This window comes from Zootoca vivipara, chromosome 3, assembly GCF_965207765.1.
Source record: "Zootoca vivipara chromosome 3, rZooViv2.hap1.1, whole genome shotgun sequence".
NCBI classification, from domain to species: domain Eukaryota; kingdom Metazoa; phylum Chordata; class Lepidosauria; order Squamata; family Lacertidae; genus Zootoca; species Zootoca vivipara.
This window is the reverse complement of record NC_142586.1, coordinates 68,440,502-68,584,680: the sequence shown is the minus strand read 5'-3', so window position 1 is coordinate 68,584,680 and position 144,179 is coordinate 68,440,502. Positions and strand designations below refer to the sequence as shown.

The following is a 144,179-nucleotide window of genomic DNA, read 5'->3' as shown; positions in this document are numbered from 1 at the left end:
GCCAATCCTCCTTTTTGGGTATTTTTTTGGACTTCCAATCTTTAGCAATAAGGAGTCCTAGCTGCTACTGTTGCGTAGCTTATTATGCACCAAGCTTTGGCTTGAATATCATCTCCCATCATTCCTAATAAGAAAATTTCCCGGGGGGGTGGGGGTTTGAAAGAATATTTTAACATTCTCTTCAATTCTCTGTAAATCATGTCCCAGAACCCTTTGATTTCTTTACATTGCCACCACATGTGGATATATGTCCCAGTTTCTTTATGACATCTCCAGCATTGGTTGTTAGTTCCTTTATAGATCTTTGCCAACTTAACGGGCGTTAAGTGTCATCTGTACTGCATTTTATAGATGTTTTCCTGTAAACCTGGGACTTTATGCATGCAAAACATGTACTCGTCCATTGAGCCATGACCATCAGTCTAGGAGTCCTAGCTTGACACTCCAGGAAGCAAAAGCAAGAAAGAATCAATTTTGCATGCCCTTTTGATACCAATATGTGCATAGAAATAACCAGTCACCGCAGAAACACAACTTTAACTGGCGTGCTTTCCCACCTCTGAAGACGTCTAGGTGCTGAATTACATTCAAAATCCCCTCCTCCCCATATTCAGAGATCCTTTCAGAAAAGAAATGAACAGTAAGCCATTTGTCACCAACAATGTAGATGTGCCTTCTTTATTTACTTCGAGGAAAGACACCCTAGCATGCCTGCCATCCATACCACAGACCTTCAAAAGTGTTGGAAATTATGGCAGGGCTTTTGATTCAATAGGAACCTACGAATGATACAGCTTTCAAGCAGTGCTTGAATCATGGAGGGCAGAGGGCAGGCCACTAATGAAATCCATGTACTCCAACTCGCTTCAATTTGAGTCAAATCAAGACTTCCCTATGTTTTACTTTTTTAAAAAGGAGATAAGGGAACTGTTACAAAAAATAAAGGGGGCTGTGGGCTCTGGGCTGCCTGCATTTTGAGCACTGCTTTCAATGAAACATTTTTCTCTATTGAGCGTAGGGGTGGGAAAATCTCTCATTTTTGGTTTCCTACAGTTACTAACTTTTCTAGTCTTTAATGCTGTTCCCCACATATTCATATCAATTTGCTTTCTCTTTTTTAAAGGCCTTGTGAAAATTCATCAGCATTTTAGGGCAAATTTATTATACACATGTTTGCATGCAATTTCTCTTGATGTTTATATTTTTACGAAGCAATTCCACCTCATATTGGTGCACTATTTTCACTAATATATGCCTTTTTTATGTACACTCTATTCTAGTAGATGTTTTTGCACCCATTTCTTGGCGGGAGAACTGCACTGCAAAATACAGAGATGTGCGAATTTCAGTAGATGCAAGTCTTGTGGTCCACATATGGTTTTAGAATGTATGAATTGGGTAGGTTTCCTTTACATGTGAATTTAAAGGCAATGAATTTCTCCCCCATATCTGGCTGAGAGGAACATTAACTGCTTGGCTGAAAAGTGAACAACTGCTGGATCACTTCCTACAATGATGCTTTAAGATAATTCTAGACTTTGGGGGGGGGGTCTATTTAAATGATGAAGTTAATGAACAGGTGGGGCTGCTCCATCTGCAGCCCCACCTGTTCATTCTGCTGAGTTGGATCCTAGACCTCTGTCCCAAAATCCTTCCCCGACAGCACCCTGATAGCTTCCTACCCTGTTCTGTAAGACAGACAGGAGACTGGTCAAATACAACCCATCACCTTTGAACAAGCTCCCTCCTCAATGGCCATCTGTTCAATGAGTTAAAGACTCGCAGAGAGCTACAAAGCATGATCCACAGCTCTGCCTTTTCAATAACAGGAAAACATGTTGCATGCACACCGCATCCGCCCTCTATGCTGTTCCCCTTGACCTTTTCTCTCGTGCAAGAAGGCCACATACACAGATTGTGCAGGCTCTCATTACTGTCAAGAGCCTAAACAGATACGTTCAAGGGAGTTGCCTACCTAAAGGTCTTTGGGGCCTGTTCTCATGCCTGCTTTACAAATATACTGTGGAAAGCGACTGGGAGAACAGGCCCCCAAGAAAGGCATTTGATTGGGTTGTATTTGGAGATTGGGGTTGCAAGAGTAAAGCTGGCCGGTTTGTTCAGCAAACAAAAGCTGAATGTGGGTGGAATGTCACGTGGCCCCACAAAAAAAGTGGGAAAGGTTAGGGATTTTAAAAATGGGTGCCGCAAGTCTCTGCTACTATAGGAAATGGTTCAGTAGCACAATTCCTGTGGTAAGCAATGCCCCGTGCAGTTCAGCTGAGTTGGAAAACTTTGTTGCACTTGAAAAGTAGCAAACTCTGGTGTTAAACTGTTATATCCACACCCATGTTTTAATCTCCATAGCTACATCCTACCATTGAATGGCCAGCGTCCTTGATGAGGTGTCACCAGAAAAGAGCAGTCCTCTTTCCACAAAGCTCCTCTAATTCCCTCAGTAGAATCCAAATGCACACAGCAAGACTGGGATTACATTGGTGTATTAGCCGATGGGAACAAAATCTCCTGACAAGCCGTTTGCCCGACCCTGATTGGAAACTATCTTTAATTAAAACACCACATCAAAATCCTAAACCAATTTCATCCCAGCTCAGCTAAGTGCTTTGTACAAAACATTAACTCTAAAATCTCATTACACATTAGCAACCCCTCTGACAAACATAAATGATAATTTAGCTCTAATGCAGTCTAGAGCAAGCCATTTCTTTTATTAAAAAAAGAAGCAAAGCACCACATGGTCAACAGCAGTGAGCACTGGCTGGAGCAGAAGAGAAAGACTTTGTTTTTTTATTTGGTTTCTGCAAGCAATTGGTTAGCTGTTGGTTTGTTGTTAGTTTGTAATGTGTTGTTCAAATTGTGGCGGTTTTCAAACAAAATGCTAAGGCCTTTTGTTTCTAGATTAGCGTTTGAAATCCCACCAGAAGGTTAAGGCTTTAGGATATTTCAAGCACTAACTTGGGAGAGCAGAGAAGGCCAAGGAAAGGCAAAGCTTAGGGGCTTGTTGTCATACAGAGCTATGGCTAGAAAGAGGAAAACAGACCCTCCAAGGGTCCCTATTTTCCAGGGATATCCTTGATTTATAGAAACCATCCTGGTTTCTGATTTGATCCTGGAATGCCCCACTTTTCCTTAGGATGTCCCTATTTTCATTGGAGAATGTTGGAGTGTATGGGAAAATATTTTCAAGATTTGACCGTGTGTGTGTGTGTGTGTGTGTGTGTGTGTGCTTATGTCTCTGTGTGTGTCTGTGATTTCATCTGATGCAAAATGCGAGGTTAAAAAATGCCAACAAAAAAACTTCATTGACAACAAAAGGGCAAGGGAAGTGAGGAATCAGGGCTGGGGAATATATTTTCCACCCAATGGCAGCCTTCACTCTAGCCAACATTCTGAAGGCCACATCTCAGTGATGGATGAGGTCAGGGGCAAAAGCAGAGGCAGGTTTAGGGGAGCACAACCTGTTTGTCCACACTGGGTGCTGAGCTGAAAGGATGTCACAGGAGGCACTACAACAATGACTTAGAACAGAAGGCAAGAGGCAGGGGCACCAAATTTTGGTGTCGCACAGGGCACCCTTGAAATTTGAAAGCCCAAAGTCTGCCACTGCCAAAAGCAAGTGGAGCAATGAATCTATTTTTTGCCTTTATTCAGTAGTCTAGTTTCTATACACACTCACACATCTCGCTCTGTCCTCTGTAAACACTGGGACAATGACAATGTCTTGGCCTCTACTTTCTACAGGCTAAAGAAGATGCAGCACAGACTTCTGTGAGACATCCCCACTACTTTTTAAAACCAAAACATAGCTGGCAGAGGCTATACAATCAGGAGTGGATAGAAAGAAAAATTAAGATAATAAAACAAAGTAATTTTGAGTTTGCAAATAAACCAGGGAAGTTGCTGACTTGCCAACTTAAAAAGAGAGAGCAGACAAAGAGTAATTAATGATTTGATAACTGATGGAGTACACATAGATAACCCAAAAGAAATAAGATAGGAGTTTTTGAGGTTTTAGACAGATTTGTATAAAAAAGAGAAAGAAGATCTCAAACTAATAGATAAGTATATAGAGGAAAGTAAATTCAGTAGTAGCCTGAAAGAAAGTGCAGAATTACTAAATATGCCAATCTCAATGATGGAAATATAGCAGGTAATAAGTAAGGGAAAATCTGGGAAAGTCCCGTGTCCAGATGGGCTCTTGGTGGTATACTACAAAAAAAACAAAAACAGGATGTGTTAGGCCCCCACCTAAAAGACATTATGAATAAAGTGTTAGAAATAGGACAAGTACCAGAAACTTGGGAAAAGGCCTATATCACCTTGATACCTAAACAACATAAGGACATGACAAACACTAAAAACCTCTACCCGATTTCACTACTAAACTGTGATTATAAATTATTTGCAGTAATATTAGCAAACAGACTCAAAAAAATTATGAGCAAGTTAATACATAAGGACCAAGCAGGCTTCCTTCTGGCAGACAGTTAAAAGACAATGTCAGAAATATAATCCACATAATAGAATACTTAGAAGTGCATAACAAAAAAAAACAGGCAGCATTGATGTTTCTAGAAATGGAGGAAGCATTTGACAATGTGTCTTGGCTATTTATGAAAAGAGTTTTGAGGAAAATGGACCTGGGGAAAACCTTTTTAAAGGCCAGAGAAGCAATATACACAGCACAACGAGCAAATATTATTGTAAACAATACTATATGGGCATTGAGGGGTGTACGGTTATGAAAGGAACCAGACAAGGGTGCCCATTGTCTCCGTTATTGTTTATTTTTATTTTAGAGGTATTGGCACAAAAAATAAGGAATAATGACAAAATAAGGGGCATAATAGTGGGTCAACAAAATTACAAGTTAAAAGCAAATGCCGATGATGTTGTCTTGACCCTGGAAAACCCACTAGAAAAACACCAATGTGGTTGTCACCAATGGAAGCTCTGACAAGGAAAAAAATTAACACAGAGACAAATTGGAGCACATATAGAGACTTGCTAACTGTCACCAGAGAGGACTATGAATTGAAAGAGTACGGAGAGGTAAAAGATCACGTGACAGATTGGTTAAGTTACTGTAAACTTTTAAGTTAGACAAAAAATATGGATTTGCAGAAGAGTTCGCAGTTTGAAAAAGTGGTATCAAGATCCAGGGTCAAAATATTATTTTAAAAATGTAAAACTTATGAGTGGGACACAATGGAGGAAATGGTTAAATCTTAAATGATAAATTGGGCTAGGGATGTGGGGCACAATACTGATTTTGCACTATGGGAACAACTGTAGACAGTAAATATATAGCATAGCTGCCAAGTTTTCCCTTTTCTCGCAAGGAAGCCTATTCAGCATAAGGGAAAATCCCTTAAAAAAAGGGATAACTTGGCAGCTATGATATAGTTTACAGCATGCTACACACTAAGAGAAAACTTTATGAAGATGCTACATAGGTGGTATCTGACACCAAATACACTAGCAAAAATGTCAAAATCAATAAAGGGAAATTGCTGGAAATGCAAGACAGCAGAGGCATCCTTTTACTACATGTGGTGATTGTGTAGCATAATTAAAAACTACTAGGGAATTATCTATAATGTTTTAAACATCCTTCTCTAAAAACCTAGAAGCATTGTTGCTGGGGTTAATAACAACAGAAGTAGTGAGGGGGGGAAAGAGATTTCTTCCTATATGCTGCACGTATGTTACTAGCTCCAAAATGGAAAACAGAGAAGGTACCAACAAAAGAAGAATGGCATATTAAATTGTTAGAATATGCAGAGTTAGCACGGATGACCACTAGAATAAAAAAAATCAAAATCCTGAAAAATATAATGAGGACTGGATATATATTTTATTGAATATAGGAAAAAAAGTATTATAAACAAACAATTAACCTAGCAAGATGGTAAGGTTTTGAGCAGTGTAAGAAAAAACTAAAGTGTGGTTTCTGTTTATTATTTGATATCCTAAAATTGTTATTTAATTTCTATTGGGGGGGGGAGTTGTGTGTTGTTTGCATTATTTCCGTTCATTTCTTTGATATGGAATTGTATCAGAAACACAAATAAATAAATAAAAAGGAGTGGAGGAAAGGCGATTGTTGGCAAAAAGTTACAGGGATGCCTTTCCTCTATTCACAGACATACAGCCCCTGTTAGCTGCTCTTTGTTTTTAAAGAGTGTTGTTGAAATGATACAGATCTCTGTGTTGTTGTGTGTGGTTTGGCCCTCAGGCCTGTACCTACTTTCCAGTGATCAAAGGTCTAAGTGTGTTATCAGTCATAAACCAGACCAGTTGAAAAGAATAACGTTGTTTTCTCAGTCTTCAAAACATGAACATTACAAAATCACATGGGGTGGCTTGCTTGCAAGAACAATGGTTACAAATTGAAAGGGATGGATTAAAATGCTAAATAAATCCCTTATAAATGAAAGTTAATCTTAAATGCATCAATCAAGTGAAAGGTATAATAAGATTACAAGAGGAAAATAAACTTAACGTGGAGAGATGATTCCTAGCTTTTCTTTTTTAAAATAAAAAAAAACCCAACCTCAATTAATTACAGTATTCTTAAAATATTTCAAAGATTATGTTAGCAGTTAAGAAATAGGAAGCTGAGTTTAAAACAGAATAGATTTATAATTTAAAATAAGAGATCTAGACTAGTCTTAGCTTGGCCAAGTAGTCTTAGCTTGGCCAAGGCTATTAATGCGTTACCAAAGAACAGCTACGTTCTTGCTTCCATTGAAGTTTCCTCTCAGAAGTGCCAGAGCAATGAATTGAAGTCAGTGGCTTCTTTTTCCTCCATCCAGCTTCTCTTCCCTCCATCTCATTTCTCTTGTCCTTCCCCATGCCTGCCTTTTAACATTAAAAAGTATATGCATCTTTGATCAATCACCAGCCAGATATTGATCTTGATCCCAGAAAGGATTAGGTATATGTGACAAGAACATGATGTATCTGCTTCTATAGTGAAGCAGCTCCTATTACATATATTTGAATGCACCCTAATTGAATATGGTCCCAACCACACTTCTCAGATGGCAAAACCATACAAACTAAGGATGCCAATAGAGTAGCTACTTATATCTATCTTGCCAAAAAAGAGAGATGAAATATACCACCAAAATCAGGGGGGAGGATGGGACTTGCATAAAATTGGTATGCGCTAGTTTATGCCTATATAAACTATATAGGTATCTCAGTGGAATGGGGAAAATAATATCCGATGACCAGCATGCCTGTAGATTGCCTTGCAAGATTTTCTTAAAAAGGCAAAGAATATAAACCATGAATGCATGAATAAACTGTGGGGAGGCAAGGGAAATTGGTTTATGGTGAACATTAGCAAAGGAAGTTGATATGTCGTTAAGGCTGCAATCCTAGGATTAAGTGGCATTGAAATCAGTGGGACTGAGTGGGCGTATATAGGAGAGATTGTAATTGTAGTAGTTTATGTGCAGTGTTGTGGTACAGTAGTTGCAGGAGAAGAGGAGAGGAGAGGAGAGGAGAGGAGAGGAGAGGAGAGTTTTATATAGACAGTCTTGTGCCACTGAATAAGAGAAGTGCATGGAGTTTAGGAACTTGGGTTAAGCACTTTATTTGCTGATATTTGATCTTATTGTCTACTATAATATTCTAATGAATTATTGAATATTGTTGTTATCTGAAAGTTATGTTTATATCACAAACTTTTTGCACTGAATCAGTAATATAGAAAGGGGGCATACAAATTACAAGTGAAATGAAATGAAATGAAATATTTGGAGCTGACGTTCCATGGCTATCAACTGGAGTGCATTTATATGGAACAGAGTCACTCAGGATTGTATTGTGACACTGCTTCCTATTACACAGATCAAGTAACACTGGAGAGGGCAATCTGCTCCACTGAAGTCATATTAAACAAAGTAAGGGTGGTTTTTAAGGCACATCTGAGTGGCTGCAGTGATAGCAGGCTTAATGTTGTTTGCTCTCCCCATTTATTGTTAAAGAGACTGACTAAATATCCTCTGTTCGATTAACAACAACACTCTCAATCTCACTCCAGTCTAAAATGACCTTTGTAAAACTATACCAGTGGTCTGAATTCTAATTACACTAGAATTGATTTCCTTCCCTCCCCTGGGTACAAATGGGAGAACATACACTTAACTTTACAGACCAAAATAACAACTATGTATTATTACATATCAGGTGGCGCTGTGGGTTAATCCACAGAGTCTAGGGCTTGCTGATCAGAAGGTCGGCGGTTCGAATCCCTGCAACGGGGTGAGCTCCCGTTGCTTGGTCCCAGCTCCTGCCCACCTAGCAGTTCGAAAGCACATCAAAGTGCAAGTAGATAAATAGGGACCGCTCCGGCGGGAAGGTAAACGGCGTTTCTGTGTGCTGTTCTGGTTCACCAGAAGCAGCTTTGTCATGCTGGCCACATGACCCGGAAGCTGTCTGCGGACAAACGCCGGCTCCCTTGGCCTATAGAGTGAGATGAGCGCCTCAACCCCAGAGTCGGACACGACTGGACCTGATGGTCAGGGGCCCCTTTACCTTTATTATTACATATGCATAGATTATGTAGTCAATGTGTTTACGGAACCAAAAAAGGATTACAGTGGTACCTCAGTTTATAAACACAATTGGTTCCGGAGGTCTGTACTTAACCTGAAGCGAACTTTCCCATTGAAAGTAATGGAAAGTGGATTAATCCGTTCCAGACAGGTTCGCAGAGTACTCAACCTGAAGCGTACTTAACCCAAAGTATGAGTGTAATTGGTTCTGGAAGTCTGTACTTATCCTGAAGCGTACTTAACCTGAAGTGAACTTCCCCAATGAAAGTAATGGAAAGTGGATTAATCCGTTCCAGACGGGTCCGTGGAGTACTTAAACTGAAAATACTCAAACCGAGGCGTACTTAAACCAAGGTATGACTGTATTGTTATTTTTAGAGGGGTGAATTATCAAATTCAATCATCACTAGATTTTCACACCTAGATTTGGTTTTGATTTGTCAAGCAATGTCCCCATTCCTGATAGAGTAATACAAACCACAGTGGGAAGTTTGGCAGATTTAATATTCCAAGAATGGTTCTTATGTGAGCTCTGCCTTTCCAATGGAGCTTTGTTACCTAAACAGGGTTGCCATCGGTTGCCATCTTTTTAAAAGTGTTGAGTCTGGTGTTGAGTCTGAATACACAAATAGTTTAGCTCGTACAGTTACTGACATGTACCGTTCAACAAGTGTACAGCCTATGTACCTCTGTACACAATAGTTGAGCCGTAGAAACCAACAAGTGTATGCTCTTTCACACAAACACTTATGTGTAGAGGCAGTTTGTACCTGTGTTCAGTGTAACATGTGAAGAAACTTAGAAATTACGGTCCCTGGGTAGGGCTTTGGAAGTAGGCCCTCTGAAGCCAGAGGCAGAGCTCAGAGCATGTCTAGAAGTGGAAATATTAGGATTGGCTCTGTCCTGAGGCAAAGTGAGGGAGTTGCCTCAGACAGCTGATTTTGTGAATCTTATTTATTTGCAGAATGTGCATCTTTTTCCACACTCTCTCTCTCTTTTTATGGAATTATAATGCAAATACAAACGAAACAAAGAATACAAACATTTCAACTAAATACACAAAGAAAGAAAAAGGAAAAAAGAAAAGAAAAACAAAACAAATGCAAGCAGTAAAAAACATAATACAAGGTACGGTAACTATAATAGTCATCCCAGCATGTCATTTCTCTACCTGAATACTGACCCTTCTGGGGTGAATCTCTTTCTATTATACTTTTGGTTTTTGATTTTGACGTCCGTCGACCTCACAGTGGTTCATTTCTTATAACTAGTACCATTTCTCTGTGTTTCAATATATTCCTTATCTTGGTATAAGGAGACATTTCCCCATTTGCAGGTTTATTCTAAACACAACCAAACATTGGTTGTTGAACCTTGACTCGATAGGTAGGTATTTAGACAATCCCATTCCTTCTGGACTATTTGATTTGATTTGTTCCTTAAGGCTTCAGTCAACTTAGCGAGTTCCAAGTACAGTGGAACCTCGGTTTACGAACACCTCGGTTTACAAATTTTCGGTTTATGAACACCGCGGACCCATCTGGAACAGATTAATTCACTTTCCATTACTTTAAATGGGAAACAAAAAAAAGAATTCCTTCAGTAGCATCTTAAAGACCAACTAGGTTTTTATTTTGGTATGAGCTTTCGTGTGCATGCACACTTCATCAGATACACTGAAACAGAAGTAACCAGACCCTTATTCAGAGGGTGGGGGGGTGGGGTGATGGGAATGGGTGATGGGCTGATAGGAGTGGTAAACCTGTTGATGACTGTTAACGACTGTCTTGCGGGGGGAAGCAAGGGCTGAGGTGCTAAGGAAAGCTAGATCATGTATAATGAGATAAGAATCCTATGTCTTTGTTCATACTCTACTCGCTTAATTTTTGTAGCCATTCTTTATTTGATATATAGTTGCTTTTCCAATATTTGGCTCAGAATGTGCATCTTACTTTTCAGCCCCCACCCCACCCTCCAAATCTCCCAATGTGGTTTACTACAACCAAGAGAGTCCCTGCCCTCAGGCTTACATCTTAAAAAGGCACAACACAAAAGGACAATGGATTGGGGAGGAAGGAGGAAACACATAAATCAGAGCAAGCACCATCCTCTCCCCCTTCAGGCAAGGATCATGGCCCACATTTATTTATTTATTTATTTATTTATTTATTTATTTATTTATTTATTTATTTATACCCCGCCCATCTGGCTGGGTTTCCCCAGCCACTCTGGCCAGCTTCCAACAAAATATTAAAATACAATGGTATGTTAAACATTAAAAGCTTCCCTAAATAGGGCTGCCTTCAGATGTCTTCTAAAAATATTCTCATTCTACAAAATTAGAAAATCTAGGCTCTTTCCAGTGACCAAATATTAAATTTAGTAGATTGGAGCCTGAGTGGGAAATAGCGATGAAAGCTAAATCTAGGGATACAATTTAAGCAACAGTAATTTGCAGGGATTAAAAGTGCAGATTCAGACACATGTACTCAGAAATAAGCCCCACTGAGCTCAGTGGGGCTTACTCCCTAATAAGTGTGATTAGGCTTGTATTTTCAGTGTGCTAAAGTAGTTTAGGTTAGAAGTTAGTGCAAAACAACAGACTAGCAGGGTTTGCTACCTCACCTTACAGCTCAGTAACTCATCTGGGTTCGTTCTGTTTATTCAAACATACCAGCTGCCTGGGGAGCCCTTTGAATTTAAATCATAGGGATGCAGGGCTAAAAGGAATTTGGAAATAATACAAGCAAGTGGTGCCCTACCCGAAAAAACAATGCTCTGGCAGAGTCATTGTGACAAAGTATAACATTTCTCTCATTAGACAGCAGGGGGGTCCCAGCTAAAGAAGGGGTCAGTTAACACACTGGACCATACTAGCTACTAAGTCCCCAAACGCTATGCAGATGCTATTGGGGTTTTACCCTGCTTTCCTCTCCATAAGGAAGTTGTCTGAAGCAGCTTACAAATATAAAAGCAAACATCAGAAATCCATCTGGGGAATGTGAGACAGCAATACAGGAGCAGATGCATGCGAAGTAGGATTATGCCTTGCTTCAGGGATCCCTGGGAAAGAACAGGACGGCCCTAGATTTAGCTTTCATCGCCAGTGTTCAACTGCTGAAATATCAAGGCAAAGCTGGGGAAGATTTGTGCTGGAAACCCAGAGGAGCTTCTGTCAGTCAGTGAGATGTTGAGCTAGATGGAGCAAAGCTCTAAGGCAGCTTCCTATATGGTGGTGAGATAGAAGAAAGGGGCATCTAAATCAAAGGGGACGACAGAGGACGAGATGGTTGGACAGTGTTCTCAAAGCTACAAACATGAGTTTGACCAAACTGCAGGAGGCAGTGGAAGACAGGAGTGCCTGGCGTGCTCTGGTCCATGGGGTCACGAAGAGGCGGACACGACTAAACGACTAAACAACAACAAATCAAAGGATTTTCAGATGATCTATTGGCAAAATATATCCCTGCTCCAGAATTCCATCTGCAGGTCAGATTATGGAAACTCTATGCTTGAACACAGAAGAACCAATACACACGAGTGTTATGGCAATCCTGGTGTGTGGCTGTCTGAGCACTTCAGATAATGGAGGGCTTTCAGTGATTCACTCCTTTCTTTCGAAATAACCAGATCACACAATGCTCTGAAGGTACATGAAGCAGTGAAGCTAGGCACCTCTGGTCCTGTATGTTGCTTGGATTACAGCCCTCCTAAAAACCAAACGTCGGCCAATCTGAGCCCCACAGAGGAAGAGCCAAGTATGTGGAATACATCAAAGAAGAATGAATTTTTGCATAGACACCAAATTTGGGTTGGTGTTGGGAAGCAGCCTTGATAAATAAAATTCAGGAGACAGATGGATCTGAACTGGCACAATATCTAAATCAAATCTAAGTTTTGAATTCGGAACTTCAAAATTTGAACTTCTACACCCCAAGATGTCAAATTCTAAAGCAGAATTATTTCCCCCCCAAAAAAAAAATTTTTCCCCAGTCCTAGCAATCACTTTCCTCTTGCGCTGGAGCCCTGCAGGACTCCATCTTATTACTAGACATACATGGATACTAGTGGAGAAAGGAAGGCAATAGGAAATGAAGTGTGAATGGACAGAGGATACACAAGACTAAATCACACCTGGACTTAGCAGCCTCTTTGATTTCCCATGGACTCAGAGACGTAAATGGGAATGAACTGGCTGAAATTCAACCATCACAAAATAATAAATGTTGACAGGTTGGGGAATTGCTTGAAAGAATGAGCAATGGGCATACATAAGATTATGCCTAAATCGTGCCAACATTTTGTTTAAGTAGTCAAGAGGTCCAGTGTCTATCAGTGAAGGTGCTCCATATAATACATAATGTAATACAAATCCAACTATGCCATCCAATAATCTTTGTCAGAGTAATTTGCTGTCTGAAAGCAGTTAATTCATATGGCAATGATTACAGGTGATGAATATGTGGACATATTGACTCCCTACACTGCTAATTCAGTCTGAAGATGATACCTAGGAAGCAAAATCTGACTGGAGCTTGGCAAGGGTTTCTTCCAATGTACCAAGCATCACTGTAGTTGACAAATGTGATTTTTTGATGAAATTTCCCACTTAGAATCACAGAATTGTAGAGTTGGAAGGGACCCTGAGGATCATCTAGTCCAATCCGCTGCCATGCAGGAAGATGCCGTTGTCTCATACGGGGATCAAATCTGCAACCTTGGCATTATCAGCACCATGCTCTAACCAATTGGCAATTCCTTGCTTCTTTGCCAGAACAACAGACAAATCACAGGATTCAATTTGGGAGACCATTTCTTGTGAACAGGGCCAGTGCTAGGGTTTTTTGCATCTTAGGCGAGATCACCTTCTGGCGACCCCCCCCCCCCAAAAAAATTAAAAATAGAAAATAGAAAAAATAAAAATAGAAAATAGAAAGTTAGAAAATAGAAAAAATACAAAGTAGAAAAAATAAATAAAATAAAAAACAGCTGAGAGGCGCGGGGAGGTGGTCCCAGGCTGCGCCAGTCAGCTGTATCCTGTAGAGCGGCTTCAGGCTGCTCTCCAGAGGCACGCGCACGCCTCAGGATAGCGGCCTGAAGCCGCTCTACAACTGACAGGCGCAGCGAGGTGGCCTCAGGCTCGCGCTCCCGCGCACCTCCGAAGCCGCTCAGCACCAGGGGGCGATGGGAAGGCTGGCCAGTGCCCCCTCCATTCTGGCGCCCTAGGCAGCTGCCTAGGTCGCCTGAATGGACGCGCCGGCCCTGCTTGTGAAGCATCCTAATTCTACACTGATGTCATTTTAATACAGTCTAGCCTACCCCAACCTGGTGCTCTCCAGATGTTTCAGATTACAACTTACATCAGCCTCAGCCAATTGAACTAGAAAGCTGGACTAGAACACTAGCAGGGTCCATGCCTGGATCTTTTAAATTCCATGGCAGAAATATGGTGAATGGAATTGTTCCATTTAGACCTCTCAGAATGTCTGGGCTTTGTGAAAGAGCCTAATTATCTTCCCCAAACAAACAAAAAGCTATTGCACTCTAGGAGCATCATCATCATTTTATTTGTATGCAGCTTTTCCACAGTTAAAAACAATGCTCAAGCTGTCTTACAACATGACAAGATATACATAATTACAAAAGTCATAAACAATAAATAAAGGTAAAGGTAAAGGGGTCCATTAGGTCCAGTCGTGACCGACTCTGGGGTTGCGCGCTCATCTCACATTATTGGCCGAGGGAGTCGGCGTATAGCTTCCAGGTCATGTGGGCAGCATGACAAAGCCGCTTCTGGCAAACCAGAGCAGCACATGGAAACGGCGTTTACCTTCCCGCTGTAGCGGTTCCTATTTATCTACTTGCATTTTGACGTGCTTTCGAACTGCTAGGTTGGCAGGAGCTGGGACCAAGCAACGGGAGCTCACCCCGTCACAGGGATTCGAACCGCCGACCTTCTGATCAGCAAGCCCTAGGCTCAGTGGTTTAACCACAGCACCACCTGGGTCCCTAAACAATAAATAAACCACATCAAAAAATACACAACCATCGGGAAAACAATTTCCACATAAATCAAAATCTAAAACTAAGGATACAGCATTAATATCACAGTTTAAAATGACATAGGTGAAAAATAACAGCATTTTAAAAAACCCAACAAAAACAAAAAACAGAGCCCCCTGCCCAGCAGCAGCAGTGGCAGCAGTCCTTTATGGACCCTGTCAGGCCCCGCCCTAGGCCAGGTGGTGAGTGGCAGGACTGGGGCCCTCAGGATGCTATAGCAACTCCTAAATATAGATTCAGGTAGGTAGCCGTGTTGGTCTGATGCAGTTGAAATAAATAAAAAAATTGTATCTGAAGAAGTATGCATGCACACGAAAGCTTATACCCAGAACAAACTTAGTTGGTCTCTAAGGTGCTACTGGACAATTTTTATTTATTTATTCCTAAATATAGATTTACATTCCCATTCACATCTAAAGAGGCATCCAGCCAATTCAATGGACTCCAGATGATGAGCATCTCCAATTAAACATCTGTACGAGCATCTGCATCAGGTACACACACAAAACCCAACTTCTACATGATCTACCTTGTGGTTTGGGTTGTCGTTCTTTCTTTTTTCAATCATAAAAGTAAATTTTCTATTATTATTTCTACTAGCACCTAAAATACTTTTAGATTTACAACTGCACAGGCAATGACATGTAGACAATGTATCTTAATGTTCAGGAGGATATCAAGGTCTAAAGAAAATAATAGTATATAGATTGGACACAATAATCAATTGCTCACCAGACACCAGAAAGAAAATAATACCATACATTTATTATTCAAGTAAATCATTCTTCTAGAATTACTTCAGGAAAAAACATGTATCCCACTTTTTAATGTTTTATTAGTACATTCCAGTCAGAAGCCGTCTAAGGAGGAGAAAATAATTCATTAAACAATCAAGGAGACATTTGTAAGTCAAGGACTTATTATTATCCAGACTCGAGGAAACATACAAGTCTTCAAAAATATATTACGTTTTTATCTATTCCAGTTAAGTTGTTTTACATAAGAGAGAGGAATTTAATCCGACTGATCTATCTCTGTAGCAGCTCAAGGGGAAAGCAATTCAGATTCACTATAATCTGAGTAATAGGTTCAATGCTAGCTTCCTCTTATCATAGGGAAAGGAGCCGTTTTCATTTCACAGTTTATGGTGCCTTCCCTATAGTTAGCTTCTCCCTGATGGCCAGACATAACAGAAGTGAAGTGAAGTCTTTCGCACTTGTGGCTTACGCTAGAGTGGAGCCACCACCCGTGCTTAGCCGAAGTGTGAACACAGCCTCTTGGGGAGTAATAGATACTAAATCCTTCATAATTAGATCTCATTGAGGAGGTGAAAATGAAACACTTGCTAGTTGGCTCGCTGAATTCTCCCCCAAATCTGGCACATTTGACTCTCCCAAACCATAGAGATGGGCAAAAGGGTCTTCTTCTTAGTCCTTCTTTCAATACACACATTTATTTATATCCCAGCTTTCCTCCGTGGTGCTTAAGGTGGCATACTTGGTTCCCTTCCTCCACATCGTGTCCTCGCAACCATGGTAGGTTAGGTTGAAGAGATGTTGATTGGCCCAAGGTCACTCAGAGAACTTCCTTCATGGTCTCCCAGGTCCTAGCCCAACACTAACTACTGCTCCACACTGGCTCTCAGTTAATACGTAAGTAGCTTCCAGCACAACACATCTAAGCTATGTGGGGAATGAATGTCTTGTTTGACCCAAGCACAGGGATAACTCAAGATCTTTTGCCTCCTGATGAATGACCAAGGCCATTCCACGCAAGACAGCCACCCGCTTCCTATTTCAATTGTTTTCCCTCCTGATGCATCTCACTGTAGCCAACCTCAAGTCTTTTTAGAGGGTCCCTGATCCAGGAGTGCATGTGCAGGATTAGTGGAGAGAATCAAGTCAGCAATCCCCCTGTGCAATCAGGGTTTTCCCCAACTAGCCTACTTTGCTGCCCTATCGAAAGGCAGCCTGATTGCATGGAGAGATCAATGTTTACATATTCATGTGAACATTCTTCTCTCGAGAAAATGATTTGAATGAACAAATCGTGCAGGATGCATTTTGAGAAAAGTGGTGATTTATGCTTCTCAGCTCCTGGACACTGAAATGAAGAGAAAGAACCCACAGAGAGTCAACATAGGGCTTATGCACACTAAATCCCCCCCCCCAACTATAGGGCCTGGACTTCCGGGTCAGGGGTGGTTTACAATGACTGGGCCAAAGTGGCTCCAAAAAGCCCTACCGATAGCACACGGTGGAGAGGTGCAGTAGCTGGCTAATCCCTCATTCAGCAAGAGGGAAACTCATTGTTGCTTTGCCCATGTCAGTAGACATGCCTGTGTCCTCAGGTATAGAAAAATCAATAGTAAGAGTCCTTACTGATCTCATTATACTCGCTCCATTTAGGTGAGCAACTCAAAATGAGTAAACTGAACACTTTTATTGGACTAATTTCCATTCAGGACCAAAATATGCACACTTGCAAGCGGCAGAGAACTCATCTCCAGGCAGAATGAGGAAAAAGCTAATTCTCAACTGCGTACAGAGTAATGCTGCTAATGGTAATACCTTTTAGTCATTTCCGGTAGATGGTGTCCCAATTACAAAACTTTTAGCACATCAAATTGTTGTTTACAATATATTAACCAGCAGGGGGGTTACGGGCTTATGTAATGACCCAAGAAACTATTTGCAGCGTAGCGTTTAGCCAAGGTAATCCATGTGATCAGTGAGCCTCCGTGTATCTGAAGGAAGCAGAAGCAGAGTGGCAAGGGAGCAGTGAAAGGAGAGATTGCATTGCCAGGAATAGATTTCAGGCCTGACCCTTGAGATTCCTTGGGCCTCAGTAAAGCAGGCACTCTCTCCTTTAGTCATCTGTAGTTTCACAGCTTCCAAACAGAGATCAAGGTTGTGTCTGTCGTCTTCCTTTCCACCTGAAGGATATTTTGATCCTGCAGCCGAGATTGCGTTGTAACAGCCTGTCCCATCCATACCTTTCCCTACAACTGTACATCTTCAGTAGTCCCTGGTGCATCAGCCTCACTTCCTGCACAACCTTCCCTCTTTGAGTGGGTAGGTGCCGTTTTTCACAAACATTGGACTGACAGCAGCCTTTACCAACCTGGCGCCCTCCAGATGTTTTGGATTATAACAGCTGTGTTGTCTGGGAGTTGTAGTCCATCAGGTTGGCAAAGGCTGTGGATCATCCAAACTTTGTTTTGTGCTGCGTTTCTAGGCACTGGTCTGCGTTTTCTCCCACTCTCTCTGATTCAGCAGTAAAATGGGGGTTTTCCCGGGGAAAGTGCCAGGACACAAAAACAACTGTTTGGACACAGAGCTTTAAAGTGTGGACCTGTGCCTCAAAAGCATGGCACGAAAGGTGAGCCCTGTAATTCAGAATGCTTGTAACAATGGCTTGAGGATAAGAATCCTGCCCTCAGTAACTCCTACCAACTATAAATGTACTTATTCATGAGTATACTCAGTCTTAAAAAAACAGCTGCTCTAAAAGCGTGTTTGCATAGATAAACATCTGACAGGGCCAGCCCTTTGCTGTCCTCAGATCTCGAAATCAGCCCCTAAATTTGTATGTATGTGTTTTAGAATTTAGCGAGAATATGGATTTAGAAAGATAGTTTAGAGCACCACTAAGAAGTTAAATGCCAACCTCATTTCCAAAGAGCCAGTTTTATCATCCTGTCACCCATGCCGTGGCCATGCCAAGCACATCCCTTGTCAACTATCCAGACCTTGGCAAGAGTATGTTTCTGAACAACTGCAGCAACATCACGAGGCATGTCCTTAAAAGGGGGGAGGGTGCAAATTATCACGTCCTTACTAATGTGTAGTAACACATTTTGATCCTACAAATAACATGTGGAATCCCACATGCAGAAATGGAAAAGAAAAGTCCCTCACAGTACACATGGTCAATAGAAGGATCAGCAGCACAGCTGACCACTGTCCCCTCAGGGACAAACAAGCGGTCTTGTTAACTTTTGCTAATTCTCAAGGGGGGTCCTCAGTCCTCATATTAAGGCTATATAAGTTATAATTTCCTGGGAAATTCTAATTTCCTGTAGCAAAATGCGCTTTGATGAACAGAATCCAAAGCTGAGGGAGTTTTTCATTCAAATGTGTTCTTTGATGAGAAGACCCAGCAGAGACCAAATAAAAAGACAAGAGGCCAGAAAAAAAGTGTGTGTGTGTGTGTGTGTGTCTATTTTGCTTTTGAATGTTTGTTGACTTTTATACATGAAACACTTACCTTATTAGTATGTTCTGCATTACACAGCAGAAGGCAGAGGTTTTTCCACAAAGGTCTTTGTAATGAGGGGCTCTAAAAAGACTTTCAGCAGTGTGGCAAGTTCCCTCAGAGGCTTTGCAAGAATCTGAGGTACGCGGCAGGTCACCATTTCTAGAAACAGAAGACATCTGGTTGATTGGAAGTGACACCCATATCACAGTTAAGAAAGTCACTTAGGATTAGTTGCCGCTCATTTGTGCCTTTTGGATCTTTTCTCGTTGAGAAGTTGTATTAATAATCATCCTCTTTGCAACCTAAAGGGAGGGAAGCACTGGGGAATGGGATTTGCTGCTTCAGTCCATGCAAAAAATGCAGGGCAAAGGAAAGGGTGTATGATAAGCCTACAAAATGTGTGGTCTACCAGGCAGGCATGAAAACCGGCAGGCTTGACAAACTTCCCACCATCGCTGGCCTGCCTGTGTGAGAAAAGACGTCTCAGGCTATGATTTGTATCTGGTGGGCTGCATCAGGCTTCATGGCATACAAGTTTTGCAGGCCTGAGGTATAAAACAAAAGTTGTAGGGCAAGGAATGTGTAGTGTAGTGGCCCTAACTTAGCCCCATACCCTGCCTTTTTTGTTGGTTACACCAAATTGTGCCAAGAAAGAAAATAGCTATTCCTTGTGAATAGGAAGAAGGCAGATGGCTCCATTCCAGGAAGCTTGGATGACCAGGAACACATTTGAAAAGCAATAGGGCTTTCATTGTATATGGGCCAAGGCACTAAATCTCTGGCTTTCCTCAGATCTTTTGTACTTGTTCCCAGGAAACAGAAAATATGGGCAAGGACATAGCTAAGTGGTAGAGCTCTTTGTGGGATGTATCCAGAGATATACTAGTGAACTGCTGCACAATAATTAGCAGAAGTAATTGTATAATACAAGACTCTTATGCTAACTTGGGGGGGGGGGCTCTAATGCATAGAAGAGGCTTTCTGTCCATGGAAGGACTCCTGTAGACTTAAACTTAATTCAGGGGTTGCTGACACTGGAAGGCTAGTAGGCTCATTTGGAATTTTGAGCAGGTGCTAAGGGTGCCAATCACAAAATGGCAGCCATGGGCAGTGTAGGATAACAGAAAATGGCTGCTAGAGCTAAAAGAGAGGAGTGCAAAATGGTTTGGGTATGCCCCCTCCAATCAGCTGCCCCATCAATGGTCAGGGAGGAGGGAGCCACCCCCATTAGTCACTGCCACACTTTGTGCCTCTGATCTATTCAGAACATAGAAGGACCTTGGGGTGGGGGGTGGGGGTGGGAATCCCAGCTAAAACATCCATGACATATAACCTTTGCTAAAAAAAAAAACCTCCAAGGAAGGAGAGACCACTACTTCTTGTGGGAGTCTGTTCCACTGATGAACAGCTCTTACTGTCAGAAATGTTTTCCCCGAAAGTTTAGTCAGAATCTCCTTTACCGAGACCATTTGTGAGTGCCACAGAGGATATTGGCCAGCATGTTGGTGCCTGTGGTTGACATGTTGGAGAACCCTTCTTTAATACATCGAAGATCCTAGGTTCAATATATGGCACCTCTCCCCAAAACTAGGGACAGACAAACTTATTTCTGCTCCATGGCACTTTTGCATGTTTCTCCCGCAATTCTGTTCTATTTCTGCACTGATCTCTTTTTTTAATGAACTCAAAATACATATTTAAATGCTTTCCCCCTTCCAAATATGAAATTTGTATGCTGTTACCTTAACCTGAGTATTACATCAAAATGTTTGGAGATATGTGAACACTGGGGTAGTTAAGTTCTACTTCTCACATTGCAGGAATTTTAGATCAGAAAAACCCCATATAGAAATCCACAATGATCATATTCCTCAAACTATCCCTAGATATATAAATGTTCAGGATGGTAGCTGCTTGTCCACATAGAAACTATGTACTGTCTTGACCATGTTGAGCACTGGACTTTATAAGCAGTAAAATGAGTGTAAAGGGCTTGTTTTCTGTTGTGTTCTTTAATTATGATAATGGACTAAGTCAGGATAATAGTTGCCAGGCACAAATAATCATACTTATGAATAAAATAGTTTGTTCTAATGCTGCATTTTGATAGGACAATGTTTTGCTTCAGCCTGGCAACGTTTTAAAAATGTCATACTGGATTGAACAAGTAATCCCATTGCAATGTAGAATATAACTGAATTGGAATGAAGCAGGGTAATTCTGATTGATGAATAGAATTTATTTTATTTTAATTTTTGCTGCTATGAGGATACACCAGCTTTCAGCTCAAAGTTCAAACACTCCTCAAATAGGGAAGTATTTATTTTAACAGATCAGCTTGACCCAAGAGATGTTGCACATACAAAAAATAAATGATAAACTAATTTCCCCTTTACAACCCAATTCCATGCCTCCTCCTTGCATCGCATGGAATCTCTCTCCATTTGTCTGTTTCTGTACTTTTTACATACCATAGCAGAACTATGCGAGTTGTTACAGGGTTGCTTTTCTCTGTCAAAGATTACTAGATCTACATTACTCACATTTTATTAACATTAGCACCTGAAATTTATTGTTTGGGAGTTCCAGTGTGATCTACTTATTAACAACATACAGACAGTTGCTCACAAGGGTTATGTTTTTGCCATGAAAATCATTGACTCCTTTTGACAAGCATTGTTATTTTGCTGCTTGACTATGATTGCTGGGCAGGGAGAATAAACACATTAGCTGTTGTGCCTGTCACTCACTTAGCACTGGGGACTCCGCACATCCAGCAGCAAAGGTTGATATTTGTCGTCCAATCTAATTGCGAAAAGAGCACTTGGCCTTTGAATCACAAAGCCAAGAACATGACCACAAATGGGACTGTGCACACATAATAGACTGAATCCCAACATGTATTCAATTTGGATGTGGGAATTTCTGGTTCGTGTATTTCCATCAAGAGCACGGGTTCCCACCTTTTTTATATTATAGGTGGCGGCGGCTTTTTAAAAAAATATTAAAAAGATCACAAGTCTATGGGTAGGGAGTGGTCAATTAACATTTTGAACAGTCCCAAGAATTTTTAAGCTGGACATTTTAAAAGTTCAGAAACTAGGCACTAAATCTGCCACATAGCGATGCTGCTGTGTTAAAGCAAAGCAAACCCTTCAAAGCCTTAATTTCTTTTCTTTTTCAAAATTGTAACTCCAAACATAGCATAGATCTCAAGACAGGAAGTTTAGAATATTTTAAAAGAATGTCTCCTTTCCTTTTCCCATTTTTCCTTCCTACTAGCTCCTTGCCACATTGCTTAAAGCAACAGAAATCCTTTGGACAGGGTTGTCTTTTGTACAGCCTTTTCCTTTTCTATTTTTGCCAATGTACTTTCCCACTTGTGGTCATTTGTGTTTTTCATTCTAACGCTTTTTAAGTTTTCAGTTAACTTTGGCTTTTTTAAAATTAACAGCCCAATCCCTTACCCTTCTCATGCTGGATAAAAATTACACTGTGCATTGAACACTTTGCTTAGCATCCTGTGGATGACGTAAACTTGCCAGTTTGATCTTCATCCTCCAAGTACTTCAACTGGCCTCAGAAGTTGGGGAGAAATCTGGGACAATGACCAAGCTGTTATCTATTTAGTTTTAAGACTAAGAAAGTTAATATATGACTAGGCAACACACTCTGTGATGCTTCCAAATCGCAAAGCCTCTCATGTTTGTTGGGACAGCTAACAAATTTCAGAAGTGTAGAGTGCAGATAATCCCTACCACTTTTATTTCCTTTCTCTTTTCAAGGACTAAAATATCTGGTGGTTCATGTGGGAGATTTAGAGGCTGGTTGATACATCTCTCCCACAAAGTATTTCCTTTCTGAATAATCACCACAGTAAATCCAGTGTTTCAGTTCAGAGGTGAAAGTGCTCCTAATATACATATGCAACATCTATGCTACTAGTACCAGAAGTGTGCATGTAGCAAACCTGAAACATTCCATATCCTACAATTACATAGCAAAGGCTGTGTGTTGGGTGTGGGGAGGAGGTTGTGTTCAAACTGTTTTGTCAGCTCTCAAGAGGCCCAAACAGCAAGAGAAAAGCTACTCTTAACATGCTCTTAAGACACAGTAATCAGGAGTCTTGCTAGGGATGGGTCCTTGGGCACAGGCTCCCCCTTATTTCCTGAGTGCCTCAAGAGCTTCTGGGTAATTAATTCAAGGAAATAAATTAAGAGGACTACAGTATAAGTAAAATTGGTGGTACTTGCAGAGATCTGGAACAGGATCTGTTGGGAAATTAATTGGGGTGTCAAGTGAATGATTGAGGGTGATCTAGAGTGGGGTGCAAATTAAGACTTTATTGGGGGCAATTTGTGGATAGGAAATTAATTTGTTTCTGTGATATTTGTATTATAAATTGGCATATGTAAATATCAGCTTGAACTTGGAACTACTTAGAAATCCCCCTGCCATTTATCATGTTCTTGCTATCTCAGCACAAACCACAAAGGAGGAAAGGGATTATCAGCAACCAGGTTCCCAGGTTCATAAACACTGCATGGACCTTCACTTTCATGAAGAATGAATTTATGATCTGTAGTCCATACGACAGTGCATCTTAACCAGAAGACCAAGAGTTCAGCCTTTTGCCACAGAAAGGAGTTCGAGTTTCCCAGCATCACAACTTAAGCATTGTTTTGCACAATTCATTTGTGATATTGCCTGTGATTTCATGCAAAGAACAAAAGCTTTGTTTACATTTGCAACTTTTTCTGGATCATCCTTGTGAGCATATTGATTCGCATGAATGCAGGTGTTAACAGGACATGAGAAAATCTTAAAACACAAAAGGATAATGTAGCATATTCTGGAAGCCCTTTATGAGAACGCTTGTTCCTACACAGGAGGGCTCATGGCTGGAGCCATTAGGACAGCAGCCAGCTACAGAAACATTCCAAGGTGGAACCTAAGAAACATTGCTTGTTGTGCCTGCTTCATCCCACCTTTCTTTCGTAATGGCCATTTCAGTTAATTCAAGCCAGCAATTGACTAAAAGCAGTAGCTCAACAGATCACGGCTGAGAAGCCTTGAATATGATGGTGGTGGTGGTTTTAATTGTAACTTACTTTTACAATGTGCAGTACAAGCAGTTCAAAGGCAGTAGAACTGAACCAACTGTGGCTACATGATGGTGCCTAGATGAGGTTATAACAACAAAAACAAGCAAGGAAAAGGTGTGTGTCTTAGGCTACAATGACCAGCCAAAGGAGAGGTGAATATGATCTCCTGTGCTGTACTGAGTTAGTCTTGGAAAATTGTTTTCCCTCTTGACACTTTGTCCATGAGTTACACACCTGGGGAGGCCATATTGGGTTTAAAGAGCCCAGCAAAACAGTTACCTCTTATTGCTGCTTAGATGTAGTTCACTGCTAACTGAACTGCCAGTAATTCATGCTACTGATCAAAGAACAGTACTGATGCTGGGAATGTTAACTGTATGTTTGTTGTCCTCTTGCTGTTGCTGTCAGCAAGTGACAATGGGAAAGTGATGCTCCCAATTACTGCTGCTCTGACCCAAGGCAACTGCAAACTGGATATATTGTTCCCCAGTACAGGAAATGCAGTATAGTGTATAATTTATGTACCGGTAATCACAATGTACCTCATATTAGCATAGCAGCAGCACCATTCAGCTAGAGTTCTGAAGATGCCAGAGACCATCTTGGATAGGAGTCCTGGAAGGCCTGCTCCTTGCCTGGGAGGGATAAAAAGCCGAGGCTACTGTGGAGACTATCTTGGCTGTTTCTTAGTGCACACCCAGGCCATTAAGTGTGAGCTTCCATGGCCGCCACTCACCATGATCTACAATTGGCAAGATTGGAAGCAACAGCACCAGAGGTGTTCTACGCTTGTGACAATATTTTATTCTCATTAATTATACTGTTTTAAAAGTGCATTTTGTATTTGACTTCCTTTAGTAATGTTTTCTTCTGACATGTTTAATAAAAATTTGCGTCGATGTGTTAAATGTACATTCTGCAGTTGACCTCCTTTGTAACATTTTATTTTGAAATCTTTTAAGATATTATTTTGGTTTCCTGTTCATTATGCTGCTTTGAATGTATGCTTTGGTTTGTTTGTTTTTTACTTTCTTCAGTAATGTTTTATTATGGATTATTTTATTTGATGTTTTGCAGGCATAGGCAAACTCGGCCCTCCAGATGTTTTGGGACTACAACTCTCATCATCCCTAGCTAACAGGACCAGTGGTCAGGCATGATGGGAGTTGTCGTCCCAAAACATCTGGAGGGCCAAGTATGGCTATGCCTGTTTTAATATGTTGTAAACAACTTCCATATTTTTTTCATTAAAAGTGATGCAGAAATGAAATGACTAATAATACAGCAAATAAATTTTTTGAGAACACTGAAATTGTGTGACTGAGGTAAGCTGGTTCCCTTAGTGGTCTGTATGATTTCTCAGGCAGGAAACAGGTGAATATTGGGAAGGGATGCAAAGAAATAGGAGGTAATTGTGGGTTGACTCTTGCTTAATGCTACAACCATCCTGTGCCTCAGCAAACCTACATGAGGCAAAGTGCCAAAAACACAGTTGAGTGCCCACCTCGTCTTGAGGCTGAAAATATTGACCAGGTTTCCAGAATACCCCCACCAATAGCTGCAACACCAAGGCATCTGGAGAATCTACCATTTCAAAAACAAAAGCTGCCATTTCCTTAAACCTTCAGAGACAGTAGAATGAGGGCAGTGACCTTCATTAAAGCAAAAGGTTAAGTATTCCTGGAATGACATGCCATAAAGCAAGGGAAATGTGCAGTTTTGCTCTTCCTAGGATGTAGCGCCTGGCCACAAAAGTTTAATTACCTGTAAGAAAAGTACAACATTTATTTATCTTGTTCAATAACTACATGAAACACAAGGATTCTACTTCTCGTTGGACTTTACTCATCCTTGTCTGGTTGTTTAAGGAATATTTCTAAATTCATCACACACATACACAAAATTCTGATCTCCTTTGACTGATACAGGCCATCTCACATGTATTTTACAATGAGAATGAATTAGGGAACTAGATGCAGAACTCTGGAATCTCTTAAGGTGTTAGAAACATTAATGACAGTTAAAGAGTGCAAAATGTACATTCTTTATTCTGCCATCCATCGATACAGAATAAAATTTGACTTTTCAAAATATAAAATAATGACAGCCCTGCAAGCTGTCAATTGGCTTTTGAGGATAAAGCACATATAATTTTTCCAGTTTTTATTGCACATCATTTACAGGCGTGTTTCTTATTATTATTTACAAGTGTTTGGGCAACACCCATTTTTTCCTAATACACTGTGTTGCACAAACAAAAACTTAAATGATTCAAGCATTCTCACAACAGAACTCAATAGGTTATTTATATATATTTTAAAAATTCTCCTTAATCATTAGTCCTTCAGAAGCAAACCTTTGTCCTGGGAGTAATTTCTCCTGATGCAATTAGTAGTAAACCACTAACACAACTGGTATCAAGAAGTGAATACTGCAAGTAAGCCACTTGCTGCTTCTCAAATACCCACTTCTAAGGCAGGATTTTTACACCTGCAGTTAGTGATCTGGCAGCATAAAAAGAATCAGGAGCACTGTTCTTTAGTTAACCAGTTTGATTCAACATTGATTAGCACAAAGTATTTCATTGGCGATTGTGTTCACTTCATATATTAATGCTACATCAAAAATATAGGAATTCCAAGTACAATTCACAATTTGCACCCTGGGAATGTTTTAAGACTGTGGACCTATCTTTATGAAATACACTACTTCAGAAACTTGTGTTAACATATATTTATTGTACACAGTTGTGCCTATTACGTGATTATTGGATGGCTGTCCACTTCCACTGACATTTCCTAATGAAATTACTTCAGTGGTCCCTACCTACACTAAAAGTTGTTAATTGGTAATGGTGGTCTACAGTAATGGTTATTTTAAGAAAAGACTGGCCATCTTTTAAGTGTTCACTTTAAGATCTGGTACTGGAGAACTACTATTTAATCAAAATAGGTTAGGTGCACATAAATTCTACTTGAATTGACAAAATTATGGTCTAAGGACTTTTCTTAACTTCTACAGGATATCATAGAACAATCCTAAACATGTTTACTCAGATACCAGCTTCATCATGGTTAATGGGACTTGTGTGCAGGCTATGAATTTGGTGTCTTGACCAGTTCCTCCCTTCCAGTTACATATTGTCTTGTATTTAGATGAGCTTGTTTATTCCAGGAAAATAGCCACAAACTTTCCCCACTTCAGAGGAAAAATTACAGGGACCTGCTGGTAAAGGGCAAATAATAAATTTAATGAGAACTATACTCAAGAGTATAACAGCAACAAGCAGATTCACCCTTTGATTTCAGAGCCTGACTAACACTGGGTACCCCCACCCCCATTTAGATTTTTATTACTAAGTAACCAGCAGTGTTTAAAATGTGATTCAAGTCTTTAGAAATAACGTCTAACTCCAATTTCAAATTAAATACATAAGGCGCCATCTCAAGGAACTATATAGCTAGGATCCTTATTTATGAGGTGCTATGCTTGTGCATGGGTGCTTCCCAACTCCTTTGAATGGCTGCTCTTTCAAAAGCCCCTCCACACTTAGGAGGGCTCGACAGGTATGGAATGACATATGCCAAGCACATCCAACAGGTTGATCACTGGACGTCTGTGGTAGAGCAATGGTAGATCACTGGCTCCCCCCAAAGAAGCTCAACAACTTTGGCTCAGCCCCCCAAAACTCAAAATTTTAGCTCTTCATCCCCCAAAGGTTTTTCCCCTGCCTCAAAAAATCTCAACAACTTTGACCTGAACCCCTTAGAAATGGGCCTTCCTAAAAAAATCTCAACAACTTTGACCTGAACCCCTAAAAAGGGGGGTAGATCACTGCTAGTTTTTAACTCTGAGAGTAGATCAGTGTCTCTTGGGAGTTGGCCACCCCTGACATATGCCTTTTGCCTTCACATACAAATGAAATCCTTTCTTTCAGCTCACAGGAAGGTTTGGTTTCTTACCATAAAACAAGCCATGGTTATAATTACTATTCTTATTTTAAAAATGTGTCTCATTGTTCTATATTATACAAATATTAATCAATGCTGGTTGTGGGTTCAAACAAGTAGGTATGCAACCAGTGCTGCAAGGGAAGACATCCACTTCCACAGCAGGACTTCTCACCTTCCCCAAACCCTCTGGAGCAATTTTAGGGTGTGTAGAAGGCTGTATGGGGTAGAAAATGAAGGTGACACCCAACCGCACAAGCAAAGTCTGTTCCATTCATGTAGTGTTAAATACAACTCATGGGGCAAGGCTAACATTTGTTGACCACTGAAGCATATTGATGACAGATATATTGGTGTAATACTGAAGTGGATTATCAACCTTTATTACAAAATACAGTACCCTTTTATTGTTTTATACTTAGAGCAAACTTTCATATTATCACAAATATTGAGTATTACCTAGTTAAAACTCCTCTGGATTTCAGTATTTTCTACTTTATTATATTATTCATAAAGAATCCTTGAATATGTTTAAAATGTATCAATCTGTCCTAACATAGCCTCTATCTAATAGATGAATTTTGTTTTTATTATGTGGTGGAACTGAAGTATAACGCTTCAGTTATAAATATTTTAATGGGTATATTTAAAACTGATTTATTTACCCAGGTGTCATTGTCTATACAAAATCATTTTTGTTTTTAAATGAGTAAATTTTAAACAAATGTAATTAACATAGCACCTATGAATAGGCCACAGAAAGCATGGGTTGTATTAAATAAAGTCATCCCATTTTCACACAAGGACATTGCTTGTGCAATGGAACTCCCCCTTTCCTCTCTCCATGCACCCCCACAACATGCTTTGGAGAGACAGGGAAACCTCCCAGAAGAGGTGTACATGGGACAAGACAGAGAAATTCTGTTGCAGAAGCTGTAGTCCTTGTGTAAATAGGATGAATTTGTAGATATAACCCCAAGTTCTTAACAATTGTTTCCTAGTAGAATTAAGCTTGATGGAAAGCAACTTACTACAGCTTGCTTCTCTGAACTCTGATTGCTAGTGTTATCCCTTAGTAACAGGCAACTTTAGACCTCTTTTTGAAAATGGCTACTACTAAAGAGTTTATTTACTTTTTGCAGTTATTACAAAATGACCTATTCGACTTTGTACAGCTTTGTATTGCCCTGAGCTAAGTGGTGTTCAAACACTACAGTAGATTTAAAAACCCGCAATCCTAAAAGTAGTTAAGCTACAGTGTTCAAGCTGTTTACTGTGGAGCAACCTGCTTGAAGTCAGTATAATTACCTGAGAATTATGTAGTTTGAGGATTGCAACTTAAACCCCTTCAGGGTCACAGTAAAAGTAATTTAGATTCATGTACAAGGGAGATAGGCAGATTCTGCTAGAGTAAGGGGTGAAATGTTTCTTCCTTCAAATACAATCAGAAGCATGAACAACAGTAGGAAAGTTACATATTGAGATGTGCTGAATTGTCGTTTTAATCAGTGCTTCAAATCACACTGAATTTGTGTAGTTTCAAAATGGCTCAACAAAGAATCAAACTGGTTCCTCTGGGCACATAACATAATTTACCAATAGATTGGTATCTCTGCCCTTTTGCTGTGAGCTGACAGTGATTATTTCAGAGAAGGAAAGTGTGGAATTAGTAATGCAGATGCTGAAAGGCAAGTGGAAAGACTCTACAAGAATGCCTCCAATAATGCTACTTGTTCCCAACTCTATTGGCACCTACCCCCAAGGTAAGAGGCCAGAATGACCAAAGCCAATTTAATAGTAGTGTGCAGAATGTCAGCCAAACAAACAACATAAAACAAGTCACGTTGTGTTATCGGTGGTCACGTTCTTCAGGGTTAGTCCAATAACTCAAGACTTTACATTCTTCCGTCTTTCCTTGTTTATTTTAATTAAACATGTAATGGTTAATAAACTGACATAGTCCAGAGTTAGTAGGTTGGTATTATAACATTTATTAAAATAATGCTATGGGTTAATAGAAACAGCAAAGAACCAAAGAATTAAAATGCAAGCTATGTAAAAACCCAACTAAAACCCAGATATGTCTAATGTATTCAATCCAGTAGCTAACTAAAAGCCCAAAGACAACACTCCCAATATAATAATAAAGTACTGCAAAACAATTGGCAATTTTCAGTTATCAAAATTGTGGGTTTTGCATTTTTGTATCCTTTTCTCAATCAGGAAAAAAATTCTTCTGAATGTTATATAACATACATATAAAACAAGATAGAAAAATACATTATAAACTTGTAACAATGGCTGTAAATACATTATCTTACATGTTTCTCATAGGCAATAGGTTGGTTATGGTACATACATAGCATCAAACTAAAGTAAAAGGAATAGACAAATACATGTTGTCTGTATGGTAACATACAAGCGATGTATGTATACCCACTCTAAAAAAAAATTACATAATACTGTCAGAAAAAGTCTTAAACTACATATTTTAATAAAGAAAAATTCAATAAAGAATGATAATACTGAGAACCAAGGCATTCAGAGATTTCAAATGTCATGCTTTAAGTTGATCCAAAATGTTGTCAACTAAGTCTTCAAACTTTTTCAGAACATTACTTTTATAAGTCACACTTCTCCCAAGAAGAGACCTTTGATCAGCATCTTAAAATGTCCAGGTTTATCATAGTTGAGATGAAACTGGATCAAATACTGGTTATGTTTTAGCAATTCTCTCTCCAAAATTTTTGAGTGTTGCAAGTTTATTCAACCAAACAAAAATCAAAATGGCACAGCATATACTGAAAGTCAAACCAAAAAACCTATGTGTAACAGGAAGACAAAGCCAGTGGCAAGATAAAATAAAAGCTAGCTGAATACAAAAGGATGTATGTTTATTGCATAGTAAATAAATTGATACTTGTTTCCAGGTGAGACACAATGGTTAGACCAAGTCACCATGCAGGTGCTTAAAAAGTAAGCCCTCTTACCTAACTTACTATTGACCTTTGATTTGGAAGCTGTGAAGATTTCTAGGATAATAAGTTGACACAATGGAGGGGGGTTATCACCTGATCTTTGCCAAATCTGCTCAAAGCAATTAACGTATCACTACTTGCTCATATTTTTTTACTTCACCTTTGTGCGTAAAGTGTTTTATCACCACTAGCCCAGCTATGTAAATGTTTACTGACTCAAACTGAAGCATAGCTGAACTTCCAGATAGTTAACTGATACTTCTTTTCCTTTTCAGTAAAGCGCAACCGGCAGTTAACATTCATCAAGTAGGAGTTTGATGAGGAGTACACACTATTTGGCATTGTAGATGAAGCACACAAAAACCCAAAACATGCTTAAAGACAGACTGTCTGAATGCTCAGTTTAGTCATGGACAAAAATCATCCTGTAGGCAAGTTCACGTTCTGCTGTGTTTTCCCATATCTATTTCAAATAGGGACAATGCAACCTATTCCGGGGGTGGGTGGTGGGTGGGGGGATAACACTTGCTACTGTATAAATAGTGTAATCTAATACTTTGATTTAGAATGAGACTGCATCTTAGAACCCTTTGGTTTAAGGCTGAGCAAGTACTATAAAAATATATTGTCTACAATTGAAGAGGGAACATGTTACAAAAATATTGCGGTTGGCTGTTGGTGGAACAATTCCATTTCACAGTTTCAGATCTGACAAAGTTGCATTATGCTATGGCAAAAACCAGGTAATTTAAATGGTCAACTCATTTGTCTTTCCTCACAGCTTCTTTTCACATACTGGGCGACAGAGTGGCATGCATTAACTTGCTGTCTGAGGGAGGAGCGGATTATACGAGACATCTGACTAAATGACCATGAAGAAAATAAGGCACTTTCTCTTCTTTATACTTATTCCAATACTTAAAAAATAAAAAATAAAGACAAAAAGGCTCTTTTGGTCTTTTGTTTCTCGACAACCACCAGAAAAAATCATTTAATGAAATAAAGGGTTTCTTTGTTCTTTTTTCTTTTTTATAACACTTGAAAGTATAAAATGCTACATTTCCAAAAATATATTTTTTTTCTGCACCAGCACCCTTGTATAGTAAAAGTATCTACTTTTTTCAATTTGTTTCAATGCACTACACTTTATCTACAATTTCATTACATGTATACAGCAAATAGGCAAGCATGGCTTTTACATCCTTAATGAAATTTCTCTATACAGGGAGGTTTAAAAAAATATTTGAACAGTTTGCCCAGTAATGTGACACATAATGCATGTACCTTGTACTCATGTAATCTTTTAAGGAAGTTGATGTATAGTAAAAGAAATTATCTCAGGATTAGCTTCAATAGTGTTGCTGTTTAGTTTATGCATTGATGTAGTTCAAAAATTCAGTAACCTATCTTTCATGGCACTTTTTTCTTCTTAAAAACACCCAATTTGGCAGGTAATATAAAAAAGGCTGCATCTTCTGCCCTTTGAGGGCATTGGTAGTGACTACACTGCATGTCAAATTTTGAATACTTTTAGGAATCCCTTCACCAATGACATCCCTGACCAAAGGTTCATGCATGATGCATCATCACACAGTACATTCAAAGAGAACTTTGACTTCTTTATGAGAAGAAAAAGATTCCTAGAAGTCTCACAGTAACTGCCTCTGTCATCAGGGAGTTAAGGGACATCTGCCTCCATCTCTCAAGTGAGGCCGTTCTTACCATTCATTTAGGGTGGGACACTAAAAGATGATCAGTGCGGAGGGATGAATTGGACCTTATTGCTTTACTACTATTCAGTGCAGGTTCTAGAACCACTTTCACCCAAACAGGGAAAAAAAGCTGAGTTGGAGGACAACAATTTCTTTGTCTTTTTGTTAGATGGTAAGACGAACGGACAAGTGCCTCAGCTCGCTGCACTGAAGACAGGCAAGCAAAGGCGATTACCAGTTAACTGATCAGCAGGCAGGCATGGTCAGGTCATCATTGGGTGAAGAGTTCAGAGGTCAGAAGGTCATAGGTTAGTTGCCGGTGGCGGCTGGGTGGTTAGAAACAAAAACAAAACAAAAAAGAAAGAAAGATAGAGAAGAGATTAGTTTCAGCTAGTGACGGCTTAATGACAACATGAAAACTAATCACAACTAATAAAAACAAGCATGTTTAATTCTGACATACTGCTTGACACCATCTACAGAATGCAATAAAAATCATGACAGCCTTCTATCATGATTTGAACATATGAAGGAGAAGCCCACTCCCACAAAACTGGTTAACAAGGAAAAATAGAAATAAAATATATCTAATGGTTAGTAGCAGTCGATGAAAGGGGGGGAAAAACAATGAACGGTTTCTGGAACTTGGTAAAAGAATTTAGAACAGTCAGTGCACCATATCAGTATCTGACTGCTATTAAGCATTAGTATTCTCCCATGTGCAAGCATCAAAGCAAGTAGTAATGATGGATGTGATTATTAAAAACTGATTGTTAAAAGAAATGAATCTAAGGAATTTGATTTGTCACGAACAATTTGGTTTCACATAAACTATGGGCCAAACAAGTTTTTTTGTTCAATATATTTTATTGCTTTTCAATGATTCTATTTACAAACAACATTGAATTTCTTGGCTTCATGATACAAAGCAATACTAAATTGAAGTCTAGAAGTGTAGGCATCATCATAGGGACCAGGAAAAGGCCAAATGTTCTAGCCAGCTTTTCCTGCTGAAAATGCTATTTTACACATATAGGACACTAAGAAAATGCACTTGTATGTAAACACTGTAAAAGTCCTGCCATTTTAAATTCTATACTTAAAATGCTCTAGTTACATCAAAAATAGAGGAAATCTAATTGATACTAATAAGGCATTTTAAAAACTACAAACAGCTCTTTTTTCAAAGCTAATACTCTGCAAATACAATAAAATCTGACATTTCATATACATTCCTGCTTTATATTTTTATATTTTAAAAGAAGCCACCTGTAAATACTATTTTCTTTTCCAAAACACACACAAAAATTACAGTAAAACATAAAAAAGTTCTCAAGTGGAAAGTTATCATTCCCAATGTTCTTGAGCTGTTCCTTCTTTAATGACTCTCTCACATTCTCCTTCAACAACTTGGTCCACTTTACAGTAGTACAAATTTTAAGACTCATTCAACAGCTTTATCATCTCTAATAAATTGAGGTTTGAAAAAAATATTTGTACTGTTGCCATTGACTAAAGCAGAGGAGATGGAAGTGAGAAAGGTATTCAGTGCAAAGTCAGATTTGTGCCATTTTATAAAATGAAATTCAGTAGGTGCAATGTTCACAGATAGCACACTATGTAATGACAGACATCATGGGTTGGATTCATCTTCACATGTTACATTGTTTCTATGGCCTATCATTTAGGCTACAGTTCATGAACACTAAACATTATTGCTGTAACTTAAATGAGACCTCATGTTCCCTGATTTATTGAATTTTTTTTAAAAAAATGCTGAGAAGTGGGGTTTAAGCTAAAAATGTTGTCAAAAACAAAAAACAAAATTAAAAAAATAAATATTTAGTGTGGCACCATCTTGCCACCTTAAAATGTATACTAGATATCCGGAATCTTAAAGCATTCTTGGTACTTACTACAATTTTGATTAAAATGGTATTACAAATTTTAGACATAAATTATGTGACAATTGGCTTTGAGGGGAAAAAACATTCAGTTATGGCCTTAGCATTGCCATTTTTTGTGGTTTATAAAATCAATGCAAGCTATCTTAAGATACCAGTACACCTGTGATACATCCTCTGCCAAGTCCCTGGCCTTCTACAGTACACACAGGTTTGTCAACTGTGCAACACACACCATTTACAGTTTATTACAATTAGATCAGTCAGTCACTCTCGTTACATGAATCAAATTCAGTTTTGTATTATTTATATAGCGGGGCCTTAACCTTGGCAGAAATTAATTAAGTACTGCTGAATTCTTCCATTCTAAACTTAGAAAAAGAATGCTGACAAATTGTGGGCTCTTGCTTTGAATGCAATGCTTACATGTAAGCCAGCATTAAGAATAACAGCTTGCTTAATGAGAGAATATAATAGTAGCAAACATAATTTGGATAAAAGTTTAACCATAGACCCAGTGAATGTACATTCTGCCTCTCGTCTTCTTGCAGCTTTTCCTTATGAAGAGAAAGCAATTCGGTTTACTGACATTGTATTTTAACTACCATCAATATTGGACAGGTAATCAAAGTATTATAAATCCACAGCAAGTGTAAATAGAAAGTGCCTACTAATTTTAGCATAATGGAAATTTTCAAAAAGTGAAATTTCTTTTAACTTAGAAGTTGGTTGTATGGAAGCAGTTAAATAAAATCTAAACAAAATACCAATATATGTGCACAACAATCCTATTGAGAGAAACAGGTGTAGCACTCCAATCTACTGCAGCTTAAAATGAACACAAATACTATATTAGAATTTTATGAAATCTTAAATTACCTACAGTGTTCAGTAATTACACTTAGTTTTGAATCATATAGCACCATTAGCAAAAAACCTTCAATAAGCACTGAAGGAAAAACATTGAGGAGGTCACCTTCACCTCCTTATATTATATACAATAGTAGTTATAATTGAGAAGGCACTTTGGGAGCCCCTGCTACTAAAAGGAATTCCAATTCCAAGACTATAGTTAATAAAACTAAAAACCTTGATGCTACATCCTCAAGTTACTTGAAGCCAAAATCTGACCGAACAAACCTACAAAATATTTCCCAACAGCCACATCTAGTTAGAAGCAAAAGTAACTAACTGACTGCCTGTGTTAGGACCCAAATGCTCAAACCTTCCAGCTGCAAAAAAACAGAAACAAGGACAGTCTGTGGCTGAGTTCGGCAATACTTTCTGCTACCTTTTTTCCTTACCAGCAGTTGAGTGTGAAATTATTCCTTCCCACCCTATTCACCAGACAAAGCTGTCCTGCTTCCAGCATCCTTACACATCCCTTTATTATGTTAATAACACTTTAATAGTGTACATGCATGTAAAATCCATGTAATTGCATTAAGCACAATCATGTAATTTACCCCATTCCTCAAATATGTGAACCAAGTGAACTGGGCCTATGTGCATTCTTTTTCTTCCCCTGCATGTACACCCTATTCAAATATTATACTCACATTTGGGCAATCTAACAAAGATAGAGCTGGAAAGGCACAATCTCTGTATGTAGGGAGAAAGTAGGGTAGGGGGAGAGATTGTTCAAAAGAAGCTTGTTATAACTAAGTAATGTATTGAGGGAAACTATATTAATTTTGTTGTAGCATTTTAGAAATGCTCCCGATTATTCAACTACTACTCTGGTTTGGAATGTTTGTAGTAACACTGAGTTGCTTTGGTATGAGCCCAAGAGCAGGTTAAATGTATGAAAGGGCTCATGGGGTGTTATACAACCTTCTAAGTCTTGCAAGTAGATAAAAGAGCCATAACCTGAATGTTATCAAATGTATCAAACCTACAGAAAACTCTTATACCTCACGCACTGCAATTCAACACTTCCATTCTAGTTTGTATTCCATAACTGTACAACACACGTTAAGCCCCACAACACCCCTGTGAGGTAGGGAAGGAGGATTTCTACGGAAACAGGCAGTACTGCTACTTATCAAATCCACAAACCAAGCTGATTCTACATGTGGGATAAATGCTCCTGAGAATACACAGTCACACTACTGCCAGTAGCACACTCAATGTCAATAAACCGAGAGCTCACTTTTCACAGGAGGATTAAACCATTCACGGGTCCAAGAGTTCGAGGAACATGAATTACATTTCATGTAAAAGGAGAAAATGAAGATTTATTTTCCATCCGTTAGCTAAGGCAAAGAGTTCAAACGCAGTTGTCTTTGCTAACCAGAATGTCAAAATTGTAACAAGTTCAAGAAATGTATTTTAGCATCAAATGATATACAGTAACTAAAAATTTATATTTTTTAACAGAAGTGAAATATTATTTATCAGCACAAACCCTAACCAACTTCTGATATATCAATTTTACTGTTTTGTTTTGTTTTGCTAAATTTAGAGATGAGTTTTGTTCTCAGATATCTGCTTAAGTTACAGTACAGTGGCACAAACCATTTATCAGAAGAGAGGAAACTAAATCTTCAACTTTCTCCTGTAATAATAAGAAAGCATTTACTTCTATCTCATTAAGCGCCCATCCATTCATTATATTTTGCAACACCAATCTGATATCTCCAATTAATAATAGTCACATGGGAGGGTCAACTATTAATGCAATACTAAGACTTCAGTCCTGCTTGAATTTGAATCATACATAGTGCTTACAAAAGGAACAAGTTATAGCATTTAATATTGAATACACTGAAGGTTTTCTTTTTAAAAAATCATTTAGATGAAAAGAGTACAGTAGTTAACAATTTTAAACCTCTGGAACAGATATTACTAGCACTTCAATTTAATGTAAAACATCAATATAATGGTCAAAATAGTATTTGGTTAACCAGCTGTGGTGTTGCAAATTTCATGTACACTCAAAGCATTTCTTATAAGCAAGAACTGCAGAACTAAACTAACCTCTGTCTGCGGTCACAATCCTTTGGTAAGGATGGACACGCATATCGTGCCTTCGAACTTTAGTAGCCACCGCACCTAGTTAAATTGCAATTACCAAGACAGTTAGAAAACATTTGATAAAACATTAACAGCAGGCTTATCAAAATGGATTTAAAATGATCACTTTCTAAAAAAAAAATCATTTTAAGAAAGCAACAAGTTAAGGCACAGTAGTTTCAAATTTTAATCTTAATATATGAAGTATACCTGTGCAGATTAATATTGCATTTATTTTAAACATCCGGGCCTTAACCTGCATTATCCATTCATTTACAAACTCAGGATTACAGTTTCATGAAATCTACTAGACCCAAGCACATTTGAGCTTTACTAGTCACATATTCACTGAAGTGCCTTCCTTGCAGCAGGACTACCTTAAATAATGCCATTTTTAATACTGAAGATTCTTTGCTAATTTTAAAACAACTTCCAGTTTTTACCATTTAAAAAAGTTTTAAAGCAATTCCTCAAGCCTACAGACTGTGGTTTAAAACTAAGTCAATAACTGTGAACTGCAATGAATTAGGTGATTAGTAAAGCAAATAGTACAGAATACATAGCAGTCAGTATACTACCATACACTCATAAATCACAGCTAGTTTGTCATAGTACAGGCTATACCAAATTAATAGCATTTTTATTTCTATGTGCAAAAAAGTGCAAGTAAGTCACTGACTGCTAGGCTATGTTTTTTCAAGGCTGCTGAAAACTAAGCATTTGTTAAAGTCAGCTCTGACGAGGGTTCAGTTAAGACCATTCTTGAATTCTTAGCCTTTCGTTGGGAAAGCCATACCTAAAGATAAAAGGAAGGGAATGAAACATTAGTCAACTAAAATTTGATACTATTGCCAATCTTCCTTTCCTCTATCACGTATTTTTCCTAAATCAATCTTTTCAGAACTTTATATTATCTCAATCTGTCACCATTTTACTGCAAATCACATGTGGATCTATTATGTGTCACTCAAATCAATGAGGCTTACTTCATTTTTCAACACTGCCATTTTGCACTTTTCACCTAGTAGAACTGTATACATTTGTCTCAGACCAGGGGCAACTTTCTTTTCCCAACTGTCTCAATGTTGCAGTCAGTTCTTCACATACTCTCTCCAATCACAAACATGGCTCTAATTCTGTGCTCAACCCCAGCGACAATATTGGATGTGTTATGGCACCCACAAAGCTTTGAGTTTGGTTGATTACTCTGAATTCACCAGATAGGTGAAACTAGTACTTCCACACAATTCTAGCAGTTAAATTTAAATAGTCTATGGAGGGAAGGGGAGGGGTTGAGGTCAGCTAAAAGTAATTCACCTATTTCCATACTGTAATACTGTACAATGATTTATCTTTTACTATAGACTGCAATGATTAGGATTGCCAATAGTCTGCTCCCCAAAACTAAGATAATAATGGATTAGGCTAGATAAATGCCTAGGGAATTGCTACATTTACAATTTGTTATGCATGACTTCCAGTAATCCATACCACAGAAGTGTTAGGACTGGATGAAGTAATGTAAAGAGATTTGCTATCGGTGGCAGATTGTGGGGCTAAACTACTAATATTGCTCCTGAAAAGACGGTCTGCATCTGAAATAAAAAAGACTTGCAAAGGAAGAGAAAAGACTATAGGAAAAGTTATGTGTACCAATGGCCCCAAAGCACCACATTGTAGAAGTCATTAATTCAAAATCAGGGCTAAAATAAAAGGCAAAACACTGTGAAGAGCTGAATTGGTTCTACAGAAATAGTAGAAAACAATGAAAAGCAAAAACTTGAGTGCTTAACGTTCTCTTCCTATGACCAAGAAGGTGTGAGCTTGTGCATACAGACACACAAGGTCTATTCTTCTGTAAACGAGCACTACTTTCAACATAGTAACGGTTGAGATATGAACCAGCCAAAGTTAAGCACATTATTTCACACAAAAATATAGGCAGAAAAATATATTCAAAATTATGGGAAGGATACAAACTGCCCTGCAATGCCTGCATTGACCATTTCTTAAATAATTGCTGCTACAGTCTGGCCTTCATCCAGCAAATAAACAGACCAAAGTATCAGGAATGTGAGACATTTCAATCTCCTCTGTAAAAAAATGAGGCAGTAATGTTTTAAATTGCAACTTCTTTTAAGTTATGTTCTCACCTAACTTCAGTGATTTTAATTACTTTAAAATTGGTGGCACAGTAAAAAGAGATACATATTTTTCCCTAGTCCCTAGAAAAGCAGGGCAAGTTATTTTACTTGCACCTCTGGGGCAGCCCATTTAATATTAACTTGTGGTTTCCCACCCTCCTCTGTGCCTAGTCTCAAAAATGAGACTGTGCCTTTTTCAGTAATTAGAGATTACAGGCTGTGTCAGAGAATTCTAAAATCTCCTTCAACCCTCTCTTTCAGTATATATGTATCTAAAATTGTGGCTAGTTTCACATTTCAGTGTGCCTTGTTACTTCCAACTCTAAAATTCTATACAGTCATACCTCGGTTTAAGTACGCCTCGGTTTGAGTATTTTCAGTTTAAGTACTCCGTGGACCCGTCTGGAACCGATTAATCCACTTTCCATTACTTTCAATGGGAAAGTTCGCTTCAGGTTAAGTACGCTTCAGGTTAAGTACGGACTTCTGGAACCAATTACACTCATACCTCGGGTTAAGTACGCTTCAGTTTAAGTACTCCACGGACCGTCTGGAATGGATTAATCCACTTTCCATTACTTTCAATGGGAAAGTACGCTTCAGGTTAAGTACGCTTCAGGTTAAGTACAGACTTCTGGAACCAATTGTGTTTGTAAACCGAGGTACTACTGTAATTCTATCTTGTATGCCTCCACACAGCATCTTCTGAAGCCAAGTTGGTGCCAAACACATTGCTGTGCAGCACTTACGAGTTACCAGCTTCCTCAGCCACAGCATGCTCTGTGATTCTCCAGAGATTTGACTTAAACTCTGGAGGTGCACGCCATTGTCTCTTGGGACAGATGGATGCCAATTATCTTTTCCAACTAAATCTAGTTGTTTGTAAGGTAAAAAAGCATGATGCTACCAAAGAAAGAGTTGAACTATTTTTAAATTGATGATATTTTCAAAATCTGAAAAGTGGAAATGGCAAAACTAAACAAATGCCAATGAAAAATTCACCAAGTTGCTCAATATGCTCTGATAACATCATCAGAGGAGAGTTCTATAGCAAAAAGGTGCTTGTACAATATAGTATTTGTGGATATTTAAGTTATAATTGGAAAAATCTTAATAATTATTCATAAAGGAAACCGTTTATAAGAAGTAAATATGGAGGCCAGAAACAGGATAAAGGAAGTCTTTTATTTGATTGTTTGCATTGTATGTTATGTTCACTGTATGTTATGTTCACGTTTAATGAGGGTGGATTTGTGTATTAGGGGGTGGGGGGGTTGTGTTATGTTGTAAATAAAATTCCATAAATAAATAAACAAATAAATAAATGTTTCCTCATACTGTATTCATCTTAGTGTAAGAAACTCACCACCTGATAAATTAATATTCAAAAAATTATCTAGGAGGAACTTACCTAATACACCACTGGGTTCAATAGGATACTCAAGAATTGATGTAGCAGGAGCCAGTGTGTAGGGATACTCATACGGTGTGTAAATTAAACCAGCTTCAGGTCCTGGGGGAACTATTGCAGCAGTTGGGTGAGGAGTTCCATTTGGCATGACAGCGGTCTGTATTTGTCTGATCAAAGGCATTAAGGTAGGGCCACCTGGCGTAGGGGTACGCAGGGCAGCTGGTGGGAGAACAGGCGCAGGCCCCGTAATAATCCTTGGAGCCTGGGCTGTTGCTGCAAGAGAAAAGGCAAGGGCTGCTACAGTAAGCAAAGAAATTTAGAAGAAAAGTATGGAGACAGCAGTGCAAAACATGGAAAGATGAGAAAGTAGGAAAATAGGAAAGAAGAAAAATAAAAGGAAATCATTAGTACATGCATTGATCACACAGTGGCAAAGCACACCATTCAAAAGCAAACAGCTTTTCATTTCCCAGTGTGATTAAGTATGAACATGCAAAACAAAAGCCAATTTAAAATGGTAGAGGAGATTTCTAAAACAGGTTACACAGCACAAAAGCTCAATTTAGACCACATATTTTTTCATTACCTATGCCTTCAAGACTGCATGAGACTGAGAGGCATGCAGGAAACAAAGAAAATACTGTTGTAATTGCATATGGAATATTTTAAAAAGTTAGATTACAGAGTCCACAGAACTTCAGTTAAGCTTAGATATCATACAAGGTAACATGTTCAAATTGCAACTCATCAAAAAACATATTTAGTATAAAAACATCAGCATTTATTTATAACTTTTATCTACTTTCAGCATCAACACTTTAGCCTTTCGGGTATAGTTAGCAACAAAAAAAATCACTATTTCTCTATTTTTCTTAAATGCCAGTATGAACGCTAGAAAAATAGGTAGTATTTAAAATAGTATTTTTTTAAAGTAAGTTAAGATGTGTAAATGTGCTTTTAATACATAATGCTGTCACTGCTTTTAAAATCACTTAGTGTTTAAGCCTAGCTTTACTGATTCATCAGAACATAATGTCCAGTGTCGTTAATCAGATTTAGACTACAATTCGCTTTTTGGAGAGCCTTTTGGACCTGGTAACAACATGCTTCTGAGAGGCTGCAGTTTAAAAGTACTCTCAAATTGGTGCAGAATGCTGCTGCTAAAATCTGAACAGGGCAAAGTGCTCTATGATCATGTGACTTGCTGTATCAGCTGCACTGGCTTGTACTGGTTTTCAAGTGCAATTCAAGGAGCTGGCTTTTACCAATAAAGCTTGATTTAAAGTTTGATTTAAAGTTTGATTTAAAGTTAAAGCTACTCTTGTGTGAATCTGTCCATCTGTTAAGATCAACTGTTGCTTTTGTCTTGTATGTGTAGGTAACCAACACATAAGAGAGCTTTTTCTGTGGTGGTGCCTCCTTGTCCCAAGAGGTTAAGTTACCTTCCTCTTTCTTGTCCACCAGCAAATAAACACTTGCTTTTTAAAATCTACTTTTGATTCTGTTGCTGCTTAATGTATTGTCAATGAGACTCTTAGTGTTTTTGCTGTTTTCAGTTTTGTTAATTTCTGTTTTAGTGATTGTATTTAATGCTTTTGTGTTTGCTCTTCATTTGTAAGGAGCTTTAAGTGACTCCTTTGGGGAAGGGGAAATGGGTATAAATCTTTTAAATAAATAAAAAGTTAGGAAAGGACCAATGTAAAATACCCAACTATTTGCTCATGTCATGGAAGAGTGGCCTGAAATTCAGTCTGCTAAGAGCGCAGGAGAACATATTTAGGACAGAAGTGGCAGGTTACAGTATTCCTGGTTCGACTTCTCTAATAAAACACAGTACTGTAATGTGATGGTAAAAAAAAAATCAGGTATGTGGGGGGAGCTCTTTGCTTTTCTCTCTGACCTTGAACCTTTAGTGTTAGTAAACAATTCCCAAAACATCCCATTTTTAGTATGGAAAACCTAAGTTCGGTTAGAAAAGACAGGAACAGCCTTGACTCAGCAGAATATTTAGGCTGCAATCTGTGTCTGCTTACTTGGGAGTAAGTCACTGATACATCAAACATTATCCAGTAGCTATATGAAATCATCCAGAACTGTCATGTGGGGATTTTGATCATGATGTCATCAGCATGCTGATACCATGGATTAGCGCTTGAAGCAGTGATGGGCTAATAAACTGAGGTTGAATTCTAACCAAACAGAAGTACTGTGGCTGGGTAGTACCCATGTCCAGGAATTATTAGACAGACCACCTTTTTTGTGGGGGGAGGATGGCTGCACTCCACATGAAGGAACATGTTTACACTCTGGGAGTATTGATGGATTCTAACCTGTCAATTGAGTCCAAAGTGGCTTCTGTGGCTAGAAGTGATTGTGCCCAGCTTAGGCTGGTTTGCCTGCTATAGATGTTCCTGGACTGGGAAAGTCTGGCCTCAGTTGTCCATTCTCTAGTGACATCCTGCCTGGACTACTGTAATGTGCTCACTGTGTGGTTATTGAGTGGGGCAACCCAACAGGACCATGTATTTCTGGTCCTAAAAGCACCACATGGGCTGCAAGTATGCTTCTTTGCCCAATTCAAAGTGTTGTTACTAGCATACAATGCCCTCAAAAGCCTGGGACCTAAGTTCCTTAACCCTTGGGAGCTTACCCCTAAGTATCAACCATCTTAGAGAGTGAGGGGAAATCAGGTATGTGGGGGGAGCTCTTTGCTTTTCTCTCTGACCTTGAACCTTTAGTGTTAGTAAACAATTCCCAAAACATCCCATTTTTAGTATGGAAAACCTAAGTTCGGTTAGAAAAGACAGGAACAGCCTTGACTCAGCAGAATATTTAGACTGCAATCTGTATTTCTGGTCCTAAAAGCACCACATGGGCTGCAAGTATGCTTCTTTTCCCAATTCAAAGTGTTGTTACTAGCATACAATGCCCTCAAAAGCCTGGGACCTAAGTTCCTTAACCCTTGGGAGCTTACCCCTAAGTATCAACCATCTTAGAGAGTGAGGGGAAAGCCCTGTTGTGCTAGTAGAAGTCCTTGTTCCTGGCAACCTTGTAGTGATTAGCTGTGAGAATACTGCACCATTTTAAAAGTTTTAAATATTTTTAAATGTTTTGTTTATTGTATTTTATTGTACTGCTGCCCTGGATTTTGGGAGGAAGAGCGGGCTATAAAAAAGAAAAAAGAAAATGTGGCAGGGTAGCACATTTAGGGCCACTGCTATCCTAAAGCAGGCAGACAGATTGAAGGAAATCAGATTCTGAAGTAACAAGGTTACTGGGTAAACAAGGAAGAGCTCCCTTAACCAAGGAAATGCATTCTGCATATGCTCAGAGGCACATAACACTATGTGCCAAATATTTGGTAGAGAAAAAAGCTGCTAACCCTACCTTTAGTTAAGAGTAACTGCCTACACTCCACAGTACAGACCATCAAATCATATGAACATATGAAGCTACCTTATTTAGAGTCAGAACACTGATCTACCTAGCTTAGTATTGTCTATACTGACTTATAGCAACCAGTTTCAGACAGGAGTCTTTTCCGGCCCTACCTAGAGGTGCCTGGCAATAAACCTGACTTTATTGAAAACATCAACATAATATTGCTTGCACATTTCCACTACAGGGGGGGGGAGTATTTGATCCCCTGCTAAATCTGCTCATTTGCCCTCTGATGAAGAAATAACCAGTCCATAATTTTAATGGTAGGTTTACTGTAGCTGTGAGAGACAGAATAACAACAGGAAAAACCCCAGAAACCCAGAATACAAAAGTCAGAGATTGATGTGCATTATAATGAGTGAAATAAGTATTTGATCCCCTTGCAAAAGATGACTTAGTACTTGGTGGCAAAACTCTTGCTGGCAATTACAGAGGTCAGACGTTTCTTGTAGGTGGCCACCAGGTTTGCACACATCTCAGGAGGTATTTTGTCCCACTCCTCTTTGCAGATCCTCTCCAAGTCAGTAAGATTTCGAGGCTGATGTGTAGCTACTCGAACCTTCAGCTCCCTCCACAAATTTTCGATGGGATTAAGGTCTGGAGACTGACTAGGCCACTCCAGGACCTTAATGTGCTTCTTCTTGAGCCACTCCTTTGTTGCCTTGGTCGTGTGTTTTGGGTCATTGTCATGCTGGAATACCCATCTTGGACCCATTTTCAATGCCCTGGCTGAGGGAAGGAGGTGCGCACCCAAGATTTGATGTTACATGGTCCCATCCATCATCCTTCGATGCGGTGAAGGTGTCCTGTCCCCTTAGCAGAAAAACACCCCCAAAGCATAATATGTCCCCCTCCATGTTTGATAGTGGGGGTGGTGTTCTTGAGGTCCTAGGCAACATTCCTCCTCCTCCAAACATGGCGAGTTGAGTTGATGCCAAAGAGCTTGATTTTGGTCTCATCTGACCACAACACTTTCACCCACTGCTCCTCTGGGTCATTCAGATGTGCATTGGCAAACTGCAGATGGGCTTGTAGATGTGCTGTCTTGAGCAAGGGGACCTTGCGGGCTCTGCAAGATCTCAGTACTTCACGGCATAGTATGTTACCAACTGTTTTCATGGTGACTATGGTCCCAGCTGCCCTGAGATCATTGACAAGATCCCCCCATGTAGTTCTGGGCTGTTTCATCACAATTCTCCTGATCATTGCAACTCCACGAGATGAGAGCTTGCATGGAGTCCCAGACCGAGGGAGGTTGGCAGTTATTTTGTGTTTCTTCCATTTGCGAATTATTGCACCAACTGTTGTCACCTTCTCACCAAGCTGCTTCACAATACCGGTAGTCTTGTAGCCCAGTCCAGCCTTGTGCAGGTCTACAATCTTGTCCCTCACATCCCTGGACAGCTCTTTGGCATTGGTCATGATGGCTAGTTTGGAATCTGCTGGAATGATTGCTTCTGTCGACAGGTGTTTTTTGTACAGGTACTGTAATGAGCTGGGATTACAGGTAAAACCTCTCCCTTACAGCAGGTGCTTCTAATCTCAGCTTGTTACATACAGTGAAGATACCAGGTAGCCTGGCATCTGGCTGGTTGATAGGGGAATCAAATACTTATTTCACTCATTATAATGCACATCCATCTCTGACTTTTGTATTCTGGGTTTCTGGGGTTTTTCCTGTTGTTATTCGGTCTCTCACAGCTACAATAAACCCACCATTAAAATTATGGACTGGTCATTTCTTCGTCAGAGGGCAAATGGGAAAATTTAGCAGGGGATCAAATACTTTCCCCCCTCACTGTATATCTAGAACTACAGCAGCTAGAACCTCCCATTATCACCACCACTACATCCACTTAAAGAAAGCAAATAATCCAGGGACTGCTAATGTTCCAAGTAAGCTTCAAGATACACGCCTAAAATGTAAGAAAAATTCAGCTACTGGCAAATCTACCTGTAAGACAGTCCATAAAAATCACTGAAAATCAGCTGAGCTTTAATTGGATTGCAGGGTCCCATATGCATCAATTAGACTTGTAGGTTTTAACCATTACATATTTACTTAGAAATTACTCCCAAGTATAGAAGGATTTCAGTGTTAAGTTCTTTTAACCAATTTAAGCACAGTTTAAACATATACAGATGATATCAAGAGACACTAGAACAGCAGGAAGATAATTTTTTGTTAACATTTCACCTCTTTTCAATGAAAGCTGTTTTCCTAAATGCATGCATCTGGAGCCTCCAACACACTGATCAAAGCCTAAGAATAATTTTAGGTCCCCTTAACACACCAGAAATCAATTTTTCTCTGGACAAGCTCTGTGCTAAAGCTAACAGAATGAGCCAACTTAGTTGCATTATGTAAGTCTCTGCTGGGTTTGTTATGCGATACTGTGGTTCATTAAATGAAAGAAGGCAGTGACAGGAAAAATTATTGCCCATATCAATTAGTGATTAGGCTGACTACTCTTACCCTCAAAGTGCAATGATTTGCCTGTTAATTATGTTTCAAACATGACTGAAATCTAACCCAATTAGTGCAAGACATTTAGTTTTAAGATAACCTTGAATATGCAGTTTCTGAAAACATGCTGAATGAAACTAAGAACCATTGCAAAAAATATATGACTGAACTAACAGCTGAAGAGTTGAAAAAGGGGAAAACATGCCAATAATTACACAGAAAACACTGACTATATTTTAAATATCTTTAAAAAAAAATTTTTTAACTGGTACTCCTTGGAACTAAGAGATGGTAGCTGATTCAGTGGGTCTTTCCTACAGCACTGGCATATACACCCTTCCTTGCAGGTGCCAATTCTTTTGCCATCAACCATGCAAGCAGCCTCTGCTCACATGGCTAGATCTAAATTAACCCCAGTCATGCAGAAGCCCTCAAAGAAAAGTGGGTCTTACACAGCTAGATCAATATTTAAAGATACGCTTAAGGAGAGTTAAGATGTGAAAGAAATGTGCCTAATCCCAATCCTCTCAGCAGCATGCTTTGCTCACTTTGTATGATGCCATGACATTATAAGTACAGCTGTGTCATATTACTACACAAACTGAGAGTGTGCACATTCTGGAAAAGCAAGATAGGGCATGTGAAGCACATTCATGAGATGTTTTCTGTGTAGAAGTCAAGATTATGGAAATGGCAAGATCTATCAGGGGTCAGTGGGCTACATATGTAACACAGGCAGTATTTTGTCTTCCCATCTAGTGTGAACAAACACAACTTAAAAGCATCCTTGCATATAAAGCCCCCACATTTCTGTTGTACTTACGTGATTTGATATTGGCGTCTCTGTAGGTGCCATTGAGAATTGCAAGTTCCATCAACTGCATCTTTTTAAGGCTATCTTCTCCTTCTGCCTGAACAAATAAAGTAGACTATTAGGAGTGTATTTTACAGTATCAATGCACTTGCAAAAGCTTATCACATTTCAATATATGAAGTGGAAACATGTTTGCAAAATAGAGAAACTCCCTCAGACACTACTCTACCTACATGAGATCTCTATTTTTTCAGTCCTAAATCTAAAACACTACTCTCCTTGGACCTCCTCCTACATTCTAAGAACACTGGAAGGAAGTCAGTATTCATAACTTCTAAACAGCACTGAACTTTTTAGAAGGACAACATAGCAGAAGTGGAGGCTGATCTCTTTCACATAACATTTTGGATACCATAGACTTCATCAAACAGAGGCACATATGCAGAGCTATAGGCAGTCTGCAATGGAAAACTTTATTAACAGCTTTGCATGAAAAATGGTTGTATAGTGGAAGCTGCACATGAGGATCTTGTGGGCTTCCACCAAGTCTTATAAAGTAAGTATCTATATAAATCCGAAAAGAAAAATAACAATTGGCAGTTGCAAGCAGTTACAGAGTTATTGACCATAGATTGGGGAAACCATTTAGATATTGTTACTGCCAGGGACATCTGCAGACAACATCTTTCCAAAGTTACTATCCATGCACACAAATGCTGTTTTCCATCTGGATTTAAAGTCCATAGTTCAGTTGCTAAAACTTTAACAGACACAATTTCTACAATTACAGCAGTCTTGTGCTGACAGATCACAAAGCTACAAATAGCAAGCTGTTTAATTCTGTATTTGGATTTATTTTGCAGCTTTAATGGATAGTAAGTATAACCTTATGAAAGATAATCTTATGTACTGGAAATGCAGCAAATACTGCAACACCCCCACCTTCCACTTCTATATTGTCAGAAGGTGGGGTTGCCTACATCACCTGATAATTTTGCTTCTACCATGGCTGTGGATATTGTATCATCTTGAAATGATACTTATCTATATATTTGGTTTACAAAGCTCTCTCTATAAACATGGCTGTGTGGCCCACAATGTAGTTTTTGTTTATTATGCCATTATTTAAAATTAGCTGGTGTTTTTAATTAAATGTTTCATTAATGTTCAAGGACAATAATAATTGTTCCACAGTCTTTTCTTTTCAAATCCTGAAAACTGTATCATTCTTTTTTGTGATCCAGAAACACAAGTTAAAACAATCTATGGTGTAAAACAGGCATCCCCAAACTGCGGCCCTCCATATGTTTTGGCCTACAACTCCCATGATCCCTAGCTAACAGGACCAATGATCAGGGGAGATGGGAATTGTAGTCCAAAACATCTGGAGGGCCAAAGTCTGGGGATGCCTGGTGTAAAAGCACATCACAATATTTTTAATTGTTTTATTTGGCCAATACCTCTCCTCTCAATTGATTAAAAATCATGTTTCCCAATGTCAGACATTTCTGTAAGCATTTTCCTTCAAAGTAGAGAGGGTAAAACTGAGGGTGCAAAAGGGAGATGAAGAATCTCCAATGGAAAGCAGACTACACATAAGTCTGTATCAATGGATAAAATAATTTATACTGCTAATGTGCTGCTGTAAGTAGACTTCTGGAAAGTCTGACAAAGCATGGTTTTTATTAGTCTAATATAGTTGGCAAATCTTGTATTGTCTAACCAGCTTTTCTTCTCTCACACACTAAACACTCACATAATTGAAAAGTTTAGTGTTCTTTTTAATAATTGGAGGGGGGCAAAGAAATGGTTGAGTTCTAATTTCAAGTAATGTTGATGAACGTATTATATGCTGTTAAGGTTTTGCACTGGATTTTCTTTGATACTTTTTACTATACTATAAATGTTAGATAAAAGCTAGGTGTTACTGAAACTACAGTGAATCTTTTCTAGTAGATCCTAATATATAATTTTTTTCATACAGCAAAACCTAGTTGCAATCATTCTTAAACTTCACATGCAAGTATGGGAGAATTCCATGTAAGAGAGATTTTTGTCACCAGACAACAAGAGCAAGAATCTTGAGCACAGACAAGTGAATAACCACAAGCGGAACTAACAGAGAAAACATGTTCCCCTCTTTTTTTCCAACTTTCTTGGGCACATGACACTAACCACAACTACCTTGAATTTCTGCTTAACCCTCAAGAAAGAAGGGCATCTTCACTGGCCAGGTTTAATTCAAATTCATCAAACCTCCTTTGGGGAAGGTTCTCAGGCAGGGTGGAAGGAGAAAGAACTTGCCCATGTGAAGACCACCTGGTGGAAGCCCTTACACATATGGTTCTTAATTGTAAACTTTGCTGATCTCCGTCAGCAATTTCTAGATCAACTCTGCATCCCCAAATGGAAACCAGAGTTGGAGGTTATACATTTTCTATTACTGGGGAATGATCAGGAGCTCACCAAGTTAGTGACTAAATATCTCCATTTGTTTTTTTGTCGTCAAAATACACTGCAGACGTCTGATCTCCCTGGAGACCTAGAGATGTGGCGATAGACTGCTCTGCCTCCTTTCTTTTAGCAAATGTTTTGTGCCACTGGGGAAGTGGTAATTCTGTATTGATTTGTTTTGGATGTTTGTCTGTGATGCCAATAAACGGTTTGATGATGATGATTAACCACAAGCTAATCACCCTCAGTTGCCCAGCACAAACAACAATCAAACAGCTTCCATATAGCATTCATAGAATTGCAGAGTTGGAAAGGACCAAGAGGTCCTCTAGTTCAACCCCCCTGCAATGCAAGAATCTTTTTTGCCTGAAGTGGGGCTCAAACCCACGAACCTGCTCTATCTCTAAAGCGACTTTTCCACATATGTACTGGAGCTTCAAGAGTACACTGCCATTCCCTCTGTCTACAATGCCCAGACTATGAGTGCTGTTGTTTATGTAGCCAAAAAGCCACCACTCATGTCCAAGAGGGAGGTACCACCAAGCTTCGGTGGACACTAACATTTGCAGAAATACAAAAAAATAGTTACAAAAGCGGGGTGATTCCAAAAACAGCCCATGAAGTCTAGGGCTGGGTGATGCCTGGTTTCAACAATGCAATATTATCACCAGCTAAATATCACAATATAGTGATATATCACAATGTGTGAAATTAGGATGGAGCTATGTAGAACCAGTGGCTGTCTTTGAGGTTTTTCCCACATTGTGATTTTTGCATAGCGCAACCCCCCCCCCCCATGATTTGCAATATATTGCCGGGTCCGAAATTATGAAACGTGTATCATGATATGGACTTGAAACTGGATTTGGACAATATATCACCCAGTTCTAATGAGGTCATAGTGTTCTCAGTTGTCACAAAATGCTGACTGTTGGAGTGGGTAGAAGTCAAAACAGCAGCACTCCACACTACAACATTTTGTTGAAATTCAGTTTTATGTTCTAACTTTGAGACAAAAATGTTACACATCATTAAGATCAAAATACTGGCATTTAACTTGCATGGCCCCACAAAAACACTGTGAGAAAACACTGGTATAAGACACAAAATTATCATGTGGTTTTATAGTTACCAGTATTCTAACTTAAAACAGGCTGCGACAAAGGAGGGATGCTTGGGAGAGGCTTTTCTCACTCGATTCCTTGCCCAACACAACAGTTCTGCAGTGCTGCCAATGGGTCTTACTCTCTGGTAGTTCATGTCACCCACTCCCACTTACTATTGCAATTCCTACAATGCAGGAGGTTGGACTAGAGTACGATTCTATGATTCTTGCAGCCCAGATGGGATGCACCAAAGCAACTTTGGGAACAACTGACTAGTACCATTAAGGATGGAAGAGATTCATTCAAGAAATGAATTTATGAAGAAAGTTCTCAAAGAAATGTAGCCATTTTAGGAAACAACAGGATTTACTGAATTAAACCACAATAAGAAAAAGAAATTGTGATAGGTAATGAGTATGTATTATGTTCAACTAAGTGCACTTGCAGAAGAATAGCAGATAGGAAGGTACCTTTTACTGAGGGAGATCACTGTTCTATATACCGTGTTTCCCCTTTTTTAAGACGTAGTCATAATATAAGCCATGGCAGGGTTTTTATGCATTCGCGAAATATAAGACATACCCCGAAAATAAGACGTACCTTGTGTGATGGATCCCCCACCTCACTGCTTTAACCTCAGAGGCTCTCCCTGTGCTTCTCCACAAACAGGAGAAAAAAACCCTCCAGAGTCCAAATTGGACTTGTCTCCAGAGTACCTCAGGCTCTGGATTCGAAACCTATGGCCACCAGTGGGGTCTCCCTCCCTGGGATCCCTACTGCTACAGTGTGCCTCTCCCTTAGGCAACTATGTGGCTCCTTCGGCTTCGCTAACCAGCCCTTTGTATGACAGGAGAAACAGCAAACAGTTTCCTCTTCCCCAGGAAAGCTTTGTTCTCCCCTCTTTGTCACACCTCTGAAGGTACCGAGACACTGCCGAGTCAGTGAACGTTTAAGCACATTTAACTTTATTATTTAACTTATAAACATGAGTTTCTTTGGTTCTTAAAAGCACATATCTTCTTTTTTTATTTAACACAGTTTTCTTCATACAGCTCCTGCATCCCTCTTTAACACTCTACCCTCTACCAACTCCCTAACTCCCAACTGTCAATTGCCAACCACCTAACTGACCAAACCGCTCCTCTCTCCTTTTAAACTGGGAACAGTCCCGCCCCCATCAGAATGTTATGTCAGTCAGGCTGGAGGTGGATTAACTCTTTTCCAGCCAGGTAGGAATAAATATTTCAAAACTGTGTCAATCCGTTACATATCTCCCCCACCGCAAAGACATTGCGTAGGCATTACTTACTCCTTTACAGTAGTGCCGAAGCAATGGGTCAGGGTTCCTTCTCAGACACACACCTCTAATATGCTTTACATAACATAGAAAAAATTACAACCATACATATTGTCAATATACATAAATAGTCAATACAAAGATTTGCTATCAACATTACCATGTGACCTATACCCTTTAAGTATGCACAAGGCACAAACACACTACCAACTTGATATCCACCCATATATATATTTAGTATAGAGTAAGGTTATACTTTTTCTTACAGATAAACTAGGTATTTCCTAAATTTTTATGTCGAACCTTTCTGAGCCTCACATAAAACAGAATTCAAAATACACTTCTTAAATCACTTTCAAGATTATAACAGAATTTGAATACCTTGCTGCTAAATACGCTTCTCATATCTATTTATGTAAACCCAGTCAGGTGTTCATGTATCTTATAACACTATTTTATACCTTTGACACATGTACTCCTCCTCTCCTCCTACCTTTATACTAACCTGTTGTATACAGCCACAGCACCAAACAATGAGATAAATAAGATCTGAACTTGCAGTTAAGATTTTAATAATTAATTCAGTTGCAGTAAAGATATAATGTTTTCAACATTTCTTCCGGTGACTCCTAATAATCAAAAGGCATTTTTTACAAAAGACAATGATGAGTTTGAAGGAATAAAGTTCAACAAGTGATGCAGATGAAAGTCTCAAACTGGAATGGTCTGTTGAACTTTTGATGACTCTGCATTAGGAGACACGTGCTGTACTTTACTGCGTTGCTTTTCCTCGTCCTGCCGCGTTGCTTTTCCTTTGATGCACTGCACTTCAGCTAGCCCGGCGATGTGTCGTTCATCAAACCCGACCTGGTGACCTTCTACTTGAGAAGTAACACCTGCCTCAGACTTTGATTGGGTGTACAAGTGGTCGTCCGGTCTCACCATGTGAGCATCTTCCTTTTCCCGCTTCCTGGCAATCATTTTCCTGTGGGTTTCTCTTTGCTTTCGAATCCTCACAGGATCAGATTCTGCATCAGCAGGACAATGATAAAATGAATGCAGAGCATATGCACATCTTTGAGCTGCTCTTTGGTCATACCTTAGATTTTCATACATCCATGGGTATTCTTCACCTGATTTTGGGCAATGCTGTGCAATTGATATTTTGCCAGCAGCTTGCTTTCTAAGCTCCCGAAAATAACTCTGCAGTTGCTGTATGATATATACAAACACTGTACGTTCTTTGCTCTCTTCTTCCTTATATTCAGAAAGCAGTAGGTTTAAAGGTGCACTAGTTTGCATCCTCTCAGTTGTAGTCTCAAAAATCTTTTGCCCATCAAGTGTCAGAATCTCTTTACTAGTTTTTGACGTTAAGGCATTTCCCAAGTCGATTATATCCTCCCTAGGAAAGACCATCCCTCTTTGGGAACAACTCTCATCAATATTCTTGAATACACAGGGATCCTCTATATTCCTCTGTGTATCAATCAATTGGTCTTTTTCCCCACATTCTGTTGATGTTATATCCCCTTTATGCTCCTCCAAGAACTGACTGCTGTGCTCTTGAGCAATGGGCACATCATACTGTGAGGTGCTTTCCTCAGCAACTTCAGGGCTTTCAATAATGGCTGGTGGGCGACTCTCCATCACCTGAGCCCGCGCTCGGGTAATGACACTAACCTGTTGTGGCTTGGCTAAGTCATTCCCTTTTACAAATTTTGGGAATCTCTTCAAACTACTGGAGGTACTATAATTAGTAACGGGGTTCTGAGGTAATCTTGCCCATAATTTCATCTCCTCAAGCCGAAAAGAATACATCTCTCTCTCTCTCTCTGTCCTCAATAGTTCCAGCTGTATTTCTTTCTCTGCTTCAACTCTACTTTGTTCTGCTTGAACTCTACTTTTTTCTGCTTCAACTCTACTTTTTTCTGCTTTAATGCGAGCTATTTCCAACTTAATCTTCAAAATTTGTAGCTCTGAGTTGGAATTTTCTTCACTAGTTTCAACTTCCTCAGTTCTCACATCTCCCTTTGCCTCTCTCCCCTTTCGTAAATGTGCCATCTTCTGACAGGATTTGTTTGTCTTATTCGACTTCACTCAGCGTGTGGGTGTTGTTTTCGAATCACGACGCTGCCACCAAAAATGTGATGGATCCCCCACCTCACTGCTTTAACCTCAGAGGCTCTCCCTGTGCTTCTCCACAAACAGGAGAAAAAAACCCTCCAGAGTCCAAATTGGACTTGTCTCCAGAGTACCTCAGGCTCTGGATTCGAAACCTATGGCCACCAGTGGGGTCTCCCTCCCTGGGATCCCTACTGCTACAGTGTGCCTCTCCCTTAGGCAACTATGTGGCTCCTTCGGCTTCGCTAACCAGCCCTTTGTATGACAGGAGAAACAGCAAACAGTTTCCTCTTCCCCAGGAAAGCTTTGTTCTCCCCTCTTTGTCACACCTCTGAAGGTACCGAGACACTGCCGAGTCAGTGAACGTTTAAGCACATTTAACTTTATTATTTAACTTATAAACATGAGTTTCTTTGGTTCTTAAAAGCACATATCTTCTTTTTTTATTTAACACAGTTTTCTTCATACAGCTCCTGCATCCCTCTTTAACACTCTACCCTCTACCAACTCCCTAACTCCCAACTGTCAATTGCCAACCACCTAACTGACCAAACCGCTCCTCTCTCCTTTTAAACTGGGAACAGTCCCGCCCCCATCAGAATGTTATGTCAGTCAGGCTGGAGGTGGATTAACTCTTTTCCAGCCAGGTAGGAATAAATATTTCAAAACTGTGTCAATCCGTTACACCTTGTTGCTTCCCTTTGGAGCCTCAGAGAGGCTTGAGACCAGATGGGAGGGGGCCCGAAGCAGAGCGGCAGCTGCGGCGGGAGCCGCACTGCCGGAACGTTGTGGGCCGCATGGCCCGAAGCAGAGCGGCGGCGGGAGGCAGAGCGGCAGCGGAAGCTCTGCTGCCAGAACATTGTGGGCCGCATGGCCGAGGCAGAGCGGCAGCGGGGCGACTGACGGCGGTGGGAGCTGCGCCGCCAGAACATTGTGGGCCACATGGCCTGAGGCAGAGCGGCAGCGGGGCGACTACGGCGGCGGGAGCTGTGCCGCCGGAACGTTATGGGCCGCATGGCCCGAAGCAGAGCGGCGGCGGGAGGCAGAGCGGCGGCAGAAGCCCTGCTGTCGGAACATTGTGGGCCGCATGGCCCGAGGCAGAGTGGCAGCAGGGCGACTGATGGCGGCGGGAGCTGCGCCGCCGAAACATTGTGCACGGCATGGCCTGAGGCAGAGCGGCGGCCGGAGGCCCGCTAGCCCTCCCACATGATTCCGGAGGCTTTCCTGCAGCGTAGGTGATGGCCCGCTGTTTCTCTGGGCCATCGGGCTGCAATTTCACCGAGCCCCGCCAAGCCTAGATGGCGGCGGCATTGGCAGTTCTTTAGGAACTCGCAGATCTGGATCTCGCAGTTCTTTAGGAACTCGCGGAACCAGATCAGGCTAAACCTGGCGCACAGCGCAGGCGCAGGATGAGGGGCACGATCCAGCCTCAGCAGCCCTAGCGACGGCGAGGGGGGAGTTGCGAGCCTGCCGCTGGATGAAGCAGCCCTACCCCACCCCCTGCAGAGTCTCCAGAGCCAGATCCCTTGGCAGGATCACTTCCCGCCCCCACTGCTTAAGAGGAGCTGCCGGTGGAGCGCAGGAAGCCTGAAGGGGTGGCGAGGAGGGCAACCTGTCCGTCTGCCCGCATCCCTCTCTTAACTGCTGTACGGTAACTTGGCAAAGAGGTTTCCCACCTCATCGTCCCTGCAGGCAGGCAGGCATGTTAGAGGGGAGAAGGGCAAGGGGGAGGGAGTTCATTAATGTTTCGAGAGTCAGCTCAGGAAGGGGACAAAGGGAAGGCTTTAAAAGCGTCGCGAATGGGGAGATATTCAATTTTTTTCCCAACAAGGTGTCCCAATGCAACGGCTTGAGTATCTCCTCTTTTACGTTGCAATCTGCGTCAGCTTTTGCAACCGATAGGGCTCCAGCGCCGGCGCCCAGAGCAGATCTATCCATAGACAGTTCTTGCTTCACAAAACCCAAGTCTTGTAGCACCGTTAAAAAAAAGACACCCCCTTTAAAGACGGTGTCTTTAAAAAGGGGAAACACGGTAGCTCTGAACTGTCTGAGTGGCAGTGCCTGTCCAGGGTTTCAAGCAGGAGACATTGCCAGGGGTTGAACCTGCAACCTTCCAATGCAATGCAGTAAGCTCTACCACTGAGCTGTGACCCTTCCCGAAAGTAAACAAAAATTACTACTAACAGCTAAGAATGGATACCAAATGAAAACAAGACATACTATTTCTGACTTAAATGTTTGTGGACACTCAAACTGTCAAGCCCGTTGTACTTTTCTGATACAACTTGGTAACTAAAAAATAAATATGTATCCCTGCAAATATCTCAGCAGGATATGCAGTACCAAACTAATATGATATGGCACACTTCCTTTGGAATAAATCTATGATGCACATTACAGTGCTTAGGCCAAGCAACAGTAAATTGACATTATTTATCAGCCAACACTACTCCCTTATCTTTTCAAAGAAAGCTATCAGTTCAAATGATATGCAAACACTATTTCTCTGACAAATTTAATGGTCACAATGTTAAAGACACACAGAGGGTGGGGGGGAGCTAGCATTATCTCCTTACATTTCTCTTCACCTGGACATTTTCTACCTAATGATACTTGTTCTAACTGCAACCTTTCCCACGATTCCTTTTTCTAGTTATTTAACATGCAACAAGATAAAAGAGCCAGGAGTGAATACATTTGTATATGTCCAGGTTCAGAGTCATTACCATGGAACTTATATAAATCTAAATATTGACTTAGTTTTTGGTAACACTGCTCTACATAAGAGGGGCAAAAAACCATGCTCTTTGGGCACGAACACAAGTTAATGTGAGCTGTTAATACAAAAAAAAAAAAGTCAACATTTACCAGTAAGCTCACACAGCAACTGAATACCAATCCCCGCCATATGAAAGTAAGTTACCAAGTTGACTGTGACCCTATTCAGATCCAAGTACTTAGACAGTTTGCAGTTCTTTGACAGAAAGGCAGGTAGTAAATCTGGAGGTATGGTGTTTTGTTTGCCATTTCATATGAGGTGTCATCTTTCCTTTAAAAGTTTGCCTCTGGCAGGCAAGGATACAGGCGTGTTTTGCTTGTTTTGTTTTAAGAAAAAGGGTGCCCATATTTGGAATTTCTAAGGTACAAAATTTAGAGATTTCTTATTTGGATGCATGATCCTACAAATAAACGCTTCTCTTGCAGAATATACCTACCTAATCTAATACAGTTCACTAATTAATCTACGGAATTGGATTCCACAAGAATCAGTGATAACCACCAATTTAAAGGTAAAGGGACCCCTGACCATTAGGTCCAGTCGTGACCTACTCTGGGGTTGCGCGCTCATCTCGCATTATTGGCCGAGGGAGCCAGCGTACAGCTTCCGGGTCATGTGGCCAGCATGACAAAGCCGCTTCTGGCAAACCAGAGCAGCACATGGAAACGCCGTTTACCTTCCCGCTGTAGCGGTTCCTATTTATCTACTTGCATTTTGACGTGCTTTCGAACTGCTAGGTTGGCAGGAGCTGGGACCAAGCAACAGGAGCTCACCCCGTCACAGGGATTCGAACCGCCGACCTTCTGATCAGCAAGCCCTAGGCTCAGTGGTTTAACCACAGCGCCACCTGGGTCCCTAACCACCAATTTATGACAGCTTTACAAGGGGATTGGGCCAATATCATGGGAAATAAGGCTATTAACTTCAGCTGGTGCAGAATTCGGTGGCCAGGTTACACGGACCCTGGCCTGACTGCACTGGCTGTCAATTAGTTTCTAGGGCCAATTCAAGCGCTGGTTTTGACCTATAAAGCCTTAAATGGCTCAGGACTGCAATGCCTCAAGGACTGCCTCTCTCCATATGAACCTACCTGGTTACTGAGATCATCTTCTGAGGCCCTTCTTCATGTACCTCCTCCACAAGAGATCTGGAGGGTGCAACATGAGAATGGGCCTTTTTTGCAGTGGCTCCATTTGTGAAATATTCTTCCTAGGGAGGTTTGTCTAGCATTATACTCCTTTAGGCACCAGGCAAAAACATTTCTTTTCAACCAGGCCTTTGGTTGATTAACACCCAATACCCTTTTGAATGTGTTGTGGGAGGAGTTATTCTTGATTTGTTTTTGTTATTATTTTTATTACGTATTTTGTGTTTTTCATATTGTATTTTGATGTTGTGAACCATCCTAATACATAATACAGACCAGTATGCACCCCATGCAGAGAGAAGTTCATTATAAAAAGGTACATGCACAACAAATAAAGTTACTCAGCTTAAACAAGACATTATAAACCCAAGTCAAGTTATTTTCTACTAGTGTTTTGTTGTTACCAGCATATAAATTCCAGAATGATGATAATGCTATTTCTGTTGGGTAGCTACAGCTCATCTTACTTCTGGCTAAGACTTGCATTCAGCCAGTTAAAAATACAGAGCACTAAAGAAAGAATTGCGTGTCTTCTCTTTAGAGGACAAATGTGTCAGTCACATGACCTTCCATTCGAAAGACTTGACTGCTCGACTGGCAGAGTGTGCTGCCAGTGATTTTTAAATTATATAGCTTTGCATTTACATTTTTGTTTCTGAAAGTAGAAATAATTCAGATAGTTCTTTGATAAGAACTTCTTGAAAAAAACTACATGCACTAATGTGACCATTTTAATCATATTTTTCCTTGAAGGGGAAATAATGTTTTATCAAATAGTTGAAAATGAACTTGGCTTGTTTTATCATCTAGCATACCTTAATTTTGAGTTAATTTTTGCACTTGTTGCAACTTCTGAAACTGTTTCCAGGCAATAGAGAAGTTATATTTGAAGCTTATGGAACAACTGATTGGTTCAAAATTGGGAAAGGAGTACGACAAGGTTGTATATTGTCTCCCTGCTTATTTAACTTATATGCAGAATTCATCATGCGAAAGGCTGGACTAGATGAATCCCAAGCCGGAATTAAGATTGCCGGAAGAAATATCAACAACCTCAGATATGCAGATGACACAACCTTGATGGCAGAAAGTGAGGAGGAATTAAAGAACCTTTTAATGAAGAATTGATGCTTTTGAATTATGGTGCTGGAGAGTCTTGAGAGTTGCCAACACAAATTCAAAAGCTACAAATGTATGTGGGTATGCTATGGAGTTTATATCCATAAACACCAGTGTCCCATTAATTCACTATGAGCACATTACCTATCTATGCTTTTCTTTAAAACTAAGCACCCCAGCCCACCCATCTTGATTTGGATACATCTAGCATTAGCATCTAAACATTGGCATACAGTGTATCTCTGCAAATGTCTCTGGCACATATGTTTTAATCTAAAGTAGGGGTAGGCAACCCAAGGCCAGTGGGCCAGATGCGGCCCAATTGCCTTCTCAATCTGGTCCACGGGCGGTCCAGGAATCAGTATGTTTTTACATGGGTAGAATGTGTGCTTTTATTTAAAAGGCATCTCTGGGTTATTTGTGGGGCATAGTAATTCTTCATTTTTCTCTTCAAAATATAGTCTGGCCCAGCACACGGTCTGAGGGATGGTGCTGAAAAAGGTTGCTGACCCCTGATCTAAAGCAACCTGGATTTTCTGAATGGCTCTTATGACCACCTGCACTAGCATTGTCTAGTTCTGCCCTCTTCCATTTGAACATTCAATCATTTTTACCCTCAACCCTTCAGAATGATATATCCTGAATGTTCATCAGCCTTCTCCGTTATCAATTTAAAAGCTGCTCTTCCACCTTTTTGTTTTTAAACAGCAACGTTTTTGTTCCAGTCTCGTTTAAGTAGAGCCCTCCCAGTTCTACGGGGCTGGTTTATACCCAGATCCTCCCCTCCGGCAGTACCAAACAAATCCACCACCACCCTCATACAAACATCACTGTCTCATTCACTTGTTGAGGTCCCCCCCTGAGCTCTGCCTGTCCAGCTGGCCCTAGGGATGGTATAGGTAGCTTTTCAGATAAAGCTACTTTAAAGATTCTAGCTTTCAACATCTGACCTAGCAACCTAAGTTTTGCATCAATGGGGCCTGCATGCACCCTTTCCATTGAACACTCTTAGCAGGGGTAGGCAACCTAAGGTCCATGGGCCACAAGCGGCCCACGGGGGTCGTTTAACTGGCCCACGGGCCGTCCCTGAACCGAGCCACCCGCTTGGCAAGTTCCCGCATTAAACGGGCACAGTGCGCTAAACTGGCACAGTGCGGCACCTTGCTTCCACGATGCTGGAAATCACGTCTGCTCACGCATGGGCGCAATCCAACCCACGGAGGGATCTCCGCTGGAGTGAACCGGCCCAGGCGAGGTAAACCTTGCCGACCCGTGCTCTTAGGTGTATGTAAGTGTTAAATAAGCCATTTATATTAAAACACTACAGTCTATTTATGTGCCTGAATTTACAATGGAAACATGACCCTGGAACCCCCTGGAATCTTGCCACCGCTCAGCAGAGATTGGGGTGATGTGCAACAGTTGTAACATAACTTTTACTTTGTTGCTTGGCATTTGTTAGGTGAGGAGAGTAGTTTGCCCTGGGCTCCTTGTCCTGCTGCTGAGCTTGCACATCTGCCAGACTAGCTTGCTACAATAATGCTTTATCACTAGGGCTGAAATGCTTTGTCAGTGGGTGCTTCTAATCCTGCTCACAGGACAATCTCCATCACTAGATTGCCCTAAATATATAGCTTTGGCTACCTTCCCTCACCTCTTCCTGCAGCCAAGCAGATCAATAGGTCATTGTTTGAAGAATATAAGGATGTGTGGCTCAAATTGTTGGGCTGCACCAAATTCCAGGGAACAGAAATTTGAAATACGGAGTGTAGGTCCCTATAGCCCTCTAGGGCTGGGATTTTTATTTATTTTTTTATGCTAGGAGGCAATGGGTGGAATTAAGATAAGGGTGTACCCTTGAAACCCTTCAGAAAATGTTAGACTCAGACTCCCTGTACAGTGGAACCTTGGTTTACAAACGCAATCCGTTCCACGGAGGCATTCGTAAACGGAGGCATTTGCTCCCAGAAGGCACGCTTCTGCGCGCAGAAGCGATCTGCACATCCGACGCTGTGGAACCCGGATGTAAAAACTTCCGGGTCCGTGGCATTCGTAAACGGAGGCATTCATAAACAGAGGTAGGTGTAAACCGAGGTTCCCCCTGTATAAGTTTTAAAACTGAAGACGGCTTGGCTGGTTTTGAAGTTCTACCAAATACTGAGCTTAACATTCACTGACTCTCTAACACTTGAAATTTATATTAAGCACACCTTAAATAAAGTCTATACGGAGCCTGAACTTACATTTAAGGTGTAGTCTAGTCTAGTTTTCACTTGCTCTCATTTTCAAAACTGAATGAGTTTTTAGCTAGTTTTAACTTGAACTGAAAGCTGAAACTTGAAACTCATACTTTCTTTTAGGTTTTAAAGGGCAACATATAAACTGAGACATATGCTACGGTTGATCTGAAAGCTAAGCTTGCACTTTAATTCTAACCTGACTTTTTCCATAGACAGTGCTGCACTCTGTGAAACTATTTATTAGGATTATTTTACCCCCTCTTCAAAAATTAAATTTAACCAGAGTATCTAACTGTGGTTAGGCTCATCAAAATTGTCCTGTTAGAATAGTACGGAAAACTCTTCCCAAGTAGCACTACATAAATATGCAGCCACAAGTACCTCCCTCCCCTGCCCCCAACTGCAGAAATGGAACCAGAGCAGCCATTTCAGTTGAAAGCTAAGGCAAAAAAGCAATGATTAAGTACCATGAACATACCTTGGGACTAACACCCACAGAGCAAGAATCTTTAATCAGTTGACAGTCCTTAAACTTATCACACAACACAGGAATAGGAAGCTGCCTTATCTGAGTCAGACCCACTGGTCCATCTACAATAATCAGCAGCAGCTCTCCAGGGTTTCAGACAGAGAATCTCTTCCAGCCCTCCCTGGAGATGCAGGGGAAAGAACATGGGACCTTTTGCATACAAGGCAGATGCTCTGACACTGAGCTACAAAACCCTTCCAACACTATCAAAAATGATGATGATGATAGTAATTTATTACTTGTACCTCACCCATCTGACTGGGTTGCCCCAGCCACTCTGAGCTGCTTCCAACAGAACATTTAAAAAAGACAATAAATGTCAGATAATTTTCATCAGATGACAAAACTTCCCAATACGGGGTTGCCTTCAGATGTCTGAGGAAAATTGTATAATTGTTTTTTCTCTTTAACATCTGATACCGTGTTTCTCATATTATAAGACACGTCTTATATTTATTTTTTCCTCAAAAAAACACACTATGGCTTATTTTCAAGGGATGTCTTATTTTTTTCCTCCTCCTCCTGCCGCGGCCGGCATTGCTGCTGCGCCTATCACTATGTCTTATTTTCGGGGTATGGCTTATATTCCTTGAATGCTTAAAAATCCTGCTGTGGCTTATTTTATGGGTATGTCTTAAAATATGAGAAACAGGGTAGGAGGGCATTCCACAGGGTGGGCACTCTCTGCCTTGTTCCCTGTAACTTCACTTCTCACAATGAGGGAACCACCAGAAGAGAACCTCGGCCTGACATCACAAATATAAGCTGAGGGCCAAACATCTTTTATTTGCACAATACAGGTTTTGGGGAGGGATGATTATTAGATCAAAAGCAGCACATGAATGAGGACAGCTGAATCCTCCCCAAATACTTGCCAATCCCAGGCACTTTTCTCCTAGCCTAGCTGATATTGTGTCAGCCAAGTTGGGACAAATGTACTTGAAGAGAGACAGCACAACCAGCTTATGTGAGATACAGTTCTGCCCCTTTCACACACCCCTCCTAAAATAGTTCTCTCTCTCTCTCTCTCTCTCTCTCTCTCTCTCTCTCTCTCTCTCTCTCTCTCTCTCACACACACACACACACACACACACACACACACACACACGGTATAGATAGGTAGCTCAGTCACATCCAAATTGGTATCAACAAAAAGACAAAGGCTTCAATTAAGACCATGCTCTTAAAGCCCAGAACAGAACACAAGTTACATCTACAGCTGGATTACCAAGAACAACTGAAGGTTAAAGAAGCATGAGCAATGTTCATTACTTAAGTTTATTTACAGAAAGAGAATCTAATCACATTTAAACAGTGTCAAAGTTGACTAGCAAGTCAATAGGTTAACACCCAACTTCTTTAGTGAGAATGAGCATGGTCTCTGCAAATGTTTACACGTGACTCAAAAGAACCAGTTCCAAGTGCCCAGACCTCTTATTTGCTTTAAAATGAAGTCTTCTGTGTCCCTTTATCCCCTCCATAGTCAGATTTGACAAGTATTGTAATAAATATTACATACAGGGAGGAAAGTTAAAATCAAGTTAATGTTTACTGGAAAAAATAAAGAACATTTTTTAATAGTATTACTTGAAAAGAGATCTAATCCAGCAAGGGAAATTCAATTTACATCTACAGCAATCAGATTTTGTTTTTTACTCTAGGGATTTGTTACAAACTGTCTCTCTTGAAATGTGCTTACTGTACAGTATTTAGCAGAAACAGTTTAGCTTTAATAAGCTGATAGTCTGCACGGGAGCATGGATCAACTCGTTCTCATTAAGCATAAGCAGTTTCTAACAGCCTTCATGTTGCTGCTCAGCCTATGCCAGAGAAAGCAGAGAGTGCTGCTGCTCTATAAACTATAATTTATGAGTTTATTCAAACCCTTCAAATTGCTCTAAGTAAACGCCTCTTACGTTTGAAAATTCCCATGGCAACTTAGTTTGGCAGGCAAAGGGACCCAAATTCAATCCTTTTATCCTCCAGCTAAACCATTACAATGGTAATTTTGCTCTGACACTCTGTAGAGACAGCTAATTACTGTACTTCAGCCCTGAGACAGATTTTCTATTCAGATTAAAATGGCCCTGCATGGTTAGAAAGAGTAGCAACACCTTTCTGCACATTGGGGTGGGGGAGGAGAGATGCACTCTCACAGCATAGCTTCCTGCTAGAAAGGTTATATTATTACTAAGTCAATATATACCTTCAACTAAAAGATTAAAATCATGTTTTCTAAGTAGAACACTACGAGTACAATGTGCTTTGGACCAGTCTAGTTGGAAAGATCAGCTTTCCCCATATATGCCCAACTGGAAGTTTTACAAGTGTCATGTAATGTTCATTCTCTACTTGCAAGGAATCAACCTACTGTCTGGAACTCCCCATCTGCTATTAATAGGCAGATGCCTTCACCATATGTAGCAAGGACTTTTTTGTTTACACCAGGCCAGCCCAGAAATATTTTCGTAACTGTTGCTTTTACTTATATTTTGATAAAATGTAGCTTAAAGTCAAATGTTAAAAACAAATTATTTGTATCTCTAAATGACCAATTTATATTCTATGCAAATCGTAGATGTTATAGATGATTAAGTGGTCTAAACATCCTGTTGAATAAATAAATAAGTTCAGCAACCAAGAACTGAGTTGTGTCACAAGACAATAAAAGCGGATCAGCTGCAGAAAAGATTATGGATTCATAAGAGAAAGCCACATTTGTCATAACTATCATAATGTTAAGTCTTATTAATAATATTTGAAAACTGGATAAGGGATCAGCAGTGGAAATTACAAGAGTTAATAAAACCTGTCTATTGCACTTCTTAAGAGGACATTGTCTAATTCTACTTACAGAAGAAAATAGCCCATATTTCGGGTGGAAAAATTGTAGAATGTAGAATGCTGGCCAATATTTGCAACTCTTCTAAAATAATTTAACCATTTGCTGTGTATTAGGTATTTTATAATCTGTATCTGTAACAGATTATATGTTTACTTGAAGTGGCTTTTTTTGTTTTATTGAAATCAACAAAAATATTTTTAAAACACAAAATTCTATAACAATTATCATTTGAAAAAGAAAACAAAAAATGTGGAGGCTGGAAATGCAATCAATAGTAATAGCAGAAAAAAACAGATCCACATATACACAATGAGTATCCTTCTAATTTTAGTAGAGTGATTAGGAATAGGCATTTTATTCTTCAAAGCCAGGTTTGTCACATTCAAATCAATTAAGAAAGTTGCACACATTCTTTTCATCGATTAAAAGTTTACACGTACAGATTTGTTGTTTTATAATTATAGAAAGCTAATTATTTCATAAAGAAGGCTGATCGCCGAAGAATTGATGCTTTTGAATTATGGTGCTGGAGGAGACTCTTGAGAGTCCCATGGACTGCAAGAAGATCAAACCTATCCATTCTGAAGGAAATCAGCCCTGAGTGCTCACTGGAAGGACAGATCGTGAAGCTGAGGCTCCAATACTTTGGCCACCTCATGAGAAGAGAAGACTCCCTGGAAAAGACCCTGATGTTGGGAAAGATGGAGGGCACTAGGAGAAGGGGACGACAGAGGACGTGATGGTTGGACAGTGTTCTCGAAGCTACGAACATGTGTTTGACCAAACTACGGGAGGCAGTGGAAGACAGGAGTGCCTGGCGTGCTATGGTCCATGGGGTCACGAAGAGTCGGACACGACTAAACGACTAAACAACAACAACAATTATTTCATTCTGAAATTTCTCTTCCAAGAACCCAACAGAAGTTCAGAAGCCACTGAGGTTCAAACCTTGTATAAGGGAGGTGGGTGAATCATCTCCAAAGCAGTGGGGGAGGGAAAGATCCAGGTATAATTGCTGACACCCATACTTTTACTACTACGGCAAATAGTCACTGCAAGGGGGGCCTTTCACCTATAGTCCCAAACTGATGAATTCTGACCTGCTGCTACTTTCCAAAAAATCAGAGGCAAAGATGCATTCACATACTATCATCATGCCTGGCTTGGCAATTTCAAGTTCAAGTAGGCACAGCGATTTATATGGATGAACATTTTCATTAATTTACTAGTGTCATTCAGCCCGTTTAGTAAACGGGCGCTAGAGAAGTGGCGGGGCCGCGGCCTTCCCTCCCTTTAGCAGTGGGCGCTCTGCTGAGCCCAGTTGGGCAGCGGGTGCCCGGAAGAAGCTTGTTTCGGCGATGGCGGCACGGGGGGGGGCTGGCCCTCCCTCGGCCGCCGCTTCCTCAAGGGCACTCCGCTGAGCCCAGTTGGGCAGCGGGCGCCCAGGAGAAAGCCACGATTCAGCCTGTTTTGGCGCCGCCACCACAGAAAGAGGCCGAATCACGGCCTCCTCCTGGGCGCCCACTGCCCAGCTGGGCTCAGCGGAGCGCCCCGACGAACGGCGGCTGTGGGAGGGGCCAGCCCCCCACGCGCCGCCGCCACAGCGTCAGCGGCGCACCTGGCGACCACGAGATGGAGGGAGGGCGAGGGCAGGTGCCCAGGAGCGCGGCCGCTGGCAACAACAGAGAGCGCCGCAAGCGCCGGCGGCCCCGCCAGGAAGCCCGGGGCAGCAGCAGCCGTGCTCCCTCCCAGCTCCTGCCGGAGAAGCTTGAGCGGATCCGGCTGCCGCCTGCACTTGAGCCGGGTGGCAATGCAAGAGGGGAGTGCGAGGGAGAGCGGCGGTTGGCAGAGGGGGGTGGGGGCAGCGTGTGTGTGTGTGTGTGCGTCCTGTCTCTCCGTCGAATCCCTGTGTTCCTGGGGCCCATGCGCAGTACCCCAGGGACACACGGGACAACTTGGACGCAGGGACAACTTGGACTTTATTATATAGGATGGGACATCTGGCCAGGCAGTATTTTCCAAGCATTAATTCACACACTGGGTGGTAACCAACTAAGTTTTATTCAGAGTAGATCCATTAAAATGAATGGACCTATCTTAACAATGTTCATTAATTTTAATGGGTCTACTTTGAGGAAACTTGGTTGAATACCACTCATAATTCTTAAACCCCATACTGCAACAACACATTTGCAATTGACTAAATTACCCATGCTAATCTAACTATACTTTTCAAAACTCTTATATTTAAAACATTTAAGATAGTACAAATAAAAATTCTCCCAAGCAGACTGTCAGCCATAATTTAATTATTCAGGTTCTCAGTTTAGGCTTCATGACAGGATTCCACCACCAGCACAAATTTATTGTCATGGCAGGTCAACGCTTACGCAGTGAAACATTTGAAATATTTCCATGCATGTTCTAGACTTCTTGTTATATGCCAGCAAAGTTCTCTAATAGATTTAAACATACACTGAGGTTTATTCAGGAGTTTATCAGGACTAGATGTTTCTTGCTTTGCTATGTCATACTGCAAAAATATAAACACAGCACACCTAGCATCATTTGATTAACTACAGTTTATTGCTAACTGCATCAATTAAGAGTTACCACATACATACCCCATATTAAAAACTGCTTTTTCAAGTCAGTTACCTCAGATGCTTACAAATTAACACAAGTAGTTGTTAGAAGCAGCCATGTGCTTGTACTAGAAAATTTTACTGGTAGACTCTGGATTTCAGAATCAAAACATGAAAGGTAAATATTAGGTTATTCTGTCATGCAGTTTAGAACATTAGTTACAAAGCAACGTTGTGATCTTCTTTAACAGCAATGTCTCAGAGGAAATGAATGAAAAATTGAAGTATTTAGTCAAGTCGAGCATGTATCACTCTAAGTCAGACATGAGTACTGGGACAGGTGTAACACTACAAGTGGCAGGGGCAGCAGGGAGTTGTGGTATTCCTCGACATGAGCAGGACAGGATGAAAACTTGGCCATAACTCTACAGCTCACTATAACAAAGGCAATACCCAAACCAATACTTTAAAAGGATATGCTGCACATGTACTGGAGAATAGCTCTACTGTATTATAGTTAAATCTTGCTGACATGTGGCACATGTGCTCAACTACCATTACTTTAGAGAAAATAATAATTGAAGAAACAGATTTTAAAAGATGTAAATAAGCCAGCAAACAAACATTTCCTTGTTTTCACAACACCTAAAGAGTGATTCAGGATAATTGTACATTGTAAGTAGGGGATCAGGGGCAGAGAACACTTCAATCTGTTTTAAATTAGTTTTGTCTTAATCTTCAATTATGGTTGCTATAAGAGATACATAGAATAGAAAGACAAGCAGTGTAGAAAACACGATCGTTAATTTAATTATGAAAAGGTCTTGGTGTATTTTCCATTTAATATTTTTAAAACAGGCTTCTTCTATACATAATTTATGGATCAAAGGAATTTATGATATCTACAACAGATTATGGGATAATAAAGTTAGGGCAAGCTTTCGAATTAGGATTAAAGATGCATGCCTCAGGTTTAAGATGATTAAACTAGGCTGGTAGCAAATTAAGTTCTACAAATGGTTAGGGATAAGATTATGATGATCGTCCCCAGTCTTCTATACATCCGCTTTTGCTATGATTAAGATTGGTAATCTTATTTTATTGCTGTTTGGGGAATAAAAGATTTGGTAGTTTATATATACATCATGACAATTCTATGTTTTAAAGGTATTAACCCTCGAACATAAATTTGAATGCTGAACTCCATTGTGATCTCTGTCGAACATTGCAGAGCTGCCCGCTCTATCTGTGGAAATGCTATTTCTCTAAGGGTCACATAATCTTCATTCTGCACATGCAAAGAATAAATCTTTCAGTGTGGCAGCACCTGTACTCCCTACCTATTCGTTTAGGCAGGAACATCCATTGTATTGTTTATGGCACCTGATTAAAAAATTGTTTACCTAGATGTACGATTCTATTCTATGTGTGAATCTGACTTTGCTTTCAACATCTAATTTTATTAGTATTTGTAAAGAAATCCGCTTAGAGGCTTTGATGATTAAGTGGTATACAAATCCCGCTAAATAAAATAAATAAATCTTTGCCCTCCCATCCCTCATTTTACTAGATTCTCTGAGTAAACCTGAGCTCTCTCACACACTTTTGTGCCTTCTACCTATCTGATATATTCAATGAGCTCAATTCTCCAAGAAGTACTGATGTCTAGCTATCAAACATAGATCTTTACTGTACTTATCTGCCTGCTTATTTCTGAAAAAAACCAAAGCAATTAACTGAGTATTCAAAGAACATGCAACTATATATATCTTTAGGCAAAATAATTCCTCTATAACCAGGCCTTTGAACTATCTGTGGCTTTTTAGAAGTGGGTGGAGTGTTTTTAATATATTTCTCCCCTTAATTTTAATGTATCTTTGGGGGCAGGGGGTGTTTGGCTTTTGGTTTAAATCACTTTAGGTTGCCATGGGCAAGATAAAGCAACTAACAAATAAAATAATAATAATAATAATAATAATAATTAATAGTTTTGCATATTCAACAACGACTGGATTTTTCAAATAGCAGCCATTCCTGCACTGTTCTGAAAACCATTTTTTAAAAAGCCAGTTGTGATTAAACAACAGATCCCAGTGTTCCAAGAAAAAAAGTCCAAATGGTAAGCAGAAAGATTTAGAACAGACAAGTGGTAAGAAGGCAAAACATTAAGCATTCCTTTCTTCTCATTCCAACCTCCAAACCAAACCTCCAAAAGCTACCTTAAGCAGCTTTTCCTAGAAGGGGCAGAGTATCAGGATTCAGTTTGATATATTTTCATGCCACATGTAATTAGGGCAGTAATAGCTGCTTCACACAACACAGGACTGCTTTATTATTTGAACAGGTCGCTACATCAAATTACACTTTACTTTTGAAATGCTGCCTACCTCCCACATGTCAAATTTGTAAGCATACAACTGCAGGTGTCAGTATTGTGCCCCATCAGACTGTGGAAAGATTTTCATCCATGGTATGAGGACTAAAAGCCCCTTGGCCTTCTTCTTACTCCAGACTAGCAAGTTATGATCCCTTTATCCACATTTCCCCAAGACCACAGGATTCAGTGTTTTGATATGGAAAACTCATCTTTGAATCAGTTACCCATGACTATGAAAGTTTGGAACATCTATTAGATTCTCTAGTTTAGCTTATTCAAATAATTATTTATATTTTGCAATATTATTATTTCCTGATTCTAAATGAAGTTTCTTAATTTGACCGAGTGATGTTGACTGAGTAATTTGACAATCTAACCCAGTCCCCACATATCAGAATGCACAATGCATGCTTAGATAAAGGGTGGAGAAGATGGGCTTAGTATGTGTTTTGGTGGTAATGGAATATTAGCCAAGTGCTCCTTTCCCGATTGTGACTTAAGATTCCCAATACCACCTCCTGCATACAAGTCTATAATGAAATTTAGGAGGTGGAAGCTAGCAATGACAGATTGATCTATACATCAGTGGTCATCCAGATCTGTAATAAATTGTCACAATCTCCACTAAATGAATAAATCTGTAAGTTATTTTCCACTGCCCTTTGCTTCAACTAGTACTTTTTACCATCTATTAATGTGCAAATATCTGCCACAAATATAGCTGAAGCTCAAAAGATTTTATATAATACTCCAGAGTACAGATCATTGGTTAAAATAACCCAATGCTATGCAATTAGTGCCAACAGATTGCTGCCTCCCACTTATTGCAGAAGTGGTTTCCTAACAACTATTTTGAAGCAAACCCTGAATAATGTTCTATGCTGCAATAGTTTAGCCCAGAGCTAACTAATTTTTGTTCATTTCCACATCAGCCATTGTTGTGGTTTGTTAGCCATCCCATTCTTTTTAAATCTTAAAATGTGTTGGTACAAACTATGTGTCTGACATGACAACATTCTATTCCAAACTGCATACTTTATAATACAGTGGTGCCTCGCTAGACGAATGCCCTGTAAGACGAATTTTTCGCTTAATGAATAGGTTTTGCAATCGGAGGTTGCCTCGCAAGATGACAAGGTTTTCTATGGCCGCCGCTTCGTCTTGCGAAGCGTGGCCATAAAAACCTCCGAGCACAAAACCTACATTTGTCTAGCGAAAGGGGCATTTGTCTAGAGCAGCGTTTCTCAACTGCTGTTCCGCGGCACACTAGTGTGCCGCGAGACGCTGGCTGGTGTGCCGCGACGTGCGGCGACGAGAAGGGCGATTTGCATTGTCATGTGCTGGCCGGCCGCCAATAGACAGCACTGACCCGCCGGAAAGCAATATTTCTCTTCCTCTTTCCCAAAGCTCAGTGCAAACGAGCCTGGCGGCCGCCAATAGACAACACTGATCCGCCGGACGGCTTGTGAAGCCATATTACAGGAGATTGCAACCAACACAGCAAATGGCAAGTGTTTCTTACAGTCATAATTATAAAGTCAATATAGGGCGGCACATAGTTAAATTTTTTAACTTTTTTAATGGTGGTGTGCCTCGTGATTTTTTTCACGGAACAAGTGTGCCGTGGCCCAAAAAATGTTGAGAAACACTGGTCTAGAGAAAGGGGAACCAGCTGTAGGCAAAGGAAGATCAGCTGAGAGGCGCTGACAGCTGTCAAGGCCTCTCAGCTGATCTTCCTTTGCCTTCTTACCGCGCTGCAGCTGCTTCCCCTTTGTGTTCCGCTGGTCTCTGCCGGTTGCCGTGAGCAGTGAGGGGCAACCGGCAGAGACCAGCGGAACACTAGCGCGGGAAGAAGGCAAAGGTTCCCCCCCCAACCCCCTGTCCAATCCAGGCGGTGGTGAGGAGAAGAGCTTCTCCCCGCCGCTGCCTCGCACACAGCCGGCATCGGACGGGGCTTCGGAGACCTTCTCCAAAGCCCCGTCCCATGCTGCCGCCTGTCGCCCGGAGCCCATAGGAACGGATTGATTAAGTTTCAATGCATTCCTATGGGAAACCGGGACTCACTAGACGAAAAATTCGTTACACGAATTGACCCGTGGAACGAATTAAATTCATCTAGCAAGGCACCACAGTAGTCCTAAAATCCCTGGGTTTTTAAAATAGAAGTATAATTAATGTACTTCTCATTGTGAAAGAGGGGCTTATCCTAGAGAAGAGTCCTTACTATTTATATCAGTAAATGCCTGAACATGAAATGGCACGCAAATGTTCAGCATAACAGACAGATCAATCAAGCCAGACAGCCTGGTATTGTTTGAAGATGACATTATGATAGTTAGAACCTTTCAAATTCACAAATATATTCCTTTCAGGATTCCATCTACTAGTCCTTGGCATTTTTAAATTTTATTAACTTAACAACTATTATCTTCAAATATTAGCTTCACCCATTTACAATGTGTAAGTGCTCAGAATAAATCCACAAAAATATCAATTTTAGCCATTTTAGTGGAATATATAGTATCATGAGTCAGTTTTACCAAGTTGCAACTACACAAGTTAAGATGACTTGTAAAATAAAGCAACTACAACTGTACACAGCCAACCCTTTACAAAATTATGAAGAGGCAGAATGACCACTAAATTTCTCTCTATAAATCAGAAAAATCACAACCCAACTTACTTTTTCTGGGAGGGGCTTATCAACCTTTGGAAGACCTGGAACATGACACAAAAACTGGAGTTAGAAAGGGGAAGTCCCTTACCTGTTAGGAGAATTCTTCCTAAGTGACCCTGTCTAGCCAAGTAAAATAGGTGGGAGCACTGGAACCTTTTAACTACCAATGCACAGGAAGTACCATCCAACACATGGAGATAAAGTCTTTAAAGCAGAGCTACTGCTCAGTCCCTCTGCTTATCTATCTTTTAGTTAATAAAAAATATTTCCCAAACGAGGGAAGTGGTAGGGATACCCGACTAGACAATGGCACTTGGGAAGAACTCCGTTTACAGGGAAGCAACCTCCATTTCTCACAGATGGCATAGGGTCCGGATCACAGGCATAAGAAAGATGAAAACAGTATGACCAGGTGTGTCAACCGAATCATTACTAGTAGATAGACAGCAGGGCAAGTCTTTTAGATTATGCAGTTTGAAAGACGGAGGCCTACAAGTTTGCAATGGCTCTAGAGAACAGTGTTATCAAGAACACAGGAGAAAATATGTCTCCCTGCATGTGCTACTCAGGATACAAGTTATGACCCCTGTATAATTATCAGATAGGAAGCTAGTTATTCTTTGGCTTTATTTTAATAAACAACAATTTTGCAAGGTAATTTAAGATGATCGGGACTAAATAATGAGCTACATGGGTAAGCAAATATCAAACCTCAGTTTCCCATATAGATATTCAAAGCTTTAGTCATTGTGCCATTATTTATTTCTATGGAAGGAGGTAAAATGCCAGAACAACTGGACACAGAATACTTTGTGGTAGTGTCTGCAAAAGTCTGGAGTTACGGCAGCTTCATCATCACTGAAAACAGAAAGCATGTGAAGCAAATGCACAAAACTCCTATGTATTATACAGTGGAAGCTCGGTTTACAAACGCAATCCTTTCTACAGAGGCGTTCTGCACAGAAGCGATCTGCGCATCAGACTCTGCGGAACCCGGATGTAAACACTTCCGGGTCTGCGGCGTTCGTAAACAGAGGCGTTCATAAACAGAGGTAGGTGCAAACCAAGGTTCCACTGTACTTTACATTTGCAAATCTGATCCTACACTAGCTCCAAGTTGTTTATGCCACCTCTGCTCAAGTGCAGCAACATCAGAAAACAGATGAGCAGCATCATTTAAAATGCAAAAACCACTGCTAACTTTAAGACTGCGTGGAATCAGAGCTGGATCAACCTCATCTAGTCCAATTCCTGCCATTGTAGAAAATTCACTATTACCATAGCTGCCAAGTTATCCCTTTTTGAAAGGGATTTTCCCTTATGCTGAATAGGCTTCCTCGCGAGAAAAGGGAAAACTTGGCAGCTATGCTATTACAAATGAATATGTTCTTAACATAGTTCAGGAAGTTGCTGTAGCAAATTTATGACTTTGTAATTTGAGATGTCCTGTTAAAATAAGACCACTGTACTAGTAAATCTTATTTTCAGCCTCATTCAGTAATCTGGTCAAAATTAGCAGATTACAAAAGTAAATTTAGTTCAAAAAGTAGAAAGAAAATCATAGCAACTTTTTACTTCTGCTTTAAATTAACATATTAGAACTGTCACAGAACACATTGGTGTAAAAAAGAACTACAGCTTGCTTGTTATTAGAAGGAACCATGTTTTTATGCTCCTTAAATATTAAAGCAATTTCCTTTAACTCTACCATTTCTTACAGATACTCAGCCTGGTTGGCACAACACTATTTTATTACAGGCCCTCACTACTCACATAGTTCAAGTGAACTTCTGCAAATTAAGCTGATGCAACTTACAGAGCATGTTATAGTGCTTGTACCTGGTTCCATGAATCTCATTTGACCAGAAGCCAAATAAGAGATTGTGGAATCACCTGATAGGAAAAATTATTCCTAAATGTAAGATGGATCTATAATAGTCAATTCAATTATTAAAAGGAATGCAGAAGTAAAACATAATTTACACTTCTCCAATCTCTGTTCCCATCATTAGCTGAGGAGCAAGTTGTTTGATTTTACCTGCATTTATGAGCTACAACTACATCTGACATGTAGGTCCACAAACAACAATATTATGGAGATCCCGAGCCATAAAATGGCTAGATTGGCCTCTACTAGGGCCAGGGCCTTTTCCAGTATTGGCACCAACTTGGTGGAACGCTCTTTTGTGGGATGGAACACTGGGGCAGACAAGTCACAACAGTTCCTAGAGTGTCCACTAACAGGAACTCACCTGGAGGGACACCGGACTACAGGTCAGTTCCTGTTCCCTCCAGATATGCAGATGAGAGGGATTTGCTGACTTAAGCCCCAAGACCAGCAGCCACTCTCTCTCTTAGCTACTTCCTTCTTCGATGCGAACATATCTCCAGAGAATCTCTAGTTAGGATGGTTCTCCCTCTTGGCCTGCAGCCAAGAGTGAGACCAAATGGAGTCTTACTTTACTAAGTAGTCTCTAGATGTATATATACTTGTAACTTTTCTAAGCAAGCCTGCCTTTCTGAGATTATGCTGTTAACTCAGGATGAAACTGTAAGTAAACTCTTATTTTATGAACACTGTGTTGTGTATATCTTTTAAGAGGGACAAAGGGGACCTTTGCCAGGGAGTGTAATATTGTTATAGAGGTTCTAGCGAACCTAACGCACATGCTTTGCTGCGCACAAAAGGGGAATGTCACTCTGCTGATATTGGAAGCTTGCTAACACAAGCTTGGATAGGATCTATCTAATAACATATCCTAATCCACATCCCTAACATTCCCACATCTTTCACAGGAGACCAGGGCCCTGCGGGATTTGTCATCTTTCCGCAGGGCCTGCAAGACAGAGCTGTTCCGCCTGGCCTTTGGGTTGGACTTAGTCTGACCCCTGTGTTTTCCTCCCTCGTGGCTTGGAATTATGGACTACTTAAAATGAGGCTGCATTTTAAATTTTAATACTGTATTTTAATTAATTGCTTTTTATGTTTTATTGTAATGTTATTGGTGTGAGCTGCCCTGAGCCCGCTTTTGACTGGGGAGGGCGGGGTATAAATATATTACCGTGTTTCTCATATTATAAGACACGTCTTATATTTATTTTTTCCTCAAAAAAACACACTATGGCTTATTTTCAACGGATGTCTTATTTTTTTCCTCCTCCTCCTGCCGCGGCCAGCATTGCTGCTGCTCCTATCACTATGTCTTATTTTCGGGGTATGGCTTATATTCCTTGAATGCTTAAAAATCCTGCTATGGCTTATTTTATGGGGATGCCTTAAAATATGAGAAACAGGGTATTGTTATTGTTATTATACTATAGTTTTGACTGCCTGAACTGGCAAAAGTAAAACCAAGCAGAGCAGCCAAGTACTACATTAAGAAAAACAGCAAAATACTGGCATCAAATCAGGTTTGAGGTCTTGTGGTGGCTGAGAGGTCTATAAACTAGAGACCAGTAATAAGGGGCCTAACAAACCAGCACTCTTGATTGTAATGCATACTTCAGTTGCCGATAATCCAAGGTTGAAAAATTATTTATGCTGAACAAAACCTGCTTCTGCTATAGGCAAAAAGGCAAGTACATTCATGACAGAAGAAATGGCCTTATCTCCATCTTTTAGAATGCATTTGGGAACTTTGATTCGCTGGCCTTGATACTTAACTTTAAGAGAACCAATCAGGATCCTCTCCATTTAAATTCAACGTGTTAAGTATCCCTAAACCCCTACCATTTTATGAGCTAAAGTTTTAAATATTCTCCTTGCAACAATAGATATTTCAACAATTCCCTAGGGTGACTGGACTTAATTAATGTTAATTAAACTCAACTGTTGGTAGATACAGCTATGTTATAGTAACCAAAAGTATGGCTAGAGCCACAGTTCTGTTTATTCAAACCATGCCACTTTAAATTATTTCCTCTTCTGAAACAACTCTTAGAAGTGTAGTGGGATCAGCAGCACATTACCTACACCTAAACCTTTTGCGAGGCATTCACCACCTAAGTGGAACCCATGATAGTCCAGATGAACCCATTCCAGATATTCCTGGGGGGGCCCATCTACCACAAAAAGGCTAGAATAAAATTTGACAATATAATCACAGGATGTCTTGAGATCTTCCTTAGGAAAAAATGTAAAGCCTACAAAATAAACAAATTGATGTCCATGTAAAAACTGTCCAAGAAACAGATGTTTGATCTGCCTAAACTGCATTAACTATTGTGAATAGTTTATCATTCCCTCTAATAGTAAACTACACGACTGGAGACAAAGCAGAGCTGTTGAGAAATAAGAAGGAAGTATCACCATATCTGAGCAAAACCTAAGGTATGCAAAGAAACAAAAACAATATTGTTAAAAACCCAAGAGGGAGTAACCCCTCCACCAGCAGTCCAGCTAGAACTGATGATGCTCAGTGACCTCCAAAAGTCATGCAATGTTGTATGTCTCTTCCAGTCATTAATGATCTAGAGTTATATGTCAGCAGTGAGGTGTTTATGTTTGCTGAATACACTAAATTGTTTAAGGTGGTTAAAACAAAAAGACTGCAATAAGCTTCAAAATGATTTCTGCAAGGCAGCTGAATGGGCAGATGCTACGTGTGCAGTGATGCAGATTAAAGCAAAACCCAATTAAATCCTCATTTCACATATACACAAATGAGGTTAGAATTGTGAATCACCAAAAAATTTGATCATGGTGGATAGCTTAATAAAAGTGTTCACCCAGTGTGCAACAGTTGTGAAATAAATCTAAGGTGGAACCACATGTGGAATATGGTGCCTCACCTGGTTGCCTCACCTGAAAAAAACCATTATTGTAGAGCTGGAAAAGGTAAAGGGCAAAGTTCAGAAATGGGCTAGATAAATTGCCCTATAAGTAAAGGGTACAATATTTGGGGAGGGGTATAGTTCAGAAAAAGCAAGTAAGGGGGAGAACATTGAAAAAGTGGATAAATATTGGTGTGGAGATGGTATTAAATCTCAGGACAATCTAATGAAGCTTAACATTGGAAAATTCAGAACAGACAAAAAGAAGTCTTCACACAACACATAGTAGCACTAGAGAGTTCTCCCCTTGACAAGATACAGTGATAGCCAACAACTTGAAACCTTTAAGAGAGAATTGCATGGACAATAATGCTATCAATGGCTACTAGTCTTGTTGACTGTACTCATGCCTCTGAGCATATGACTTGTGATTTGTGAGTCTCTGAAACCATTTGCAAATGCAGTTTCAGACCTTGGTTAAACTAGAACCCGGGTTAACCTTAATCATTTTTAGTATCAGTGCTGTAAAGGTTTAAGGGAAGAGAGATTAAGGAGGAAGAACAAGCACCTACTTCTGAGGTTGAGTCCATACTTCTAAAATAAGTGGGAGTTAACATAGAACCAGTGTAAATTTACAATGAAGCAGAGAACACTCTTAGCATAAAAAGCATTGGGAGGTTTAGTGGCAGTCTCACAAAACAAAACACTTCCATTACTTTAACATCACATTTGGGAAGTCAACCTAGCAATTTATAAAGAAGAATAATCAAGAATTATGCAAATTGTCCCTTCACACTTTTGACATTGTTAATAACAAATATGGTCCTCTCCATGTTACATATATACAGCAATAGTCATTAACATTTAGTTACAAGGTACTCAAACCACCTCTCCCTTTTCATAAATGTACGAATATTCATTCATAACCTCCTAAAGCAATAACTTGCAATGAAAATCCAATACTGAAATGAAGACAGAGAAAAACCAGCATGTGCTAAAACAATGAACAATGTAAAAAAGAATGGTTCAAATTATCAAGCAGAACTAAGCAATGATTTACACACACACACACAAACTTGATTTGCAGTGAAATTAGGAGCTGACTATCTGCAACTTGCATGCATCGCAAATATACTCTTCTTTATGCCTACCATATTCTTTATATTCTGATTTGAACCTATCATTATCTCTGGAGGAACACATTCATAATTTGAGTAACTTTTCAAAATAAATTTAACATAGCTGACTCCCAAATGAAAGCTGTACCAGTTAAAATTGCTACAATCTAAAAGTCATACACTTCCAAATGCATCAAGATCTGTTCAACTATTTGACTATGCGTTCAACACTGAAACACATGCACTTCATTGTCTGACATCAACTGGGTTAAGCTTTAAAGGGTTTTAATCAACAGATCAGCTAATCATCATATTGAGGAAAATAAAAAATATATTTATTGTTCATTATACATTCTTATGCTTCATGTGCTGTAAAAAGGGCATCTAAATTGATTTTGTAATACGCAAAAGTTTTTTTTTAATTTAATCAATTTAATAAGTTCAAAGGAAGACAGCTTCAAGTACAGTGCAATCAGTTGACAGTCCTAGTATATGTATGTTTAATATTAAGGTATCAGTTTCAAATGAAGTTCTATGAAACTATCAACCAGCTACTAAATTGTAGTTGTAAATGATGAAGAAAGCAGTTATGTATTTCTGCTCCTTTCTCTCCAATTAAGGTCTAACTATAGATAACTTCAGTGAAATTTCCTAATGTCTCAATCATTTGTTAAAAATATGAAAAAAGTATTCTGAAACATTCTGTCTAGTATAGTAATACCTTAAATTATACTGACCAAACATGTTTTTCCGTGGTACTAATGTATAATATGTACTTGATACTACTTTTTTCCTTTATATGACAAATACTTCAGCTTCATTTTAAAAACCTATCACTGAAAATTGCACTGCATTGTGCTTATCTTCCTTGTAAAAATCTCTCAAATTTCACAGAACCTGATGTTATATATGTACCATTTCTCCAACTCCAAAACTGAATACCCATGAAGTTGATTATGGAAAATTAGCACTGCTCATTCTGCTCATTCTTTCATGGAAACACTGAACAAGTTAAAGCAAAAACAGTTTGAACACCTGCAACCTTAAAGTGATCTCATTCATACATTTCTATTTCCCAGTCTTCTATGTCCTGTTGGCAATATGTAGAATTAGTAAAGACCTATTTAGTAATACCACACCAAATCAATTTTATAAAAACTTGATTCTTCACATGTGGGAGCCAAATAAATATTATGGCCACCATCAAGAAACTGGTGAGGTTTACTTGTAGTTAGGAGTTGTACGTTTCCTAAACTCTTTGTTAGGCCCCACCCACTTTAATTACACATCTTGCATAGAACCCAGATAGTTACTTTAGGTGTACCCAAGTGTTTTCTTATGGCTTTCTGAACTTTTGACATTTCTTCTCTTAACAACAACCCTCTGAAACATGCTGAATGTGCTTTTGAAAGATTCACTTTCTAATGTTTCACAAGTTTAAAAAGTACGGTAGTTTGCTTTGTTTTTATGTCAACAGCCTCACACAGTTCTCTAGATTGTGGTTAAAGATCTCTAAAATGACCCATAGTTTTCATTTATTGGAATACATTATAAATTATCCTTTTCCAATAGGAGAAATCTGACTTTTGAAAAAGTTCTAGATTTATTCCTATTAATATCCTTTATGACATTGTAGTACATCATTTTGTAGTACCCGTATATTCTGGCGTATAAGACGACTGGGCGCATAAGACGACTGGGCGTATAAGACGACCCCCAACTTTTCCAGTTAAAATATAGAGTTTGGGATATACTCGCCATACAAGAAATATGACCTGGCGTATAAGACGACCCCCGACTTTTGAGAAGGATTTTCCTGGGTTAAAAAGTAGTCTTATACGCAGGAATATACAGTACATCAAAAAATACTCCACTCTGAAACTACACTCACAAGAATGTAACCTAATCTGAATATTCTCATTCCCAATTTAAAGAACACATCATAAAACATGAATATTTCAATATATTTACTTACTGCAGGTACCAGTAATTTTTTTACTTCTTCTACAGCCCTCTTCAGTTTGATTTCTGCTCTGTTTTGAGCATCTTCCACAGTGATTAGTACATGCAGGTCTTCATTCAGATGTTCCCAGTTGGGCTTTCCTCTGTTTTGTTCTTCCTGGAAAAAAAAACACCGCCATCATATTTATTTTGAGTTGTCTTAGCTGCAAGTTTTGTTAATATACCTGATACATTTATAAGTTATAAAAATCCAAGTGCATCCAGAGAAGTAACTGATTTCTTGGTAGATGAGGGACTGTGAGAGAGAAATCAATAGTGTGTGATCTCCACATAGTTAACTTCTGGTGGAAAGTATGTGGTGGTTGTTGTGTTTGGGGTGGTGAGGCAAAGCTATATTCTCTCTTACTTTGTGTTATGCTATGCCAGTGTTATGCTATGCTCACTGGAAGGACAGATCGTGAAGCTGAGGCTCCAATACTTTGGCCACCTCATGAGAAGAGAGGAATCTTTGGAAAAGACCCTGATGTTGGGAAAGATTGAGGGCACTAGGAGAAGGGGACGACAGAGGAAAAGATGGTTGGACAGTGTTCTCGAAGCTACGAACATGAGTTTGACCAAACTGCGGGAGGCAGTGCAAGACAGGAGTGATTGGCGTGCTATGGTCCATGGGGTCACGAAGAGTCGGACACGACTAAATGACTAAACAACATGCCAGTGGCGGATTTAGGGGAGTGCAACTGGTTCACTCACAACTGGGCACAGAGCCTCAGGGCTGCCACAACTATGATTTACAGAAAAGCACAAGAGGTGAGGGGCACCAAATTTTGTTGTTGCACAGGGTGCTGCTGAAATGTGAGACCCTGGTATCCACCAGTGGCTGTGCCCCTCCCCCACACATGGCAGACATTCTGTGACATTCTGTGACTGCACTCCCTCAAAATTCAAAATGTGTCTCTCTGATATTAAAAGGTTAGTGTCCCCTGTTATAGGCAATACATGGCTGTATCCTGGGTCATTTGGTTGAAACTTCAGAAGTTTCCCCATCAAATATGAAGAGAAAATGTGGGGTGCACTCAACAGCGCTTTCTTCTGAATAGACATACTTAGGAATGGGCTGTACGTTACATACAAATGTACCACGCAAGTCTCAATTATGCTATCTGTGAAACATTTACTGACTATTTGGAAGAAGGCTTTTATAACCTTTTAGTTCATAAAAAATTGAACCAATCAGGTTATGGTCATAAGACAAAACAAATGACAAAAAGGTCAAATTCAGATTTAACACAGCTATAGCTAAGCTCGGAAAATAGACAAGAGGGAACATTTATGCACCAAGGTAGAGGAAGGAGTGTAAACCACAGATGTTCCCAGGAGCAGGGCATTTACTGTAACAGTAATTGAAATTTATCACTATTATTCTGAATAGCAGTTGACACAACACAGAATAAGTAGCATTACATCTGCACAAGTCAAACTGTCATTCAATTGGAAATCTGGTGTGTGTGTGGGGGGGGGGGGGCTTTTAAATGTGATTGTTGGTGTGACAGCAGTTCCAAGTTTACTAAGGATAAATACTTCATGGATACAAAATTATTCACCCAGAGCGTGACATGACCTTCAAGAATATTCTAACACTTGGGTTGAGGCAGGGGCAGAGTCATATGTGGGAATCTAAGGGACCACTCCGAACAAATAACCACTGCATGTTCTTTGGAAAGAAATATAATAATAATTTGACATTTCACAGTAAAGTAAAGTACAATCTAAACTTACAGCACAAAAACTCCTATGCAAACACTCCACATATTCTAAGACATAATTGCAAATCAGAAGTGACAGGCATGGAAAGATCAGACTATTGCTGATGATTTAAAGGATTTATACTACAACTTTGGAAGCAAGTAGCTAATTTGTCTACTGAAAAGTCCTACTAAGAACTGTATATAGTTCCATTCCATCCCAGTCTTTGTCCGGATGCTTCAGAAATTATCCTGAAATTATTTTTTTACAAAATTTAGTAAAAATATGGCTGTCATGAACAGCACTTATCATTTAAGCCACATTACTAGTATGCTTAAAGTGCACTGCCTATTTCAGACATCCCCAAACTTCGGCCCTCCAGATGTTTTGGACTACAATACCCATCTTCCCCGACCACTGGTCTTGTTAGCTAGGTATCATGGGAGTTGTATGCCAAAACATCTGGAGGGCTGCAGTTTGGGGATGCCTGGCCTATCTGGACAGCGTATGTATGTGTATGCAGACTTGATGAATGCACCTTCCAAAATGGTGCCAGACCCCTTCCATGGTCTTATCAAGGGGTGTAGCTGTATGGCATAGTGTGAATACATTTGCATTCATTGCTGTACAAGTACAGTCATTATTATTCATCCTGCACTTTTTAATCCTGAAATTGCCATGGGTTAGCCATGTTTCTTAAATGGCCAACCTAAGAATTGAGGAGCAAGGGCTTCTAACTCTAGCCATTGCTGTCTTGAAACGATGGAACTAAAACCACTTACACAATGGCTCTAGGTAAAGGTAAAGGACCCCTGGATGGTTAAGTCCAGTAAAAGGCGACTATGGGGTGCAGCACTCATCTCGCTTTACACAATGGCTCTATCCATATCAAGGCATATTTGACCAACTGACAGGCTTTGGAACCCCGATTCTATTTTACTTGTAAATTGAAGAAATGCAATAAAAGGTTTTGTCAATATACATTAAGTATCCCAAAGAGTTTTGATGCAAGCATTGTGTGCCACCATCTGACAAGAAGGCCACAAATTATGCACTAAGTGCAGCATTTCCTAAAGCAGAAGCAATTTTATAACATGGCATTTAAGAACACAGTGATTGTTCTACCCTCTGCTGAAGATGTGCATATTTCACAAAGCAGGTTAGCTGGGATGTTCACTGCTGACAGGAAGAGTCATCTGCAGAGAGTAACTTTACAACAAAAGATGAAGCAAGAGAAAACTGGTGTTCCATATATTTATATAATTTAGATGCTGGCGTAGCACACATAGAACACGCAATGAAGTGTTATGTGTTGAGTGGCTTTTCTGCCAGCCATGCAGTCTTTCAAATTTCTTCATTATATGACCCTTCCCCATTACTTTCTGTCCTCATCTCACACACACACCGACACTAAGCATTCTGTGGATGTTGAGCATCAGCTTGCATTAGGCTATTCAGGGAAGGTTTTGCCCCCTTATTTTTATTCAACTTGGGATTTCCCCACTCCCATATCTGTTTTCAGTTTTGATAACATAGGCATTATAACCAGAGTGGCGCAGTAATCAGAGTACTGTATTAGCCTAGGGCCTAGGAGTCAATGGTTCAAATCAATATTTAGTCACAAAGCTCAATGGACCTTGGATAACTCACAACCTAACAGTATTGTTTTGGGATTTAAAAATGGGAAACAGAACCATATACAGTGGTACCATGGTTCAGATACTTAATCCATTCCAGGAGTCCTTTCGACTCCCGAAACTGTTCGGAAACCAAGGTGCAGCTTCCAGTTGGCTGCAGGAGCTTCCTGCACTCAAATCAGAAGCTGCTGAAGCCGTGCTGGACGTTAGGCTTCCAGGTTTGCAGAGTTTTGGGAGCCAATTTGTTCGGGAGCAAAGCTGTTGGAGTAACAAGGTACCACTCTATGCCACTTTTGTTTCCTTGGAGGGAGTGGGATAACTAATAGTAACAATTCAGCACCTGGGTTCATTATTAATCTAACATGCTATGCTCTTCCCTACCTCATACATCTGTATTTGCAGCCTCAGTAGTGTGTCAATTTAACAGGCTCATAAATATTAACCTCAAATTAAGTTAAATCATGAAACTCAAGTTAAAACAGCAACATTTTAATCATGCAGCAATACTGAAAATCTCTTACTGCATATTAATCAAGTGCTCAATTTGGCTATAACATACTAAACACTAGCACCAGCAATTAAAAGGCTGAAGCACATGGCCCAAAATAACTAGAGAAATTTCAAGTACATATTATAGGACAATATCTGTATAATGAGATTATATTTCCAAGGTTTTTTTCTTTACGGCTATGGTGGTAATGAAACCATCTAAAAATGGTCTAGTTTCAAACCAGTCACTACTTAATAGGTGATCAACTAAAATAATAATAATACATATACAAAGGTCCCTGCTATTTCTTTTAAATTGGACCTCAGGGGGCTAATATCTGTGCCTTGAAGCAGCTTTACTGGTTTCCAATCTGTTTCACAGCCCAATCACTAATATGCCAAGTATTAAAATCCCCTTGTGCAACCCGGCATGTTCTGCAGCAAAACCAGTGGGGGCAGGGGGGAAGTGTGACCTTTTCTGCTCTGGTGTTCTGCCCCTGGAACTTTCTCCCAAGAGAAGCTTTTCAGTTTCAGGTAAAGATTCTATTCACTGAGGCTTTTCAGGGTGTTTAGTTTTGACTGATGGGTTTGTCCATGATTTTGTTGCTCTTTTGTTTTCATCTTATTCTGCTATGACTTATAAATCTTTATTACTACTGTATCATTCAACATTTTCTAAACTGCTTTGGGAGTTTGTATGCTTGAAAAGTTTAAAGTAGGGGTAACGTCAATGTGTTCAGGAGGAACTCCCAAAGGCGAAAGAGTTTTTGGTCTCTGATAGTTCTAAAGCCACTGAGTTCTAAAGCCACTGAGTTACTACCCAAAAAACAAAACTCCCTATTTCCACAAAAATTGAGGGTGCTATCCAATGTTATCCACAACCCAAGTAGACCTATTTAAAGCAATGGACTTAAGCAACCTAAATGCATTTATTTCAATGGTCTAGTTAGATATCACCCTGAGTATTGATCCCATTTATGTACTGTACTGTCTTTCCTGGTAGTTCTCAGATCATTAGTGCTCAACTTTGAATCAGATTCAGCTTCTAGATTTAACTCATTTTGCACCATAATTCCTGCAATAGATTACAAAAGTATTTTAGATGCATAATGATCAAGGTTCATATAAACTTCAGCTCTTTGTGTCATATTCCTTCCCTTTGGCACTGGAGTGATTGTATCTCTTGCAAGCCAGTGGTAGGGTTGATGAAGGGATGGAGCTTTCTTCCACCTCCTTTCATGTTAGTCCAGCCCACCTCTATCAGCCATTAGCTGTCTAGCTGCAATATTATAGCAAACAATTCTACAATTCTGTGATTCTGTGAAGAAATCATGTGAGAAAGGCCAGTAAAGACTATGAAATACTTATATGGCACTGTTTAAAGCTCTACTACTATTATACTTCAAGAAACAATTCCAAGAGCTTGTATGTTAGAAGTCTCGGGTTTTAGCATCAAGTTTTATGACAATGACACCAAGTGTTTTTCCTACAAAGTTCTTGTATACCTCCAAAAGGTATCTGAAATACTAATTTCTCAGCAAAAAAAAAAAAAAAACATTCTCGTACATTTCAGAGTATTCTTTGCAGAAAAACCTTTATTGCCAAGATCACAAGTTAATTGCATAATTACTGAGCAGTTCCTCAGTTATTCTAGTTGATTTCATGCTTCTAGCCCAGATAGATATATAACTATTTGCAAACTAAATCAAACATTTTCTGCTCTCTCCATAACCATTTCTAGTTCATTATTGAATACCTGGTATTATAAACATGACACACCTTGTAGTAAACACTATATTCACACAAAGAAATTCTGCTTCTAAGCATGCTTAAAGGTAAAGGTAAAAGGACCCCTGACCGTTAGGTCCAGTCGCGGACAACTGGTGCTCATCTCGTTTTACTGGCTGAGGGAACTGGCGTACAGCTTCCGGATCATGTGGCCAGCATGACTAAGCCACTTCTGGCGAACCAGAGCAGCGCATGGAAACGCCGTTTACCTTCCCGCCGGAGCAGTACCTATTTATCTACTTGCACTTTGATGTGCTTTCGAACCTGCTAGGTTGGCAGGAGCAGGGACCGAGCAAGGGGAGCTCACCCTGTCGCGGGGATTCAAACCACCGACCTTCTGGTTAGCAAGCCCTAGGCTCTGTGGTTTAACCCACAGCACCACCCGCGTCCCTTTCCTAAGCATGCTTAAAATGTATTAATTTTCTTCATCTCCAGAAAAAGAGAGGTGGCACTATCAGAGTTTAAAACAAGTTTAACTGAAAGCTGTTGTCACTGGTAGGAAGAAAAGTGCAGAGCCACTACTTCCTTAATCAAACAAAGCAGGTAATTAACAGCCATTCTGACATAGTCCCTTATCGCCAAAATACACAACACTACTCAGATCTCCTCTGTGCCAGTTGCTCTGCAACAACAAAGCAGGGCTGATGTTTCAGGGTCACATTCATTCATTCATTCATTAATACACAAGCATAACTTTATTTTCTAGACACCTATAATTAAACACAAGAGCCACCTAACTCCAATTTTCAGGCATGCTTGCATGGGAATGTGATATTTTCCCCATAAATGATTGCCTTTCATTTCGTAGTTTCAAATAACTACAGTTCACATAGTTTTGATTGCATAGCAATTAGATACACAAATAATGCAAAAATGTGGTTATGTTTTTTAGATTGTAAGCAATCAACCCTATTCTTTTTTTCTATACATACAAGCTTCTCATTAGAAGACAATTGTCTCTTACAAAACTGCCAGATGTCTTCTTCTTTAAAGTTAAGAAAATGACTAATAAACATGCAACACCATGGGTAAAATTCAACATAGCACTAAGGATACTGTTCTGCCAGCATAAGCCTTCTGTCTGCCCGCATGCTGTTCTTGACATTTTCCTGACCCTCCTGAGTGGATTTGAGAGAAAGGGGGGGGGATTCCCATCACACTAGCGGGAGTCCTTGTGCAGGCTTCAGTTAAGGGGATTGAGTGTTTGAATCTGGCCCTGTGAAACATGCTTTTTTAATATGCCTCTGAAATCATTCTAAAACTTTAAGGTTGGAGTGCACCGGGAAAATTATTCACCATGATTAAAAGCTAGACCTGTCCATCAAAATGCAAGATTCCCCACACCCTGTTCCCTCTTGGCCTCTGAGGGTTTCCACAGTCAGCATGGCTTCATCTCTCAGAAAACAAAGGGGGGTGAGGGACTGAAAATCCAGCATTTAAATAATGCTTTTGTGTGTTTCTAAATTGTTATTTTAGTGATTGGGGTTGTAATGTTTCAACAATATTACTTGGTTTTGGGGGGACTGCACACTGCTTAGAGATTTATGAAATACTGAAGCGGTATATTTCATATGCTTTTAATATGAAATATATAAATGGAAAAATTGAGGCCACAGAGCAACTTGGCAGTGTCTAGGCCAGGGCGGTCCAACTTTTAATACCAAGTGTACTCATGGGCCACGTACTGCCTTGTCTTGCATGCCCCAAAATTTGTGTGCCCACCCCACCCCTGCCTTGTACTGCCTTCCAAAAGTTGGGTAAGTTAGGCACCAGTCTTTGGGAAGCAGGTGCAAGGTTCTGGCAGCTGCTTCTTCTTTGGCGATCACTCGTATCCGAGTAAGATTGTCTTCCATAAACACGGTTTTAACAATGGGTCCGTAAGTGACTGTGGAGGCCAATTCTGTTTCCACACGTCCTTCCACAGTGGGGGCATTGGTTTCCAGGCGGGAGTTGATCACGGTGTGGATTTGCCAAGCGCGCCTTCCTCTTAGCACGTTTCTCCCTTGCGTCCTGAGATCGAGTGTCTTCAAAGCCCATGACACCTTTGGTAAAGGCTGTTCTCCAACTGGAGCGCTCGGAGGCCAGTGTTTCCCAGTTGTGTTTATACTAGATTTTTTAAAATATTTGCCTTGAGACAGTCTTTAAACCTCTTTTGTTGACCACCAGCATTACGCTTTCCATTTTTAAGTTCGGAATAGAGTACGGTAGTTGCTTTGGAAGACGATCATCAGGCATCCACATAACATGACCAGTCCAATGAAGTTGATGTTGAAGAATCATTGCTTCAACACTGGTGATCTTAGCTTCTTCCAGTACACTGATATTAGTTCGCCTGTCTTCCCAAGTGATGTGTAAAATTTTCCGGAGACACCGTTGATGGAATTTTTCGAGGAGGTGGAGATAGCGTTTATGAGTGGTCCATGTTTCACAAGCATATAGTAAGGTTGGTAGTACAATAGCTTTGTAAACAAGCATTTTGGTTTCCCTGCAAATGTCCCGGTCCTCAAACACTCTGCACTTCAATCGGGAGAAAGCCGCACTCGCAGAGCTCAGGCGATGCTGGATTTCGGCTTCAATGTTGTGGAAAGGTAACTGCCTAGGTAGGAGAAGTGATCAACATTTTCCAATGTTACACCATTGAGTTGGATTTGTGGCACTGCAGAGGGGTTGTTTTGCTTTTGTTGGTGCAGCACTTTGGTTTTTTGAATATTGAGTGATAGGCCAAGCTTTTTGTAAGCTTCTGCAAAGATATTTAGGATGGTCTGGAGGTCATCCTCTGAGCGTGCACACGCTACGTTGTCATCAGCATACTGAAGCTCTATGACGGAAGTTACGATAACCTTACTTTTTGCTTTCAGTCTGCTCAGATTGAAGAGCTTTCCATCTGTTCGATATATGATTTCTACTCCAGTGGGGAGTTTCCAGTCAACAAAGTGTAGGATCATGGCAATGAAAGTAATGAATAGAGTTGGGGCAATAACACAACCCTGTTTAACACCTGATCCCACTGTGAATGGTTCACTTTGAGCCATTGTTATCTGCAATTGTTGCTGTCATATTATCATGGAGGAGCCGAATGATGTTTACAACTTTATTTGGGCAGCCAATTTTCAGAAGGACAGTCCACAGGGCATTACGAGTTACAGTGTCGAAAGCCTTAGTCAGGTCAATAAACGCCATATACAGGGGTTGGTTTTGCTCTCTGCATTTTTCTTGAAGCTGTCGAGCAGTGAAAATCATGTCCACTGTCCCCCTAGAAGGCCGAAAACCATTTTGGGTTTCGGGAAGGGTCACCTCGGATATTACCAGACGGTTTGCTAAGATCCTTGCAAGAATTTTGCCGGCTGCAGCTAATAGAGAGATGCCTCAATAGTTTCCACAATCAATTATGTCACCTTTTTTTAAAAAAAAAAAGAGATTGATAATTTTAGCATCCCTAAAGTCTGCTGGGATCTTTTCTCATTCCCAGATTTTTTCGATGAGCTTGTGAAGTTGTTGTGTAAGCTCAATTCCGCCCACTTTGACGATTTCGGCAGGTATTCCATCAGGTCCACTGGCTTTGTTGTTTTTCATTTGGTTAATAGCTGTACACAACTCTCCCAGATTTGGAGATACTGCAAGCTCATCTCTAACTTGTTTTTGCGGAATTTGTGAGAGGACCTCAGAAGCTAGGGGGAGTTGCGATTAAGGAGATGTTGGTAATGTTCTTTCCAGCGCAGTGCAATAGCTTATTTATCTTTTAGAAGTGTGATACCATCTGCTGAGCGTGGGGGGCATATGCCATATTTATTGGTCCATATTGGTCTTTGTAGCTTTAAAGAAACTCTGTTCATCATGAGTGTCTGCTAAGTGCTGGATCTCTTGAGCTTTTTTTATCCACCAGGTGTTTTTTAGTTCTCTGGTTCTTCTTTGAACATCAGCTTTAGCATCGGCATACGTTTTTTTCTTAGTGGCACAGTTTCTATCTCTTTGCCAGATCTGAAAGGCCTTCTGTTTCTTGTCAATCATGTGTTCAATCTCACTGTCATTCTTATCAAACCAGTCCTGGTGTTTCTTGGTTTGGTATCCAATAGTTTGTTCACAAGGGGTCCGGCAGGGTCCTAGAGCCCTCCCACCTCTTTCCCAAAGCTCGGAAAGCACTAACTAGACTTTAGGAAGAAGGCAAGACTCTAGGGCCTGGTCAGAACTGTCACACCTTCTTCCCCAAGCCCAGAGCCTCAGTTACCACAAGGGTTGCATGTGGCCCTTGGGACGTGTGTTGGATCGCCATGGTCTAAGGGCTCTTGTTCGGGGCTGTGTTATTGGTTTTACTGCTGCAATTGTTTAAAATGTTTTTAAATGACTTTAATTTGTGGAATTTTAATATATTTTTGGTTTGTTTTAAATAAAAAACATAAGATGTGCCTGGAAATAGAGGAGCAGTGGGACAGAGTAGGGGGAGCAATCACAGTGGTTCAGGCCAGAGGAAGGCATGGTGTGGGAAGGTGGGGCTGGTTGGGTAAGGGGCACACAGCACAGGCAGTTGGCCATTGTGGCTGTGTGCCAATCCCTCCTCCAACCTGGGAAACTGTGGTTGTCCTGTCAGCCAACCCTCGTGTCGGTGACCGCTGTTGTCGAATGCTAGGTCATTTCAGAGTAGGACCTCCCTCATCCATGATCTGATTGTGTATGAGGAGGCTGATCTGCTCTGTATCACTGAGACCTGGGTGAGTGAGCAGGCTAGAGTTGGCTCTCACCCAACTGTGGCTACCCTGGGTATTTGGTGTAACATTAAGACAGACTTGAGGGTCGGGGAGGGGGAGTTGATGTGGTTTATAGTAATCACCGCCTCTATTTCTAGGCTCTCTATCTAGGGGTGGGGAATAGGACAGACTGGGGGTTCTGCTGGTTTACCGCCTGAGCTAACAGAGCTTGCCTTGGAGGTGGTGTTGAGGACTAAAAGACTGCTGGTTTGGTGGGGATTTAACATCCATGCTGAGGTCACTGGCTCTGGGGAGGCTCTCCCAATGTCACTGGTCCAATGCATGTGGCAAGGCCAACTGCTGGACCTTGACATGGTCAGATCACTTTCTGGTGAGATTTAGGCTTAGAGCAGTTTTCCCGCTCTGCAGAAGTGGAGGACTATGAAGATGGTCCACCCTTGGAGGCTTATGAATCCAATGGATTTCCAGGCAGCTCTGGGAGATTTTTCAGCTGATATGACTGGCACTCCTGTCAAAACCCTGGACAATTTCTGGACTATTTGAATGGCTCAAGCTATTGACAAGATAGTCCCTAAAGCACCCTCTCCCACTTCATGGAGCCCGATTGACTCCCTGTTATACTCCAGAGCTTAGGGATAGGAAACAAGCTGGGAAACTGCTTGAAGAAAAGTTCAAGCAAATGCAATCAAACACTGGGGAGGGCTCATCATCGAGCCTCTCTGGTGGCAGTGAAAGCAGCAAAGAAGGAATACTTTGCTACCTCCATTGCATCCTCACTACCCTGTTTCTCCAAAAATAAGACATACCCATAAAATAAGCCGTAGCAGTATTTCTAAGCATTTGCGCAATATAAGCCATACCCCGAAAATAAGACATAGTGATAGGCACAGTTCTGGAGGCCGCGAAGGAAGAGGCTAGGCTGGACATGTAATTAGAAATAAGACATCCCCTGAAAATAAAGGTCTCTAAAAGGTTCGCCACCACTGGACTATGCAGAAATGGCAAAACTTTCGGGAAGAATAAGAAATCAAGAAGAAAATGCTTTTAAACAGGAATGGGGGAGATATTAGGATTGTTTAAATTACTGTAAACAATTCAATATATTAGCAGGATTAATTTAAAGTCAAGCAATTAAAAGGTGATTTTGGAAGAAATCCAGAGAATAATTAAATAAAAGGAGTTAAGGGGGAGATGCAGTTTTGGAAACGATTTTACAGGAAACCAGGGAAGGAGATTGATTATTTACTGTATATTTTTATTTGTTTGTTTATATTTCCAATGTAATGTACTGCAGTGTGCCGAGTCTTAAATTGCAATCAATCTAAAGGGTTATTTATTTTTAACAGGAACCAACTGGTGCATGGTTTAAACAGCAACGTAATCCACTGATTCCACTCTGACCTTGATATTAAACCTTGGATTTACATGGTTTGTGACTGAACTAAGATTAAGTGAAGGATGGCAATATTTGTTTCACAGATAAAATAAAAAAATTCCTTCAGTAGCACCTTCAAGACCAACTAAGTTTCAGTGTATCTGATGAAGTGTGCTTGCACACAAAAGCTCATACCAAAATAAAAACTTAGTTGGTCTTTAAGGTGCTACTGAAGGAATTTTTTTATTTTGTTTTGACTCAGACCAACACGGCTACCTACCTGTTTCACAGATAGTTAATTGTGATATTTTCTAGTATGGTATCTTAAATATTTTCAAGGATAACAGCTTGTGACAATAGGGCACGGAGAGAAATACTGTAGTTGAAAAAGTTTGTAATATTATTTCAAGCATCTCAAGATATTCTATTTCAAGCAACTTTTTAGTTGGAGTAGTTTCCACCACCAAGTCATTGTCTATTTCAGAATTTAGTATCTAGCTCCGAGTTTGCCATCATTATCCCCTGAGATCACCAAATTTTATATTTTAACTAGCTGGAGCTTTGTAATTTGAACCATTTTCAAAATATGAATGTCATGTGCATCTTTCCACAGGTCACATTGCATTCAGCATGCAGAAGATGAAGCATAGAAAATAATTTAAGCTGTTTACTCAAGTAACCTATTGTCATTAGGACTCTTGCTGTTGTAATCAACCACCCAGTCATAATATATCTACAATGTCACCAAAAGTATGAACTCCAAGCCATGAAATCACTATCGGCCTTAAGTAAGTTCCCATGTCTCAACTCCTCAATTTGCTATAGGGATATTAGTACTGGCCTACTTACAATGATGTTGAAAGGATTATCAAGATAATGCATTTGAAGCTCTTTGAATACTTGATACTGTAGGCACAGTTATGAATTCTAGAGTCCTCTCCACCGAGACACACACAGTTCCCATATAGCTAAAAGCCTCAAGGTTTATTTAATCAGCATAAAATAATCATATTTACAAACAATGAATAACATATAAATAGCATAAACAAGCTCTTCTAACAAACTAGGAGTTTTTAAATTATCTTTAAATTATCTTACCTTCTTTTTGTCTCTCATGGACCCTTTGCCTCGGACCATTATCTTACATCCTGTTTCAGCCTCAAGCTGTTTAGCTGTTAGCCCTCTGGGCCCAAGGATTCTTCCAACGAAGTTGAACTGAAATTTAAAGAGGGGGAAATCACCATTTTCTTCAAAATACAGCAATAAACATTCAGATAACAATCAACATGACTGTAGTTTTAAGTACTAACAGAATCTTGTCCTAATTACTGCTACTCAATTTCCCCCAGAACAGAATATCTCTCCATCCTATATTTCACTGGTCTGTTGTCATGCTGTCGTTTGCATGACCAACCACAGGTGGCACTAAGTCCTGAAAACAATTAGGAAGAGGATGCAGCAAGATGAAGCAGGGACTAAAGGAGAAGACTAAGAGGAGGAGGCAGAAGTAGAGCAACCAAATTTAACCTCTTGGTGGGCATGGGTCCGCAGACCAGAGATTCTCCATCCCGGAGAGAGTGGATCCTCTGACCTCTGGGGCATGTAACTATTCCTGCCTGCTACAGTTGTCTTTCCAATTCTAGAGCTGGGGAGAGGAAGTGGGCATCATCCCCACAGTTGTACTAGGCTTCCAAGCAGATTTGGAGATTGCTCCTGAAACCATGCTGCATTGCCAAGACACTTGGAACACCATTACCAAGCACTATGCTTGCCAGGCCAATTTACTCTCCCAACTTCTTAATCAGAGACAAGACATACTATTTCGGGAAGTAGTTCTAGAAACGACCACTTTGTTGCCTATTAAGGCCAGCCAAACATTATGGAGTCCCCATATTTTACCTAATGCAAGCATCATTGTTCACTCTTGAATATGCAATTACTTTTGCTGCAATTCTTTTTGCATCACTGCATGCAGAGCTTTGGGAAACAAATTACAGGATTTTTAAACAAGCTGAACCACCAGCGATCTTTTTCTGCTTAATGCACATATCTGAGCTATATGTTAATTTTATATTTTATTCTGACAACTCTTAAATGTCAGTCAAATGAAAATATTACTTTTACATCCTTCGCACATCTTAACCATGAGAAAAACTAAAAATTGATAGTCACTTCTCACTATGCTCCATCAAGTAAAGACTAGCAACTACAAAAACACAAACGCAAGAACATCTTCAGTGATATACTATGAAATTAGCAGATGTTCATTTGTTAGAAAATATTATATAGCTACTTCCAACAAATAACAAGTACATTCTGAATTGTAAAATTAAATAGGTCTAGTCAACATTTCTAAATAGTGAATAATCAGATCTGATATATCATTTATATACAATGAGCTGTTACAAGAGTTGTCACCTTCAAAAACAAACAGAGCAGAAAACTACATACGTACTGAAAACACCAACACATTACTATTCTCAACTGTGATACTAACTCAGATTAAAATTAATCTATATATTTTAATTAATCTATATTAAAATTAATCTATATATCCAGTGCACCTGTCCCACAAAGGCACTCTAAATAAAGAAAAGTATGTGGGGGGGGGGGGGAATTGTTCACTATTAACAATAAAACAGCAGTTACATTAAGCTTCATATAACCATAGAACAAATTCTTCTGAAACACTGTCCAACTGCTACATTTAACAATAAGCATAATCCAGTCAATTCTACTTATTTCAATAGTCAAAGCTTAGTGTTTCTCATATTATAAGACACGTCTTATAATTTTTTTACTCGGGGGGGGTGTCTTATTTTTTTAAAAAAAATTACAGTATGGTACCTCCCCTGTCGCGGCTCGGCGCCCGGAACTGGCTGCTGCTGCGCTGCTGGGCGCGTTGTCGGCGCTTCAGCAGGGCATGCTGCTGGGTCCCGCCGGGTCGGGGCTTCACGCGGCGCGCACTGCGGCTCTTGCTGCGTCCCGCCGCCGGGGCGGGGCTTGGAGCAGCGCCAGCACCAAGCGCCACCCCGGCAGCGGGACCGGCAAGACCTGCAGCGCGCACTGCTCCAAGCCCTGACGCGGCGGCGGGACGCAGCAAGAGCCGCAGCGCGCTCAAGCTCGGGGCTTTTTTCACTCGCTCCTGCTTGGCTCCGAGCTCCCAGCGAGACTCACCGCCGCTGCTGCCTCCGCGCGCAGCAGTTCAAAGCTCCGGTGGGGCAGCCTCTTCGCAAAGGAGCTCCGGGAGGGACCAGCGAGTGGCAGCCGCGGCGGCCAATGGAGGCTCGGCCGGGTGTTTTTTGTTGTTGTTGCTGCGTCCCGCTGCGTCCCTCCTCTTCCTGTCGCGGCTCGGCGCCCGGAACTGGCTGCTGCTGCGCTGCTGGGCGCGTTGTCGGCGCTTCAGCAGGGCACGCTGCTGGGTCCCGCCGGATCGGGGCTCCACGCGGCGCGCGCTGCGGCTCTTGCCAGTCCCGCCGCCAGGTCGGGGCTTGGAGCGGCGGGCGCTGTGGCTCTTGCCAGTCCCGCCGCCGGGTCACCGCTTGGCGCAGTGCATGCTGCTGGGCATTTTGGAGGGGCAGCAGCAGCCGGTTCCGGGCGCTGACAGGCATCTTCCTCTTCCATGGCGCCATCCAGACCTGCTCCCACCACTACGGCTTATTTTGGGGGTATGTCTTATATTTCTTCAACTCAGGAAAATCCTGCCATGGCTTATTTTGTAGGGATGACTTAAAATATGAGAAACACGGTAATACTTCAATAAATCAGACAGTGCCTAAATCAAAGTAGATAGTACTGAAGATAAAAATCTTTTACTATACCAGAATTGCAAAAACAAAATAGTTTTAAATAGGCATATAGTTTTATGAAAGCAGCTGATGAATATCTAAAAGCAATGATAGTGGGAAGTCTTCATTGCCTACATGTAATGTTGTTGTTTCTTTCTCTAAGCTCAATACCAAGTATTAGCACAAAGCAGGCTTGGGCAAAACAGAAGAAACAGTGCCCCATCATTTGCTTCATGGTAGTTCTCAAGATATGTTCCTCAAAATGGCAGGATTTAAACCACCTCACAGCTGCATGAATATCAGTTTAATGTTCAAATTATGTGTGCAGCCTGTCATTATGTCTAGCAAGTGTTAGCAGCAACAAATTCTTTTGTTCCATGTTTATATGAAGAAATAGTTTGAAATCAATCTTCACAAGGATGCCGAAGCTTAAAGCCAGATAAAGCAGGATTGAGGGAAATTTACTTCCATGTCAGTTCGAATTCATATTAATTATCAGTGACTATCCCATCTACACATTCATATCAATGCAAATGTGTCCACTTTTTCCTATACAGATTATCTCTGTACTAAAAAAAAAGTGTGCATTTGTCTATGAAATGTAAGGAATCATTGTTTTTGGAAAGCATAACTTGGTGGCTATAATTTATCCATAGACTTCTGGAAGGTACTATTCCTCCTTCAGAGGAATCTGCTAGAAAAGAAGCATTGATAAGAATTCCACAATTAACATCTGAGTTGGGATCACACTGTCCATTCCATTCACTGGGTGCATTTGTCCCACCTCTGAATGTATGTGTAGCTAGGTAAATGGGAGATTTTTCAGTGCTCCAGCCTCAGGGCTGTAATGCATTGTACACTCCAGGCAGCTGAACACTTGTAGGTACAATCTACAGTTCTACAAATCCAGAAACATTTCAAGGCCAACACCTCCTCTCTAACGTGAAATAAAAATAAGACCACCTAATCAAAATTGTATTCCAAACAGTATCAAGCTAAAATAATTTACAAGTACTACTTTACAAACCAATTTCATTTCTAATTGGTCCTGAAAATCTGCTGAAAAGCTGTGCAAGTCCCTCCAACCCTTGAATGCTCAAATCACATCTATCTTTAGAAATATCACTGACAATCAATTCCAAAAACTGGATTACTGTTTATCACTGCTTCTTTAATCTGGATTACAGTATCTCTGTGATCTTGATAAAATGAGTATTCTAGATAGCAGGTGTTCTGTGCTTTAAAAGGCAAAAAACTAAAAAAAAAATTTAAAATGTAGTATGAGTTTTAGAATGAATTACTAAATCCTTTAAATCCACATTATTCACCTCTAATAACCCATGTACCAAAGAGTTGAAGCGTTTAACTGATGAACAGCTTTTCTATCTAATGTAAATATAACAGATCAAATGCATAAAGCCTGAATGGTTTTCCAGGTCAATCATGATGACGATGACAATAATAAGGGAACAGTGGTAGTAGTAAATAAAAGTGCACAGCTTTTAAAAAAAAGACTGGTGGAGTTTTTTAGGAGCAAAGTAATATCCTTCTTACATTTAATTATGTCTGTATGAGGTAGCCCAATCATGTGTGAAATATGCAGAGGGGATTTCAGAAAATAATAAATAGTACTTCCCCACACAATAACTCTGAAGGACCCCTTCCTAACTAAGCCCCAATTAACTCTCCCAAACCTGCTCCAGAAGGTTGGGAGATCTTCCACAGCAGCTTTCAATCTCACATGAGGAACTATGATTGTACAAGGTCTTTTTTATTTAAAATATTTCTATCCCCCTTTTTAATACTGATTCACAAGGTAGCTCTCAATATAAACATAGAATAATTAAGAACAACAGGATAAAAAGAGGAAAAGAGCAGTGTTTTAACTCTTTATGGTAAAGGGAAAAGATGCCACAAAAAACCTGAAAGGTCCTGCTACCTGTTACCATCTACATTAATTCAGAAAGTGGGACCATTCTCAAGGCCTCTTAAAATGTTCTTAAAAGTTGAGCATGTACATGTGAGAGAAAGCAGTTTTCAGGTAACTATCCCAAAAAGTTGAGTGCTCTATTTCTATGTAAATTAGGAACCAATCTGATAATTTCTCAAATAGGATTATTTACACTCTACCTACCAAACATAGGCATGTCATTTTCATCTCATGAAAATCTTCTCTAGTTTGCCCAGTTATTCTCAGACTTTGGTTCAACCTATCAGTCTTGGGCATTTCATTTTGTTTGCTACTTTGCTTTTTTGAGGGTGGAACAGGGCCAAGGCAGAATGAAGCAGAATGGAACACCACTGGAAAGAAGAAGAGAAGAGAAAATTGTCCGTTGCTCAGATTCCTTTGTTCTCACAATTAACACATACTGTCATGGCTGCTTGTCATAAGACGCTACATGATTATATTTCAAATACCTTCCTTTTTTAAGAGAAAAAGGGAAGCATTCAAAATGCACATATATAGTGCAAAGAGATGCAGGACTTTCTTGAAAGCATCAAAGTGTGAATAACATTCTAGTTGTAAATGTAGATTATTTGCACCATCATTCCAGAAAAAGGAAGAACTTTCAGTGAGCAACTTGATTTAAACCAATGGTTTAAAATCAGCCTTTGCTTGCCAATTTTGATTTTTACTATTAGTGGTTACTAACCTTTGGCTCTCTAGATGTTGAACCATGACTCACATCATCCCTGACTAGATGAAGCTGATGCAGGTTGGAAATCAACATCATCTAGAGCAGTGTTTCCCAACCAGTGTGCCTCCAGATGTTTTGGGACTACAACTCCCATCATCCCTAGCTAGCAAGACCAGTGGTCAGGAATGATGAGAGTTGTAGTCCCAAAACATCTGGAGGCACACTGGTTGGGAAACACTGATCTAGAGGGCTACAAATAAGTCATCCTCAATTTAAATTGTTGTTTTGAATCACAATTTAAATAAAGCCACCATCTGCCTGTAGGTCTCCCGCTACCACAAAGAACACCCCAGGTTTCCCACTTGTGTCCACCCACTCCTGTAGTCTGCTATCTGTGGATTGTCTGGTCCTCCCCAGACAGATGGAAGAGAGAGAAGAAAGGAATATACAAACCCAAAGAACTTAACAGTGAAGCTGGGAAGGAAGATGAGGCAGTTGTGAAGAGATGCTGGGTGGCAAGCACTTGCCCAACAGTACCACTGAGCCTGAAACCAATTTCAATTGTAACCAAACATCATTTGACAAGCAGTGTTATTTAACAGCTCGTAACATATATTATGTAATCCTTGCACTAGTTAGCAGCTTCCCCCCAAATTTAGTGCCAACTGTGGTTTCTGAACTACGAAGACAGGCCATATCAGTGGTACCTCGGGTTACAGATGCTTTGGGTTACAGACACTTCGGGTTACAAACTCCGCTAACCAGGAAGTGGTTGCTCCAGCTTAAGAACTTTGCCCCAGGATAAGAACGGAAATCGCGCACCAGCAGTGCAGTGGCAGCAGGAGGCCCCATTAGCAAAAGCACGCTTCAGGTTAAGAACCGTTTCAGGTTAAGAATGGACCTCTGGAACGAATTAAGTTCTTAACCCGAGGTACCACTGAAGTCTTTTTCACATACTGAGGAAAAGGTTACTCTAAAACCAGAGAGAGAATTTAAAATATATTCTGTTACAGTTCTGTTACAGGATTATACTCATAACCCTGGAATAATTTAAAAGCATATTGTTACTTTTTGACAGACAGACCAACTATAACTTTTTCTTCTTATTTTTTAAATAGAAACACTAGCCTTCCACAGATGATTTGAAACCTATTACTTTGCTGGCATCCATCTGTTTTAAGAGACATTAGAGTACACCTCTGGGGGTGAAGTCAAACCGCTGTGTTAGCAGCACTGAGGTGACCTCCCCAGGGCACAAGCCTGGCAGTGTGTATGGTGGTTCTGGGTTGCCCAAATGCAAGGTGGATAAAAATCAATGATTTTTTTAAAAGAAATCAAAAAATCAGATTTTTTTATTTAAATCAGATTTTTTTATTTAAATCGATTTTTTTGATTTAAATCAGATTTTTAAAAAAATTAAAATGCTTTTTGAGGAAAATATATTACCATCCAAAGGTTATTCCATCATGAAATAAAGATTAGTTTTTTAATTATGTAGAATAAGGTTGTACATGTTTAATTTGGGGGGTAAATAAATGCCATTAATCCATTCACAATGTCATGCTCTTCCAGAGGTTTTTGTAAGATTATTGTGCAGTTTCTCTGCCTACAAGATATTATCACAGATGCTTGGTTAACTTTAGCAGTTCTCAAAATTGAATTTGACTCAACAGAGATCACATGCCTCCTCTTCACAGCAAAAATGTTATAACATGAACAGAGTTGAGAAAAAGACCTTAATCCTATTGTTCTACAAACCTATGAATACAGAAACAACCCCTTCAGTGCTAAGTTTCAAGAAGTTCAGTGAATAGAATAGAAACAATATTTTTCTGATTGTTTGGAGTATTTAAGTTTTTCATGTGTAGGCTGGGCTGACAGTCTAAGTTTCTTAATATATATATATATATTTGTTTTTGTTTAGCCAAATTAGTTAACAAACATGGATGTTTGTTTAGCAAATAACATATGCTATAATGTTATTGTTTCAGTTGAATAAATCTATTTAAATTGTTATTATTAAGGTAATGATTATTTTTTCTCCTTCCTAAGTACAACAGTAAAGTTGTCCAAATATAAATGATTAACCTATTAAACTGGGGATAAAAAACTAATATGAAAAGTTGTTATTCTAAAAATCTTCATCTACCTGCATATTAAAGTTATACCAGCAAGAATTAGTCTTTATGTAGAAAACTATGATTTAAATCATGTCTTACTGACTAGTGATTTAAATCGTGATTTAAATCAGTTTGATTTAAATCAAATCCACCCTGCCCAAATGACAAGACCACCCTCTCAGCTTCGCTGGTGTGGTCCACAGGAAAATAGAGAAGTACATTTGGCATCAGTTTGGCTGCAGCAGTTGTTGAAAGGAGGCATACAAAATTTACTCCTTAGGCTTTTCTTCTCCCCAAGATATCCCGCAAGGCAGCGGAGGTTTAGGATCAGAGTTTCCTCCGCTTCTACATGGGCTACTTTCTCAGGTTGATGAGCCCCATCTGCCCCTCACCTTTCTCTGCAGCACATGCAGAAAATGCACTCCCCAGAAGGAGCACAATGTGTCCCCCAACAGAAGTGTTACCCTCCCCTAACACCCTGACCCATTGCTATCACCATATGGTGAAATTAAGTTTTGAGTAACTGCAAAAGTTTGTGTTACAGATTGGGAGCAGGTCTAAAGAAGTTTAAGAGTTTACTTTAAAATCTAAATTTTCTGAGGAAAATACAATATTTGAACAATCTTCCTAACAATACTATACTAGCCACTATGGATGTGGAATCTCTATATACCAACATCCCACACAATGATGGTTTACAAGCCATAAGGAACACCATTTCAGATAAAACCACAGCGGACTTTGCTACCAAACTCTGCCACTTTGTCCTTACCCACAACCACTTCAAATTTGGTGATGACCTGTTCCTCCAGATCAGCGGCACAGCCATGGGCACCCGCATGGCCCCACAGTATGCCAACATCTTCATGGCAGATTTAGAACAACGTTTCCTTAACTCCTACCCACTCAAACCTCTCCTGTACCTGCGATACATTGACGATATTTTTATTATCTGGACACATGGACAACAGACCCTGGAAACCTTCCACCAGACATTCAATGACTTTCACCCCACCATCAACCTAACAATGAACCAATCTATGCAAGAAATACATTTTTTGGACACTACTATAAAAATACAGGATGGACATATAGACACCACCTTATACAGAAAACCAACTGACCGACAAACATATCTACATGCTTCTAGCTACCATCCCAAACATACCAAACAATCCATCGTATACAGCCAGGCCTTACATTACAACCGCATCTGTTCCAACTCTACAGACAGAGAATCTCACCTAAGAGATCTACAGCAAACCTTTTTAGAACTAAAATATCCACCTGATGAAGTTAAACAACAGATCAACAGAGCCAGACAGATACCTAGAGAGAACCTGCTGCAAGACAGACCCAAAAAAGAAAATAACAGAACACCACTAGTCATCACATACAGCTCCCAAGCTAAAACAGTACAACACATCATCAGAGATCTACAGCCTCTCCTGGACAATGACAGCTCCCTTTCTCAAGCTCTGGGAGGAAGACCTTTCATTGCCTACAGACAGCCACCCAATCTTAAACAACTCCTCACCCACAATAATACAACCACCAGACTTAACATGGACACTGGTACCAGAGCCTGCAATAAACCCAGATGCCAACTTTGCTGCCACATACACCCAGACAACATCATTACTGGCCCCAACAACATCCAACATACCATCTCAGGACTATTTAATTGCTCATCTTCTAACATTGTGTATGCCATCAAATGCCAACAGTGCCCTTCAGCTCTCTATATTGGACAAACAGGCCAAACCCTACGCCAAAGGATAAATGGACATAAATCTGACATCAGGAACCAGAAGACAGAAAAACCAGTAGGAGAACACTTCAATCTCCCAGGACATTCTATACAAGATCTCAAAGTAGCTGTCTTACTACAAAAGAATTTCAGAAATAGACTGGAAAGAGAAGTTGCTGAATTGCAACTTATCACCAAGCTCAAAACCATGGAGGGACCTGGTTTGAACAGAGATATCGGGTTCTTATCTCATTATACATGATAAGCGATCTTCAGCCATCTCAACCCTTGCTTTTTCATGCAAAACCATTTGCAGTCGTTTGCGGTCATCAACAGCTATCAGTCAGTCAATCACCCATTTCCACCACCCTTCTGAGTGATCCCCCCTCCCCCTCCCCACCCCTCCCCACCCCTTCTCTACATAAGTGCCTGGAAACTTCCATTTCACTGTATCTGAAGAAGTGTGCATGCACACGAAAGCTCATACCAAAATAAAAACTTAGTTGGTCTTTAAGGTGCTACTGAAGGAATTTTTTTTATTTTAAAATCTAAGTTATTTAGATTTTAGTGAGAGAGATCATCCATTTCATCATCTTCATCATCATTTATTATTTATACCCCGCCCATCTGACTGGGTTTCCCCAGCCACGCTGGGCAGCTCCCAACCAAATATTAAAAACACAATACAGCATTAGACATTAAAAACACCCCTAAACAGGACTGCCTTCAGATGTCTTTTAAAAGTAAGATAAAAGTAAGCAAAGATTGTTTATTGCTTTGACATCTGACGGGAGGGTATTACACAGGGCAGGCACCACTACCAAGAAGGCCCTCTGCCTGGTTCCCTGTAACCTCACTTCTCACAGTGAGGGAAAACCGTCAGAAGGCCCTTGGCGCTGGAGGTGGGGACGCTCCTTCAGGTATACTGGGTCGAGGCCGTTTAGGGATTTAAAGGTCAGCACCAACACTCTGAATTGTGCTCGGAAAAGTACTGGGAGCCAATGCAGATATCTCAGGACCGATGTTATATGTTCTCAGCAGCCACTCCCAGTCACCAGTCTAGCTGCCGCATTCTGGATTAACTGCAGTTTCTGAGTCACCTTCAAAGATAGCCCCACATAGAGCACATTGCATAATCCAAGCGGGAGATAACTAGAGCATGCACCACTCTGGCGAGACAGTCTGCGGGCAGGTAGGGTCTCAGCCTGCGTACCAGATGGAGCTGGTAGACAGCTGCCCTGGACACAAAATTCAACTGAGCCTCCATGGACAGCTGTGAATCCAAAATGACTTCCATGCTGTAAACCGCATCCTTCAGGGACACAGTTACCTCATTCAGGACCAGGGAGTCCTCCACACCAGCCCACCCCCTGTCCCCCAAGAACAGTACTTCTGTCTTGTCAGGATTCAACCTCAATCCATTAGCATCCATCCATCCTCCAACCGCCTCCAGACACTCATACAGGACCTTCACCATCTTCACTGGTTCTGATTTAAAAGAGAGGTAGAGCTAGGTATCAACTGTATATTGATGAACACCCAGCCCAAACCCCCTGAAGATCTCTCCCAGCAGCTTCACATAGATGTTAAAAAGCATGGGGGAGAAGACGGAACCCTGAGGCACCCCACAAGTGAGAGCCCAGGGGTCTGAACCATAGCTGTCAAGTTCTCCCTTTTTTTAAGGGAAATTCCCTTAAGCTGAATTGGCTTCCTCGCGAGAAAAGGGGAAACTTGACAGCTATGGTCTGAACACTCATCCCCCACCACCACTTTCTGGACACGGCCCAGGAGAAAGGAGTGGAACCACTGTATAACAGTGCCCCCAGCTCACAACCTCTCTAGAACAGGCTTCCTCAAACTCGGGCCCTCCAGATGTTTTTGGCCTACAACTCCCATGATCCCTAGCTAGCAGGACCAGTGGTCAGGGATGATGGGAATTGTAGTCTGAAAACATCTGGTGGGCCGAGGTTGAGGAATCCTGCTGTAGATGGTCCAGAAGGATGTTAGATTCCAAACTAACAGTGGAATCCTAGCAATATCTTACCCTTACATTAGTCTGTATATTCTAAGGCTGCAATCCTTTCATATATGGTATCAACTGAAATAAAGTAAATTCCCTTCTCAGATTATGCTTAGCAATTTTTGATAAATAATTTTCTGGACCTAGTTTATGAATATATCTTATTGACTTTCAACAAACACAAAGTTGAGCAACATGAAATGAACAAGTATTAGTCTCTTACAGACTATTCTATCAGTCATGAGAGGGCTGGTGCTGTGCTGTTTTTATTCTAATTATCTGTATGGTTTTAATAGATTTTGTGTGTGTGTGGACACACACACTCTCTCTTTTAATTTCAAATTCCATCAAAGTTTAATTTTTAAAATGTTTGTTCATAGCTGTTATTATTATCTGTGAGCCACAGTGAGCCTCTGCCAGGGAAAAGGGTGGGGTATAAATAAATATATATACAACTACAACAGCAACATAAAAAGCTGCCTTAGACCAGGTCAGGTATTTGCCCATCTAGCCTAATATTGCCCATTAAGATTGACAGTGGCTCTCCAGGGTCTCATCACTTCCTGCTGCAGGAATGGAGAACCTCAGGTCTGGCAGCTGAATGTGGCCTTCCAGGCCTCTCCATCTGGCCCTCAAAACTATCTACAGCTCATACCCTTCTCATTGGCCCCACCTGGCACCAGAAGTGCTTTTGCCTGACTGGAATGTGTCCTTGAACTCTGATGATGCCTCTTGCAAATCTGGATGGCAGATAGGGAGGGCTGTATAGGAACTAGCCTACTATACAAAGGCAAACTCTGTCCACTTTTGCTTTTCGTCATATCCACCACTAGCACGAGGCCCTTAGAATATTGCCTAAAGGGAATGTGTCTCTTAGCTCGAAAAGGGTTCCCCATCCATGCCTTACTAGATACTTTACCTGGAGTTATCAGGGATTGAACCTGATAGCCTCTGCCTACAAAGCATGTGCTCTACACTATTGAGTAATGGTTTTCTCCCCTGGAAACAGATAGTTGTTTTAGAGGGTGGGAAATTTAAACTGGGAATAATGTAGATAGCAAGAAAATGGCCCTATGCATTTCAAAGGATTTCAAAGTCTGAAAGCAACAAGAACCAGGAGCTAATAAAAATAGAAATATGACATTCTCATCAGCCCAAATCAGCAAGCAGCATGAAAAGCGATTTCAGAAAAAGCAGCAACTTGGCAGAAGCCCTGTCCCAGGGTTGGTATTTTTTGCTTTTTTTGAGTGGAGTGCTCCTCTCCCGCCCCGCCCCGCCCCGCCCCGCCCCCTGCATTTTCTGGTCCCATGCCCCATTCACTGTATTAAGACAGTAAATGCTACCCTATCCTGCATTTTAAAAGGTTTTTGAATAAAATTATATGGACTCTGAATTCCTTAGTTTGTTATGTCTTCATTCCATAATTTACTCAACCATTATTAATTCAGGAAGAGCAATATCACAGCTTTCCATTTAGTAGTAACTGTTTTATGTACTAATTTATAATTGTCTGTTACTTACAGTAACTGAAAAAGTTACCATTGCTCTTATCAGTATAGTTTCTTTCTTTTTTTTAACTAAAACATGCATGTATAGACACGCAACATGCTCAGCTGTGACAAGTATAGAAAGTTTGAGCACACTTCCCAAACTCAGTTCAATGTGCCTGCAAGTGCTGTGCCCATAATAGGTAGGGCTCAATCGAATCCTAGATATTCTCAGAAAAGCAACTGCACAGATTGTGTATATTTCCAAAAGCATAGACATAAGATTGGATACTTCTCTCAAAACAAAATGGTCAAATGACCAGTCAATCACATTTGAATGTTGGTTGCCTTCCGTTAAACTATACTGCCACTGTATAAAAAAATGAAACTTGCTAGCCACATATTTTCCAACTACTGTATTAGCAAATCAAAACTTATTACTCAAGATATTTCAATGTAGATCTTGATGTTTAAAGAGTTGTTTTTTTAATTAAAAAAACTTTAGCTTTGCAGAAGTTCATCCAATATGAAGTTTCAATTGTTATTCTGTTGTAGAGGCAAGATGTCATGTATTCTGAAGTGTAATCCCATATGTTACAGAAAGAAAAGGGTCCTACCAAATTATCATCTGAGCAGCAAGCTAGCCTATCCCTGTTCTTAGACATAGGAAGGCTCACATATGGGAACATTTCAGAAACATCTCATTGGAGACAGGTGAGTTGATCCTGAGCACACAAACTGCAGGTGCTGTGGGGATGAGTACAAATGGTCTCACCCCTTGGCATAATGACAGAATCACGCAGCTTCCAGGACAGTATTGTTTTGCCAAGCATTTGACAATAGCTAATGCCGCTAACAGCTCATTATACTTTGTGAAGTGACCACTTTCTTAATCTTAGTTTAGTCCAGAAAAACAGCAAGATATAAGCCATAAAATAAAAAATAAAGATTGCTCTATTTATCAGACCTTATACCTCAGTAGTATTCTTAGATCTAGAAAACTGGCAAACATGAAGCCACACTGAGAGAATATTGCACAAGCTGTAAGCCAGAAGATAGATTCACCAAAAGAAGGTACTTACATCTGGAAATTCTTTTACAGGCACATATAGTTTCTCTTGTAACTGTACAATAGGTCCCACAGCATCAGGTAATTCTGCACTTCTCTTCTCCGTGCTTCCATTTAACGTGTCGTTATACATGTCTTTCCGTACTCTGCTAATTTCTGTGGGGGGAAATGTATACTTTGTGTTAAACTCAAGACACTAAAATTTCTAAAACATTTATTTATCAATTTATTGTCATTTTATGGGATGACATTTATGGACATTATGGACAAAATATGGACATTTATATAAACTTTATGGTTTATAATGTTCTATTAATGCAATGAGAAGGTACTCTGAGGTAGGAGAGGACATTCTGCTTTATAATTGGTGCAGGGAAACTCATCAGTTCCATTTACTGCTTCATCATATATTTGCTTTCTAAAAAATACAACTGGAAGTAAAATTGCCAATACAAAACCTCTTAGTTATTGTTACCGTAATATTTTACTCAAGTCTACCTTCAAATTTTGATTCAGGCAAAATACTGAAACCTCATGAACTATTTATATGTCCAAAATAAAAGTGTTTTTGCTTGCTTTATGAAATCAAATTCAGGCATGATAGGTATCATCCAACATCACAATAGTGCAACAGGACTTTCTTCCTCTCCTTATGGCTGCAGGCCCCCAAAAGTTGCTTCTGAGGGGCGGGGAGCACTACAGAATAATTATGGGAGGTGGGAGGAGAGGAAGTTCCATTGCACAAGTGGAAACTTCATTGCACAATCAGGCGGGAATCACAGGATGTTACCGTAAGGGTTCAACTTCAGAGGAAACTATAGCAAACAGAAAATTCCTAGGAATTCTAGAACTTTGTTGGGTCCATTGAAATACACATGATCACATCAGGTCTAATGCTCAAGAATCAGTCTGGACAATCTTCTGAACCCTCACCTAGTAGTGATCCAATCATAAATGAAGGAACCAAAGCCAACAACCTATTTCCAGACCAATGCAACAAACCAGATATTCAAAAAGAAAAAATAACATCTACTGTACATGCTTCAAATGTGGGGCTGGGAACTCAAAAGGAACCATTTTAGATAATACTGACCAAATAGAAATGACTATTCAGCTCTTAAGTAATTCATGTCACACCTCACATCATGATGAAGTCACAGAATATCACTGCTTTGACAGAAATGAACCTTGCATTTACCAAGATCAATCAGCTAGGTTTTCAAGCAAGTGTTACTGAGGACTGCAGGCTTGAATGTGGCTTTGCTTTACTTTTCTTTTTAAAGGCCCACATTTTGGCAAGTTAAACAGACACCCATGTGTAACATTAGGAACATAAAATGATACCAATATCAGTAGAAGCCTCACAAATTCAGTGCACAGCAATTATTAGACAACAGTTTCTCTAGCTCACCTCCCCTACAAACCTTACTTCTGCCATTAGGGCACACTGGCCCCAACTCTTTCTCAAATTCAAACAGGCTTTCTTGCCTTGTAGTATAGAGAATTATTCCGTGCCACAGACAACACATATGACTACTTACAGGCTGCTGAAATAAAGCTAAACAAAAACGAAACTTTAAATACATGTACAGGGTGGAGGGGCAGAATCTTCCTAAGTTACTAAACAATGTTTTGGAAGCATCTCTTAAAGAATAATTTTCTGTTCCTCTCTGCCCTATTCCATTTTTGATAAATGTTGTCTTTCATTAAATTTATACATTCTGTTGGTATTCGGTACAACAGAATCTAATTAACTAGTAGTCACTTTAGACTGTGGTGCAGAATATTTACTATTGTATCCAAAATGGAAAATAATTTCAAAGAGCACATCCAGTTACACTTAAGCATAATAACAGTAATTTCATTTCTCTAACACAAACTCACATAAAATACATCTATGCAGTGTACAGAATTCTCAACTAAAACAAACTTTAGACTGAATAGTACAGTAGTCTCCCCATGTTAAAACCAGTAAAGTTTCTAAAGCAGTTTGTCATGTTTTAAGAAAGGGAATTCCACTAGGTAGCAAAAAACTGTTACATTACTTTAAGTAGCTCTTTGGATCACATACATTAATAGGATTCACTGCAAATTACTGTTTTCCTTTGCACTCATTTCTCTTACACAGCAGTTTGAAAACACACCAGTGCAAGTAAATAGATACCGATGCAGTGGGAAGGTAAACAGTGTTTCCATGCGCTCTGGTTCAGTCACAGTGTTCTGTTGTGCCAGAAGCAGTTTAGTCATGCTGGCCACATGACCCGGAAAGCTGTCTCCCAGGTCCTAGTCCAACCACTAACCACTACTGCACAACAGATGTTATTTCTTATTTCTGTGTTCTTTGTGATTTAATTTTTTCCTTCTATCAATTTCCTTTGTGAATCCAGTTCATAGTGGTTAGAATGACTGGCTTGTCATATGAGACTGATAATATATTTTTAACTATTTGGCAGCATTTTAATTTGGCAGCAAACTCTATTTTATCATTTTCTATTATAAAAATGGAACTGCAGGGTTGCAAAGCCCTCACCCCAAGTGCAGCACTCCTATCAAATGGCTTCAGCATTTAAAGCAACATCTTCCATACACAAACAGGTTTGAATCTAAACAGCCTTTCAAACTAACATTTCAAAATTGGTGTAGCGTTCAATTCACAATTCATAGCAGAATGTTTTGAAACTTGAGCACATTGATTAGTTGCTAAAATTCCACAAATTTTACCCAGGGCCCACACATTTTGGAGGGAAGGTACTCTTTAACAGGGCATGAATGAAACGCACAACTGAGAACCAAAGACTCAGATGTTATGCAGTACAAGGCCTTATTACCGTATTGTAGCAGCAAGCTGGTTAGCAGATGCAACTGTTTTGTACACTTTTGAAACAACTTTCAGACATCAGGCCTGAAAGTGCTACTTGCTTAGTACTCCAAACACCAGCACTGCGAGCATCATTACCTGTTGATACCACTGACTTTTTTATATGTAGGAATTTTTCAGTATATCTGATAAATTTTAACATACTATAGCTTAAGTAGCATTTCAAACATTAGTACCATGTTTCCCCTTTTTTAATACGTAGTCAGAAAGTAAGCCATGGCAGCATTTTTTAGCATTAGTGAAATATAAGACACCCCCCGAAAATAAGGCATACCTCCATGCCGTGTAGAGCGAGACCGCCGAGCGCCCCAGCCGGCCAGCGGGACCCAGCCAGCCAGAGGGGCCTGGAACCGGCCAGCAGCCTGGCCTCTCTTTTTTTTGCCTGCCCGAGGCGGCCTGCCGCCCCGCCACCGGAACCGGCGGATGCAGAGCGGAGTGCTCCGCAGCGCCGGGCGGAGCGCAGCGGCCTGGCCTCTTTTTTTTCTTTTTTTGCCTGCCGCCCTGCCACCGGAACCGGCAGCTGCAGAGCGGAGCACCCAGCAGCACCCCGAGCCAGCTGCCTGCCCCTTCGAGGAGGCCTTAAGGTACAAGACATCCCCTGAAAATGAGACACCATGTGTTTTTTTGAGTAAAAAAAGAATAAGACGGTGTCTTAAAAAGGGGAAAACACGGTAGCAGAGCAGGTATTTCATAAAACATTTACTGTTCTTCAAACTGTACCATTCTTTTACTGGAACACCGCACAGAAATGTTTTCTAAATTTTAGCTTTACCTCAAGCTCCTATTGGCTATGACTACAGTATTCTCTTCTTTGGTACTAGCAGATACAAGTGACACAATGAAAACAAAACCGGAAGTAAAAACTCAAGCCTCCATTCCTGCAAAGAACAACCTCAGCCAAAGTTCATGGATTGGTATTATTTTATTGCTCAGGGATTGTTTTCTTAGGGAGCGGATTGGGAGAGGGATCTGACACTGATGTGAAGGGACAATGGGCATGATGCAACAGCAGGGCCTGCATGGTGGTTGCATGAAGGAAGTGTTGGCCAAGACTGAGCAGTAAGAGCACACCGGAGGGCACTGAGGGAGGAGCAGCCAGATGCTGCCGACGCCCAGAGCTTGAGGCGATGCCTCTTTCCTTTCCTTCCTCTACTCGGTCGCCCTTCCCCCCCTTGTATCCCCCCCCCGGCTGCCATTTAAATGTTGTTGTTTAGTCATGTCCGACTCTTCTTGACCCCATGGACCAGAGCACGCCAGGCACTCCTGTCTTCCACTGCCTCTCCAGTTTGGTCAGACTCGTGTTGGTAGCTTCTCCTTCTGCCCTCAATCTTTCCCAACATCAGGGTCTTTTCTTCTCTTCTCATGAGGTGGCCAAAGTATTGGAGCCTCAGCTTCACGATCTGTCCTTCCAGTGAGCACTCAGGGCTGATTTCCTTAAGAATGGATAGGTTTCATCTTCTTGCAGTCCATGGGGCTCTCAAGAGTCTCCTCCAGCACCATACTGTAATTCAAAAGCATCAATTCTTCGGCGATCAGCCTTCTTTATGGTCCAGCTCTCACTTCCATACATCACTGCTGGGAAAACCATAGCTTTTACTATACGGGCCTTTGTCGGCAAGGTGATGTCTCTGCTTTTTAAGATGCTGTCTAGGTTTGACATTGCTTTTCACCCAAGAAGCAGGCGTCTTTTAATTTCGTGACTGCTGTCATCATCTGCAGTGATCATGGAACCCAAGAAAGTAAAATCTCTCACTGCCTCCATTTCTTCCCCTTCAATCTGCCAGGAGGTGACGGGACCAGCGGCCATGATCTTGGTTTTTTTGATGCTGAGCTTCAGACCATATTTTGCGCTCTCCTCTTTCACCCTCATTAAAAGGTTCTTTAATTCCTCCTCACTTTCTGCCATCAAGGCCATTTAAATACTTATAAGTTTATGTTGATTAAAATCATTTTAAATATTGTATTGTTTTTTCTGTTTTTGTGCACTACAAATAAAATATGTGCAGTGTGCATAGGAATATGTTCATATTTTTTTCAAACCATAGCCCAGTCCCCAACAGTGTCTGAGGGACAGTGAACTGGCCCATTTAAAAAGTTTGAGGACCCCTGCCTTAAAACATTCAGGGAAAACAAAAAGCAAACACTGTTGTAGTATACATACATTTCACCTTAATTTTTGTGTGAAAATATTACCAGAATATGCCCCTTTCAACACTTCCCCAGGATTCATCAAAGAATAATTTAAAATATTTTTCTTTCACAGAAACACCTATACCATCTGTCTTCTATGAATGATCTACAAAAACGATGGTTTGCTATGGATTGGGGGAGGAATAATGTTGCATCCAACTTTTTGTAAGCACGAGGAACCCTAGCACTAGGGAATTCTGTACACATGTCAAATTGCTTTGGGTAACTCCCAGATCAGGGAATTGGGTTGATTCAGGGGATTTTTGAGTTGCCCAAATTGAGGCAGGGGTCTTCTAAGTGACTTTAACTAAATCAGAGTCCTCCCAAAGATTCCTTACTGACAGAGGTAAACAGACAGATTCAATGTCTGTAAAAGTGTCTGTTTTATTTTGCTCCGTATGGGGAAAACCATGTAAGGAGGAAGAGTAGTGCAAGCTTTCAACCAAGGAATAATTTTACCAATGCTCTTTTTTACTTCCAATTGCAGTGCTTATGGAAGGCATGTAGAAGAAATATGGTTCCAGTGTTTTTCATTGGTTTTTGTTACTGTGTATGGCAGCAAAGGCAGGAGTAATCCACAGGGCCTTAGTACAGTGGTACCTCGGTTTATGAACACAATTGGTTCCGGACGTCTGTTCATGAACTGAAGCGAACTTTCCCATTGAAAGTAATGGAAAGTGGATTAATCTGTTCCAGACGGTCCGCGGAGTACTTAAACTGAAGTGTTCATAAACTGAAGCGAACTTTCCCATTGAAACTAATGGAAAGTGGATTACTGCGTTCCAGACAGGTCCGCGGAGTACTCAACCTAAAGCGTACTTAACCCGAAGCATGGGTGTATTTGGTTCCGGAAGTCTGTTCATAAACTGAAGTGTTCATAAACTGAAGCGAACTTTCCCATTGAAAGTAATGGAAAGTGAATTACTGTAATCCATTCCAGATGGGTCCGCAGCGTTCATAAACTGAAAATTCATAAACCGAGGTGTTCATAAACCGAGGTTCCACTGTATTAGGAGTTTGTAACTCCCTTTGTGACTTTTTTCAGAGTGACAAATACAAGAACTACCCCCATGGCAATACATACCAATACATATCTGAAGAAGTGTGCATGCACACGAAAGCTCATACCAATGACAAACTTAGTTGGTCTCTAAGGTGCTACTGGAAGGGGAGGGGTTATTTTGTTCCGAATACATACCAATGATTAGCTATTTGTGAGTATCAGTCCCTGTTCACTTTGCTCTCAAACTCCACTCCCCTAAGACCCCCTACCCTACCCTCCACCTTACTCCTTGCCAAAGCACCACAGCACAGAATGCCAACGCATCTCCCCTGTTGACTGACCCACGCCACCTCCACAAGTCAATCTCACTCACCCTCTCCAGCCCCTTACTTGAACTACTCCACTGCCACAAGTCCAGCTCACTCACCTGCTTGCTCACCCCACTCACTGCCATCAGTAATAGGATGATGCTTCGAAAAAGTCTGCTTTACCTTAACACTGAATGGTTTCAGACTAAAGCAGCATGCTTTATTTTGATACGCATATGCTGGGTTGCAATCAAGAGATAGGCAAAAATCCTGACTGAGCTATGCAATGGCCCAATAGCACTCAGATCTGACCTACATGAATCAGCTCCTAAAACCAAATCTACCTAGAATCAGTGATGGAGAACTTCAGACCCACCACATCCCTCAATCTGGCCTGTCAGGTCTATCTCAGAAAGCCTCACCCATCTGCCAATCATTCTACATCATTCTACTGAGTTTGGAAATAAGCCCTTAAAAAGCAGACAGAAGGTTCTCACACCTCCAGTCTTTGTACTAAGCAACAAGATGCCAAGATCAGGTTTAAGCCCTCTGTCCACTCTTCAAAGAGTAAAACCCAAACCAGTGAAGGTGGTGAGAAATGCTGCCATTTACTTTCATTTCTGATCTTAGCAATTTGCTGCTTAGCATTAAGACCAAGAGATAAAACCCCTTCGCCTCTATGCCTGCTCAGGCAGCAGGATCTTTCCAAACACCCAAATCTCACTGCTGGAATGGAGATGGGGAATGAGCAGACTGAGCATTTGCTAGGGAATGAGGAAGAGAGGAAATGTGTGCAAATGTATTTTAATTTAATTTTTGTTTTATTCCAATGCATAAAATTGTATTTATTTTTCTTTGTACTATTTGAAATTATTCCACTGGTAGGAATTTTATTTTGCTTTGTTTCTGTCTTACCCACCACTGAAACCTTGGAAAGTTGGCCATGTCTGAACCCAGCTCTCAGAGCAAGTGTTTCCCTACCCCTCACTCCTAATTTGAACCAATTTTAAGACTGTTTTCCTCTATAATGAATGAAGTAATAAAACTTCATGGTTTTCCCAGTAGTGATGTATGGAAGTGAGAGCTGGACCATAAAGAAGGCTGATCGCCGAAGAATTGATGCTTTTGAATTATGGTGCTGGATGAGACTCTTGAGAGTCCCATGGACTGCAAGAAGATCAAACCTATCCATTCTTAAGGAAATCAGCCCTGAGTGCTCCCTGGAAGGACAGATCGTGAAGCTGAGGCTCCAATACTTTGGCCACCTCATGAGAAGAGAAGAATCCTTGGAAAAGACCCTGATGTTGGGAAAGATTGAGAGCACTAGGAGAAGGGGACGACAGAGGAAAAGATGGTTGGACAGTGTTCTCGAAGCTACGAACATGAGTTTGACCAAACTGCAGGAGGCAGTGCAAGACAGGAGTGCCTGGCGTGCTATGGTCCATGGGGTCACGAAGAGTCGGACACGACTAAACGACTAAACAACAACAATAAAACAGATGCCCTCATCACAGCAATCTCTTATTTGGTGTAACGTACATAACTGTTTTTTGCTCACTTCTCAGTTTCTGGATATTTATCACTTGACATGAATGTTTACTTTACATTTCATGCAAAGTTAAAACACTTATGTAGTACATGCCAACTCTGAGCACTGGCCTAGTTTTGCTCAGTGACTTATCACATAGAGATGTAAACTGAAATCAAGGTTTTGAAAACAGTTTAAACACCAGGTGCTGCAGGTTTCCATTTTCCAGCATGTGGGAGTGGGAGAGGTGCCATATGAATATCTACAGGACTGATCAATGTACCCACCCCCACATTGATCTAAAAAAGTCAAGTAGAAATGGGGGTCACATTATCCTAAGCAACCTTCTTTCCAGTTAGCAAGCTTCTAACAAAGCACCTTGTCTTCACTACATCAGCTGCCTTGTGACAAGTAATTACAACAGCCTTCCCTAATATGATGCCCCCCCAAAATGTTTTGAACTCCATTTCCCTGCAATCCCATCTAGCAAAACCAATAGTCAGGAATAATGACAGTTGCAGACCAAATACCTAGAGGGCACTAAGTTGAAGATCCCTGGCTTAGACATACCAAGTCACATGAGCTGGCAAGAACACAAAGAACTTGACCAAAAGATGCAAAGAATTATAACTGACTTTAAAAGAATTATTCACAAAAGATCATTATTTTGTTTTAGAACAACTGTTTTCATTATGCTTTATAAGGATGAAAGATTATCACATTTCACATTTTTGTAAACCAACATACAGTACTTCACTATGGGTAAATGCAGTTGATATCCAGGAAACAAAACCTACATTTAGGTACTTACACTTATGTAACACAAACCAGTATGAGCTGCTAAAGCAACTATTGTTGAATTAAAGCAAATGTTCATTTAAGCACAAAGCTGTATCTTGATGTCAATGTAAGCATAGAAAATGTACATTACAAATGCAGAAATACTGCATTTACTTGAGCCATCAAATCTAATGTAAATGTGCCATTGAATGTCCCACTTCGGGCACAAATAGAGGCAACTGCTGTGTGCTGGCTCGATCTCTTCAAAATCATGCTGGATTATTTGAATATATTTGAATATACAAGCACTATGGTCACTGCTCCAAACTGGTTCAACAAACAATTACACCTCACACCAGGGCCTTAGCACCACTTAAGATCCTCATCATCTTCCTGGTCAGTTTCATGATCAACTGTTATTGAGCACAGTCATTTATGGTATCAAGATTTTTTACACATGTAGCCAGTTTATACAATGATAGCTGAAATCATCCATAACATCATCTCCTATTTTGGACACTCCCTTGATTTCATCCTGCATCTCAAGATCTCTCTGGACATTTTGATCAAGGGCACAATAGCATGTTCTCAGTAGTAAATTACTCACTGGGCCCAGTAATACCACCCACAATGATTATGTGGAGGAGTCTGCACCTTTGGGGATTTCTAGTTTGCTAGACTCTGTGCTATTTCATGAACACAGAAACATCACCTACAATTCAATGGAGTTTCCTTCCAATAGAGTTAACGACTAAACACCAACAACATGTAATAGTCAAACATTATGCAAGTCAATGGCTCTTTTCATCTCCAAGATGGGCTTCTTTCATAGAGCTATTCAGAGCACTCCTTCTCTACTACTCTCCTCACTTCTACACAGCTGCAAACCAAGAGAGGGAGGCAGAGATTCTTCGATGTCACACTAAGCTGTTCTAAAGCCCAGGACTCTCCCCAGACTTTGCACTAATTTTAAAAAGGCTCAGAAAGTAGCAACAAATTCAGTGGTAGGCCTGCAGCTGTGGATGGGAGAATTTGCATGGTATCATTGCTTAAAACCTCACTCTCTCAGAAAAGGAAATAAAATATACATTTTTACTGGGACCATGGAGGATGTTAGCTCCAACATCAATATATACTGATCTAACTTAGCCCAGTATAGAGATAACATCACCAAATTACTAAGCACAGGAATGTCCACAATATGCCCCCTCTCTCCTCCCCCCCCACCTGCAGGTACAATTTCCCCCTCCGCTCCCCTTTTGGAACTAACCAAGGGTAACATTATGTGTGCTAACCCTATTTGGTACCAACCATGGCTTTCAATACTCTAGCATTGGTAGCAACCTGCATGCAATAAAAGCAAGAATCATCTCCAAAATGGGGGGAGCCCCTGGGGCATTCTTATTCTCATAGCCTTCATAGGTGGTGGTGGTTGAATTTATATACTGCCCTATACCCAGAGGTCTTAGGGCGGTTCACAGGGGGGGGGGGAATCAACAAAAAAACCCACTATATAATCAAAATAAAAACAACCCATTAACACACACACCCCGCAAAAGAACAAGCCACATTTTAAAATAGCATAGGATGTCAATCAGATCAACCAAAGGCCTGGTTTAAAAGGAACGTTTTTGCCTGGTGCCTAAAGGTGTATAATGAAGGCACCAGGCAAACATCCCTGGGGAGAGCATTCCATAGATGGGGAGCCACTGTAGAGAAGACCTGTTCTTGTGTTGGCACCCTTTGGACTTCGAGGAGGCACATGAAGAAGGGCCTCAGAAGATGATCTCAGATTCTGGGTAGGTTCATATGGAAAAAGGCGGTCCTTGAGGTATTGTAGTCCTAAGCCATTTAAGGCTTTATAGGTCAAATATGTACCGTAATATGCTCAAACCGTCTTGTCCAGTGAGCAACCTGGCCGTTGAATTCTGCACTGGCAGAATGGGAGGTGGGACTTGCTGGATGAAATCTGCCATTAGCAGTTCCTGTTGTTTAGTCGTTTAGTCATGTCCAACTCTTCGTGACCCCATGGACCAGAGCACATCAGGCACTGGCACTCCTGTCTTCCACTGCCTCCCGCAGTTTGGTCAGACTCATGTTGGTAGCTTCAAGAACACTGTCCAACCATCTCGTTCTCTGTCGTCCCCTTCTCCTTGTGCCCTCAATCTTTCCCAACATCAGGGTCTTTTCCAGGGAGTCTTCTCTTCTCATGAGGTGGCCAAAGTATTGGAGCCTCAGCTTCAGGATCTGCCCTTCCAGTGAGCACTCGGGGCTGATTTCCTTAAGAATGGATAGGTTTGATCAGGCATCCCCAAACTGCAGCCCTCCAGATGTTCTGGCCTACAACTCCCATGATCCCTAGCTAACAGGACCAGTGGTCAGGGATGATGGGGATTGTAGTCCAAAACATCTGGAGGGCCGAAGTTTGGGGATGCCTGGGTTTGATCTTCTTTCAGTCTATGGGACTCTCAAGAGTCTCCTCCAGCAGTCCCTAGACTTCTACAACAGGCATGTCAAACCTGCGGCCCTCCAGATGTTTTGGACTACAATTCCCATCTTCCCCAACCACTGGTCCTGCTAGCTAGGGATCATGGGAGTTGTAGGCCAAAACATCCGGAGGGCCGCAGGTTTGACATGCCTGTTCTACAATGTTGAGAAATATGTTGACATTGGAGCTACTGTATTCCATCCAGCTGCAAGAGAGGTGGCACTTTTTTTATGAAATACACTACTCCTTTATAAACTGGGCATGATCAAACACAAAAAAATCTGGTAATGGGGTATCTTTAATACTATTTCAAACCTTAATTTGTTTCATGTTTTACTTTACTCTCCCAATTTTAGAACTCTTTGTCAACTTTATACAGAGATCTTGAAAACCTTCATATGTAACATGTTAATGTGTTACTTTACAAGCTCCTGACATTTCCCCAAGAATCACTGAAGTTCAGTATCAAGAAAGACGCTTCAAGTCTATCTTGGGGGTCACTCTTTAATAATAATAATAATAATTATATTCCAACAGCACTTAAGGTTGAAAACTTTTTAAAAGAAAACCTGCAGGGAATGAAATTGACAGTTTTTGACAAAGCAACCAGCTTGTGTAAATATTTTTTGCCACAATTCTGCATGTTTACTTTCACTTTATTAAAGGAACATTTTGCAAAGTTTCCTATTTAGCATGATGATTAATATGTGAATCAGTAAACAGCACTGTTATTTTTACTAGACACCATCCAGAAAGGATTTCCAAAGGTAAGCAAACTGACTTCAAGTATTAACTTTTATTTAAGTGGAAATACTACCTTGATTTCTACTGAAATTTAACAAGCCATGTTAAGAAATCTAGTACGGCACTTTTTACTTTAACACAGGAAACTGTAACAAGTACTGGCACTATTGTGGCTTGTGCAGTTTTATTCACAGTATCTATTTCACAGTATTTATATTTCAGAATATAAATAGTTATTCTCCAGCTGATATCTGTACGTAAATGATTTAAGGAGAAAAGCATGTTAGCCAGTAATTAAAATGTTGTAGATAACCTGTTTGATTTCGAGTAAGATTTCACACAAGCTATTTAATATGCAAGAACAGCAAATAGATAAAAAGATACTACAAATTTAGAGATATTACTCAAACATAAAATTTAGTTTCTAATGGACAGCAGATATTAACTTAGCCAATGTTCATCTTCCACTCCAGTTTGCACCGATGCAAACTAACACTAGGTTACAGGAAATACAGGGAAGAAATGGGGAACCATGAAAGACCACGATTTAATCCAGATTAGACGGTTGCCCACTGGCCACATTTACTAGTAGCCAGCTCTCCAAGGAACAGATGCAGGCATTGGAAAAAGTCAATGTGTGTGCTGCCAAAGTAGGCATTGCCACACTTGCTTCCCCCCCCCCCAACACAAAGAGAACATGTGCAACCTACTGGACACTCACCATCCCTACCCTCCAGGAAGACATACAGGATTTGTTTCCAATCCATCCAGCAAAGTAGTGGAGCAGAATTTTCTTCTCCACAATGCTGGACTGGGGGGAAGAAATGATGTCAATTCTTCAGAGATTAATCACTAAAGAACAGCCAGCATTTTTCCTCCCCATCATAGCACTGGGAAGAGACAGGCCTCTCCCCCCTGCTTAGTACTTTGATAGGGAATAAGATAGCTTGAAAAGGCTCCTTTTCTCCCTCTTGGATGCCACCATCACTAGCAGTTCAGAGGTACTCCTTCCCGTTTCTGGAGAATTAAAACCTGCTAGCAATGACAGCATTCAAGAGGGAAATCATGTGCCTGTCCTAGGTCAGGAAGTGGCATCTTTTAAAATCAGCAGACCTGATCCAGCCCACAAACCATCTCTGATTTACACAGTATTTGTTTCTATGTTGTAAACTGCCCTGCGATCTTCAGGTGAAGGGTAGTACAGTGGTGCCTCACAAGACAAAATTAATTCGTGCCGCGAGTCGCTTCGTCTAGCGATAATTTCGTCTTGCGAAACGTGGGTTGCTGCGGGAGGGGGGGATACGGCCGAAAAACATCGTCTTGCGAGTCACCAAAAACATTGCAAGATGCTTTTGTCTAGCGAGTTTTTCGTTGCGCGAGGCATTAATCTTGCGAGGTACCACTGTATATAAATTTAATAAATAAAATCCATTTGAATGAATGAATGAATGAATAAAGTGATCTCTCTGGAGTTAATATTAACCTTAATATCAGTTTGTGTCCACTGGCATTATTGTATGTTGAGACTGAAATCAACAGCTATCATCATGGCGTGTAAAGCCATTGTTTTGCAGGCATTTTTAGCAGCGATACAAGAGTTATATGTGTAACTTTACACATATAAAAAGATGGTGATAAACTCTATATTCAGCTTTAGGGGAGGATCATAGGAAGAACCTATGGTAATACTTGGAATATATGGAACATGTATCTTCCAAGGTATGACCAAGGTGATTTCACCTAAGTTTTTTTCTCTGGTACTGACAGCATTTGTTCACTCATTTATTTCTGAGAATCCAGACATATCCTTCAAACTACTGCATTCCTGTTTTTTCTCCAGGTATCATACCAGCCTTCAGGTGTGAACTAACATCAAAGTGCTAATGTTTCAACTGAGTTGGAAATATGGGAGAGGAACATACTCAATGCAGCCTTATTCCTGCACCAGTCTGTGCACTGCTTCTGAGGAAAACAGTGAAAAGAGATTTTCTCCCTTCATTCACCAAGTTTCTTCTAGACACAGTGGTACCTCAGGTTAAGTACTTAATTGGTTTTGTAAGTCCGTACTTAACCTGAAACGTACTTAACCTGAAGCGAACTTTTCCACTGAAAGTAATGGAAAGTGGATTAATCTATTCCAGACGGGTCGACAGAGTACTTAAACTGAAAGTACTCAACCTGAAGCGTACTTAACCCGAAGTATGACTGAAGTGCTCAGTGAGTAGCTTCTCGCCTCTAGGTAGGCTTGGCAGATACTGATTTAGATTAATTCCAATCTAGTCGCACAACCAACTTTGGGATGGAACCAAACTTGGTTGCCCTGATGAATGACTTCTGCCAGGAAAGTGAGCAGGGTTGCAACCTTATTGGTTCTCTTACACCCCTCAACAGCTTTTGATACCATTAACCATGGTATCCTTCTATATAGTTTATACATTAGGAGGCACTTTTCTCCAGTCCTTCTTAAAAAAACTGGTGACAGAAGGATTAGTGTTTCCCAAGGTTCCATCTTGTTCCCCACACTATTTAATGTCTACATAAACCATTAAGGAAATAATCTTGTGGTTTTGTCTGCAGTGTTATCAATATGTGGATGTAACCCAGCTCTCTCATTTGTACAGTGTTTCTCCGAAAATAAGACACCGTCTTATATTTATTTTTCCTAAAAAAAAACCCACTATGGCTTATTTTCAGGGTGTGTGTTATTTTTTTTATTAAGTATGATACAGTTTAACCTACACGGTTAAACTGCCTATCACTATGGCTTATTTTCAGGGCATGGCTTATATTCCTTGAATGCTTAAAATCCTGCTATGGCTTATTTTATGGCTACGTCTTATTTTCGGAGAAACAGGGTGTCTACTAATCCCATGGAGACTTACAACACTTTAACTTGTGCTGGAAGCACCTTTGGGCTGCATAAGAGTGAACAAGCTAGATATTAATCCATGCAAGATCAAGGATAAACAATCTATGCTGGATGTATGTTTGCAACCATGTCAGACAGGATTGCACTCTTCCTGAAGGTGCAATAAGGCAGTTCAGAAGCTCTTCTGCATTGAGCATAAACTTAGTAAGTGCAGGTGGCTTTGCTACTATTATTGGGCTGGTATGCCAACCGCAAACCTATCTGAAATGAACAAACCTCAACTTAGCTATTCATGCTAGACTACTTCCTGTAATGTGCTTTACGTTTAAAGAGTCAAAAACCTCAACTGATGCAAAATGTGGCCACCCAGGTACTGTGGGGACCAGGGGGGAAGAACATGTTTCAGTTACTCCAGTTACCAGTACACTTCCAGACCTATAATTCAAAATACTGGTATTGCTTTTGAAAGCCCTAAACTTTGTGGACTGGTTACCTGAAGGACTGTTTTCATCCAATTAAACACCGATAGCCTTAAAAATATATACGTTTTAAAAAATGTGTTAGAAACTGGAGTATGAATGCTAGTAGCTCCTGGGATCTAGGTTGTGGGCACCAAACCAAATTGTCTACGTGCCTTCTTTCTGCCCTGTTACCAGACCAGGCAGCCCTGCAGCAAAAAATAAAAATGCTGCCAGGTGAAATCAGGGGGTCTGGAGGGTAGTGCGGCAGCAACCCCACCAAACACCTGATTCACCTGGCAGCACGTCTTTTGCGTCTGCACTGCTGGGCAAATCAGGTGTTTGGGCAGAGCAGACGTACATCTTTTACTGCCGTCATGCCAGCAGATGAGCTAACTGCAGGCAGGCAGGTGGAGATGCTACCCCGTTTCTCCTAAAATAAGACATACCCATAAAATAAGCCATAGCAGGATTTCTAAGCATTTGCGCAATATAAGCCATACCCCCAAAATAAGACATAGTGATAGGTGCAGTTCTGGAGGGCCCCAAGGAAGAGGCAAGGCTGGACACGTAATAAAAAAATAAGACATCCCCTGAAAATAAGCCACTGTGGGGGTTTTTAAGGAAAAATAAATATAAGACGGTGTCTTATTTTCGGAGAAACATGGTAGGAGCCAACAGTGGCTCCTGGGCATCTCCAGCCAGTTGCAAATCCCCATTCTACCATGTTGCTCATTGGGAACCTCGTGCTATGCAATTTCTTGGACTAACACACTGCACAGAATTATTGTGATGATCAAGTCAGCAGACAGAGAGCTTTTACACAATTCTGAGTTAATTAAAGGATGGGTACAAGTGTAATAAATCTATAAAAATACACAATGATCTGTGAATGATCCAGTGATAATCAGCAAATTTGCACCTGAAATATCCTTAAAATTCACCCAGAGTGAAATACTAGTTTCTGAAACCTTGCTTGAAAAAATCCTAAGCTACCCTAAAAAATATTCAATATACTGTTTTATCCTTTTTCAACTTATATCAGCATTGCAACTGTAAACTGAGAAAATAATGGGAACACAAAGAACAGGCCTTCGCTTGTAATATACGCTTTCATTCATGATTATTTTGAGGCCTAAATATTTCAAAAGCTTTATAAATAGATCAGTTTGCCAAATGCCTTACACGCAAGGCAACAAGGTCATCTTTTAACAAACTCTCTCTCTAGTTCTTAAATAAAGGAAAAATGAACCATCATCCATCTAAACTAAGCAGGCCCAGCAAATACCCTGCAATTCCTACCCTCTACTCAATGTCGAAATGGGTGGATAAATTTAAAGCCTGCTCTCCCAGGAGTTGCTTTATAGGCAATTTTCTCCTAGTATCAAGGACTGCAATTTCCATTTGACTGCCAGTTTGCGATTAAATTCATCATCTTTATTATAAAAATGTGCTGCACTCTATGGCCTACTGAGCAAGAATAGTAGGAAAGATGTATTTCACTTCTAAAAGCAGCATCATTCTAAAATATCCACCACATCCATTCCAATATTCTCTTCTTCAATATGATGGTAACACCTATCATTCCCAAAAAGATGCATATTTGAAACTTTCATCTTTCCATGCAGATCTAAAAACAATTTATTCTCAAAATCGCCATAATGAATATATTCATTATCTTAAGCACCTTTAAAAAAATGTTATCTATCTGAACAAACATGCTGTTGAACCACCACTCCCATACACATTACTCTCCAGTTTGATTTTTGAAGAACAGGTTCTTTCAAAGGGCTACAGGTATATTTCAAAATATGGATTATTATTTACATGTATGTTTGGGGAAAGCTTATAAAAGGCACATTTATCACTGAATACTAAAGCAGTTTGCAGGATTTCTTAAAAATTATGTTGTAAGATAAAGCATTAACTAGCACTTTAAAGTAATATTTGCAATTCTAACACATTACCTGCCAGGAAATTTTTGATAAGGAATGTCCACATATTTTAGCACAATCCCAGAACTATGTTTAAAAGTTCTTGATCAAATTTGTTTAAGGGTTATCAAACACACAGAATGGAACCCGTTTCAAAGGGAGACGAAGAGCCCTTTAACACTAGGCTTAACTAATCGAGCACTAGGCTCTAATTCGAACACTAGGATCAAATTAGAAAGGTACTCAAGCCACCTAATCAGCTTTTAAATTCAAATTATTAAGTATGAAAACTATACAATTATCAGATCCCAAAGCTATTCCTTTTACCCCTTTAGGCATATTCCAAAAAATCTGTGGGTAGAAAGTATGTCTCAAGCAACACATCACATTTTCTCTCTGTTAACGTTCAAAGCACTGGCATCACATGACAAGTTGGAAATGTAATGAGTGCTGTTTTGAGTTTTCCAGTGCATATTTGCAAATACGTATAGCAATCAAATGAGCTCTGCAGCACCCTATGATATCACAAGACAGAAGTACCATCAGTGAGGTTACCAGATATCTACAACTACTTGCCATGACAACTATGAATTTCATTTTGGCTATTAAAACAGGGATGCTGTCATGAGTATGTATCAGCTGCACTTTGCCACTTTGAGGGGTAAGAGAAATGCCAGTATTTTTCTTGTCAAGGTAAACTATGCTTGCCAGATCTGCCTGTCATTGTCAATCCTGCCACACTGCTGAAGTCCTCTACAATAGATTAAAAATGGTGCTGCCTGCTTCTGCTTATACTCTTTTTATTTCTCACTTCCATGCATATCCTTTCCTCAAGCTCTATCCTGCTTCTCCATTTCAAGACCCTTTTCCCAAGCCTCTTCCCAAACCTGTCATGTCGGCAAAGAGTACACCTCCACTGCAAATAAAGAGTTGACCTATCTTCTGCCCCATCTCCCTCCTCTCAAAAAATAATGTTTACACCAACTTAGCCTTAAAATACACCAGCTATTTTATCCTCCCTACTTTAAAAACAAACTGGCTTGTAACAGAGTTGCTGCAAGTAAGGCAGAAAGATCTGGACTAGACTTCTTGGGAAAGGAGAGTTGGGTTCATTGGTCTTTTTTCATTAATACTGAAAATGAATTTCTACTGCTCTATGCCAATGCACCAATTGGAAAACTGTACAGTGGGCAGGCACAAAAAACAAAGTCTGCTAAGGTAAAGGGAGTTCAAGTGTTGGGAGAACTCACATTTTTTGTAGATCTGCTGGGAAGAAGATAGCGCTCTTTGGTTGTGCTGAGTATAGAAGAGATGGTGCAATGTTCATTTTCTTCAAAAAAGTAGTGCACGACTTGAGACTGGGAGAGCATGCCATATGTACTGTTAGCAATTCTCTGATTTTATTGAAAGATGGGACAGGCTGCGCTTATGTGGGCATGTGGGCTATCAAAAACATTTGAGACTACAGTAGTTTGTAGATACCTACAGGCTGTGTTCAGTATTCATTAACAAGCTGTAACTTAAGTTATATTTAAAAGTACGTTGCAAGTATGCAAATGCAACAATTTTATTTGATTTTCCACACCTGTAAAGAAACATGTTCAAAATTTCAGAAACTCAATTAAAATGGTAATCAAACTCCTACATGTCCAGATGAGGAAAAGAAGCAAGCTCAACCATCAAGCACTGAAAGTCAAACATATTTTGCCTTTTGCTTGCAGTGAAATGCAGGGCAGTCACTCCAATTAAAATGAATCATAAAGGGACCAACTAACTGGACATTTGTTTAAGAATAATGTTCAGCAGGTTAAGTTCACATTCCTCTATTAGTATGCAGGCATTCAAATGTTATATACAACACTGAACTTGATTAGATTATAGCTGTTCGGTCACTCTACCGTACCTTATTCAGCGAAAGCCATAAAAACAATAAATTGCTTTCCTGATAAGACCAACAGTAAAGTGTATGTGTACGCATACACATGGCTATTTTGAAGGAGCTGGTGGTACATCCATTGGAGGAAAAAAGCCTCCCCGGGGTATCTCCATACCCCTCTTTGGACAAGGTGTTCAAGTAGGCAGCAGTGGGTCAGCCACAAGAATTTTTGGAGGAAACCAATTATCTCTGGAGTCATTCCAATATTGGTTCACGTCTGGCTTTGGCCAGAAATCAGCTTTGTTCACACTTATGGATGTCCTTGCGCCTGGGTGGGGGAGTGAAACACTGAATTTTTGATAATGTTACTGGTGTTGGGGAATAGAAAAACTGTTCTACAATGATTCTGCCTCCTATTTGCATGGCTGGTCTCTGAGAAAAGCATTAAGGGAATAGGTGTCTGTAATTGGCTTTGATATTTTGTCACTCGCTTAGAGGACTACTTTGGCATTTGTCTGTTTATTGTAATTATAATCCCACCTATCAACACTACCAAACCCACATTTAAGACAAACATTTTGCATGAAGACATTTACATCTCACTTCTACACCCACATTTAAGACAAACATTTTTCACATGTGCTGGTATGTATCCCAAGTTCTGCTAGAACACTGAATTCTAACTAGTAGATTACTTCCGAGGACATTTAAAGGCAAGGTAGAACTAGGCATAAGGTCTATCAGAAGATATCTGCTCCTTTTCATAAATAAATTTAAGTGTACTAATTTTACAAACTCATCCCATATGCCTCAAAAAGCAGTCTAAAAAACCGTCAAGCTTATTATGTTATTGTTTAGGAATCAGCTTTTTAAAGAAAGCATTATTTCAAATACATTCAACTGAATGGCTTTACTATTATGTTGCTGTTTAGTTGTTTAGTCGTGTCCGACTCTTTGTGACCCCATGGACCAGAGCACGCCAGGCATTCCTGTCTTCCACTGCCTTCCGCAGTTTGGTCAGACTCATGTTGGTAGCTTCGAGAACACTGTCCAACCATCTCGTCCTCTGTCGGCAGTGCCCTCAATCTTCCCCAACATCAGAATCTTTTCCAGGGAGTCTTCTCTTCTCATGAGGTGCCCAAAGTATTGGAGCCTCAGCTTCAGGATCTGCCCTTCCAGTGAGCACTCAGGGCTTATTTCCTTAAGAATGGATAGGTTTCATCTTCTTGCAGTCCATGGGACTCTCAAGAGTCTCCTCCAGCACTATAATTCAAAAGCATCAATTCTTCGGCGATCAGCTTTCTTTATGGTCCAGCTCTGACTTCCATACATCACTACTGGGAAAACCATAGCTTTTACTATACGAGCCTTTGTCGGCAAGGTGATGTCTCTGCTTTTTAAGATGCTGTCTAGGTTTGTCATTGCTTTTCTCCCAAGAAGCAGGAGACTTTTAATTTCGTGACTGCTGTCACCATCTGCAGTGATCATGGAACCCAAGAAAGTAAAATATCTCACTGCCTCCATTTCTTCCCCTTCTATTTGCTTTACTATTGCGTATAAATGTCACTAAGTACCACAAGTGGAAAATTACATAAAATATGCTCTGTCCCTCTTTTCACAGAAATTTCTTTATTTGGGACAATTCCACTTTAGCTGCATTAAAAAGCCAGGCAAGACTATAAAGGCACCTCCATAGCTGGGACCAAGTGCCATTTAGTTCCTCCCCCTCCCCTCAGTAGCCTTTTGCACTAGACATTCTACTTGGTTATTATGTAAAAGTGGGATATCAATGTACTTCTTTTTCTTATGCCATGTTTTCCTTTTGTATCAAGTCTATCTGATAGCGGATGTTCAGTATTATAATTGCTCACTATCTACTGCAAATAAGTTTTATTAGTCTAAATAGCCCTACTGTAAAACCATTAAAGCAACCTTGTTTGTCTAGTAAAATGAGTGTTTTACAACCAGCTCATACTGTCAAATAAAACAAACTAAACATGGAACTCAAACACGTTTATTTCAAGTTTTAGCACAACCCAGCTACACAATAAATATTGCTATTATTCTTCAACGAGAGAGTTCACACCAGGCCAGCCTTCCAGATAAATCTGAAAGCTAACTGCATTCCCCTCCCTTCCCCCTTACTGCATCCTTCCATCCTTTACTTCTGTCTCCCTCCTGGCCTCTGAAAATACCCCACTCTTTCCATACCCTTCCCATTCAGATTTCTTTTAAGCTCTGTAATATTTAACAAGAGAGCTAGGGACAGAAAAGAGATATACACAGCAGCAACTGGAAGCACTCAATCTATAGACCATCATAAGACAGGATGAACATAAGAATAGCCCTGCTGGATCAGGCCAAGGCCCTATCAAGTCCGTCATCCGGTTTTCCACAATAGCCAACCAGATGCCTATGTGAAGTCCACAAAGAATACACGAACACAATGGAGATATATAATGACAGATTCCTTCCTCAATATTTTCTGTTTTAACTATATCCTGCCTTTGGGTAAATTCTTTTCCTCAAAACAAGCTATATGGATATACTGTATATATATACACACACACACACAAAATCATACAGCATCCTTTTAATTTTCTCCCATAAGCTTACCTAGATTTGAATTACTTTTTGTGAACTTTAATATTTGAAGTGTTCTTATGCTTTCTAAAATACCAATTATTACTAGTGCTCCAAAGCTTTTATTAGTAGGTTTGTCAGCATTCTAAACACAGGTAATTTATATCAGCAAAGGACCACCAACAAGCAACAACAACTCTGCTCTTTAAAGGCACATTGTCATGAAAGCTGCAAGTATAGAATAGCTTCCTCATTCTTCCTTCTGGCTTGGTAACAAAGATGGAAGACCAGCTTACCATTGGGGATGATACAATCGTCCCTTTTCTTCTAAGAACCAAATGAAATTGAAGCTGATTTGCAGAAGCTTATGCCAATGGATCCAACAGGGTCAGTCAGCAGAATGGGGAGAGAAGCAGGTTTTCGCAATACCATCTCCAAGCAGCTTCTTATACCCCATATATCTACTCTGGAGATTAGAAGACTCACCTTAATAGATTTAAGGCACACAGAAAGCTAGAAGGGTGAGGGGAAGCACCAAAACTGGCTTCTCTATCCATTCTCCTGATGGAAGCCTTACTGTCACAAGGTTAAACACACTGGGTTGTATCCAATTGTGTCATTCAGTTACAGTGGTTCCTCGGTTTGCGAACGCAATCCGTTCCGCTGAGGCGTTCGCTCGCCAAGGCACAGATAGATCGCTTCTGCGCACGCACTGCGCAGATCGCTTCTGCACATCCGACGCCGTGGAACCCGGATATAAACACTTCCGGGTCCGCGGCGTTCGTAAACGGAGGTTTTCGTAAACGGAGGTAGGCGTAAACCAAGGTTCCACTGTAATAATAATAATAATTTATTATTTATACCCCGCCCATCTGGCCGGGTTCCCCCAGCCACTCTGGGCGGCTTCCAACAAAACATTAAAATACAGAAATCCATCAAACATTAAAAGCTTCCCTAAACAGGGCTGCCTTAAGATGCCTTCTAAAGGTCTGGTAATTGTTATTCTCTTTGATCTCTGGTGGGAGGGCATTCCACAGGGTGGGTGCCACTACCGAGAAGGCCCTCTGCCTGGTTCCCTGTAACTTGGCTTCTCGTAGCGAGGGAACCGCCAGAAGGCCCTCGGCGCTGGATCTCAGTGTCCGGGCAGAACGATGGGGGTGGAGACGCTCCTTCAGGTATACCGGACCGAGGCCGTTTAGGGCTTTAAAGGTCAACACCAACACTTTGAATTCTGCTCGGAAACGTACTGGGAGCCAATGTAGGTCTTTCAGGACCGGTGTTATGTGGTCTCAGCGGCCGCTCCCAGTCACCAGTCTAGCTGCCGCATTCTGGATTAGTTGTAGTTTCCGGGTCACCTTCAAAGGTAGCCCCACGTAGAGCGCATTGCAGTAGTCCAAGCGAGAGATAACTAGAGCATGCACCACTCTGGAGAGACAGTCAGTGGGCAGGTAGGGACTCAGCCTGCGTACCAGATGGAGCTGATAAACAGCTGCCTTGGACACAGAGTTGACCTGTGCCTCCATGGACAGCTGTGAGTCTAAAATAACTCCCAGGCTGCGCACCTGGTCTTTCAGGGGCACAGTTACCCCATTTAGGACCAGGGAGTCCTCCACACCCGCCCGCCTCCTGTCCCCCACAAACAGTACTTCTGTCTTGTCAGGATTCAATCTCAATCTGTTAGCCGCCATCCATCCTCCAACCGCCTCCAAGCACTCACACAGGACCTTCACCGCCTTCACTGGTTCTGATTTAAAAGAGAGGTAGAGCTGGGTATCATCAACATACTGATGGACACCCAGCCTAAACCCCCTGATGATCTCTCCCAGCGGCTGCATATAGATGTTAAAAAGCATGGGGGAGAGGACAGAACCCTGAGGCACCCCACAAGTGAGAGCCCAGGGGTCTGAACACTCATCCCCCACCACCACTTTCTGAACCCGGCCCAGGAGGAAGGAGCGGAACCACTGCATGACAGTGCCCCCAGCTCCCAAGCCCTCTAGACGGTCCAGAAGGATGTTATGGTCGATGGTGTCAAAAGCCGCTGTATACTTTATTCAGTAAAGTTTTATTCTGGATTGTTTTATTTGATGTTTCAATGCATTTTAAACTGCTTTGAGATTTTTTCTTAAAAATATAAAGAGGTATAGAAATGAAAAATCCTACAGCGATGAGAGAACAACGTGATTTGCTACCTCCTTCAATAGCCTCCCTAACAAACTGTGCTAACACAAGAAGATACAACTTTGCTTTAATGCCTAAGTTCACAATATTTTAAAGCCCTTCAAAGATCAAAGGCAATGTATATTAAAAAGTGAATTAGTAATAAAATTCAAAATTTGGCAACATTCAAAGACTCTGTTAACACTTCCCTAGGCCCCAAAAGTTGGGGTGGGATATGAGTAAATTTATCTGCTTAAAAGGGGAATAGACAAATCTGCTATATTTCTATTAGTTAAAAATCTGCTTCTGTTCCAACTTTGATTCTAAGACTGCAATTCTATTACATATTTACTTGACAGTAAGCTTGACTGAACCCAATAGCACTTGCTTCTGAGTAAACAAGCATATGTTCAACTTATAGAACACACTGGGCAATTGCTTAACAAACTCTTCAACAAGCTGAAATGAAACCTTTAGCTTTAATTAGTAATGCAAACTATATTATAAAGGAGTGTTTAGCATAGGTTATCATTTAAACTGCTAGTGCAAAGTAAGAGCCCTAAAGAAAAGACACTTTCAGCTTCTGGGTAATTGTTTCACTCACTCTTATTTCTATGTGGGGCCTCCCTAGAGCTTAACCTGGAAAAAGCAACAACTTCCTAACATCTCTGCTTCTCATTACCAACTACATATCTAGGTACCCTAAAGTTTCAAATTATCCATTCAAGGTCCCTTCATACATGCACCTTGCTTGCCCTCCAAAATCCTCTCACAAACAAATGCCTTACCATCCTTTTTGTAATTATGCTTTTCCACTGAACCATAGTTACTCATCCACATATTTTCTTTAACAAACTGTCAGTTCTGGAACCCCCTATAGCTACAGAGCTATTAAGTGGAATGGAAGAGATGCTTATGTTGTGACATGTAACAGTTACTGGTAGGTCAGCCTTTTAGGCTCTAAAAATGACCATGCTCTAAGGAATGATTTAGTAATGGAGTGAAACTGTGGAGACCTAAAGAAGAGGACTGCGTAAGCCCCTGAATCTTACATTCAACAGCCTAGCTTAAAGAAAGCCTGACTGCACTAAATGGTTTGTTTATTTAACACTGACACCCCAAAGAATCTATCAAAACTTATTGCATATTTTGGATATAGGCTTTTGGTGTATTTTGGAAAAGTTGCACCAAACATCTATTTCACACAGCTTAATAAAATGATACACTAGGGAACTCTCACCCAATACTGGAACCAGCAAGGTCAGCTGCATCTCCCCGTCACGTTGAAAGCAACAGGTACCAGAACAGAACAAACTGCTGCAATTTTCAGTGACTCCTGTAAAGCCCTCAGTTACAAGTTCTCACAACAGTCCCCTTATTACTCAACCCTTTGTGTTGGGTCAGCATAACTGAAGTAACACGCGTCTCCATATCCCTGAAACCAAACTTGAAACCTGCAAGGGCAGGGCAAGAGGGTCACACTAAACTTGCCTGGGCTTTTGACACAGTCAGAGTACTTCCAAAGCTGAGTGTGATGCCAAAAGTAATATGCAACACGTCCCCTGGATGAGAGGATGTTTCAGTGGCAAGCCCCAATTTTAGCTCCTTACCAAGACTTGTATAATCAAACTGAAATACACCAAAAGGATTACTCCAAACTTGGATGTCATTCACAACTATAGTATAGCCTTTAGCATCCAGGGAGAACTAGGCAATAATCCTCATTTATTAAGTTAGCAGTATCCTGTGTGCATATTTTGCCTAAATGTTTCGCTGAATTCAGTGGCTTTTATAGAATAAACAAAGCATCTAGGTAGTGAACATAACACTTGCATAGAAATATTTTACCAACAATGGGACAGTGATACACAATAACCAATTGTTGTATTCATCAGAATAAAAAAGGTAAAGGTAAAGGGACCCCTGACCATTAGATCCAGTCGTGACCGACTCTGGAGTTGCGCGCTCATCTCGCATTATTGGCCGAGGGAGCCGGCATACAGCTTGCAGGTCATGTGGCCAGCATGACAAAGCCGCTTCAGGTGAACCAGAGCAGCACACGGAAACGCCGTTTACCTTTCCGCTGTAGCGGTCCCTATTTATCTACTTGCACTTTGAGGTGCTTTTGAACTGCTAGGTTGGGAGGAGCTGGAACCAAGCAACAGGAGCTCACCCCGTCGTGGGGATTCAAACCACTGACCTTCTGATCAGCAAGCCCTAGGCTCAGCTGACCCCTGATCTATAGTGAATAGATACAGTGGCACAATAACTATTATCTATAGTGAATATCATTATCACCATGACAGAAAAGTAGGCAACATCACAGAAAGAAGTGCCTAAAATCCAGAGAGCAAATCAATAGTAGTTGCTGTTGTTGTTTAGTCGTGTCCGACTCTTCCTGACCCCATGGACCATAGCACGCCAGGCACTCCTGTCTTCCACTGCCTCTCGCAGTCTGGTCAAACTCTATTAACACTGAACAGGCTGACAATGCCACAGCATTTTTTTACCAATTGCCACAAAATAGGCTGTATACACACACACACACACACACACACACACACACACACACACACGGTGGACTGCAGTTATTTGAAAACACTGTCTGGACTGAACTAGGTATGGAAATTAAAGGGGAAAGGGTTAGTGTGGAAGCAATCCTTACAAGCAGATGAGCACCTTAATGTCAAACATAGAAGTGCACTCTTAATCAAAGTCAGCATGCACAATCTTTTTGCCCTCTCCCTGGACCCTGAAACAGTGCCCCTGACTCTGAATGCTGAAGTACTGAGGTAAGATTCTACTTGCAGCAGTTGACCTATAAGTAAATGCATCATTGCACAGACATTCAGATTAACTTTCTCAACTCCAGACGTTTCAAAGAATCGGCTGTACTGTATCTTTCAGATTCTACTTGCAGTGCTAAACTTGAAGTCCACAATTATGTGTCTGCTGTAACAATTATACATTAATACAAGTAACTGTTACATATTTCCATACCACTTGCATCTAATCCTGCATTGTCTGGTATTTTTTATTTCCCATTTCTGCATTGAAAACAACACAACTAAGAACTAAATGGCTGGACTATTTGCTTCATTACCAATACTATACACTCAACTTTTTAAAAGTAGTCTGCTATGTGCTGCATGGTAGACTGTCATTCAAAAAAAAAAAGCCTATGTCGCCTTACAGTTTAGTACAGTGGACCCTCAGGTTATGTTACCTTCGGGTAACATAACTGTCGGGTTGTGAACACGGCAAACCCGGAAGTGTATACTTTCGGGTTTTGCCCCCACCCACCCACCCACACATGCGCAGAAGTGGCGCTTCTAGGTGCGGACTTTTTGGGGTACATACGGACCCCCGGAACGAATTAAGTTCATATCCGGAGGGTCTACTGTAGTTCTTTCAATCCCAGTCAAAAGCTTGCAGTACCTGAAAGAAGAGGCTTATTGTTATTGCTACCAACACAGTTTCTTCAGCTGATCCTTAACTGTTATACTCCAACCACTTCCACCTCACGCATCAGAGCGACAATAGGCTTAACCTATGAAAGCTCTTGAAAAAATGACTCTTTTCCACTCAACAACCAAACACTGTGACATCAAACTGGGAGGTGCAATTCCACCAATTTCTAACATTTCAAGTTTTAAGGCCTTTAAGCCTTCTAACACAAGCTAGTAGCAGCTGTAATGACATCATATATTTTACACCTATTCTACAAAGTAGAACTATATTTGATATTTCAACAGGACAAACAAAATTAATGTATCCATTGGAAGCAGCAAACATAGAAATTACTCAGGAAAATTTTGAAGGCCTTCATATACTGCAAATTTAGCATTTTGTTACCACTTGCACATATAGAACATTAAAATTAATGGACGATCTAGAACCACAGGCAAGTAAACTGAAACAGAAGTTTGCATGTTTCACCCTCAGAATCTGATTATCTGGGGAAGGGAAGCTGAGATTCAAAGTATTCAGTATGATGTTTACAAATCTGACTATACCCTCTAAACTGCCACCCCCCAAAATAAGGAATACTTTATGCATTTTATATTAATGGCAATGTCCTATAACCATTCTATAAATAAAAGCAATTTTGTATGTTTGATTGCACCTTTTATTTGCTTGCCTGTGTCAGTGTTTCTTTTCATAACTTCATCAAAGCAAGGAGTTTTGAATGATCAGCTTCCTGCTTCAATGCAACTAATGTAGTGAATTAAATTCATCACCAATAGCCTCTCTTACCACAACACACAGAACTATTGTATTTCTTACTCTAGCAGTACATCCAACATACAAATTGGACTTAATGAAGGGTTCAAAGCCATGTGTTTCAATTGAATTTTCAAAATTACAATCATATTCCACTTTGTATCACTGAAGTGTAAACCAATTTCAAAAAGGACAGCACATGTAAAGTCTCAATGAAAAGTTGTCAACCCAAACAGACTTTTGGGTTTTAAGGAAAAAACATATTCCAATCACCATAAGGTGTCAGGATGACCAGGCAGGTTAGAATATAATGGGCCTGACTGAGTTACCAAATAACAAATTTCATGCTTTCATAATGATATAGCAGCTATGCTGGTCACAGAAGGGTACCTATTATGCAAATATAATTTTTTCTTATTGGAAAGAAAAGCATAATAATGCATATTGACATGAAATTTGAAATACAATTCTGTATTTTAATAATTTTCAATTACATATTTATAAACCACTTTTAAAAACAGAAAAAACAGAAAAGCTGAACGAAGTCACACAGTTAATTGCAAGTCTAACTTTCAAACACAACTCTTACTTCCTATCATTTGAATAATGAGAGCATTTAAAATACTAGCCACATTAAAATTTTGCATTGGAATTCTAGCAGAGTCATTTAACTGTAACATGCATGTACATAATTTTTCATTAATGTAATCACACTTCTCTATATAAAGGGTGTTTCTTCCATTTAACAAATATTTCTTCTCAATTTAGGAAAAGCATTAGCAAAGCATAAGCCATTTAGGGAAAGCATAACCACGCTGAGAATATTGTTTAAGACCAGGATAAGTATAAAAGTAAAAAAAAAATAACATGCATGCCTCATAGAATGTTTACATGCATCTGGGAAATTACTCTATACATCAAGCAGCCTAAATTTATAATGTATAACACTAGTAACTAGAGGAGCATGTACCTGTGAAATCCCACACATTTCTTTAAACAGAATATAATAAAGAGAAATACTGTAAATGCAGGAAAGATTCAGCAATGTATAAGACAGATCTAGGTACCGCAAGTTTGAAAAATGTAATATGGAACAAGACAGATCTAGATAAGTTTGAAAAACGTAAACAATGTTGTTGTATTTTGTTCCTTCCCAAAATATATGAAAACATTTGTAATTATAAAACATTTTAAGTTTTTGAAAGTTTTTATTACAAATGTGCTAGCACTGGTTATTTTTGGAGCAGTAAAAATGGCTGCCTATAGCTTGTAGCCAATAGGCCACTAACCTTTCTGGGCCAGGGTGCACCATTTGGAATTCTGAGTAAGTGCTGTGGACACCAGTCACAAAATGGCTGCTATAGGGGCGTGGTATAGCACAAGATGGCTGCCACCTTTAAAGAAAATGAGAGCGCCACAAAAAGTGTAGGCATGCCCACTCTCCCATCAACAGAAATTGCATCTTCCTCATCCATTGCTGCACTGACAGAGCTCTTTGTACCTCTCCTATGTTCAGAACACAAAAAGCATGGGTGTCCAGTCCTGGCTTTCAATTGAAACATAGAAATATTTAAGGATAGGTGTTCAATACAGAACCCGCTGCCAGTAGAAACAGGATTGAAGCAGGAAGGCAAACAATCTCTCATGTGTTACAGATTTTTGATGGGCTATTTACCTAGACCTTTCACAGGAGCTGTAAGAGGGACTGGCAGACACACTGGCACCCACAAGCACAGTGTGTCATTATAAAATTGTAAAAATATCTAGAAGAGTTTGGAAGTTTGATTGTCTATCAGCTTCCTCCCCTCAAAATTGGTACTCAATCTCACTTTCTTATAACAGAAAGTAAGTGACTAAAATGAGTTATGCCAAATGAAACACCAGAATTTTGTAAGGGTCTTGTGCCACTTTAATTAAGAATCCAGGTAACGGTTTTTAAGAAACTGGTACATAATTCTCTTATTTTGTTTTTGTCTGGTTTTGCTCCTTATAGTGGTTCAAAATCTGAACTCAGCCTACATAAGGTTGTATTCAACCAAGTTATCCCAAGTCTGTTTGCACAAATTGAACTTCTCTCTACACACATAGCCCAAGCACCCCCAAATCTGCTCTGAAGAGTTAGAAAAACTGCCACAACATATTTGTCAGGGCACACAGTGGAGGGAAATTTCCGCTCTACAAGCACATAACCGGACAAAATTGTTGGACACTATACACTTAAAGAGGCTTCATACCTCCCTTTCACTGTATTCTTTTTAAACTTCAATTGCAGACGGGATGGGAACTGGGAAATATCTAGAAGAGAGGTATTCAAAGTTCGTTAGGGTTTCTTCAAGAGCACTTGTTGACTGAACACCAGCTGCAGATCCGACCTTCTGCATGAGTAAGAGGGATCAGAAAGGCTGCCAAACAAGCCAGGGGGAGGAAGGGCAGAGACTTTTGGAAAACACATATGTGCCAAGTATACACACTATCACAGTTTGATATAATCTATCTGAGAAGGCTGCTACTGGTTTTTTCCATGTTTGTCTCCACTGAACCTTTTCCTTTTGAATAATTTTTACAAAAGACATACATGTTGCTATGCCAAGGGTACTGAGAATTTGGGGGCTACTTCCAGACCACTGATCTTTTCAGAAAAAAATCTCCTGAATGTCCAGTTCTGACAGAGAATATATATGCTTCCGCAGGAGAAAAATGCCAAAAGTCCTCCCCTCCACAAAGGGTTCCAGAAGAGACAAGGCCAGAGCTGTACAGTATATGCCTCACTGATCCCAAATGAACAAGAGCAAATGTACATGTTAGGTTAAGTCCATGAATAGCAAAATTCCAATCATAATTTTAAATTCTGTTTTGCAGGATGGGGGGCTTTGTTATCCCTTGCCTTTATTTATATATTGGAATTGTACCCCTAATTTATTAAAGCTGTAATTTAATCTTCCAATTCAGTTGAAGTTTCTACAGACAATATTGCATACAAATAATGAAAACAAATCCTACAAAATGAAGTTCCAAGAATATATGTAAGAGACTGAGCACATACTTCACTATCAATTTAGCAAAATCATTTAAGGTTAAAATAGAAACCAGTTAAAAACAGCATTTTCTCTAAAATAAGCTTACTAAAGCTTACTTGGTGGCAAGCTCCACTGAGTTCAATGGAAATTACTTCTTAGTGGAAATGCTTAATGCATAGAATTTTGTTGACACACACACACACACACACACACAGAGAGAGAGAGAGAGAGAGATTTAAATAAATAAATACACACACACTTGCTTTATAAACAGAATAAGCTTTTATGTGGTGGGATGGATTCAGGCTCAGGCTCTGCATATTTTCTCAGAAGCAAGCCCTAGTTTGCTGAGTGAAGCTAACTCCCAGATAAATGTGCACAGGATTGCAGCCTATTAGTTCAACATGGGTCTCATTGAATCAATGGGATCCATGTTAACCTCATCATGGCTTAAACATCCTATTGTTTTCAGATTAAACTAAGGCTGCAATCTTATGCTTACCGAGAAGTAAGCCCCCTTAAACTGAATGGTGTTTACATCAGAGTAGACATGTATAGGACTCCATAATTACTTGGGATTCAATCTTTGTAACTGGTTAAAAAAAATACAATTCAAATCGCTTTTATACTGAATACTCAGAACCAAAAGCATACCAAGTTTGGCTCCAATTTCTGTTTGGAAACCTACTGTGGAAACCCACTGTGGAAGGTTCTGCAGATCCAGAATTGGCCTCCACAGTCACCTACGGACACACTTGTTAAGACCATATTCATGAAAGACAATCTTACTCAGCTACAGTGATCGCCAAAGAAGGAAGATACATACATTATGCGGCAGTAGCATTAGTCATGATGCGAAGGTTCTGTGACAGTGCCATTCTGTACTCAGATTTGTTTGGTTTTTTTAAAAATAATGAGCATAGATGTCAATGAAACTTCATCCTACCTGGATATGGACTTCTAATAATAATCTCACATAAATGAACTCTGAATATATCTTTGCCAATTTCCAGTTGAAGCATGATATTTGGCTTGCTCAGCATCATCTTTATTAAATATTTAATCCCCATGTACTAATAACACAAGGGGAGACAAACAAAAGGAATTCAACAAGTTGCTATTCACATAAAAATAGATACTTTTCCCTTTCTTTAAAAAATGCATACATGACTAAAATTTGTGGCAATACTTTCGGCAGACAATTGCTGGAAACAAAAGGTTCTTCTAACCTAAAAAAAGCCCTTCCCTCTACTTCCTACAGGCTCCCATATACCAATAGAAAAGCAGCTTTATATTTATTAAGTTAATTTACATAACTTTGCTACTGTTTATAAATAAAACAAAAATCAATGATTTTGAGAATCTACACTATTATTGAAGCTTTATCTCCATGTACCTTTGAATTTGAAAAGGTATACACATGATTAAATGTAGAATATTTTGGACGGTATTGATATTTACCCATACAATCAACTGACCTATAAAAATACAGACGTTATCTGCAGTTTTCCACAAATACGTATAGATTCCATTAGAATGCACCAAGCCCTGATATTACTATTGTAGCTATCTTTTACACTCTTTGAGCTTGACATAACTGCCAAATACCAATAATAACAGAGGGTGGAAACAAACTTTCTGCCCCCTGTTCTACAAAACTATCAAATTGCCAGAATGTTTTCTTATTTTTTGTTAATGTGAATACAATTTAGGAAACCCAGATGTAAAAAATGTTAAGTGTTTAATGATTAGCAAGCTAGTAAACAGCAATTTTAATTACTTCACAGATATTCATTTACTGCACAAACCTTTCTACAATATTTTGAAAAGGGAGGGGGGATTATACCACAATCATAAAAGCTAAAAAGCACAGTATATGTAAATATGCTTGCTTTAAGTTCAACATCTCGCATACTTCTTAAATCTTCTGTTTGCCGATTTTGGCAAAAAATTTTATAAAAAGCCTTAAAATCTCCCATCTTTTTTTCAAAAAGAAAGAACTGGCGCCCCTTAGTGTTCAAATATTAAAACATTTAGATCATTCATTTAATTTGCATGGAACATTTTTTCAACATTCCAGAAAGTTTTCAGCATTTGCAGTTCTTCCACCCAGGAGCCAACACAAACAGGAAAAGGCAGAAAGAATTAAAGGGGCAACTGAACTTTTGCCTTGAGCTATCCAGAAAGTGAAGAGGGGAGAAAAATAAGGGAGGGACCAGAAACCGCTTGATTGTTGAATTAGATAACTTTCAGATCTTGTTTTGGACTTGCACAAAACAGGGGAGGGGAGATGCCAGTTCAAAGGCTTCTGAAGTTCCAAGGTTATACCACACTCAAAAGATTCAGTGACCTCACATATTCTTCTTGAAATATCCTTTTGACACCAGAGATGTTCCGCTCTTTTGTTCTTGTGACAAACTCACTGTGCCTCCCTTTTCCAGATCAAACTGATGATTCAGTAACTTTTTCAATCCATTGTTATAACTGTGCTCAATTTAGTTACTTTAGAAGCTATTGCTCAAATTCATTTCTTAATTTCATACTAAGGAATCTTTTTGAAAAAATGCTAACAATCTGAAGCTACTTTCTAAATAGCATCCTTTCAACGTCTGTCTCATTTATAGTAGTGTTATCCCAACAAGAGTCAGAAATAAAATTCCAGTTTGTAAATCGACATCCCACAACTATTGACATCAAACTAATGCTCAACATAGTTTCCAATTCAAGTGTAGACAAACCTTTCAAAGGCCATTTAAAACTCTGCATAAACTTTTCTCAATTGGAAAAATAAAATACCCAAAACCATGACTGAAACTAGATGTCAACATCTTTCATATCTAACTACTGAAATGTTATGCTACCCCCATAAAATTCGTAGAACGCCAAAACTCATGATTTCTTGGGACAGGGTTTTGATTTGGGGGGGGGGTGAGGAATCAGGTTCAGATCCAAGTGAAGTAAACACGTGATTAAAAATAAGACAAGGAGGCAGTTTTGCAAAGCCTTTGGGTGCAATCCTCAAGCCATTTAAAAGCATACAATTAGGATTTTTTAAAAAATAATTAAAAAATAAACTTTGAAGTGTGCTAAGAGTTACACCACAGATTACAGTAAAAACTTAGGTCTTAATTCCACAAAAGTGACTTTACAGAGTGGGAGTGGGAACAGGAGGATTAGGTGCATGGCCTAGAACGTGCGGTGGGTATTTAACAACGCCACCGGCGGTTTCGCGTTTTGTTCTCGACACTCGAGTCGCTTATTCTTCAGTGTAAACTCTTCCAAGGCAAAACCTAGTAAAGTTTGGTCTGTTTACTCACAAACTTGAAGCACAAACTCCGTCTTTTCTGTGACGGAGCAACCACCCAACAGGGGAGGAGAGAGCTAAGCCCTCTAGTCCCAGCAATACGTTTGCACCACCTCCCTCCCAGTCAAATCTCGACAAGAGCACCCAGTTTCTCATTTCTTCTGGCTGCAAACTCGTTCACAAGTACTTCTATGAATCATGCCACCCGGCCTACTTCGCCTGCGTACTTTTTTTCTACCGTAATCCTCAGAACTCTCTTTTCCCACCCTTCCCAAAATAAAACAACCTCTTGGGCTCTTTCACTCCCCTCCCCCCTTCTTTTCCCCCCCCCTCAATGTGGCGGCGACGTTCCCCCCTCGGTTAAAAACGCAGCTACGCATAAAAAATGAGGGAATGCACAAAGCCACACTTTATTCCCTCCCCGAGCGCCTCGTCCCCAAAGGCCGAAACTTCTGCGAAGGGACTTCCCGCTTCTCTCCTTTGTTTACGGGGGAAGGAAAGGCCGAAAGACGCCATTGAAAGGGAGGCGAGTCTACCCCCCGTTTCGGGACGGGAGAGGGAAGGGGAAAGGGGATCCGTATAGTGTGTAGAGGCCCAACCGGAGCGGCACGATAGAGAAACAACCGTTTTCCCCTCACAGCCACGGCTAAAAAGAGAGAGTTGCTCTTGATTTTTCGGGGGGAGGGATTGGGGAGGGGTAAATTCATTTACCTTCGTCCAGCAGCCTCTCGAGGTGGTTGAATATCCCGCAGAAGTTAGGGAGGCTGCTCATGAGCTTCTTGTCGTTCATCAGCTGCATCAGGTAATCGGGGCTCGGCTTGGGCTTCTCCTTGGTTTCCATTTCCCCAACCATATTCCAAGCGCAGGGAGAGAGCGAGCGAGCGCCCGCACCAGCACTCGCCCAACCACCGCACTGGGCGCCCGCCAGGCGGGGAAAGAGACGGGGTGTGTGTTATGTGGGCTTGAAGCGCGAGGGGGGGAGGAGGCCTTTCCCCCCCTAAAACCGGGGGGGGGTGAGAAGGAGGAAAACGAGGGAGCGGGGGAAAGGGGGGCGCCGTCAACGAAGAAGCCACAAAAGCACACCCCGCTGGGTCCCGGGCGAGACAGAGAGGAGGAAAAAAATAGGGGGAAACTCGGTGACCCCCCCAACCCCTCCGCCTCCACCACCACGGAGGGCTGCGCCCTAGTCTTCCTCCGCCGCCGCCGTTTCTCCCTGTTTCCAGTCGCCGCTCCCACGGGAAGCCTTTCCCCACAGCGCCGTGCGCCCGCGGCCGGCGCAGTCTCCGGTGTTTCCCTCGCCGCCGCCGCCGCCCGCTTCGCCTCCTCTCACCCGCCGCACACGCAGACGTTGGCCGCGGTTCCTTCTCCTCGGCGCGGCTGCCGCTGCTGCTGCTGCCCCCTGGTCTGTCTCCGCGGCGGGGAAGGGAGGGAGGGAGGCGGGCAGGCAAACGGGGGGCGGGCTTGGCTACTGTTTCGCGAGGAGTCCTCTCCGCCGCCGCTTGTAAGGCTGTTCCCGACCACCGGTGGTGCTGCTTCTGCTGCTGGTGGTGGCGATAACGCCGCCTCGCCTCCCGCTCCGCCTGCCTCCCTCCCTTCCCGCTAGTGCCGTTTGCTTGTGGCTGGTGAGTCTGTGTCCTGCCGCCGCCGCCGCGGTGCCTGCTGCTCCTCCTCTTCTTCCTTCGTCTTTCTCCTCCTCAGTTCGCTCCGGAGTTCGCTTCAGTTCAGCGCTGGCGGCGGCAGTAGCAGGCAAGCAACGGCGGCGGCGGGAAGGGGAGGGCGCAGGGGAGGGGCGGCGGCAGCGAAAGAGGCAGGGGCGGGGCAGCCGTTAATCAGCGAGCGGCGGCGGCGGCGGCGCCACTTGGCGGACTCAGGCCGCCCCGCCCCTACTGAGAGACTTGGGGACTCGCCTGACGAAGAACAGAGAGGAACCCGGCGGGGTGGGGGGGGGCAGAGAGGGGAAGCTCCAACTACCGCGCGCCAAAAAGAACGCGGCGGCGCTGCGCACTCGGATATATACACACGCAACGCAATACTGTATATGTGCCTGCTTCGGTGTGACGGGCGCGCGCGCGCACGAGCAATCTCGTGCCGCCGCCTTAAGACTACTTTTACGTTCGACATGTATATCGGGGCGGGGGGTTAAGGTGTTGTTGCTTTTGGCGCGCGTGCCCGTTACTATCGGGACGAGCCTCCCCCCCCCCCCCCGGCCCCACTAGAACCACCGCCGAATTTCTACGAAAAATCGT

The 144,179-nt window shown here is 40.5% G+C and overlaps 1 protein-coding gene across 23 annotated transcripts; it reads right to left on the bottom strand.

Moving 5' to 3' along the window:
- Positions 1–29,937: 29,937 nt before the first annotated feature.
- On the bottom strand, positions 29,938–143,339 carry QKI (QKI, KH domain containing RNA binding). Of its 23 annotated transcripts, none has more exons than XM_035108588.3 (10): positions 142,645–143,339; positions 107,603–107,745; positions 93,815–93,931; positions 80,995–81,138; positions 47,862–47,949; positions 41,717–41,740; positions 41,131–41,403; positions 37,540–37,614; positions 36,120–36,162; positions 29,938–32,982 (listed from the first exon to the last, which is right to left on the bottom strand). In XM_035108588.3, exons 1-9 carry the CDS (start codon positions 142,784–142,786, stop codon positions 36,131–36,133), a joined length of 1,038 nt encoding a protein of 345 aa, XP_034964479.1. In that variant the 5' UTR covers positions 142,787–143,339; the 3' UTR covers positions 29,938–32,982; positions 36,120–36,130. The 23 variants fall into 23 exon arrangements, 16 of the variants coding, with proteins under 16 accessions (XP_034964479.1, XP_088522436.1, XP_034964477.1 ...); XM_088666308.1 differs by lacking the exon at positions 29,938–32,982 and adding an exon at positions 33,504–35,117; XR_015949032.1 differs by lacking the exon at positions 36,120–36,162 and having other exon boundaries at positions 37,540–38,371.
- Positions 143,340–144,179: the final 840 nt, after the last annotated feature.

What these genes read in the sequence shown, in the direction of transcription:
- QKI (XM_035108588.3), bottom strand. Translation starts at nt 142,786, where the DNA reads ATGGTTGGGGAAATGGAAACCAAGGAGAAGCCCAAGCCGAGCCCCGAT. An exon ending in AAAAATTACTGGTACCTGCA is followed by an intron (nt 47,950 to 80,994) that starts GTAAGTAAATAT and finishes TTATTTGTTCAG; the next exon opens with GCAGAAGGAGAAGATAGCCT. An exon ending in GATTGTGACCGCAGACAGAG is followed by an intron (nt 36,163 to 37,539) that starts GTTAGTTTAGTT and finishes CCCTACATACAG; the next exon opens with AGATTGTGCCTTTCCAGCTC.